The following is a 143,504-nucleotide window of genomic DNA, read 5'->3' as shown; positions in this document are numbered from 1 at the left end:
TGAGACAGAAACATCAATCTGCTGCCTCCTGCATGCCCCCTACTGGGGATCCAGCCAGCAACCCAGGCATGTGCCTTGATTGGGAATTGAACTGAGACCGCTCAGTCAATGGCACGGTGCCCAGTCTACGGAGCCTCACGGGCTGGGCTCTACTTCCTTTTAAGAGAAAAATCTCAATGCCCTTCCAGCTAAGATCTGCTCTTCTCTCCCCTCTACTGCTGTTGGGCTCCCTTCCTCATTCCAGGCAGTGTGGCTAGTCACTAATAGTCCCAGTCTGGCCAAATCTGGTGACTTGCATAATCTTTGCTGTTCACTTCAGGTAACATTTGACTCTGTTGACCCTTGAAACTAATAAGGTTTCCAGGGACTTACATTCTTGCCTGGTTCCCTCCTACCTCTTTTACAAGCCCTTCTCCATACCCCACATCAGGGGCTTACCTCTCCTCTCCTCTTTTTCTTGTCTGGCAAACAGGCCTACTTTGCTGATCATTTACCCATTTTCCCTGAGGGACCAATCCACTCCATCACTGGCATCCCCTAAATTACAGCAATGCCTAAACCTCCATCTCTAGCCTAAATTTGTTCCAGAACTCCAAATTCACTACCTGTATTTCTCAAGAGTACCTAAGGCTCAAAGTAGGTCATTCATTCAATAAATATTTATTAAGTTAAGTGTAATTTAAAACAAATGTATAGCCTTGGCCGGTTTGGCTCAGCGGTTAGAGCGTGGGCCCGCGGACCAGAGAGACCCGGGTTCGGTTCCCGCTAAGGGCATGTACCTCGGTTGCATTTTGTCCCCAGCCCTGGTTGGGTCATGTGGATGGCAACCACTTGATGTGTCCCTTTCACGTCAATGTTTCTCTCTCTCTCTCTCTCCCGCTCCCACTCTATCTGAACAAAATATGGAAAAGTGTCCTCAGGTGAGGATAAAAACAACAACAACAACAAAAACAAATGTATAGCTCTGGCTGGTTTGGCTCAGCACTTAGAGTGTTGGCCTGCAAACCAAGGGGTATCGGTTTCAATTCCCAGTCAACAGCATGTACCTGGGTTGTAGGTTTGATCTCTGAACCCAGTAGGAGTTGTGCAGGAGGCAACTAATTGATATGTCTCTCTCACTTCAATGTTTCTCTCTCTCTCCCTCCCACTCTATCTGAAGATAAATGGGAAAAAAGTATCCTCGAGTGAGGATTAAAAAAAAAAGTAGCCCAGCTGGTGTCGCTCAGTGGTTGAGCATCGATCCATGCACCAAGAGGTTGCCAGTTCAATTTCCAGTCATGGTACATGCCTGGGTTGTGGGTCAAATCCCCAGTGGGGGGCATGTAGGAGGCAGCCAATCAATGCTCTCTCTCATCGATGTTTTTATCTCTCTCCCTCTCCCTTCCTTTCTCTCTAAAAATCAATGAAAAACAAAATTTTTAATTAAAAAATAAAAGGAATATATATTAAAAATATATCTTTACATATAAAAAATATATATATTTTTGATTTCTGTTTGCCAAAAGCGTGTGATTACTATGTCTCCTATAACCAGCACACAGAGAATGCTTCATTACTGTGTGCTAAGTCCATGTAGGAATGAAAGTCTGGCATAGTGTCTAGCACAGAGGAGGTGCTCAATCAATATTAGTTTCCCTACGTAGCAGAATACAAAATTAATACCCAGAAATCAATGGCATTTTTATATACAAATAAATAAACACTCAGAAAGAGAACATAAAAAATAATCCCATTTAGATTCATTCTTGAACTTCCAGTCAAGATGGCAGCATAGGTAAACGCAGTACTCGCCTCCTCCCACATCACAATTACAACTAAACTATAGAACAAACATCCTTCAGAACTGCCTGAAATCAAACTGAATGGAAGCCCTACAATGAAATTAAAGAAGCAGCCACATCGAGACTGATAGGAGGGGCGGAGGTGTGGACAGGCTGGTCCCACACCCACATGCGGCAAATAAAAATCAGGAGGATAGCTCAGCTGTGAGAGTCCTCCCCGAGGAGTGAGGGGTCCCCGTACCACACCGGGCACCCAGCTCAGGGTTCCAGTGCCAGGAAGAGAAGTCCCCATCACTTCTGGCTGTAAAAACCAGCAAGAACTGCGGCTGAGGGAGGCTGAGGCTGCAGGAGCCCTAGGCAGCTCTTTTTAAAGGGCCCTCACAAAGATTTACTCGGACCTGCTCCCTCTGAGCTCCAGCGTGGAGGAGGGAGGCAGCTTGAAAGGCACCAGAGACATATGGGGAAGAACTGAGTTGTTTGGCATTGGGGCAAGGGCTGGAGAGGCAACTTTCTCCTGAACAGACCTGCTGCTGGAGGCTGTTTTTCCTTTGGTGAGCCCTTCTCCCACAGGGAAGGCAGACAGTCGCCATATCTGGGACTCCAATAACCTGGCTCACACTGTTTGCCCCTCCCTGGTGATTCCCTGAGGCCCTGTCCCACCCAACTTTCAGGCCCACCCAAACTGTTTCCAGTGGTTTTACCATAGAATTGGCCTGCTTTGGCTCCTGCTACAGATTTTCCTAAATTCTCTCAAACAAGCAGCATCCAGCCTCAGGGAGCCCCATACCTCTTGCTAAGTGGCCCAGGCCTGGCACTAGAAGCAACCAGCCTTGGTTCACAGCTTGGCTTCGCCTGGATACCTCCAAGCCCAGCATAAGAAGCAGCCATCGGCAGATTGCTTTGTACCTTATGCCTGGTGGCTCTGGATAGAACACAGGCAGTGGCTGACCTTGCCCCAGAGCCAGCACACCCAGTGAACAGCTTCAGATCACATGGATACACCACCACCCAACGACCTTCATAAATGACACACTCAAGAAATAGACTCAGGGGGTACCAGAGCACTGCTGAAGTAAGTCTTGCTCTATGTGGTGGGCCCCTGCACAGCTGATCATCCAAAGCAGTCAGAGGTCGGTGGTTAGTTGGCACAGCCAGTCCTTGTAGCTGATCAGCCTGAGTAAATCCCTTCCATTGATGTGTCAACAGCAATCAAGACTCAATTACAACAGAAGAGTGTAAAGTCCACATGAGTGGTGCATCTTGAGGGCCCAACTAGGTGATCAGAGTGGCTGTGCCACTATACCCTACAGGACACCTACTAGAACAGGCCACCCTACAAAGCCTAGGAGACATAGCAATTCTACCTAATACATAAAAACAATCACGGGAGCAGCCAAAATGAGGAGACAAAGAAACATATCCCAAATAAAAGAACAGAACAAAATTTCAGAAAAAGAACTAAACAAAATGGAGATAAGCAATCTAAGAGATGCAGAGTTCAAAACACTGCCTATAAGGACACTCAATGAACTTAATGAGAGCCTCAAGAGCACAATAAAGGACCAGTCAGAAATGAAGGATGTACTAACTGAAATAAAAAATAACTTATAGGGAATCAATAGCAGAGTAGGTGAAGCTAAGAAGCAAACCATCAATTTGGAATATAAGGAAGAAAAAAACACCCAATCAGAACAGCAAAAAGAAAAAAGAAACCAAAAAAATGAGGATAGTATAGGAGCCTGTGGGACAACTTCGAATGTACCAACATTCACATCATGGAGTGCCAGGAGAAGAGAGAACAAGAAATTGAAAACCTATTTGAAAAAATAATAACAGAAGACTTCTCTAACTTGATGAAGGAAACAGAAGGAAACAGACATACATGTCCAGGAAGTACAGAGCGTCCCAAACAAGATTAGCCCAAAGAGGTCCACACCAAGACACATCATCATCAAAATGTCAAAGGTTGCCCTGGCCAGTTTGGCTCAGCGGTTGAGCATCGGCCTCTGGACCAGAGAGTCCTGGGTTTAGTTCCCGCTAGAGGCATGTACCACCAAAAAAAAAAAAAAAGTCAAAGGTTCAGGACAGAGAGAATCTTAAAAGCAGCAAGAGAAAAGTGGTTAGTTACCTACAGTGGAGCTCCCATAAGGCTGTCATTTGATTTCTCAAAAGAAACTTTGCAGGCCAGGAGGGAGTGGCTAGAAATATTTATTTATTTATTTATTTATTTATATATTTTTTATTTTTTATCCTCACCGGAGGACATTTTTCCATTTTTTGTTCAGATAGAGTGGGAGGGAGAGAGAGGAACAGAGAGAGAGAGAGAAACATCGATGTGAAAGGGACACATCAAGTGGTTGCCACCCGCACGACCGACCAGGGCCGGGGACAAACTGCAACCGAGGTACGCGCCCTTAGCGGGAACCGAACCCGGGTCTCTCAGGACTGCAGGTCGACGCTCTAACCGCTGAGCCAAACCTGCCAGGGCGGCTAGAAATATTTAAAGTGATGAAAAGCAGAGACCTACAATCAAAATTACTCTATCCTGCAAAGCTATCATTTAGAATCAATGGCCAGCCCAGTCAGTGTGGCTCAGCTGTTGAACATCAACCCATGCACCAAAATGTCACCAGTTCAAATCCCTGTCAGGGCACATGCCCGGGTTGTAGGCCAGATCCCCAGTGGGGGTCATGCAGCCAATCAATATTCTCCCTCATTGATGTTTCTATATCTCTCCCCCTCTCCCTTCCTCTCTCTCTAAAATCAATAAAGGGAAAAAAAAAAAGTTTAGAATCGATGGCTACATAAAGAGTTTCCCAGACAAGAAATAGCTAAAAAAGCCCTGGCCGGTTTGGCTCAGCAGTCGGAACATCAGCCTGTGGACCGGAGAGTCCCAGGTTCAGTTCCCACTAGGGACACATACCGAAAAAGAAAAAGCTAAAGAAGTTCATCACCACCAAACCAGTATTACATGAAATGTTAATGGATCTTCTTTTTTTTTTTTTTCCCCATATTTTGTTCAGATAGAGTGGGAGGGGGGGGGAGAGAGAGAGAAACATCCATATGAAAGGGACACATCGAGTGGCTGCCACCCGCACGACCCAACCAGGGCCGGGGACAAATTGCAACCAAGGTACGTGCCCTTAGCGGGAACCGAACCCGGGTCTCTCTGGACCGCAGGCCGATGCTCTAAGCGCTGAGCCAAACCGGAAGGGCTGGATCTTCTTGAAGAAGAAAAAAAAATCTGAATAATAAAATGGCAATAAATACATATCTATCAACAACTGAATCTACAAACAAAATGAGCAAGTAGAACATAAACAGACTCATAGATACAGAGAACTTTTTGTTGCTTGTCACATAACAGGGAAGTTGTGTGAAAAAGATGAAGGGATTAGGAAGTACAAATTGGTTGTTAGACTGACAAACCTCAAAGGGAAGGGGAGAGGTGGGGCAGGAAGAGAGAAACCAAAGAACTTAATTGCATATATGCATAACCAATGGACACAAACAATAGTGTGGGGAAAACAAGAGGGGGTGGGATTGGGGAGGTGGGGGTTAAGGGGAAAAAAGAGGGACATCTGTAATAATTCAACAATAAAGATAAATTTTTATAAAATTCATTCTTGAGCTGACCAGTTTGGCTCAGAGGTTAGAGCGTCAGCCTGTGTACCAGAGGGTCCCAGGTTCGGTTCCTGCTAAGGGCATGTACCTCAGTTGTAGTTTGTCCCGGCCCTGCTTGGGGTTGTGTGGGTGGCAACCACTCAGTGTGTCTCTCTCACATCGATATTTCTCTCTCTCTCTCTATCTTCCTCTCCCCTTGCTTCTCTATCTGAAGATAAATGAAAAATAAATAAATAAATAATTCATTCTTGCTTGGCCGGAGTGGCTCAATGGTTGAGCGTCAACCCATACACCAAGAGGTTGCTGGTTCAGTTCCTGGTCAGGGCACTTGCCCAGGGTGTGGGCCCAATCACCAGTGGGGGGCATGCAGGAGGCGGCCGGTCGATGTTCTCTCTCATTGACGTTTCTATCGCTCTCTTCCTCTCCCTTTCTCTTTAAAAAATCAATAAAGAAAAAAAAATTCATTTTTCCCTACTCAAGTTAAATTTTCTATTCTTCTAAAATAAAAAAGTAATCCCATTGCATTGCAACAACAAAAATTAAGATACCTAGGAATAAACTTAACCAAGGAGGTAAAATACCTATTCTCTGAAAACTACAGGACATTGAAAAAAGAAATAGAGGAAGATATAAAAATATGAAAGCATATACTAAGTTCATGGATTGGAATAATCAGAATCATTAAAATGTCCATAGTACCCAAAGCAATCTATAGATTCAATGCAATCTCTATGAAAATACCAAAGGCATATTTCACAGATCTAGATAAAATACTCTATACTCTATACTTTTATGTATTTGTTTTTGTTTTTTTTTTATCCTCACCCGAGGACAGTTTTCCATCTTTTGTTCAGATAGAGCGGGAGGGAGAGAGACAAAGAGAGAGAGAGAGAAACATCCATGTGAAGGGACACATCGAGTGGCTGCCACCCGCACAACCAACCAGGGCCGGGGACAAACTGCAACCGAGGTACGTGCCCTTAGCGGAAACCAAACCCGGGTCTCTCTGTACCACAGGCCGACGCTCCAACCGCTGAGCCAAACCGGCCAGGGCTATACTCTATACTTTTATATGGAACTAAAAAATACCCTAAATCTCCCTGCTGGCGTGGCTCACTGGTTGAGCATTGACCCATGCACCAAGAGGCCGCCAGTTCGATTCCCATTCAGGACACATGCTCAGGTTGTGGGCCCAATCCCCAGTGGGGGGCATGCAGGAGGCAGCCAATTGATGTTCTTTCTCATCAATGTTTCTATCTTTCTCCCCCTCTCCCTTCCTCTCTCTAAAGTCAATGAAGAAAAAAAATAATTCCCCAAATAGCCACAGCAATCTTGAAAAAGAAGAACAATAGGTATCACAATAATGAATATCAGATTATACTGCAAGCCATTTGTAATCAAAAGAGCCTGGTACTGGCACAAGAATAGGCATATAGATCAATGGAACAGAAGAGAGAGCCCAAAATAGACCCAATCCATTATGCTCAATTAATATTTGACAAAGGAGGCAAGAGCATAGTCTCTTCAATAAATGGTGTTGGGAAAATTGGACAGATACAGGCAAAAAAGAAAGAAAGAAATTAGATCACCAAATTATACCATACACAAGAATAAACTCAAAATAGATGAAAGGCTTAAATGTAAGTTATGAAACCATAAAAATCCTAGAATAAAACACAGGCAGCAAAATTTCAGACATATCACATATCACCGGTACATCTCCTAGGGCAAGACAAACAAAGGAAAAAATAAACACATGGGACTACATCAAACTGAAAGGCTTCTGCACAGCAAAAGAAACCAGCATCCTTCCGCAGCCGCAGCCATTGAGGAACAACAGCCATGGCTCTGCGCTACCCGATGGCCGTGGGCCTCAACAAGGGCCACAAGGTGACGAAGAACGTGAGCAAGCCAAGGCACAGCCGCCGCCGCGGGCGCCTCATGAAGCACACCAAGTTCGTGCGGGACATGATCTGAGAGGTGTGTGGCTTTGCCCCCTATGAGCGGAGTGCCATGGAGCTGCTCAAGGTCTCTAAGGACAAGCGGGCCCTGAAATTCATCAAGAAAAGGGTGGGGACACACATCCGTGCCAAGAGGAAGAGAGAGGAGCTGAGCAATGTCCTTGCAGCCATGAGGAAGGCAGCAGCCAAGAAGGACTGAACCCCATCACATGTAATAAAATCTGTTCAGAAACCTGGGGCTCCTGTGGTGGCATTGCATGTGGTCTGTTATCTGCTTGAAACCTCCTGTGATGTAAAGCATGATGGTAGGCATAGAAAGAAGCAACAGATGTGTGTTACTGAAAATGGTCTTTAATCATAATTAAATAGTTCATATGCGTCTGAAAAAAAAAAAGAAACCAGCATCAAGATGAAAAGGGAACCCACTATATGGGAGAACATATTTGCCAATGACACATCAGATAAGGGGTTAATTTTCAAAATATATAAAGAACTTATAGCCCTGGCCGGTTTGGCTCAGCGGTTAGAGCGTTGGCCTGCGGACCAGAGAATCCGGGGTTCAGTTCCCACTAAGGGCACATAACTTGGTTGCAGTTTGTCCCCAGTCCCGGTTGGGGTTGTGTGGGTGGTGACCACTTGATGTGTCGCTCTCACATCGATGTTTCCCCCCCTCTCTTTCTCCCATTCTATCTAAAGATAAATGCAAAAAATGTCCTCGGGTGAGGATAAAAAAATAAAGAACTTATATAGCTCAACAAAAGGAAGATAGACAAACCAATTAAAAAATGGGCAGAGGCCCTGGCCAGTTGCTCAGTGGTTAGAGCATTGGCCTGTGGACCAATGAGTCGGGGGTTTGATTGCAGTCAAGGACATGAACCTTGGTTGCAGTTGGTCCTGGCCCTGGTTGAGGTTGTGTGGGAGGCAGCCAGTCAATGTAACTCTCTCACGTCGATGTTTCTCTCTCTTTCTCCCCCGCTTCCTCCCACTCTATCTGAAGATAAATGAAAAAATATCCTTGGGTGAGGATAAAAAAAGAAAAAATATATTTTTAAATGGGCAGAGGATCTCAATAGACACTACTCCAAATAGGACATATAAATGGCCAAGAGATATATGAAAAAATGCTCAACATCACTAATCATCAGAGAGATGCAAATTAAAACAACTATACGGTATCATCTCACACTTGCCAGAATGGCTGCCATCAGCAAATCAGCAAACAGCAAGTACTGGTGAGGATGTGGAGAAAAGAGGACTCTGTCACATTGCTGGTGGGGATGCAGACTGGTGCAGCCACTATGGAAAACAATATGATGTTTCCTCAAAAAATTAAAAATGTAACTGCAATTTGATCCCATTGATCCCACTTCTAGCAATATACCCTAAGAAGCCTGAAACACCAATCAGAAAGAATATATGCACCCCCATGTTCATAGCAGTGCTATTTACGATAGCTAAGATCAAGAAAGAGCCCAAGTGTCCATCAGTAGATGAGTGGATAAAAAAAATGGTACATTTACATAATGGAATATTATGCAGCTGTAAAAAGAAATATCTCTTACCCTTTGAGATGGCATGGAGTGAAACTAAGCCAGTCAGAGAAAGACAATTATCACATGATCTCACTTATTTGTGGAATCTAATGAACAAAAAAAAATTGATGAACTAAATAGATCCAGAGCTGTGGAAGTAGGAAACAGACTAAGAAAACTCAGAAGGAAGGGGGGTGGGGCAGGAAGAGATAAACCAGAGAACTTATATGCATATATGCAAAACCAATGAACACAGACAATAGTATGGTGAAGGCAGGGGTGGGGTGGGAACAGGGAGGAGGGGTCAATGGGGGAAAAAAGGAGGGACGTCTATAATACTTTCAACAATAAAGATAAATTTTATTTTATCTTATTATTTTTATTGTTGAAAGTATTACAGATGTCCCCCTTGTTTCCCCTTTGACCCCCTCCTTCCCACTCCCACCCACTTCCTGCCTTCCCCAGCCTAATGTTCCAGTCGATTGGTTGTATATATATACATATAAGTTCTTTGGTTCATCTCTTCCCCCCCTCTCACCCCCTATTTCTCTGAGGTTTGTCAGTCTGTTCCCTATTTTTATGATTCTGGATCTCTTTTGGTCGACAGCTTATTTTGTTCATTATGTTCCACAAATAAGTGAGATCATGTGGTACTTATCTTTCTCTGACTGGCTAATTTCGCTTAGCGTAATACTCGCCAGGTCCCTCCATGTTATCTCAAAGGATAAGAGATCTTTCTTTCTTACAGCTGCGTAGTACTTCATTGTGTATATGTACCACAGCTTTTTTATCCACTCATCTACTGATGGACACTTGGGTTGTTGACAGATCTTAGCTATTGTAAATAGTGCTGCTATGAACATGGGGGTACATATATTCTTTCTGATTGGTGTTTCAGGCTTCTTAGGCTATATTCCTAGAAGTGGAATCACTGGCTCAAATGGAAGTTCAATTTTTAATTTTTTGAGGTAACATATTGTTTTCCATAGTGGCTGCACCAGTCTGCATTCCCACCAGCAGTGCACTAGAGTCCCCTTTTCTCCACATCCTTGCCAGCATTTGTTGTTTGAGGATTTGTTGATGCCTGCCATTCTGGCAGGTATTAAAGATAAATTTTTAAAAAATTATTTGCCTTGTCCCTCTGTCAGAATTCTCTCTATTTCAGGGATGGGAAATGTCCAATAGTGTCATTTCCAGCTCAAAAGCTGCATAAGTGAACTAAACTTAAGAGAGAGAAAGCCAAAGTGAAAGTCTTCCTCGTCCTGTCTAATATTCCACACCCAAGCAGAGTAATCTGTCAGCTCAGCAAAGGCATCGCTGCCCAGTGATGGAGGCAGGAGAGAGAACTACAAACTGCTATCCTAGGAGATATGTAGCTACTGCAGCCAGACTGGGAAATACACAAATCAGGTTTCAAATTCTGGCTGGCTGATTTTATAGTATTAGACTTTTCAGAGTCCTCATTTCCACCTGAGACTTTTCAGAGTCCTCATTTCCACCTGGCATTTGGAAATATGAATAGACTCTATCTCATAGAGATGACACAAGGATTCTCCCTAGGGTTCTTAGAGGCACTTAGAAAACATTGGTACTTGGCTGTTTGGACTGAAAGACTTGAAGGACAAACAGAACTTTTGTGATGCACTATCGCCGCTGTGTGACTACCTGGTGAATCACATAGGGGAGGCTGTGTGTTCAGCTCCTTTGAGCCTTCAAGGCCAGTGCTGGCACGTGGAGGAGAAAGTATTCCACCCCTGGGTCGAGGGTAGTTGTGCTTTCTCTGATGCCAGAACTTTTGTTTTTTGGTGGCTCTTCCGTGTAGCATTCAAAGCCCTTCAGAGCTGGTGCTCTTGACACCTGTTCTGTGCTTGGAACTAGGGTGACTTAGCTCTGGACCTACCCTGAGAGGCTCTCTTTGCTTTCTTCTCCCTTCCCAGCCCCCCTGGAGCTCCCTTTGTCTTCCCCCTGATTCAGAAGCCTGAAGCACATTTTCCCAGTAAAGTTCTTGGGACAGCAGTCATGTGAAGTTTCTGGGACAGTATTCATGTGAATAGCAACCATTTATTGAATACCTACCGCGTGCCTGGTACTGTTCTGGGCCCTTATGGGCATTTATTCTGTATACTCTTCAAAAACCCCATTGAGCAGGTTACTATGATTGCTCCCATTTTGTAGAAGAGGACACAAGCAGAGAAAGGTAACATGATCCATCCAAAGTCACACAGCCATCAAGTGACAGAGCCCTGCCAATAACTGCTAGGCCACCTAGTATGGTGGATGAGGCAGACAGACCAAAGTTCAAAATCCCATCTCTGTCACTCACTACTGACTTAACACCTCTGAACCCAAGTGTTCTGTCCTCCTCTAAAATGATATGGCAATCATGGCAGGTTTGTCTCAGTGGTTAGAGTGTCAGCCCTTGGACCAAAGGGTTTTGTGTTCGAATCCCAGTCAAAGGCATGTACCTTGGTTGCAGGTTGGTTTATTTATTTATTTATTTATTTATTTATTATTATTATTTGGCACGTTCCCCTAGAGGGAACCGAACCTGGGACTCTCTGGTCCGCAGACCAACGCTCCAACCACTGAGCCAAACTGGCCAGGGCTTGGTTGCAGGTTTGATCCCTGGCCCAGTTGGGGTTATGTGGAAGGCAATCAATTGATATGTCTCTTTACATCGATGTTTCTCTCTCTCTCCTTCCCTCCCTTCTACTCTATCTAAAAATGCAATGGAAAATTATCCTTGGGTGAGGGTTTAAAAATAAAAATGACTCGTCCAGCCGATCCAAGGTCTGCGGTTGAAACGTGGCGGCATCCTTAAAAGAAGCGGGTGTGCAGGAGCTTAGAAGTGGCCGTGCAGGAGCTGGGCTGTCCCCAGATGAAGGCCAGCGCCCTGGTGTCCTGGGGCAGCGAGGAGCTGGAGGTGCCACCTGGAGGCCACCACCCTGCCCCAAGGCCAGACAGGGGCCAGAGGCCACCAAATGTGGGGATCCCTCCGAATGGTGGAAGGAGCTCTGCCCAGCCCTGCCAGAGATGTATTGCAGGGGAGTCTGGACATCTTAACCATACCAAGGATCATTAGAAGATGCAAGTTGGAAGAGGAACATTCCAGTTTGGGTTTTGAACCTCCATGTGATGGCAGATGTAAACCTCATACGGACGGATGTGGGGCTCCCACCAGCCTCCGCGATCGAGCCAGGGGGATCCTGTCGCTTCCAGAGAGCCTGCAAATCGCTAGTACTTACTAAGCCTTCTTCCCATGTATCTTGGTTAAGAAGAGGATCAATTGTGTCATTTAAAAGTCTTGGAAAATTCAGTATCAAATTTCCTGTGAGATTTCAGAACCCTGTGGCTTATGGAGCCATATCCAGCTACAGCCTCGCTTTTATACTTTTCACTGGTTTTGTGGGTGTATCCTTAGGCATTCTTTTTCATGAAAAGACTTATTTTTATACCTAAATGCTCTGTACTCTTAAACTGAATTTTACCAAGTGCTAGTATCCAAACTGTTCTGTGTAATTCTACAACTTACGTTTACTGGGCACAGTACCCCTTTCATATTAAATGGCAATTTCTCATTTTCTCTTGGGTTTTCAGCATATTGTCTGACTATGCAGACTGGTGTCCTTCTCCGAGTCTGAAGGCTTCCCAAGATGTCCTAGTTATCTAGGACAAGGTCCTAGTAAATGCAGTGGGTTCTAGGATTGCTCTCAGGTTCTTTCCCTCCCCAAACTGGGGTGGGACAAAGCCCCTGTGCTCTGGTGATTTCACTGTCACCCACCTGGGCCCCTTCTCTGCTGGCCACCGACCCGCAGCCTTGGCGCGCTGAGGAGCCCAAGCCATAAACAGTCACTGCGTGAGCCTTGGAGGGAATTTCTTGTCGGAAAGATGGACAGAAGACAAGGAGCTGGAGGACACTAGTAAATGACTCTGTGATGTGGACTCTCTAGAACCACAGGAAAGAAAGCTGACGATCCCGCCACCAGCATCTCGGGAGGGGGCTGGACATTTAACTTGAATAAGGTCACCTCGGTGACAGACGCGGGAACACCCGTCCTCGCCAAAGGACCAAGGCTGAGAGAGAGAAAGTGTTGAGATTTGTGGCCTTGAACTACATATTCTAAAAGAGCTTTTTTTGTCTCCTCTGTTTTCAAAATGAGATACACTCTTAATTTTTACAAGAAAAATTAAGTCTTAGATTCACGACATTTTTGTGTGTGTGTGATCACGTCTCTCCCCCAGTCCTCGGGGAGAGGAGATGCTCGCGGGCTCACAGCCGCTGTGCTGGGAATGGAGGCGGCAGGCTCCCGTCGCCCGGCTCTGCGCGACTCAGCTCCTGTAGGGGATGTGCCCCTGCAGCCCCCTGCCCAGTGGAGATCGCCTGCTTTAGAGCCTCCTCTCCCCCACAACCGACGTTCAGCCATGTGACCCTGAGCATCATGAGTGTCTTTGTGCCTTATTCTCATCCGCGAAATGGGGATGGTGGCCTGCAGGACTCATGCACAGAGGGCCCTGGTGACCACTCGGTCTGCCCAGCCTCACTGCACAGCCCCTCCAGAACCATAGCGGTCTGGTCCTGCCCCTGCCAGGAAGCCCCGCCCCTGCCACCGCAGGCTGTGTGGGAGCACCATTCCACATCATCCCCTTGGCCCCGACCCTTAGCTCATGACCAGTGTTCTTGGTTTTTCTGTGTATGTTAAAGCACCTTCAGAAATTTCTGGCCCGTCAGTCACTTACACATGTGCACGTATTTGGGAGGATCTCACCGTCGGTGTCACACGCTCATTCTCATCTCTGCAGCCTGGTTAGGATACAGCTCAGATGGCCTCTGGGGAGTTGTGTGTTGGGAACAGGATTTCACTTGGGGAGGATGGAAAGTTCTGGAGACAGAGGGTGGTGATGGTTGCATAACCATGTGAACTTGCTCAATGCCACTGAAATGTACACTTAAAAATGGTTAAAATGATAAATGTTATATTGTGTCTTTTACCACAATAAAAAATCAAATAAAAAAAAATAAAATAAGATGGCAACTTCCACCAGACACAGATACTGGTTTCAAGGGGCAGGCAGTGATTGGGGACCTAACACCAGGGGATGAGAAGTGGGGAGGGTGTAAATTCGGATCCCCTCAGGGAGGTTAGAGCTCAGGCTCAGGGGTCCATGCCCCCATCATTTCTCATCTATATAACCCTTGCCTGTTCTCCCCATGCCCACCCCAGCCTCTTCAGTGCCTTTCTAATTTTGCAAGCGCATATGGGCCTTTCCAAACACATCTAATGTCCTTTGCTGTAGAAAAAATTTTTTATCTTCACCAGAGGATATTTTTTTCCATTTATCATCAGATAGAGTGGGAGGGAGGGAGGGAGGGAGGGGAGAGGAGGGAGAGAGGGGAGAGGAGGGAGAGAGAGAGAGAAACATTGATGCGAGAGAGACACATTGACTGGTTGCCTCTGGCATGACCCAGCCAGAGCTGGGGACGAACCGCAACTGAGGTATGTGCCCTAGACCAGAATCAAATCCGTAACTCATTGATCCCCCTGAGCCAAATCCGTTAGGGCTGCTGCAAAAATTTTTTTTGCTCATTTGGGACTCAACCCCTCACAAGAGCCCATGAGCCATGTGGCTCTGTTGCTGCAGCCCTGACATTTCTTTTAATCTCTCTGGTCTATGGTCTCCTCCCATCTCCTTGAAGGCATTTGAGGCCTTTGCACATGCTATTCCCACTGCCTGAAGCACTCCTCTCTTTGCCTAGTTAAGGCTGAGGTGCTGGAAGTTCTTCTCCTGGTGGGTGGGAAATTTGAGACCTGAAAGAAGAGTAAGAGTTTGGAAAACCAACAGGGAGTGGAAGAGTGTTTCAGGAAGAGAGAACAACCTATGCAAAAGGATGGGAGTCAAACTCTGTGGGGAGCGGGGGAATGTGAAGGGAAGGATTGAAATTAAAAATGAGGAGTGCCTAAGGCTAGGGTTAAATTATTATTTTTTAATCCTCACGGACATTTTTTGCATGTATCTTCAGATAGAGCAGGAGGGAGAGAGGGAGGAAGAGCGAGAGCGAGAGCGAGAGCGAGAGCGAGAGCGAGAGAGAGACATCAATGTGAGAGACACATCGGCTGGTTGTCACCTACACGACCCCAACCGGGTCCAGGAACAAACTGCAACCGAGGTACGTGACCATAGTGAGAACTGAACCTTACACTCTCCAGTCCGTGGGCTGACACTCTAACCACTGAGCCAAACTGACCAGGGCTTTTGGGGAGGTGGGTGCTAAATTCTTATGTGCTGTGTTAAGGAGTTGGACCCAATCCTGAGGGCTGTGAGAGGGCTTTAAACAGGGGTAATTAAAGTAGTTTTGCCCATCATCTATTCTGCTGGGTAGGGTGGAGAACGATTTATCAGTATCACTCTGAAAAATAGAACACCTGGAACTGAACAGTCCTCCAGGAATGACCGGATCACCACCAGCAGAGGAAGACATCGCTTCACAGTTTCTCCACCTGAAACATCTAGGTGTACAGCCCAAGGCTGAAGCGGGATGCTGCAATTCTTGTGCCTGCCAGGAGGTGGCATTATCACCCCAGTGTGTCCCCTCCACTCAGCTCCCTGTTCTGGAGCCTCTTCCCAGGGCCCAGTTATGCATAGGGAAAAGACCAGAGAGGAAAGAAGTAGGTGAAGAAAGGAGAGGAGGAGGCCAAGGTACAGGGATTGGGGTGGTTTGGATGCATGGTACAAGGATGGGGGGGTAGGGTGGTGGGGGAGTCAGGGTCAAGCAGAGCGCAACCGTCTGGCTTAAATTTTCACCATTTTTTGCCCTGCCCATCTCCATGCACCACTCCTCTGGTCCCTAAAACATTCACATGGACTCTGCCAGGTCACCCAAGTCTTGGCCCTTTTTCACCTGCAAGTTCTTGACCACCTTCCTCTCCTTCCTACCACTATTATTGGGAGCGCTGTCCCGGTTCCCAGCTCTGTCTCTAACCAGACACTGCAACAGCCCCTTGCCTGTCTCCTCACATCTGCATTAGCAGCTCCCACTCTCTGATCTCTTCACATCTCTAGGCTCACTGTGCTATTGCTTCATCCGGCAACATGGTCTCTCTTACGCTATATTGTAAGTGCACTGTCCACACAGCCAGATTGGAGTGCCTCGAATTCTTCCTGCTCCTGCCTGCCTCCAGACCTTGCAGCATCTGTTCCCTCTGCTCAAAATACGTTTTCTCCCACTCATCACAAGACCAAATCCCTCCTTCAACTCAAATATCACTTCCTCATGGAACCCTTCCCTGAGCCAGGTCGGGATCAGTCCCCAGTGTGTAGACACACAGCTGCAGCCAGTTGACCTTCAGAGCCTGTGTTTAATTCTAGTCAGCATTTCCCTAGGCATTTGTTTATTTATTATTTAAAAAAAATATTTTTTTATTAAGCCTGGCTCAGTGGTTGAGCATAAACCCATGCACCAAAAGGTCTCCAGTTAGATTCCTGGTCAGGGCACATGCCCAGGTTGTGGACTCAGTCCCCAGTAGAGGGCGTGCAGGAAGCAGCCGATTGGTGTTTCTCTCTCACATCAGTGCTTCTATCTCTCTCTGCCTTCCTTTCTCTCTAAAAAAGTCAATAAAGCCCTGGCCGGTTTGGCTCAGCGGTTGGAGTGTCGGCCTGCGGTCCTGAGAGACCCGGGTTCGGTTCCCGCTAAGGGCGCGTACCTCAGTTGCAGTTTGTCCCCGGCCCTGGTTGGTTGTGCAGGTGGCAGCCACTCGATGTGTCCCTTTCACATCAATGTTTCTCTCTCTCTCTCTCTCTCCCTCTCTCTCCCTCCCACTCTACCTGAACAAAAAATGGAAAAATGTCCTCAGGTGAGGATAAAAAATAAATAAAATAAAATAAAATAATGATAAATAAAATTAAAAATAAATAAATAAATAAAAAAGTCAATAAAAACACCATGGCCAGTTTGGCTCAGCGGTCGAAGCTTTGGCCTGTGGACCAGAGAGTTTCGGGTTCGGTTCCCCTCCCGCTAGGGGCATATACCCCCCCCCAAAAAAAAGTCAATAGAAACATTTTTAAATAACTTAAGTAAATAAATAAAACATGGGCTGCATTAACAATTTTAAAAATTTTATTTATTGATTTGGAAGGGAGAGAGAGAAAGAAATATCAATTTGTTGTTCCACTTATTTATGCATTTATTGGTTGATTCTTATATGTGCCCTGACTGGGTATTGAACCTGAAACCTTGGTGTACCCGTATGATGCTCTAACCAACTGAGCTACCTGACCAGGGCCCTGGACATTTGTTTACTGTCTCTCATCTCCTCTAGGCTTTAAATTCCTCAGGGCAGGGCCTGTCTTCATCACAGGGTAAATCAGTGACTAGATGGCACCTAGCGTACAATAAGTGCTCAATAAATATTTGTTGATTTACTGTTCCTTCTGGCCCCCAACACTCACACACACACAGCACAAACACCGTATTCTCTGTGATTAACTCTTTTTTAAATTTTCTTAAACAAAGTTTTTTTCTTTATTGATTTTAGAGAGAGAGGAAGGGTGAGGGAGAGAGATAGAAACATCAATGAGAGAGAACATCGGTTGGCTGTCTCCTGCATGCTCCCACTGGGGATTTGGCCCACAACCTGGGCTTGTGCTCTGACCGGGAATCGAAACAGCGACCTCTTGGTGCATAGTTTGATGCTCAGCCACTGAACCACACTGGCCGGGCTAGTTCTTTTTTTTAAAAAAAAAAAACAAACCTTTTTACTGATTTTTTAGAGAGAGAGGAAGGAAGAGAGAGATAGAAACATCAGTGTGAGAGAGAAACATCGATCAGTTGCCTCCTGCATGCCCCCTACTGGGGATCGAGCTGCAACCTGAGCATGTGCCCTGGGCTGAGAATGGAATGGGACCTCAGTCCATGGGACTACACTCAGTCCACTGAGCCACACCGGCTGGGCTCTGGTTAGCTCTTTATTCTTCCTCAACATAGGCACCCAGGTCACCTTCTCCAAGAAGCATCACTGACCCTTTCCCTGGGCTCTTGCTGCTCCTCGTTCCTGTGTTTGTTTTTATTTTTTGGTACATGCCCCTAGCAGGAACCGAAACCAGGACTCTCTGGTCTGCAGGCCAATGCTCCAACCACTGAGCCAAACAGACCAGGGACTGTGTTTGTTTTTAAATTTCCTTTGGTCCTCATTCCCAACTCTTATCATCCTGCCCCTCAGGCAGTCTTGCTGACTGTCTTGTGAACTCTGTTTTCTGTGTCAACATTTCTTTTCTTAAAATATGTTTTTATTGATTTTAGAGAGAGATAGAGATGAAGGGAGAGGGAAAGAGAGAGAGAAACATCGATGTGAGAGAGAAACATTGATTGATTGCCTCCTGCATGCCCCGTACTGGAGATTGAGCCTGCAACCTGGGACTATACCCTAACCAGGAATTGAACCTGAGACCTCTTGGTGCACAGGGAAATTCTCAACCAGCTGAGCCACACAGCCAAGGCTGTCATCATTTTTATCATGCGAATGGATTTATACTTTTTTTTTTAATTTAAGGGGTGGGGTAGGAAGCAATTTATAGGAGAGAATATGCATAGAGTTGGGAAAGTGTTTATTTATTTATTTATTTATTTATTTTAAATATGTTTTTATTGATTTTTTTTTTTTAGAGACAGAGGAAGGGAGAGAGATGGAAACATTGAGGTGAGGGAGGTACATTGATCAGCTGCCTCCTACATGCCCCCTACTGAGGATCGAGCCTGCCACTTGGGCCTGTGCACTGACAGGGAATGGAACCAGGTCTTCTCAGTCCATGGGGGTGACACTCAATCCACTGAATTGGAGATAGCTTTGTGCTTTAGAGCTCATTCCATTTCTTATGCTTTCCACCCAGCACTTGGGGTCTGAGGTCCCTCCATGTGGCTCTATGCTATTTGTCTATTTTTTTTTTTCCTTTCTTTTTATCCTCACCTGAGGATATTTTTCCATTTTTTGTACAGATAAAGTGGGAGGGAGAGAGAGGAAGGGATAGAGAGAGAGAAACATCGACGTGAAGGGACGCATCGAGTGGCTGTCACCCGCACGACCAACCAGGGCCGGGGACAAACTGCAACCGAAGTACGTGCCCTTAGCGGGAACCGAACCCGGGTCTCTTCGGACCGCAGGCCGACGCTCCAACCGCTGAGCCAAACTGGCCAGGGCGCCATTTGTCTATTGAGTCCTCCACACATGTTGTTCATCCCCTCCCAGTGGACTCCCGATTGCCTCCAACCTCTCCTCCAACTTTTCCTGCTTGGTCCTATGTGAGGATATGGGGGGTGAGTATATATTCAGGGCACATTTGCTAGATCATAGAGCATGTGTTTATTTACAGTAATTAGCTGAAAGCTCCCAGACGGCTCTGGGATGGCTGTGCCCACAGTCTAGGAAGGCCTCCCACAGCCTGTACCTCCTGGCATCTGTTCTCTAGCTTTCTAACTTTTGCCAGTCCAATAAGCGCAAAGTGAGAGCATCCTTTCTTTATTTTTGTGTTTCAGAATTTCCTCATATGCATGTTAACCTCTAGGTTTTCTTGTCAATCAATCCCTTATTATATCCTCTCTGTATTGTTTGGAGGTGTCTGTCTTTTTCTTATGGATTTGCCAGCCTTAGACATTGGCCCCTTGTGCCCCATGCTGTCCTCGACACAGTGTGGGGGAGTGCTGTTTGCAAGCAGACACCCTGAGCCTGGAGGTACATTAAGGGCAGTGACAATCCTGAGCCCTCTCTAGGTTCCAGCTCCACATCACAGCTAGGCCTCGAGTCAGAGGAGGTGAGGGGGGTGGACACCGCAGGGTTCATTAAATACACTGTAGTATGTGTAGGGGGGCACTGTTCCAGTTCCTAAAGGGTTTGGGGGAGCCTCTTTGAGATCAGCTCCCAGCCTGGGATTTGAAGTTTGAATTTGGGAAATTCATTTACCATATATTCATTCCATGAACATCTGTGGAGCACATTCAAGGTGCCACGTGGACAGGACAACCCCTTGACCTCTCAGAGCTCACCTTCTAGTGAGGTGGTAGCTGGTAGAGTGAACAAATAAGGTAATTACAGGAGAAAACAAACAAGGGGCTAAAATATGGGCTAACAGAGGGAGGACTTTAGCCGGGGTGAGCAGGAGAGGCCACTCTGAGGAGGTAACCTTTGTTCTGACAGGTTCTAGGTATTTTTGCTGTAAACATAATCTTTTTACATACATTTTTATTGTTTTATTTTTTTGTTGTTGTTAATTCCCACCCCCATTAATTTTTAGACAGAGTGGAAGGGAGGGAGGGGTAGAGAAAGAGAAAAACATCAATGTAAGAGAGACACATCAATTGGTTGTCTCCTGCAGTAATCCGATGGGGGCTGGGAATCAAACCTGCAACCCAGGTATGTGTCCTTGACTGGGAATCAAACCCTTGACCCCCCAGTTCACAGGCCGATGCTCTAATCACTGAGCCAAATTGGCCAGGGTTGCCAACGTATTTTTGCTGCACAACTAATTGGCCACAGACGATCTTGTTGTAAAAGATAAAATAACAAAATAAAAGAGAAAGAGACATTAAAAAGGACATGATGAAATATGAAAATTTCATCACAAAATTGAAAAGACTTTATGGCAAAAAATAAAAATACATTGTCTTTGAAGTCATTCATTCATAGTTTTATACTTTTTAATTTTTCTTGTTTGATTTGTCTCCTAGTTCAGGATGACACTTTTTCTTTTTCACTATAATTTCATCCTTCTTTAAGCAAGGTGTCAATTTCCAACTAAAGAATCGATAATTAGCACTCTCTGAAGACTGTTGTGAATTAGTAACCTCCTTTTACATTTGCCAGAGCTGGGATGAGTGTTTAGGGTGGGAGGGATTGACTGTGCTTACCTAAGGATTTGCAAACTGATATGTTATCATTTTCTAGTAGACTATTTACTCTGGCTTGACAAGGAATTTTGCAATCTGGTTTTATTCTTAGTCCTTATCATTCACTATTTGAAGACCACCAGGTCTACTCAATGCTATGTAGACCATTATGAGGGCTAAGATTTAATAATATAAAAATGAAAGTGATGGCACTTTCATCCATGGAGAATGAAACCAAACTGGAAACTAGCTTGAATACATAGACTGCCAAATGTAAACCAAACTGTCAACCAGTTGTTAAGGCCAGTTAGTTGTGGGACTAAAATGCTTGTGGTGAAAATGCTTGTGGCAAAGATGTTCACAGCAAACATGCTTACAGCAAAAATCCTGGACACAGCTCTGACACCCAACCAGGAGAACCAGGGGACTAGCATTCCCAGCACATAGGGACCTGCAAGTGCTAAGGCCCTGAGGTTTGCCTGAGCTCAGGGTGGTGGAAAACCAGGAAGGTCACTGGGGCTGGAGACTAGATGGGGGAGGGGTGTGCAAGGAGTTCTGGGAGTGAGCAGGGTCAGCTCAGGCTTAGCCAGTGGGTCTGGGTTCCCGTTTGGGTTGGTGTGTGAAGCGGGTAGGAGGACAGTATGGCTGTGCAGAGGGTGCTTGCTTCAGAGGCTCCAAAGCTGGCTCTGGGGCAGCCTGAGTTTTGAGGGCCAGGACGCTTTGGAAGCTGGTGTGTATTCTCAGATGGAATACTTTTATTCTCTGGTATTTTCCCCAGAAAACTATGTTCAATTTTTGTAAATAAGTAATGCATGTGTACCAGGTTCAAAATCAAAAGAAACAAAGTTCCCCTCCATCTCTGACCTTACCGCTACCCCAGAAGCAACCACTGTGCCCACCTGCCCAAGTGATTGCATCCCTACATCTGTGAGCACAAATTTGACACGGGTGAGAATGTACTATGCACACTGCTTGTGCCTTGAATTTACCCCTCAGTGGTTTGGGTCAGAGAGAATTTCCCGCCAGTGTGCTCAGAGCAGACCCCTTGTGAAGGTTCTAGAGTGGTTCTGTCACTACACAGCTCTTTAAATTAATATTTAAATTAATTACAATAATCGATTCCTCAGTTGCATGAGCCACATTTCAAGTGCTCTATAGCCACACATGGCTAGAGATTACTGTCTGGGACAACACAGATTTAGGACATTTTCATCATCAGAGAAAGTTCTATTGGATGGTGCTGCTCTAGAAAATTCCAGGCCAAAAAAAGAGAATTCCAGGCCATTCATCATTTAGGTGTTCAGGGGCTGCTTGGAAGGGGACAGGAGCTGTGTTGGTAAAGCATTCAGCACATGCAGTGGGTCCCCCAGTGATCATTATAATCTCTGTCCCCACTCCCAGGATCTGAGAGCTACCCCTCTTTGAAGGTTCTAGGGTTGTGCTATCCAATATGAGTCTTGTTTTAGCCCTGCCAGCTAACTCCCTGCTTCTGGAGCCTGGTTTCCTAGGGGCCTCAGCTGTGAAAGGAAAGGGACCCTCATCATCTTCCTTACCAGGTCATTCAGTCATTTGACAAGCCTTAGTGTGGCCCTCTCTGCACTGACTAGGTCTACATTCTTAGAGATGGAGCCCAAGAGGCCTCTGCCCTCGGTGGGACAGAGAGATAAAAATGGGTCTTTCCAGTCATGCATGGAGGTGGAATGTCTATGCTGTGTCTTGAGGTCAGACTGGCCTTCCTGGAGGGGGCAATACGTGAGCTGAGACCTGAAAGGTACAGGTGTGGCCTGGAGAGCTGTAAGGAGCCCACAGTCTTATCGTAAGGGTCAGCTGGTGACATCAGTAGGGCCAGGTCAGGCTGGGCCCAAAGTACAGCACCGGACCTTGCACCTGGCACTGGGGGGCCTGACAGGGCTGGTACTATGGAATGTGAGCAACCACTGGATTGGAGGGGGGATGGTGGTGAAGGCTGGGTGAATTCAGCTGTTGGTGATTTCATGCCTCCTCCTCAGTCACTTCTTGGGGACAGGGGGGTCCAGGTGCCAAGAAAGGTCAGATTTCGACAGCAAAAGAATAAAAAGAGATTTCCTCTAGAGGGGAGTCCTCTCCCCCAGAGAGAGCTGCAGCTGCCTCCCTCTGGGATTAAGCTAAATCCTACAGCAGGCGGAGGGGTGGGAGGGATTTCCCGTCCCAATTTGAGTCTGGAGTGTGGGAAGGGCAGGCAGTATGGCTCAGTGCGCATACCTGAGTGTGTTTGTACCTGGGAATGGGTCTCTTTCGTTCTTTCATGCAACACTTTACTGCCCCTCAGTTCTGCCAGGAGTGTCCTTGGGTGGGGCTTTGGGGGACAAGGATAGTAACCACTGAATTGGATCAAGAGCTATAAAGCCAGGGGAAGGGGAGCATGCAGGAAGGCTCAGAAAATGGGAGCAGTTTCCCTTGGGAAGCTGAGAGACTAAGTGCTGGGAGGTTGCTCTTCTTTGAAAACTTTTTAGGCCATTGGAGTTTTAGTTGAGTTGTTTCAACCTCGAACATGTAACACCTCTGTAAAAATCCTGGTCCTAAAGGGTGGCCCCTGACCAGCAGTCACACTCCCTGAGTATGTTAGAAATGAAGGTTTCCAGGCTCCACCTCAGACCTACCCAATGCGAGATTCTAAGGTGAGACCCAGCAGCCCAGGACCTCCAGGTGATTTAGAAATATGCTAAGGTTTCAGGACTAATTAAAAATCCATCCAGCCCTGGCCGGTTTGGCTCAGCGGTTAGAACATCGGCCTGCGGTCCAGAGAGACCCGGGTTTGGTTCTCGCTAAGGGCACGTACCTTGGTAGCAGTTTGTCCCCGGTTGGGTCGTGCGGGAGGCGGCCACTCGATGTGTCCCTTTCACGTCGATGTTTCTCTCTCTCTCTCTCTCTCTTCCTCTCTCTCCCTCCCACTCTATCTGAAAAAAAAATGGAAAAATGTCCTCGGGTGAGGATAAAAAAAAAATCCATCCAAACAGTGCTCCTTTCTGGTGCTCTCTTTGCAAGAAGGAGACTGTGAGAGCATCCCCTTCCACTATGCTGGGTGCCTCTGAATAAGGGTCTCAGCCTAAAGGGGGGCCCAACCTGGGAGGGATCTGGGAGAGGCCACCCTGAGAAACGTGGTTTGAGTGACATGTAAAAAGTGAGGAGAGCTTGGCCAGGTGAGGGGAAAGGAATGTTCCCCAGGAAGGAATATCCTCTGTGAGGGCCCTGAGGTGGCAGGGACCAAAGGCCATAGGCTGGAGCCCAAAATGCTGGGCCCAACACGTCTGTGCTTGGATGCTCCATTAATAGATGTCCCTGCTTCCTCAAACCTAGAGCCTCTCCTGGTCCTTGGAAAGATTGGGCTCCTGGGACTGTGAAATGGGCTCTGCAGTAGGACAGGGCACCTGGTCCCAGGCACTGACTCTTTCACTAACTCCTGTGTGACCTCAGCCAGGTCAATTCCTTCTCCTGAGCTTTAGTTGTCCTTATCTGGGCAACAGGACAAGAATGCCTTTCTGCCTTGAGGAGGGAGTAAGATCCTGGCAGCCTGAGGCTGGGCCGGCCATTCCTTCCTAATCCCAATTGTTGACAGAGCACTTAAAACCACTCTCCAGGCGTGGCAGCATTCCTGTGTTTCAGGCTCAGAGGGTAACTTCGGTCATAGCAGCCCCCCTCCCAAGCTGCGGACCACCTGACCCTCCCTCCCAGCAGCCTCCTTTCTCTGGACTCTGGATCTCAGAACCCAGTGGCTGTCTATCTGTCACTCACCAGAGCCCTGACTGCATTCAGCCAGCAAGTGGCAGAGTCTGGAAATGACCAGTGCTTCTTCTACAGGCTCCTGAGGCTGGTGTCACTGCTCAGGCCACTCAGAACCCGCACTGACCAGGGGGCCCAGGCTCCAGCTGCTGCTGTGCTGCCCAGAGCAGGCTTGGGGGAGGGTAGGTGGGGCAGCCGAGTTTGCACGGGAATTAGCAGCATCTGTCTCACTCTTACATGCTACATCAGGAATGTGGAAGGGCCCCAGCAAGTGTGTGCCTGCCAGGGAGGTGGGCAGGGTGGGGGTACAGGGGGCAGCTGAGCCTCTCCTGGCCCCTGGGACCTACCAGGCAGCATCTGCCCCTGTCACTCTGAGTGACCTGGTTCAGGTCTCCCATGTGCTCCTTCTTTGGAGCATCATCCTTGTGACCCTGGGCTGTGACATCCCTCAGTTTCTCTACCATTAAATGGAAAAAATAATCTTTATCTGGTTCAGCTGTGGTGAGAGACAGTGGTGGGTAGACGAACTTGACAGGGCAGTGGGTTCACCGTGGGGAAATGGAAAATGGAGACTCTCATCCCTCACCTCCTTATCTCTACACACCAACTAACCCTTCCTGGGGGGCTCTGAGGGACCTGCCTCTCTTGTGATTGGCTGGGTTGATGAAAGACATAGTCACTGACCAGTAACAGCCAGGGGGAGTTTGAAGGTGGGGTTCAGTCAGACAGTTTAGGGGCTCCAAGGAGCCAATCTGGGTTCTGAGTGCAGGAGGTACATAAACCAAGAGTTGCTTTAGGAAGCCGCCACTGGAGCTACCTGCAGGGGAATGCGAGTGGAGAGGACCTTGGGCTGCAAGGGGACCTCAGCCTGCTGCAAAGCCCAAGCACTAGTTCTCAGTGAAACACTCAGTATAACTCATGTGAATTCTGCATGGTGCCCTCCCCCAAGCATGTGCTCAAACAAACCTCTTTCATCTTTTTAAATTTTTATTTATTTATTTATTTATCCTCACCCCAGGACATTTTTCCACTTGTTGTTCAGATAGAGTGGGAAAGAGAGGAAGAGAGAGAGAGAAACATTGACGTGAAAGAGACACATAGAGTGGCTGCCACCCGCACGACCAACCAGGGCCGAGGACAAACTGCAACCGAGGTACATGCCCTTAGCGGGAACCGAACCCGGGTCTCTCTGGACGACAGGCCAATGCTCTAACTGCTGAGCCAAACCGACCAGGGCAAGCCTCTTTCATCTTAAGCCTAAGCCCAGAGATGCACGCAAGGCAGGAGCACCCCACTCATACTGATGAAGGAAGTGACCATCAGAGAAGTGACAGCACAGGCCTCGGGACACTGGAAGTGTCAGGCAGGCTTTGGACCTCCTGACTACAAGTCCACTATTTTTCTATTTCCTGAGGGAATGGGGTTCCTGAGGGAAAGGAGGTGGTTGAGGATGACTCTTTGGTTTCTAGCCTGTGCCTTTTCTGAGATGGGGGGCCCTGGAGGAGATGTAGTTTTGGGGGGAGATGAGTAGCTCAATTTGGGACATGGTGAGTCAAAGAGGCATGGTTGGGGCATGAGGAGATCCAGAGTAGAAAAGAAGTATGGCCATGAGGTGCTGCTCAGTCTTCCAGACCCAAATTCTTTTTTAAAAATGCTTTTATTGATTTTAGAAAGAGAGAGAGAGAAACATGGATGAGAGAGAAACATCTATTGGCTACCTTCTGCACACCCCCTGCTGGGGATCGGCTCCACAACCTGGGCATGTGCCCTGACCGGGAATGGAACCAGTGACCTCTTGGTTCATGGGCTGATGCTCAACCACTGAGCCACACGACCAGGAAGCCCCAAATTCTTATATCCAGTCCCTCTGACCTTTATGTATTTTTAGCCATCACCCCATGAGAGGCCATGGGGGCCAATCCATACAGTCTCCACAAAGGGTCTGTCATGGTTGGACAGTCCTATGCCAGGACAGGGCAGGAAATATAGCCAGGCACTGGGTCAGGCACCCCCATTTCATGGTTCAGGGGTTGGAGAGCAGCAGTAACCCCTGGAATGGAGTTGAGGAAGGTTCCAGGCCCAGAGCCTTGGGAAGCTGATCCTTTCTACCCCCACAGAGGGCATCTGAGAACAGAGCCATGAGGAGTCCCTAGGGGAGGGCCAGGCAGGCGGGAACAGCTGCAGCCCAGCCAGGAGGACAGCAACCAGCTGCTGCTGGGGAGACTGGCCAGGGCAGGTGGGGTGGGCATGTGAGTGGCAGAGCGTGGGAGCAGGCGGCAGCCTCGAAGCTGGGTTTCAGGCTTTCACACCAGTTAACTGTCAGCTTGGTCAATGCGAGCAGATGGGGGAGGGGCACTGCCAGCTCCCTTAGCAACAGCCCAGGTTATGAGTCCTGCCTGTGGATGGTGCTGTGTGGACTCCTCTGCCCAGAGTGCTCGTTCACATCATCACATACACAAGATGGTGCCAGTAAGAGACAGACCAAGACAGAAGTTCACTCTGAGGCAGCTGGAGGTGGATGTGAATCCCAGGCCTGGCACAGAGCCCTTAGTTTGTCACCTAGGCAGACCTCCCAGCTTGACGCTCCCTCCACCCTGTTAGCCCTTCATCCAATGCAAGGAAGACATCAGGCACAATGAGGTTTATTTTAAAAAAATAATTTATAAAAGACCACTTGCTTCTGTGTTTTAGGCAGGCTTCCAGCCTCAGCTTAGGAGCACGGGGGCCAATGCTCCTTCCACCAAGGAGCTGGGACAAGCAGCAAAGGGGACGTGGGGGAGGCCTAAGAAAGAGGTTCAGGGGCCCAAGATCTCTCTTGGTGTAGGGAAGCGGGGAGGATTCCAGCCAAACCCCTGAAATCAGGACCAAGTGCCAAGGCCCAGGAAGCCGACCACAGTTCTACATTCAGGCTATTAGAATGCTGGCCATGACTCCCAGGGCAAGCAAGAGCTGGGCCTTGAACTCTGGATTGGGAACCCAAGGACAGACCTGGAAGCTTCAACTAGGGACCACAGGACCAAGGACAGACCTCCCCAAAGCACAATGAGAGATCTGGGACAACCCTGAAGTTGGACTGGGGCTGCAAAGGTAAGGACCACCAGGCAGCAACAGAAATAGAAGGGCCCCAGGCTGCTGGCTGTCCTGCCTACAACTTGTGCCCCTGCTCAAGTCTGCACACCAGGACAGGGGAAGGAATTAGGCCCCAGTGGCAGGGGGTCGTGGCTGAAGACAGAGTCACTGGAGGAGCAGGTGCTGCTGGCATCCCCACCAGTGTGGGAGTAGGGTCCAAAGGTCAGGCGGAGGTCCAGGTACTGTGGGGAGCAGTGTTGGTCAGCCCTGATAGTCAGCTCAGGTGAAGCCCAAAGGGGAGTGGGCAGAGGGACAGGAGAGGAGCAGTACCTCCTCAGAGATGGCCAGCAGCACCTTGTCCAGTGCTTCCACCAATTGCTTGAAAGTGGGCCTCTGAGAGGGCACCGCATGCCAGCACTCCCGCATCAGCCCATACCTGGGAGGGGTGGGCAGTCAGAAGGACCCACGAGCCTGAGTGAAGGGAGGACCTCATGGCCCTGGGTGGGTGTGGGGGATGGGGTGGGTGTGCTGAAGGGGAGGGGTCTAATGAGGGATGGGTGGGGTCATTCAGTGAAAGGGCACAGAAGCCGGCCAGGACCTCCCCACAGGGCCTGGGTCAAGGAGGTGGCAGTCACAATGAGTTGGCGCTGACCACTCCCCAAGGCCAGACCCTGAGGCCAAGTCAGAGCAGAGGATGAGGACTGGGAAGTGGGCGAGAGTAGTGCATGGCCTCACAGCTCTGGAGGGCAGTTCGGGGGCCGGTCCATCCGATGCCCCTCCCGCAGCAATGAGAACAGTTCCTCCACAGGGATGCCGGGGTATGGGGAGCCCCCGAAGGTGAAGATCTCCCATAGCAGAATCCCAAATGACCACCTGGAGGCAGGACCAGGACTCAGCAGGGCACAGCTTTGCTCCCACTTCTGGGGCTGGCATGGGGCACCCCGTGGGCATGATCCACCAAGGGGTGGGTGTGGGAATAGGGGCTTTTTTTAGAGTTTGGTCCTACTCAGGTCCCAGGGCTCTGTGACCTTGGGCGAGTGTTTTGCCTTTTCTGTGGGGAAGTACAATGATCCTGGCAAACACTTCAGACCCCCACCTCCCAGGACTCACACATCACTCTGGTGTGTGTAGACTCGGTCAAACAAGGCTTCGGGTGCCATCCACTTGACAGGCAGGCGGCCCTGGGAGAGGAGAGGGCATTGGTGTCTTTCCCACAAGTCCTGCCCTTTCCTCCCCCAGCTCTTCCCTGCCTCCCTCACGTTGCTGGTTTTCTTGTAGTAGTCAATGTGGTGGACGCCACGGGCCAGTCCAAAGTCAGCAATCTTCATCACATTGTCCTCTGTCACCAGCACGTTGCGGGCAGCCAGGTCACGGTGGATGCACTAGGGACAGGGACGGGGACTTGGGCTTACTAGGACACGCATCTCACAGTAACTGGTGGGCAGGGATTATCACCCATTTTACAGATGAGAAAGTCAGGATTCAGAGAGGGGAGGCTTGAGCAGTCCACCTTCAGGGCCCTCATGTTCAGGACCCTCAAGTGCTCTCATGTGGCCTTTTCCCCTGCTCTGCCTACGGGTTAGGGAGTATGTGAGGACCGAATGGGACATGCATTGTCAGCTATGTACAGAAGTGGGGGAGGGGTACAGGATTTAGGGTAATGAAAAAGGAGAGAGAGGGAGAATTTGGAGACACTGAATGCCAGGGGCATAAAGATATGGAGGCGGAGCAGTTGGAAGTGGCCCAGGGTGTTGCCTACTGCCCGCACCTTCCTAGACTCCAGGTACTGCATTCCTCGGGCCACCTGGTAGGCGCAGGAGACCAGGGCGGGGAAGGATAGTGGCCCCTCACTGCTCCGAGGCCCATCAGGGCTGAGGTCGGGGCCTGGGGGGCGTCGGGCCCGCAGGAACTCTCGCAGGTTTCCCTTGGCAGCATACTCCACGATCACGTACAGGGGGCCTGCAAGGGTGAGGGAGACGGGAGAGCTGACGAGGCTGTGCTCCGTGCTCCATCCGCCCCCACCCTGGGCCCACCTCACCCCACCTTCTTGGGTGCAGACACCCAGCAGGTTAATAATATTTTTGTGTTGACCGATCAGCTTCATCACCTCCATTTCAGAGACTAGGTCTGCCAAGTCCTTGTCAGAGGCGTTGTCTGCAAGGGCAAGATGCAGGGTGACTACACAAGGCAGGCTGTGGAGTGGGGGACAGGACTTGAAGTGTTGGACCAGGAGTCAGGAAGATCTGGGCCTGAGTCCTCACTACGCTGTGTAGCCTTGAAAAAGCCACCTAACCTCTCTGAACAAGTCCCTTAACCTCTCTGAACTTTTGGATCCTCTTGTATGAAATGGGACAATAGATCATGCCCTACCTCTCACTGCAGTTTCAAGGATGCAACAAGATCAAAGATGTAAAAGAAGTAGGCCTGCCAAAGAGGAGACCAGGAAACAGGAGAGGGGGAAGTGCTCTGAACAGGAAGGAAGCTTGTCTGCAGGACTTGGCATTAGTCCCTGAATGGGGTGAGACCTCCTGGGGGCGGAAAGCAGGCTGGTGCCCTGAGGTCTGTCTGACCAGGGCCTGGCGTCCATCTGGCCTGAGAATTCAGGGAGCTGCCAGTGGGGCACAGCTAGGGGAGGCCTGGAAGAAGGCTGTGAAGCAGGGCCTGGGCCCTCAGGGCTGACCTGTGGTCCTGGGCCAATGACATACCCTCCCTACCAGATTTTACAATGCACATTTCTCAATCTCTGCCTCTGGGAAAGTGCCAGGTGGCCCCAGCTGTGCAGAGAGGAGGGGGTGGGGGTCAGGGGAACAGAACAGTATTTTGGGCCACTCTTTAGAGAGACCTGGGAGACAGCAGCAAGAGGCCCCATAGTAGATTCCAGGTGTCCTGAGCCCCTTAGGGCTCCTGCTTAGAAGCCGGGACTTCATTTAAGCAGACTGTTCTAGAGTGGTAGAAACAGCAGGACAGAGGTGGGAAGGGCCCTGGGGAAGGCTGAGGGTGTGATTTGGGGGAAATGAGGTGGAAGTCCACACGACTAACAAGGTTACTTGAAGCCAAAGCTTACACAGGGCCAGGGCAGACAGGGGGTATCAAATTCCAGTCACCCCCACTCCTTGTAGTCACCATCATCCCAATGGATAAGATTTTATGCAGCAGGCACTTTTCATGAGCCAGGGCTCAGAGGTAGGTCCATATGAGGAAAGTGAGGCTCAAAAGTGACTTGCCAGGGTCAGTAGCAGAGTTGTGCCCTAGGCCCAAGGGTGGGAGCCCACAGCCTCTTGTGGCCCCCAGTGCTCACCTGATAGCACCGTGAGCTCCTACTTTTAGTCCCAAGGCCACAGTACCTCCCCCAGGCAGCTAACTCACCCTTGAGCATCTTGACGGCCACGGTGCTGGCTTGGTCAGGCTGGGCTGGGTCCATGCCTAAGGCCTCTGCACGCACCACCTGCCCGAAGCAGCCCTCGCCCAGGGGCTTCCCGAGCACCAGCCTAGAAATCAAGGAAGCTGAAGCCTCAACCATCTGGGCATCCTTCCTGCCTAGAACCTGCATCCACCCTCTCACTGTGGCATACCTGTCCCGGGGGAACTCCCACAGCGGGTCCAGAGGGAGGTCTAGACTCACGAGGCCAGAGAGCAAGGGGGGGCTGCTGGAGAAGAGACGGACACCCCGCACCAGGGATGAGCTTGACTTGGCTGAGGAGCCTGACTCCAGGGAGAACTGCAAAGTGAGAGACTTGGTTGGCCTGCTGGCACTGAACTGTGGTGAGATGGCAGGCTGACAGCCTCACTATGGGACACTGGGGTGGGAATGGCATGGTACCTGTCGGGCCAGAGGGAAGCGGGACAACTTCTGCACTGTGGTGAGCTGCTGGGGGTGCCGGCCATGGAGCACCTGCCCGCGATACAGGCAGGCCAGCAGCAGGAGTACTACTAAAGCCAGAGAGCCCGACACGTACAGGATGATGTCTGTGTATCTGGTATCAGGAGCTGTTGCTGTCCATGCAAGGTCCTCCTCTGTCCGCAGACAGACACATAACTGACCAGTCAGTGGTCAAATGACTGGACCCACACCCTCTAACTCAGGCCCTCACAGCTCTCAACACAAACAGGGTGCACACATCAAGAAAACTATAATTATACCCAGTCCCACATAGCCCTGGGTCACACTGACAGTCACATGTTGACATGCAGAGGAGCTGCTACATGCAGAATCCAACACACAAAACCACATGCCATGACCCGAGCTTAGATCCCACAGGCCAAGGAATAATATCCACCCAACAGGTCACAGCCCACTGCTGGATCAGAGTGGGATCCTGCAGCTTCTCCTGGCCTCCTCAGGTGCTCACCTGGCAGCACAGTGAGCCAGGCCGACTGGTAGGAGAGGCCGATGGAGTTGCCTGCCAGACAGGTGTACTCGCCTGCGTCCTCGACCGACACATTACGAAGGTATAGGACCTCCACCTCTGAGCTATTGATGTCTGTTGTCTGGGGATGGGAGACACATTCAGGGGTCACAGCAGGGTCTGGGGCCACACTGTGGCCAGGAAGGGAGCTGGCGCTTGCCCTCGCCCCCATGGGAAAAGGGTAGGGAGGGCTCAGGCACCGCAGGGGCTGGACCTTCAAGACTTGCACATAGGGGAAGCCGTCGGCACCGAAGCTGCTGCCGTTGATGACAATGTGCTTCAGCCACTGGATGTGAGGCTGGGCGTCACTGTACACCTTGCATAGCAGCTCCACGTCACTGCCCACTACAGCTGTGGTGTTGGCCGGGAGCCCTGCCTGCAGGATGGGCCGGTGCGGGGACCGCTCTGGGGGCCGGGCCAGGCCGTCAACCCTGACCAGCGGCACCCACAGAAGTACCCTGCTCACCTGCCTCCAACTTCCCCCCAGCTCAAGGGAGGGACCTTCCTGATTCACAGCTCAGACCTTGTCTGTATCCTGCTTACCCTGCTTAAAACTTCCATGGCTTCCCATTGCATTTGGGGTCAAGGACTTCTCAGCCTAGCATTCCAAAACCCTTCATGGCCTGGCTCCCCACTTAAACACCTCACCTCAGGCATATACCTCCCCACAAATGCATTATAGTCTTTACACCTAACTTTACTCAGCCTATGCCATCTGCCTCATCTCTCCCACCTTTCTTCTTGGCTCCCACCTGCTCTTCCAGACCCACGTTACCCCTGTGCTTCCCTCAGACCCACCAGGACAGTCTGAACAGCTTGAGCGAGTCATCTGAGACCGAGTCCATGTTGCCTGCCAGACTGGGCCCTACCTGAAGGCCAGTTCTGGGCTTTCACCTCCCGCACTGCCTCACTTGCTCTTCCGCTCACCCAGCACGTCCAGCAGATAGCTGTATCGGATGCTGCCCACCGAATTCTCCACAAGGCAGGTGTACGTGCCACGATCTGAGGGCACCACGCTTTCCATCACCAGGCTCCAGTGCTGATGGCGCAGCTGGGGGCAGGGGAAGTGTCCACGAGGAGCCACCGACCCATGCCCATGAGAGGAGTAGGGTGGGAGAGGGAAAGGGCAGGCCAAGGCTAGGGACTTAGGGACAATGGAGAAGCCTCCAAGAAATGTCTGAGCCCTGAGTTTTAACTTGGCTTCTTCCTAGCTGTGCCACCTTGAGCCAGTCTGTGTCCTTTGAGTCTCAGCTTCCTTATTACAGCCTGGAGCTAACCCTGCAGGGTCTCACCATGAGACTAAGCTGCCCAAACTTACTGATGCCAGTCAGTGATGCTTCCTCCTTTACCAATGAAGTCACTTAGGCTGAGAGGCTAAGTCACTTGCTAGAGTGGCAGAGTGGGAACTTGAACCAGAGCTGTCCAAGTCCACAGTCTAGTGCTCCTTCTGGGGCCACACACTGGCTTTCTTCATTAGAGAAGGAATTGGGGGGTTGATTTATAGGTGTAAGGGGGATACTGGGGGAGTGAAAGTGGAGGAGCAGATGGACTTGGGACCCGGAGACTCACCCGAACACCTCCAATGCGATGCTCCCCATGAAAGTCCTGTCCATCTTTGAGCCAGCGGATGGTGGGCAAGGGGTTTCCTGCGGCTGGACAGCGGAACTTGACGGTGTTCCCAGCAGGCACTGCATGCAGTTTCTTCTCCATGCGCTGGGGGTGTGTCCAGTAGGGTGCTGGAGGGGAAGGGAGGACTTAGTGCCCCCAGGATGACTATCTGCTTCCACACAGGTCTCTTCTCAGGGACCAGCTGGGAGGTAGGGAAAATGAGTCCTTGAGGACTTATACTGACCATGCTGTGGGTAAACATGCCTATTTGAAGGGCCACTGTGGGCTTTGGGGTCCTCATCACCATTGCTGGAGGTCAAGGAGTCTATGTTAGGGACAGAGGGAGATATCTGAGGTCCAGGAGAGGGAACGTCTCTCCCTAGGCTCCCCTTAGCCCCTGCCAGACCCCTTACCATCCACAACCAAGGTGACATTGTGCAGGACAAGCATGGAGCCTCGTGCTAGGCAGAGGTAGAGGCCAGCATCCTCCGATAGGAAGCTGGCGATCTCCAAGCGGCCCCTCCAGCCTCGTACCCGGCCGGCAGGTGCCAGGCGAATGCCCTCCTTGTACCAGTGACCACCACGCTCAGCCCGCCCACAGCATAACTGCACAGGCTGCCCAAGGGCCACGGTCAGCTCCTGTTCTTGCTGCTCTGGGCTGGGGGTTAGGCAGGGCTCTGTGGGCCAAGGGCAGAGGTCAGTGAGCCCTGCATCTCCAGCCGAGGCAGCCCCACATATGAAGAACATGCTGTGTGTGCAGGGCACAAGCACCTCAGACACATGCTGGATACCTACTGCCCCTCAACATACACACAACTACATGCTATAGATGTTACACTCAGGACAAAGGCCATGCCTCTGATGCACATCACAAACACGGTGTGTAGCGCACCTGCTGGGCTGGACATGACACTGTCCAAGAAACACACACACACACACACACAAGGCACATGCTATAGGGCCCACACCACACAATACCCTCACAGTGCATACATCACACATGTTGCCTGGGCCTTCCAAACCACACACACAGTGCACAGAACATATACACACTCGCACACACACATCCAATGGGCTCACCACCAGTTCTGCAGCCCAGCTCAGGGCCCTGTGCCCTGTAAGGCCAGTCCTCTTTTGTGGACACAGGGATAGATGGATGTTTTCTGGGAGCCAGACACTGAGTCTCAATGGTTGGGCCATGTCCTGCTGCCACCTCCCCAGGGCCTGGGCCAGGATCCTCTCCAGCTTTGCTCAGTCCCCTCTTGGTGCCCCCTCTTTCTATCCCTGCCACCCTTTCCCACCTTAAAGGTCATACCCAGCTCCATGTCCTCAGAGGCCTCAAAGGACAAAGCTGGAGCCCAGGGCACCCTCAGGAGGACCCCCAACAGGGCCAGCAGCAACTGCATCTTCTTCCTGTTGCTCATGGGGCCCAGGCTGGGCTTCCCACCAGTGGCCTTCCTGAAACAGGGAGGGAGAAGAGCTCCTGCTTCACAGTGCACCTTGGCTGGCACTATTCCCCTATCTTGCAGATGAGGAAACAGGAAATGGCTGGCCACTTGTCCAAGCCGCCCCACCAGGCAGACTGGAAGCAGGTTTGCTGTTGCAGAGCCCAAGGCTGTCCCATAGTAGTTTGTGCAGGGGGTGGGGCAGGGCTTCCTGCTCTCCCCTGGCCCTGCTGAGACCTTGGCACAAGTTCACAAAAAGGGTAGTTTTGGGATTCTTTCCTTGGAGGCAAGCAGAAAATGGAGACATAGCTTCTGTTCATTCTCAGCACACATAATTTATTTTTTGCTGAATAAATGAGTTTATTTTTGAAGAGCAAAAAAAAAAAAAAAAAAAATCTGAAATATAGCACAAGGCCAAACTTCAGCATCTGGATGTTATCCGATCTGATACCCACTCCTTATTAGCATTGCTGACATTTTGACTGGATATCTCCCAGTGACAGGGCGCTTACTACTAACAAGACAGCACACTCCATGGCCAGTTCTTTCTCATTCTGAACCAGAACTGCTTCCTGGGAATACCTCTTCTTTTTTGTGCCCCCACAATTTCATCTTAGGCAATGCAGGCTCTTGTAAAGAATGTAGACTCTTGGTCCTGGCCGGTTTGGCTCAGCGTTTGGAGCATTGGCCTGCAGACCAGAGTCCTGGGTTCGGTTCCCATTAGAGGCAAGTACCAAAAAAAAAAAAAAGAATCTGCACTCTGGTGTCTGAAAGTATCAAGTTAAAATCCTGGCTCTGTAGATAGAACGTTGGAATGGTCTCCTCCCCCATACCCTCCCTGTAACTTTCATCCTGGGTCTGCCCTCAGCCAGTCATCTCCAGTTTCTGTCAGGTGTGATATACACACCCACCCCATCTGATTATCCTTCTCTAAATGCCACCAAGGATGTCTCCTTACCCTCAAAGGAACCCTCAAACCTGAGCATCAGCTAGGTCAGGGGAAGAGAGTGACCAGTGTAGTTCTGGAGACCTATTGGCTATTACCTGGGGCTGAGTAACAGTCAGGTGGCACTGGTGTCTCTGGATCTACCTTGCCCAGGAAGCCCACTGCACCCTCTCTCCTCAGCCACAGCCCATGTCCAGCTCTGGCTCTGAGGCAGGGGGACGCTTAGCTTGATCTGGGCAAAGCCATCATCTCCCTCTTCCCTGGGTTGCCCCTGCAGCTGGAGCATCATCTCTGCTCATCCCCTCTCCTTACCCCAGCCCCACTTTCAGTCCATCCCACCTCCCCTGCCTGGTCCCAGGGCAGGCATAGTCAGCTCTAGCCTGGGTCTTTGCAAACATCTCTCTGGGTTCTTCAGCCTCCACTCTCCAGCAGGGCTTTAAAAATTACAAGTCTGGCCCAGTTGGTGTGGCTCAGTGGTTGAGCATTGACCTGTGCACCAAGAGGCTGCTGGTTTGATTCCTGGTCAGGGCACATGCCCGGGTTGTGGGCCAAATCCCCAGTGAGGGACATGCAAGAGGCAGCCAATCGATATTCTCTCTCATCACTGTTTCTATCTCTCTCTCCCTCTCCCTTCTTCTCTCTCTAAAATAAATAAAGAAAAATAATTTTAAAAAATAAAGAAAGAAAAAGAATTAAAAAAAAATAAAGAAAAAGAATTTTAAAAAATAAATAAAAATTACAAGTCTGGCCCAGCCAGTGTGGCTCAGTGGATTAAGCATTGTCCCATGGACTGAGAAGTCTCAGTTTGATTCCGGGTCAGGGCACATGCTCAGGTTGTGGGCTTGGTCCCTAGTGCGGGGGTGTGCAGGAGGCAGCGATCAATGTTTCTTTTTTTTTTTTTTTTCCTTTATTTATTTTTAAAGAGAGAGGGAGAGGGAGAGAGAGAGAGATAGAAACATCGATGAGCCCTGGCCAGCTTGGCTCAGCGGTTAGAGCATCGGCCTGTGGTCCAGAGAGACCTGGGTTCAGTTCCTGCTAGGGACACGTACCTTGGTTGCAGTTTGTCTCAGGCCCTGGTTGGTCGCGCAGGTGGCAACCATTTGATGTGTCCCTTTCACGTCGATGTTTCTCTCTCTCTCTCCCCCTCCCACTCTATCTGAACAAAAAATGGAAAAATGTTGTCTAGTGAGGATAAAAAAAGAAAACATCGATGAGAGAGAACATTGATTGGCTGTCTCCTGCATGCCCCCCAATGGGGATTGGGCCCACAACCTGGGCATATGTCCTGACCAGGAATTGAACCGGCGACCTCTTGGTACATGGGTCGACACTCAACCACTGAGCCACACTTGCCGAACTCACATCAATATTTCTCTCTCTCTCTCTCTTCCTCTCTAAAACATCAATAAAAACATATTTTTTAAAATTACAAGTCTGCCATGTCACCCCCTCCCCACCAGCTTACAAGTCTTTAATAGATATCTATGTCCTGGGCCTCCCTCCCTGCCTAGGCAAATCTTTGGTCTCAAAGTCTGCCCCTTCAGTACCTTCAGCACTGAAGCCACTGGCTTTCAAAACTGGGCACCTCTTCTCTCTTGACCATACCTTTGTGCCCCCATTTCTCTTCTTGGCTCAGATGCCACTCTCTGAGCCCACCCCCAGTTTCCGTGGCTCCTCTTCTGTAAAATACCCCCACCCTCCCTTCTGTACGGAGCTTAGCTCTCTGGGTCCACAGCTCCGGTTGGGAATGGGGTGGGAAGACCCATGGATGTTATTTCCATCTCCAAGCTACCTTGACCTCAGAGTCCTTAGTAGGGTCACACGCAGACAGGGAGCCGAAGTGCCTGACTCTGGCACTAGGCAGTCTTGAGTTTGCTTCCAACACCCGAACTCAAACGCTGGGGAACCGCGGGCACATGACTGCACCTCTTGGAACCTCAGTTTTCTCATCTCCACTCGGGGCGCGCAGACGCTCCAGCAGCTGAGGGACAGGCTCACTCTTCCTCCTCCACCCCTACTCCGCCACCCTGGGGGGAGGTGCGAGTCGGCGGGTCCCCAGGGAGGGCTGCAGAGACTGACTGCCCGCCCCCGCCTGGGTGGGCAATGAGTAACCAGCTCCTCGGCCAGGGGTGCTCTTTGGACGGAGCCGGACAAAAGGCCCTGTGTGCACTACGGGTTACTGATTTACCGTCCCCTCCACCCACTCTGCCGAGCGCACGCCCGGGTCCCCAGTGCTGTGAAGGGGTAGCTCCCGGAGCCCCACCGCCGCTCGCCCCCTGGCGGCTGGGTGCGCAGCCTGGTTTCGCACCGGGTCCCGGCTCACCTGGAGCCTCCGCGGGCCAGCTCACAGCACAGGATTTCGGCTCACCTGGGTCCTCCGTGGCCTCGTTCTAGCTCCTGCCAGGCCAGACCCCCAAGCCCAGAGGGGACCGAGGACTCAGTCGGGACACTCCTACGCCTGGGGCTGCAGAGCTGGGAATGCGCCCGCGAAAGCCGCGTGGCGGCAGGCAGCCCAGCGCCCCGCCCACCCAGGGCCCCGCCCCTCCTGGACCAGCTCTATCCTGACAGCGGCGTGGCGGCGGGTGGCACAGAACCCCACCCACCAGGAGACCAGTCCCTGAACCAGATAGCGCGGAGTCACCGACTGGATCAGCCCAATCCCAGAGTCCCGCCCCAGTGTCAGTACACCCCCACAGACCCCGCCTTTTTTACCCCCGCCCAGGACAGGCTTTGAAGTTCTAGTCCATGCTCTCCACCTCCAGCCGACATCACTTGGGAGAACAAGACCCTGTCCTGCCCAGCGGTGTGGCTTGGTGGACTGAGCGTCCTCTCATGGACTGAGAGGTCCCAGTTGGATTCCTGGTCAGGGTAGATGCCCGGTTGGGGCTCCATCCCCAGTAGATGATGTGCAGGAGGCAGCCAATCGATGTTTCTCTATCTCTAAGAAATAAAAAATAACATTAATAACAACAACAACAAACACCCTGCAGTCCTGACCCACTCGCCTCTGCAGACCCTAGTCCAGCCTGGCTCCTCCCTCTTCTGTGCAATTGCTAGCACACCACCTCTGCCCCTATCCCCATCTAATCTCTTCACAACCTTCGGAGTGATATTAAAATACACTCTGACTCAGTATGTATTTTGTGGTTGAATGTACCAACCACATCCACCCCTTTCAAACTTTCCAATAGCTTCCTTTAAAGATGCTAGACATGATCTGCCCCCTGCCAGAGTTTCCACTTCTTCCTTGCTCCCACCCTACTTCTGGGTCTTTGCACTTGTGGTTCCCACTTCCAGGAAAGATCTTTTCCCTCTACGTCTGGTTAGTTCCATCTCATTCTTAGGTTTCAGCTCATTTCCTCAGACAAGCTCTTTGGACTTACCAGGTTCCTCTTCAGGTCTTCTCTCCTGTGAGCATGGCAAAAGAAACCTAGTGTGCGTGTGGGGTGGTGATGGGGTGGGGGCGGAGAGGTGGTCGTAGTGATAAAGTGATTCAGAGCACAGATTGCAGGACTCAAATCTCAGCACCATCACACATAGCTTTGGCAAGTTACTCCATCTGTATCTTCATTTCCTCCTCAGTAAAACAGTTATAATGACAGTGTATCATCCTCAAGAAGTGGATGCAAAAAGTACATGTTAGTATGTGTAAGCCTTTAGAACACTGCTTGACATAGAGCACTTGCTTGGTAATGCTAGTTATGATTATTAAGGACCTGCTATTTATTTTTCCTTAAGAACTTAAAAAAAATTGATTTGAGAGACACATTGATTTGTTGTTCTACTTATTTATGCATTCATTGGTTGATGCTCTTAAATGTGCTTTTTCTTTTTTTCATATTGATTTTAAAGAGACAGGAAGGGAGAGGGAGAGAGACAGAAACATTGATTAGAGAGAACATCAATTGGCCGCCTCCTGCATGCCCCCCACTGGTGATTTGGCCCACAACCTGGGCATGTGTCTCTACCGGGAATCGAACCAGCGACCTCTTGGTGCATGGGACAACACTCAACTGATCTACCTGGCCAAGACAAAATTTTTCAATCTTTTAATTACTATTAGCATACACTATTATATACAAATTATAGTTTCAGGTGTATCAATTAGACATTTGTATAACTTATAAAGTGATCACCCTGGCCCTGGCCGGTTTGGCTCAGTGGTTGGAGCGTCAGCCTGCGGACCAGAGAGTCCCGGGTTTGGTTCTCGCTAAGGGCGCGTACCAAAAAACAAAACAAATAAAGTGATCACCCTGATAAGTCTAGTACCCATCTGACACCATACAGTTATTACAATATTACTGACTATGCTCCCTATGCTGTACCTACATCCCCATGACTATTTTGTAACTGGCAATTTATAGGTCTTAAATTTCTTCACTTTTTTTACCCATTTCCCCAACCCTCCTCCCATCTGGCAGTCATCAAACTGTTCTCTGTATCTATGAGTTTCTGTTTTGTGTATTTATTTTTTAGATTCCTATAAGTGAAATAATGTGGTATTTGTCTTTCTCAATATGACTTATTTCACTTAGCATAATGCCCTCTAGATCCATCCATGTTGTCACAAATGGCAAGATTTTACTTTAATTAATTAATTAATTTTAATCCTCACCTGAGAACTTTTTTGCATTTATCTTCAGATAGAGTGGGAGGAAGAGAGAGAGAAACATCGATGTGAGAGAGACACATGGAGAGGCTGCCACCCACAGGACCCTAGCTGGGACCAGAGACATACTACAGCCGAGTTGTGTGCCCTTAGCAGGAACCGAACCCAGGCCTCTCTGGTCCGCAGGCTGACGCTCTAACTGCTGAGCCAAACCGGCCAGGGCAATGTACCACATATTCTTTTTTTTTGGGGGGGGGGTACAGTGAACTTTATTGACGGTACGTGACAAAGTAGGGCTCCCTAAGCCCCTCCCCTTCTTCAGGGGGTCTGGGATGGAAACTAGAGGTCAGAAGATCTCAGTGTGTTGGGGGATCAGTTTGGGACAAGGACTCCCCAGCAATTGAGGGCCTCTCTTCTTCTCGCTGGGGTTGGTGGTCCAAGGGGCTCTTACTCGTTAGAGGCCATGTGGACCATGAGGTCCACCACCCAGTTGCTATAAGCCGAATTCATTGTCATACCAGGAAACAAGCTTGACAAAGTGATCATTGAGGGCAATGCCAGCCCCAGCATCAAAGGTGGAGGAGTGGGTGTGTTACTGTTAAAGTTGCAGGAGGCAGCCTGGTCCTCAGTATAGCCCAGGATGCCCTTGAGGGGGCCCTCTGATGCCTGCTTCACTACCTTCTTGATATCATCATATTTGGCAGCTTTCTCCAGGTGGCAGGTCAGATCCACAACAGACACATTAGGGATGGGGACATGGAAGGCCATGCCAGTTAGCTTCCCGTTCAGCTCAGGGATGACCTTGCCCACAGCCTTGGCAGTGCCCGTAGAAGCAGGGATGATGTTCTGGCAGCCTCTTGACCATCACGCCACAGCTTCCCAGAGGGGCCATCCACAGTCTTCTGGGTGGCAGTGATGGCATGGACTGTGGTCATGAGTCCTTCCTTGATGCCAAAATTGTCATGGATGACCTTGGCCGGGGTGCCAAGCAGTTGGTGGTGCAGGAGGCATTGCTGACAATCTTGAGGGAGTTGTCATACTTGTCATGGTTCACGCCCATCACAAACATGGAGGTATCCGCAGAAGGGGCAGAGATGATGACCCTCTTGGCTCCACCCTTCAAGTGAGCCCCAGACTTCTCCATGGTAGTGAAGACACCAGTGGACTCCACAACATACTCAGCACCAGCATCACCCCATTTGATGTTGGTGGGATCTCGCTCCTGAAAGATGGCAATGGACTTTCCACTGATGACAAGCTTCCCGTTCTCAGCCTTGACTGTGCCTTTGAACTTGCCATGAGTAGAATCATACTGGAACATGTAGACCATGTAGCTGAGGTCAATAAAGGGGTCGTCGATGGTGACAATATCTACTTTGCCAGAGTTAAAAGCAGCCCTGGTGACCAGGTGCCCAATACGACCAAATCCATTCACTCCGACCTTCACCATCGTGTCTCAGGGTTGAGGGTGGCACTGCGCAGGAAGACGCGGCTGTCTGACGAGTTTTAGGAGCAGAGAGCCAATGTACCACATATTCTTTATTCATTCATTTATTGATGGACGCTTAGGCTGCTTCTATATCTTGAATATTGTAAATAAAGCTGCAATAAACATAGGGCTGCATATATATGTAGGACCTGTTATTTCTTCATCGCATGTTCCAGAATTGTAACTAAACAGATAATTGTGGAAGGCAGGAACTGTCTGCAGACTTCACAGCTGTATCTCAAGAGTCTGGCACACTGTAGGTACCCCACAAATAGCTCCACCCCACCTGGCTAGGGTCTGTCTTACCAGCAAGCACTTCTCTCCTGAACATCTTGACAGTGGCCAAATAGGAGGTCAGCTGACTTTTGACCTCTGCCCAACCATCACCTGAGGTCCAAGCCCTTCACTCCTTTGAAGGCTCCTGGAGGAGAAAGGGAACCTCTCAGCTAGGGTCTTAGCTCACCTCCCAGTTAGTCCTGGGCTGGTGGAGACCTTGGCTTTGGGGAAACAGTTTCCTTTTTCATTGTTATCCCCAGGAACCTAGTCTTTCACCCATACTCTCAAGGGGATATAGGCTTCCTTTGCATATCTATAAGGCCCATTAAAATGATTTGTTTCTTTTATATTTCTTTTCCTTTTCAAACAAAAGAATGGTCTCCTCCCAAAGATAAATCAGAAAAGAATAGGCTCTCTTTTAAAACAGCTTGTGCCCAGCCTATGAGGCTCGCTCAGTGGTTGAGTGTCCACCCATGCACCAAGAGGTCACTGGTTGGATTCCGGTCAGGGCACATGCCCGGGTTGTGAGCCTGGTCCCCAGTGGGAGGCATGCAGGAGGCGACCAATGGGATGTTCTCTCTCATAGATGTTTCTATCTCTCTCTCCCTCTCCCTTCCTCTCTCTCTCTAATAACAATAAAGAAAAAAAAATTTTTTTTAAATAATTAAAAATAAAAACAGCTGGCAAGTTTGGCTCAGCGGGTTTGATTCTGGTCAAGGGCATGTACCTCGTTGCAGTTGGGTCCCTGGCCGTGGTCAGTGTGTGTCTCTCACATGGATGCCCCCCCACTCCGAAAACAAGAAAACAAATGAAAAAATATCAGGTGAAGATTTTAAAAAATAAATTTAAAAAATAAAAACAGCTTGTCCTGATTCCCCTTCTCCAGGTTTCCTCGTTGCTGGTGCACCCAGGAAGGTTGAGGCTTCTAGCACTGGGGGTGCCCAGCAAATGGGAGCCTCCTGTGCAGACCCACTACACACACCTGGAGAAGCTCCCTTAGTAAATGTGCATGTTGGGGGCAGGGTGAGCTGCCAGCAGGAGCCGAAACCCACACAGCTTTCATTCAACTTCCAGGCACTTCCCAATATACCTGAGCCAAAGGCAAAGGCAAAGACTGCCTCCTGAGATGCCCAATTCCCTTAGACTGGCAACCTTTCCACACCCTCTGCCCAGCCCTTGTCCAGCTTCTCTTCCACACTCACAACCTGTCACATTGACCCTCTCACCATTCATTCATTCACTCATTATTTCATGTGCTAAGTGTTTATGATGTGATGTGCACTGTTTTTATTTATTTATTTATTTTTTATTTCCTCACCTGAGGACATTTTTGCATTTATCTTCAGGTAGAGCGAGAGGGAGAGAGAGAGAGAAATACATTGAGTGGTTGCCACCCACACAACCCTAATCGGGGCCAGGGACAAACTGCAACCGAGGGCACAGGTATGTAATGTGCCTTTAGCGGGAACCAAACCCAGGACGCTCTGGTCTGTGGGCTAATGCTCTAACCACTTAGCAACCTGCCAGGGCTGCAGTTTCTTTTATGAATTTGATTTAAGGAGGGAAGTAAGGAAGGATCTATGAGGGTAGGAGAAAGCAAGGTGAGGACTGGATTACAAGATCATCTGCTCTCTTTTTTTTTTATCCTCACCCAAAGACATTTTTCCATTTTTTGTTCAGATAGAGTGGGAGGGAGAGAGAGGAAGAGAGAGAAAGAAACATTGACGTGAAAGGGACACATCAAGTCCCTGCCTCCTGCATGGCCCAACCAGGACCAGGGACAAACCACAGCAGAGGCATGTGCCCTTAGCGGGAACCGAACCCAAGTCTCTTTGGACTGCAGGCCGACATTCTAACCGCTGAGCCAAACCGGCCAGGGCATCATGTGCTCTGTTAAGGCTGGTATGCCTTCTAGGGGTATTACTTCTGGCATTTCAGAAGTGTGTTCATCTAGATGCACAAGGACAATAGACAAAGTTGGCTTTAAAACCTTTTACTAAAAAAGTTATAAGCCTGGGGTGTGACTACCTACCATGACCTGCCCAGTCAGGAATATATGATGTATTGCAGCACCCCTTTCTTGTCCACAGGGGTTTGGGTGAAAACAACACTTCTCCCTTGCTCTGATGGTGGGTATGTCCCCCTGAACCTGGCTAATGTGAATATTTCACTCCCCAGGCTATTGTAATTGGGTCAAGGATGAGCATGTGACCCAAGCAGGGTCAATGAGAGTCAGTCTGAGCTGTTCATTGGAACTAATGGGAAATTAACACTCTCAGAGGTGGCTGAGATATGAAGATGGAAGCCTGGAGCTGCTTGAGAGAGCTTGCCTGTGAATGAAGCCATCACAGGAAATAAGTGGGCCAAGAGATGGAGCTTGTCTAGATCCAGCCATGCCTGAAGCCAAAATGACCTCTTTGAACATTTCATTTATGTGAGCCAAATAATTTTTTCTTAAGCTAATTTGACTTCTTTTTTTGCTCTTTATATATAAATACTCCTAATACATGACCTCTCAGTAGAAATTACTCCTCCCTCTTGTGTCTCCACTATCCTCTGTTGGCTCCTAGGTCATAGTACTCATTTGTTTACAAGTCAGCAAATTTATTATGTCATCGCTCCTATTTGTTTAAACTTTTCATAGCTTCCCATTGCTTTTACGATAAAGACCTGTATTAGATATCTATTACTGCATAAACTTACCCCCAAACTTTAAACATTTGGCTAGCTGCTGGCAGAGGACCTCATTTCTTTGCATGTGAACCTCTCCAGGGGGCTGCTTGCATGTCCTCATGCCCTGTCAGCTGATTTCCCTCTGAGCCGGTGATTCAAGAAAGACTGACACTGTCCTGTCTTTTTTTTTTTTTTTTTTATCCTCACCCGAGGACATTTTCCCATTTTTTTGTTCAGGTAGAGTGGGAGGGAGAGAGAGGAACAGAGAGAGAGAGAGAAACATCGATGTGAAAGGAACACATCGAGTGGCTGTCACCCACACGACCGACCAGGGCCGGGGACAAACTGCAACCGAGGTACGCGCCCTTAGCGGGAACCGAACCCGGGTCTCTCAGGACCGCAGGTCGACGCTCTAACCGCTGAGCCAAACTGGCCAGGGCAAGAAAGACTGACACTGTCCTGTCTTTTATAATTTACTCTCAAAAATCACAATTCAACACTTCTACCTTATTCTAATTGTCAGAGTGAGTCACTAATGTTGAAGTAAGAATATCCAAACCTGTAGAAAATTTTTACAAAATTTTATTTAAGTCAAATAGAAGATATGCCTGGAAGCAAGATCTCAACAGACTGAGATTAATGTTTGAAGAATAACAGTTTGTAGTGTCTTTTATGCATTTAAGGCGAAGGAGGGAATTTTTTTTTTTTTTTTTTTTATTTATTTATTTATTTATTTTTTTTTATCCTCACCTGAGGACATTTTTCCATTTTTTGTACAGACAGAGTGGGAGGGAGAGAGGAAGAGAGAGAGAGGGAAACATCGATGTGAAAGGGACACATCGTGTGGTTGCCACCCGCACGACCAACCAGGGCCGGGGACAAACTGCAACCGAGGTACATGCCCTTAGCGGGAACCGAACCCGGGTCTCTCCGGACCGCAGGTGGACGCTCTAACCGCTGAGCCAAACCGGCCAGGGCCGAAGGAGGGAATTTAAGGAAGATTACAGGGAGGTTGGAAAAAGCAAGGTGGGGACCTGATTACAGGGTAGTTAAGAAAGAAAAATAAAGGAGACTACATGGTCTTGGCCCTGGTCCATGTGGTTCAGTTGGTTGAGCGTTATCCTGTGCACTGAAAGGTTGCTGGTTTAGGCCGGTGTGGCTCATTGGTTAAGCGTAGACCCATGCACCAAGAGGCTGCCGGTTCGATTCCCGGTCGGGGCACATACCCAGGTTGTGGGCCAAATCCCCAATGTGGGGCATGCAGAAGGCAGCCAATGGATGTTCTCTCTCATTGATGCTTCTGTCTCTCTCTCACCCTCCCTTCCTCTCTCTGTAAAATCAATAAAATTAAAAAAAATTTCTTTAAAAGATTGCCAGTTTGAATCCCAGTCAGTGTGCATATGAGGTTATGGGTTCGATGATCCCTGGTTGGGGTGTGTATGGGAAGCAACTGATTAATGGTTCACTGATCAATGTTTCTCTCTCTTTTCCTCTCTCTCCCTTCCTCTCTCTCTAAAATCAATATAGCCTGTTTGGCTCAGCAGTTAGAGCGTTGGCCTGCAGTCCCGAGAGACCTGGGTTCGGTTCCTGCTAAGGGCATGTACCTTGGTTGCAGTTTGTCCCCGGCCCTGGTTGGGTTGCACGGGTGGCAGCCACTCGATGTGTCCCTTTCACATTGATGTTTCTCTCTCTCTTCCTCGCTTTCCCTCCCACTCTATCTGAACAAAAAAAATGGAAAAATATCCTCGGGTGAGGATGAAAAAAATAAATAAAATAAAATCAATACAAATATATTAAGTTTTTTTTCTTTATTGATTTTAGAGAGAGAGGGACAGGGGGAGAGATGGAAACATCTACAAGAGAGAACATTAATTGGCCGCTTCCCACATGCCCCCCACTGGGGATTTGGCCCACAACCTGAGCATGTGCCCTGACTGGGAATCGAACCCATGACCTCTTGGTGCATGGGTCGATGCTCAACCAGTGAGCCACACCGGGAGGGCTCAATACAAATATATTTTTAGAAAAAAGCTCTGGCTGTTGTGGCTCAGTTGGTTGGGCGTTGTCCCATGAACCAAGAGGTTGCTGGTTTGATTCCCCATCAGGGCACATGCCTGGGCTGCAGGCTAAATTCCCGGTGTCCAGGGGTGGGGTGAGGGGCATGCAGGAAACCAGTAATTCTCCATCCCCTAGAAGAAGGAACTTGTCCTATCCTTGAACCCGAGTTGTTTTTGCAAGAATATTCTTGAAGAGAAAGGTATACATCAGCCATGACCACAGGGGTATTGACTATGAGCTTAATTAATCAGGAGATGCCAGACGGGGCAATGAGACATTCAAGGCTGAGGTCTAGTAAATGTTAAGAAATATAAAATAAACAACTTGTGCAGCTGCTAACTGCTGATATCCGCTTCTGTACACGTAGCTTGCTTGCTCTGCTAAACTCTTGAGTTACCCCTGTCCTATAAGCAACCCTCCCCCTGAGCTCGGGGCTGCAGTTCTCCTCTGCGTAGGTTGGCTGCAGTCCCTACACAGGTAATAAAGCTCCTAATATTCAAAATTACTTTGTGTCCGAGTGAGGTTGACTCTCCTGGGTTATAACAGCAGGAAGCAGCTGATTGATGTTTCTACCTCTTTCACCTTTTCTCTCTCTCTAGAAAATCAATTAAAAAATATAAAAAGCGCCCGGCTGGTGTGGCTCAGTGGTTTAGCGTCAACCCATGCACCAGAAGGTTGTTGGTTCGGTTCCCGGTCAGGGCACATGCCCAGGTTGTGGGCCAAATCCCCAGTAGGGGGCATGCAGGGGCAGCCAGTTGATGTTCTCTCTCATCGATGTTTCTATCTCTCCCTCTCCCTGTCTCTCTCTCTAAAGGCAATAAAAATAATAAAATTATTATATATATGTGTGTGTGTGTGTGTGTGTGTGTAGCATAGTCTTTATAGTAAAGAAAAAAAGACGACGTGTTCTCTTGAGGGTGATCACCATTCAGCAAGAGAGGTCTGAAAGGGAGCATTTCAAAGGTGTTAACCTAGATGCACAGGGCTGGTTTAAGACAAAGGTAAACATTTTACCTAATAAATTATATACCTGGGGTGGGCGTGACTACCCACTATGACCTGCCCAGTTAGGAACTTATGATCAGATCACCCTGTGAGGTTACTTTCTGTAGAACTCTGTTTTTTGTATCCTCACCGGAGGACATTTTTACATTTTATCTTCAGATAGAGCAGGAGGGAGAGAGGAAGGATGAGAGAGAGAGAAACATTGATTTGAGAGAGACACATCAAGTGGTTGCCACCCACATGACCCCAACCGGGGCGGGGACAAACTGCAACCGAGGTACGTGCCCTTAGTGGGAACCGAACCCAGGACTCTCTGGTCCACGGGCCGATGCTCTAACCACTGAGCAAAACCAGCCAGGGCTAGATACCCCCCACCCCTTTGTTTTTAATCCTCACCTGAGGACATTTTTGAATTTATCTCCAGATAGAGTGGGAGGGAGAGAGGGAGGAAGAGAGAGAGAGAAACATCGACATGAGAGACACACATTGAGTGGTTGCCACTCACACAACCCCAACTAGGGCCGGGGACAAACTGCAACTGAGGTACGTGCCCTTAGAGGGAACCAAACCCGGGACTGTCTGGACCATGGGCCGACACTCTAACTGCTAAGCCAAACTGGCCAGGGCTAGAACCCCTTTTTTATCCATACTAATTGGAGCCCACATTGGGACAGAGAGTGGGGTAGAGAGAGGAGATTAAACTTGACCTCTTGAAGAGAACAATATAAAGAAATCTGTGGCCCTGTCAGTGTGGCTCAGTGGATTGAGATTCGTCCCAAGGACTGAGAGGTCTCAGTTCAATTTCTTTCTTTCTTTTTCTATTTTTGTTATGTGCCCCTAGCAGGAACCAAATCCAGGGCTCTCTGGTCCGTAGGCCAATGCTCCAACCACTAAGCCAAACCAGCCAGGGCTCCAGCTTGATTTCTGATCAGGGCACATGTTTGGGTTTTGGACTCCATCCCCAGTAGAGGGTGTGCAGGAGGCAGCTGATTGATGTATCTCTTTCACATAGATATCTCTCTCTCTCTCTCCCTTCCTCTCTCTTTAAAAGTCAATAAAAACACCAGACCGCTGTGGCTCAGTGGTTGAGCCTCGACTCATGTACCAGGAGGTTACCGGTTCGGTTCCAGGTCACATGCCCAGGTTGTGGGCCAAATCCCGGGGGGGCCGGGGAGCATGTAGGGGGCGGCCGATAGATGTACTCTCTCATGGATGTTTCTGTCTCTCTCTCCCTCTCCCTTCCTGTTTCTCTAAAGTCAATAAAGAAAAAAAAGTCCATAAAAACATTAGAAAAAAGGAAAAAAGAAAAGAATTTGTGGCCCTTTCCAGTTTGGTTCAGTGGTTAGAGTGTTGGCCCATGGACCAGTGAGTCTCAGGTTCGATTCTGGCCAAGGGCATGTACCTTGGTTGCGGTTTGTTGCGGGCCCTGGTTGGGGTCATGCGGAAGGCAACCAGTTGATGTGTCTCTCTCACATCGATGTTTCTCTCTCCCTTTCTCCCCCTCTCTCTCCCTCCCACTTATCTGAAGATAAACAGAAAAATATCCTCGGGAGAGGATTAAAAAAAAAAGAAAAGAAATTTGTCGACATCTTTTAGAACCACCACGAGATCTGATCTTACCCTGGTGTTTGTCATGTGAACCCTTTGCTAGGTTTGAGAAATACCCCCACTTCATGTGGCAGAGCTCACCTATCAGGATAGAAACTTAAAATGCTAGCTACTCCCACAGTTTCTCTTCTAGCTGAGCCTTAGTTTCTGCCGATTCATGGCATCCACTTCAGAAGACCAGTGATACCAGGAGTGGGGCTTGGGAGGCCCAGGAGGAATGTTCCCTGGTGGGGGCCATGGTAACAAGATGAACCTCCTGGGCACGGGGCAGTGAGAACTTGTCCAGTGCCCATGCCGGCTGGGCTAGTGGCACAAACAGCAGTGTTCAGTACTGATGGAGGCAATGGTGTCCTTTGTGTACCTATTCTGTGATGCTGGTTATGTGACCCAAGCCCAGTTCTTTAGTGCTCTTGGTAGTTTTGTGGACTTCACCTAGGCAGAGATTGTTTTTGTTGTTTTCTGTTGAAAATCTTGATATGTCCTTTGAAGGACCTGGCTTCTGCCAGTCCCTCTCTTTACCTAGTGACCATCTCCCTCCTTCAAGGTGAGGAGCATCTTCTTGCCTCAAGGCCCTGGCACATGGTGTTCTCTGCATGGAACCCCCCCTCCCGCCCTGCCCCTGCCCCTGCCCCACTAATTCCTATTCAGTCTACAAGTCTCAATTTGAATGTGGCTTCTTCTTCTTTTTTAAAAATTTTATTTATTTATTTATTTATTTATTTATTTATTTATTTATTTATTTATTTATTGTGGTACGTGCCCCTAGTGGGAACCAAACCCAGGACTCTCTGGTCTGCAGGCTGACACTCAACTGCTGAGCCAAACTGGCCAGGGATTCTTTCTTTTTTATTCTCACCCAAGGACTTTTTCCCATTTTTGTTCAGTTAGAGTGAGAGCGAGAGAGCAAGAGAAACATCGACGTGAAAGGGATACATCTAGTGGCTGTCTTCCGCACCACCCCAACCAGGGCCGAGGACAAACTGCAACCAAATTACATGCCCTTAGCGGGAACCAAACCCGGGTCTCTCTGAACAGTGGGCTGATGCTCTCACTGCTGAGCCAAACTGGCCAGGGTTGCATGTGGCTTCTTCTGAGAGACCCTCCTTGCCCCACCCCAGCCTAGCTCATTCCTTCTATTATATGCTCTGGCTGCAGTGGCATTTTCCTTTGCAGTACTTGTTGTCACAATTGCAATGAATCATTTGTACCCATGAGGTCCTCTAGGACAGAGATTTTGTCTCATTCTGCATAGAGTAGGAGCTGAGGAAATTCCTTTTTCCACACTCTTTAGAGACCTCTGTGTTACTGTAATAACCCTCTGCTGGGAACTTGCTCAGACCCTGTCAAACTTCCTGATCTTCAAGGAGCATTTTCATTCAGTTGCATGTAACAGATATTCCAGCTCAAATAGGTGTAAGCACAATAGTGAATTTATTAGCTTCTGCAATTTTAAAGTCCAGGGATGGGTTCGGCTTCAGGAACAGCTGGATCACGACTCGGTCTCTCGCTCCTGAAATTAGCGCCATCTTCTTTAGAAACTTCCATGCCGTGAGAGCCAAGGGGAAGATGAATCAAATGTGTAGGCTGAAGTGCAAAAGAAGAAAGATGAGGCAGATGTCCAAGTAAATTGCTAGCTTGTGCACCCATGGAAGACACAGGAGCAGAAATAAGGAAAGCCAGAGGAATACTGGTATAAATGGTTGGATTGCATGCCTGTCTAGAATGTCTTCTTTTTTTTGTTTGTTAATCCTCTCCTGAGGATATTTTTTCCATTAATTTTTAGAGACAGTGGAAGGGAAGGAGGGAGAGAGAGAGCTAGGAACATTGATGTGAGAAAGACATATCAATAAGTTGCTTCCTGTACACACCCAGACAGATCGAACCTGCAACACAGGCACATGCCCTTGATGAGGAATTGAACCCACGACTCTTCAGTGTGTGGACCCCTGCTCTAACCACTGAGAAACACTGGACAGAGCTGGAACTTCTTTAAATTTTTTTAAAAATGTGTTTTATTGATTTTTTAGAGAGAGAGGAAGGGAGAGAGAGAGATAGAAACATCTATGAGAGAGATACACCAATCGGCTGCCTCCCAAATGATCCCCTATTGGTGATCGAGCCTGCAACCCTGGAATGTGCCCTGACCGGGAATTGAATTGGTGACCTCTTGGTCCATTGGTCACTGCTCAACCACTGAGCCACAGCAGCTGGGCTGGAACTTTTTTAATATATTTTTTTAATCCTCACCCGAGGATATTTTTCCAGTGCTTTCTCGATAGAGTGGAGGGGAGAGAGGGAGAGAGGGAGAGAAAGAGAGAGAGAGAAAAACATTGATGTGAGACACATTGATTGGTTGCCTCCTGAACAACCCCCACAGGGGCTGGGGACCAAACCTGCAACCCAGGTATGTGTCCTTGACTGGGAATCAAACCCCAGACCCTTCAGTCTGCAGGCCAACACTTTAACTACTGAGCAAAACTGGCCAGGGCTGGGCTGGAACTTCTTAATGGGATGGGACTCAGAAGATCCATCCCCCAAACCCCATTTATTTATTTCTTTTTTTATCCTCACCCAAGGATATTTTTCCATTGATTTTTTTTTTTTTTTAGATAGAATAGGAGGGAAGAAGGGTTAGAGAGAGAAACATTGGTCAGTTGCCTCCCACACAACCCCGACTGGGGCTTGGGATCAAACTTGAAGCTGGGGTATATATCCTTGACCGGGAATTGAATCCATGACTCTTTGGTTGGAGGTTGGATGCTCTAATAGTTGAGCCAAACCAGCCAGGGCCGAAACCTCCTTTTGAGAGACCCACCATGCTCATATGAAAACAATCCCTTTTGGTCTTTTGCCCTGGACCTGTGACAGTCTGGACTAGCTCTGTTCTCAGTTGTGGTTGAATGTAATATGTACAGTAAATCATCTCTTCTGCTGTCTTAGCTGAAGAAAAAAAAAAAAAGACATTCTTTTTTCTGCTTTCTTCCCTCTGACTCCATTCTCTGGTAGATGTTCCTCAAGAGGTGACAAAGAAGTCTACCCAACAGCTCTGGTTCAAGACCTCCCCATTTAACAATTCCTTCCCAATCATTCTAGAACAAGCCAGGAAGGTGGAGGTCATTCACACCCAGATCCCAGGAGCTAAGTGGGGGGGGGGGGGCTCCTCAAGGAAAACCCTATTATAGGAAGAAAGGTATATTATTATACTCGGTTATTCTGGGAGCCTTTATTGCATAATAAATCACCCTCAAATTTATTTATTTAAAACATATTTTAAAAAGTGCTATAATAAATCATAAATTCTTAACTGGACAGATCATGGTGGGTAGTCTTGCCCTAGGCCTGTGATTTCTTTAGTGAAGGGTTAAGCAAGCCCTGTCCATTGTTCTTTTTTAAAAAAATTTTATATATTTATTTATTATTATTTTTTAATCTTTATTGTTGAATGTATTACAGATGTTCCTCAATTTTCCCCCATTCACCCCCCTCCTCGTCACTCCCACCGCCCTCCCGCCTTTTCCCACACTATTGTCTGTGTCCATTGGTTATGCATATGAGTTCTTTGGTTTATTTCTTCCCATTCCCCAACCCCCTTCTCTTTGAGGTTTGTCAGTCTAGCAACCAATTTGTACTTCTTAATCCCTTCACCTTTTTCACCCATTCCCCAATCCCCCTCCCATTTGGCAACCAACAAAATGTTCTCTGTATCTACGAGAATGTTTCTGTTCTGCCTGTTCATTTTGTTTGTAGATTCCATTGTTGATAGATATGTATTCATTGCCATTTTGTTTGTTCATATATTTTATCTTTCTCTTCAAAAAGACCCTTCATCATTTCATAGAATAATGGTTAGGTGATGATGAACTCCTTTAACTTTTTCTTGTCTGGGAAACTCTTTATATGGCCATCAATTCTAAATGACAGCTTTGCAGGATAGAGTAATCTTGGTTGTAGGTTCTTGCTTTTCATCACTCTAAATATTTCTTACCACTCCCTTCTGGCCTGCAAAGTTTCTTTTGAGAAATCAGCTGACAGTCTAATTGGGAACTCCCTTGTGGGTAACTAACTGCTTTTCTCTTGCTGCTTTTAAGATTCTCTCTTTGTCTTGAACCTTTTGCATTTTGATGATGATGTGTCTTGGTGTGGGCCTCTTGGGGTTCATCTTGTTTGGGACTCTTTGTGCTTCCTGGACTTGTATGTCTGTTTCCTTCACCAAGTTAGGGAAGTTTTCTGCCATTACTGTTTCAAATAGGTTTTTGATTTGTTGTGCTCTCTCTTCTCCTTCTGGCACCCCAAAGATGAGAATGTTGGCACACTTGAAGTTGTCCCACAGGCTCCTTACACTATCCTCATTTTTTTGGATTCTTTTTTCTTTTTGCTGTTCTGATTGGGTGGTTTTTGCTTCCTTATATTCCAAATCGATGGTTTGCATCTTGGCTTTACCTATTCTGCTATTGAATCTGTGTAAATTATTCTTTATTTCAGTTAGTGCCTCCTTCATTTCTGACTGGTCCTTGTTTATGTTCTTGAGGCCCTCACTAAGTTTGCTGAGGTTCTCACTAAGCTCATTGAGCATCCTTTATAAGCAGTATTTTGAACTCAGCATCTGTTAGGTTGCTTATCTCCATTTCGCTTAGTTCTTTTCCTGGAGAATTTTTCTGTTCTTTCATTTGGGACCTGTTTCTTTGTCTCTTCATTTTGGCTGCTTCCCTTTGTTTGTTTCTATGTATTACTTAACGAGAGGTATGGGGCTCACTGAGACCAGATGCTGCTTGTTTGAAAGAATTTAGGAAAACCTGAAGCAGGATCCAAGCCAGGCCAATTCTATGGTTAAGCGACTGGCAACAGCTTGGGTGGGCCTGAAAGTTGGGTGGGGCGGGGCCTCAGGGAATCACCAGGGCGGGGTGCTGTATGAACCAGTTGCTGGAGTCCCAGATATGGAGGCTGTCTGCCACCCCAGGAAGGGCTCACCAAAGGAACAAAGGTCTCTGACAGCACATTTGTCCCCGAGGAAGCCCCCTCTCCAGCCCTCGCTCCAGTGTCAAACAGCTCAGTTCTTCCCTGTATGTCTCTGGTGCCCCTCGAGCTGCCTCTCCAAGCCTAGAGGGAGAGAGTCTGAGTAAGTCCGTGCGCGGGCCCTTTAGGGAGCTGCCTGGGGCTCCAGCTGCCTCAGCCTCCCTGAGCCTCCGTTCCCGCTGGTTTTTCCAGCCAGAAGTTATGGGGACTTCTCTTCCTGGCACTGAAACCCTGAGCAGGGCGCCTGGTGTGGGACGAGGACCCCTCAGTTTTTAGTGAGGACCTTCCCAGCCGAAGTGTTCTCCTGATTTTTATCCACCATACATGGGTGTGGGACCAGCCTGTCCGCCTCTGCCCCTCCTACCAGTCTGGATGTGGCTGCTGCTTTAATTCCGTAGTTGTAAGACTTCCATTCAGCTCAATTTCAGGCGATTTGGAATGATGATTGTTCTGTTGTTTAGTTGTAACTTTGATGTGGTTGTGGGAGGAAGCAATACTGAGTTTACCTACGCTGCCATCTTTTTTTTTTTTAATATTTTTTATCCTCACCCGAGGACATTTTTCCATTTTTTATTCAGGTAGAGTGGGAGGGAAAGATAGGAACAGAGAGAGAGAGAAACATCGACGTGAAAGGGACACATCGAGTGGCTGCCACCTGCATGACCAACTAGGGCCGGGGACAAACTGCAACCGAGGTACGCGCTCTTAGCGGGAACCGAACCCAGGTCTCAGGGACAGCAGGCCAATGCTCTAATCGCAGAGCCAAACCAGCCAGGGTCCTACGCCACCATCTTGACCAGAAGTCCTGTCCATTGCTCTTGTGTGTCTAGGTTAAGTTACCTTTGAAATGCCAGAACTAATACCCCTCAGAGGTGTAAACACCTTATAAACACTTTTAAAGAGCACATAATCTTTTTCCCCCTTTATTGATTTTGGAGAGAGAGGAAGGGAGGGGGAAAGACAGAAACATTCATGAGAGAGAACACTGATTGGCTGCCTCCTGCATGCCCCCTACTGGGGATTTGGCCCACAACCTGGGTATATGCCCTGACTGGGAATCAAACCAGCCACCTCTTGGTGCAATGGGTCGATGCTCAACCACTGTGCCACAATAGCCGGGCTGTATTCCCCATCTTGATGACTGGAGTGACAGTCACTTTGCAAATGGGCACAGACAGGGAAGCAAAGATTCATGAGAGGCCATTTAAAAAAATGTTGTTATTGATTTCAGAGAAAGGAAGGGAGATGGAGAGGGAGACAAAAACATCGATGAGGGAGAAACAATGATCGGCTGCCTCCTGTATACCTCCCAGTGGGATTGAGTCTGCCACCCAGGCATGTGCCCCAACCGGGAATCAAACCAGCGACCTCCTGGTGCATAGGACAATGCTCAACCAACTGAGCCCAGGCATGAGAGGACATTTTTGATACAATCAGCTACATGTTACAGCCCATCTCTTCTAGGTCCTGTCCCTAACTCTTCCCACCTCAGCAACATGGGTCCTTTGACCTTGATAACCACTAGAGGTTCAGCTCCTTCAAGAATTCTTTCTGTGCCCTGGCTGGTGTTGTTCAGTGGTTAGAATGTCATCCCCAAAACCGAAGTATCTCAGGTTTAATTCCCAGTCAAGGACAAGTGCCTGAGTTGCAGGTTTGATCCCCAGCCCTGGTCAGGGTGTGTGCAGGAGGCAACCAATCAATATCTTTCTCTCACATTGATGTTTTTCTCTTTCTTTCTCTTCCTTCCACCCTTTCCCTGTCCCTCCTTTCCACACTCTCTTGAAAAGAAATTTTATTTATTTTTTTGTGGTACATACCCCTAGCAGGAACCGAACCTGGGACTCTCTGGTCTGCAGACTGATGCTCAACTGCGGAGCCAAACAGGCCAGAGCTGAAAAAAATTTTAATGGAAAAATATCCTCCGGTGAGGATTAACCAAAAAAACAAAAAGTTTTTCAGCCCTGGCAGGTTTGGCTCAGCTGTTAAGAGTGTCGGCCTGCTGACCAATGAGTCTTGGGGTCAATTCTGGTCAAGGGCATGTACTTCGGTTGTGGTTTGTCCCTGGCCCTGATAGGGGTCATGTGGGAGGCATCCAGCTGATGTTCTCTCTCACATCAATGTTTCTCTCTCTCTGTCTCCCTCCTTCCCATCCTATCTGAAATTAAATAGAAAAATATCCATGGATGAAGGCTTAAAAAAAAAAGTCTTTCAGTGGCCCTGGCCCATGTGGCACAGTTGGTTGGGCACGGTCCAGCACACCTAAGGTTACCAGTTGATTCCCAGTCAGGGTACAATGCCCTTGTAGGGGGTATGCAGGAGGCAGCCGATTAATGTTTCTCTCTCTTCCCCCACTCCTAAAAATCAATAAAAATAAAAATAAAAATTCTAGCCCTGGCCGATTTGGCTCAGTGGTTAGAGTGCTGGCCCATAGACCCAAGTGAGTCTTGGGTTCGATTCCAGTCAAGGGGATGTACCTTGGTTGCGGTTTGTCCCTGGCCCTGATTGGGGTTGTGCGGGAGGCAACCAGTCAATGTGTCTCTCCCACATTGATGTTTCCCTCTCTCTCTTCCTTGCTCTCCCTCCCACTCTAAACAAAAGTAGGAAAATATCCTCGGGTGAGGATTAAATAATAATAAATAAATAAATAAATAAATAAATAAATAAATAAATAAATAAAATAAAAAAATTTAAAAAGTCTTTCTGTGAAATCTCAGCAGTGGTCCCTCCCAGCCCATACCCACTTTTATTCATTTATCCATTAATCTACTCAACCACCATTCAGTCATTAAAACAACCACAGTCCTATACTGGGTACTGGGGACCCAATATGATGAATAAGACCCAGTTCCTGCACTCAAAGTTTAGTCTAAAAGAGAAGACAGGGAATGAAACAGATAATAATACAGTATGTGAAGAGCAATGCTAGAGTGGGTACACAGCATCAGGGAGCATGGAAGGGCAGCCAACTCAGTCTTGGGGTCAGTGATCTCAGGATGAATTGATGTCTCCAGGTTGATAAGGGGAGCGCAAGTATTAAGCAGAAGTATTGGTTGTAAGTGATAGAAACCCAAGTTAAACTGACTTAAAGAAAAAGGGAATTTATTGACTCATAACTAAAAAGTCCTGAGCATTACCTTCAGGCATGGTTGGATCCAGGTATTCATCAGAAATCAGTCTCATCTCTCAGCTGTTTTCCTCTGTGTTTGCTTAATTCTCAGATTGTCCTTACGTGTTGGCAAAGATAGCTACTACAGCTCCAGACTTATGATTGCCTAGTCCTGGGTCACAGGTTCCCTTGGAACCAGGGAGCAGGATCAGTCTCTCAAAACCACAGGGTCTAAGAATGGAGCAGAGATGTTACCCAAAGGAAGAGTTAAATAAAGGCTGATGAGCAGATCAGATACAGTATCAGCTGTGCTCCTAGACAGGTGACTAAATTAAAGCTCTCAAATAGAGGTGTCCTCTGGAGGGAAATGTTTTGAGGGAAGGGCCAGGTGGCCTTTGGGGCTCAGGAAAAGTCATCCTAGTCTTTTCTGCATTAACCAAACAGTGAGGTCCTGTGGCTGGTCTACTTTGCCCAGCAAAAAAGGAGCATTTTCCACCTAGTGGCCATTGGGGTCATTGCATTGTGGCTCAGACCCATTTACAGTATTGGAAGTTGGTTTGGTATTGTGAAGTTCCTGGACAGGTGAAGCAGCATTTGTTGTCGGGGAACCTGGGAGTGCCAGAATAGAGACATGTTGCCCTCTATATAATGTGGACTTGGCACAGGGTAGAATAAGTGAGGTCATTAGGTGGACAGATGGTCAGAGGGAACAGCTGTATTTGACGCTAGTGACTGCCCAGCGGAAGGTCTGGTTAGGAGTGAGAGCAGCTCACCTGGCAAGCCCTGCTGTGAAAGAAAGGCTTAATTCTATACCTGCCCATCATCACTACCTCTTGACTCCAACTTCTACTTCACAGCAAATATCAAGGCCTCAGATCACATGAAGCTGGTGGCAGGGCTCAGACCAATGCCCTGGGACCCCAAATCCCAGACCAGTGTCCCATACATACTCCATGGCTGCTCTATGAATACATGCACAGCTCTGTATCTGCTCTGAGGGGATATTACATCCCAACACTTGCTTTGCATCCAGCTCTGGACTCAGAGCTGTACACATGTATGGTTTCAATGTCTTCTCCCCAGGTGTCATTGGCTGCAGAGCCTGGGGAATCTGAAATAAGCTCAGGTGCCCTAGCAGTTGAAGGTATTTTTTTTTTTTTTTTACAAGCAAACGTTTATTTAAAAAGTCACAGAGGGCCCTGGCCGGTTTGGAGCATTGGCCTGCAGACCAGAGAGTCCTGGGTTCAGTTCTCGCTAGGGGCACGTACCAAAAAAAAAGTCACAGAGGTAGAATAAGTGAGCCATGGAAAAAGTGAGTCAGCTGGGCTGCGTGGACTCAGGAAACAAGTTACAGAGGTAACAGAAGGGCCCTTGGAGCTTAGGAAAAAGAAAGCAAAGGTACATGCTTTGAAGGAAGAAAGGGAGAGGAAAGGTACAGGCATGAGAGAGAGAGAGAGACCGGAAGGTGGCTTTAAAAAAAAAATTTTTTTTAATCTGCACCCAAGGATGTTTTTATTGATTTTTAGAGAGAGAGAAACATCGAATGATTGCCTCCCTACGAGCCCCAACTGGGGATCAAACCTGCAACTTAGGTATGTGCCCTGACTGGGAGTTGAACCTGCAACCTTTTGGTGTACGGGATGATGCTCCAACCAAATGAGCCATCCAGCCAGGGTCAGAAGGTGGCTTCTTGCTGGAGGCTAGGGAAGAGCCACCTCTGGCCAACATGTTGCCTGCCCTGCATCTTCTGTCCCTTCAGACTGAATTAAGTTTCCAGCATTTCATAAATTATTGAGTCTTTAAAAATTTTTTTTGTATTTATTGTGGTGGCAGTGGTTAATAAAATGATATAGGTTTCAGGGGTACAGTTCTATAATACATCATCTGTATACTGTATGGTGTTCACCATCCCAAGTCGTCATCTTACATCACCACTGGTCTCCCCTTATCCTCTCCCCCCACCCCCCTTTCCCTCTGGTAATCACCATACTGTTCTCTGCTTCCCCCCACCCCTTGATCTCTTTACAATCATTCAATCATTAAGTCTTTTTTTTTTTTGGTACATGCCCCTAGCGGGAACCGAACCCAGGACTCTCTGGTCCGCAGGCTGATGCTCCAACTGCTGAGCCAAACCAGCCAGGGCCAATCATTAAGTGTTAATATAGGGGGCTGTGCCAAATGCCATCTACTTGTGGACTCACCTTCCTTCCCAGGGAGAACCAGAGCTTACTTCAGGCCAAAAATAGAAACAGCAGCAGTCACAGCTTAGATAGGATCTATCATGTGCCAAGTACTATAATTGTTTCATATGTAGCTATTCTTTTTATTCCTACAATAACCTACAAGGTAGGTACTGTTTCACACTGAGGTACATGTAAACTAACCAATTCATATAGACTCATAGTGGCAGAATTGGGATCTGAACCCTGGCTGCCTGACTGCAGAGCCTGAGTTCTTTGCTACTACACTAGACTGCTTCTCCATGGCTGATGGCACTCCCTCTGTGAGACCTTTCTTGGCACCAGAGCCATGGACAAGAGCTCTCTCTGATGTATTGTGAGTCCTGGGTACTGACCTCAGAGACCATTCTTGGCTAAAGAAATTTGAACCTGATCTTGGGGGTGAACAGAGTAAGAGGGGCCCTGATATGATGTCAGGACCCTTGGGTTCAAATTCCTAGGTGTCACCAGATTGGCCAAAATGAGAAAGACTGACACGAGCAAGTGCTGACAAGGATATAGTGCAAATGGAACTCTCCCACATCGTAGGTAGCTATGTAGGTTGTAGAACCACTCTGGAAAACCATTTGGCAGAACCTAGATAGGCTAAAAGTACATACCGTTATGATGCAGCAGCACACCAAACAACACAGACGGTATTGTTCACAACAGCTTTATTTATGCTAGTTCAAAACTAGGAGCAACCCAATTGTCCATCAACAGCAGAATAGCTCAATTGTCGTATTTTCATATAACGGGTTACTATATAGCATGAAAAAAATGAACTTCCGATATACATAATAACATGGATGAACTCGTAGACATAACATTGAGCAAAAAAGGATGTATGATTCCATTTTTATAAATTTCAAGAGCAAGCAAAACTAAGTTATAGTGATAGAAGTCAAAATAGTGTTTACTTCAGGAGGATACTGACCAGAAAGGGAAACAAGGGAATCTTTTGGGGAGCTGGCAATGTTCTGTATCTTGCTGGAGGGTGACTGCCCAGATGAATACACATGTGAGGATGACTCATCAATTGTACTCTAAAAATTGGCACACATTCTAAATGTATCCTGTATCTCAAAAAGTCAGGGAAAGAAGAAATGGTTAAATAAAGACACTTTGTGGGTATGGCTGACAAATTATTTTTGCCCACCCACACCCAATCTTTTCCTTCGTCTGAAGGAAGCCCCACACTTTTTTCTCTTAGGGACACATCTCTCTCTTTTAGTCAACCTGTTTTAGGTGGAACTCACTCCTTTGCAGGCCCTAAATCAAAGCACCATTTCCACTACCTGCAGTGAATGGTTTAGGGATGGGAACAGGACCAAGTTGGCTAATGAATCAGTCCCAGAATTTTTTGTTGGAACTAGTATAAAAGGATGTTCTTTCCACTGCAGTTGCCAGTCTATCGGGATATAAGCTTGGAGCTGCCAGTGGCCATCTTGCCACCTTCTCTAGAGTCTGCCCAAGAGGCCACACAGAAAAGCATGGTGAGATTAAATTCTTACTGATGACACTTTTGGAACCTGGATCTAGCCATCCCTGCACCAAGTATTTTCATTAGGTGAATCAGTAAGTTTCCTTTATAGCTAAACATTTGAAGTTTCTTAGAGTTATAATTAGAGTATAATACACTGAGAAACGTGGGTAAAATAATGAGAGGTCTGAAGGGACTTGGAATATAAAATAACCAATGAACTTTGTGTAACCACTTTTGTGGGTACTGCTGCTACCTCTGCCTGAGTGCCTGCTCATTCTGAGACCATGGTCTGGCCAGACGAGTGAAGCAGGCTAAGGGATCATGTGGGAAGGAGTCTGGTCCTTGTTTGAAAAGGGTTCTGGAATAGGAATCTAGACAACTGGATTCCACTCCCCATTTTGTCACCTTCTTAGTGGCAAGACCTTGGGCAAATCAAATCCCCACACCTCTTTGAGCCTTGTTCTTTTTCTTGGCTTTCTTTTTCCAATTTTTTTTTTAAATTCTCACCCGAAGACATTTTTCCATTTTTTCTTCAGGTAGAGTGGGAGGGAGAGAGAGGAAGAGAAAGAGAGAAAAACATTGATGTGAAAGGGACACATCGAGTGGCTGCCACCCACACGACCAACCAGGGCCAGGGACAAACTGCAACCGAGGTACGCGCCCTCAACGGGAATCGAACCCGGGTCTCTCTGGACCCCAGGCCGACGCTCTAACCGCTGAGCCAAATCGGCCAGAGTGTCTTTTTAAAATATTTTTAATTCTCCCCCAGGATGCTTTTTTTGATTTTTACAGAGAGTGGAAGGGAGGGAAGAAGAGAGAGAAACAATGATATGAAAAAGACACATCGATTGGTTGCCTCCAGCATGTGCCTCCAACTGGGGCTGGGGATCGAACTTGTAACCCAGGTATATACCCTTGACCAGGAATCAAACCCACAACCCTTTGGTGCATGGGTTGACGCTGTAACCACTGAGCCACACCAACCAGGGCAAGCCTTGTTCCTTTTCTATAAGATGGAATAGCATCAACTAGTTCAAAAGGTTGTTATGCTGATTAAATGCTAGTTTCCCAACTTCTCCAGCTTTTAATACCCTTTGCTGAGTTAGTGCCTGCAACCTGGGCATTCCCACAGCACCCTGCATGACCCTCTGACCACTGCCATAATGGTCTTTAAGAGTGGGTGGCTCCCAATGGACATAAACAACAATGCTGGGGATGGGGCGGAGGGTGAAGTGGGGACGGTTGGGAGACGGGTGTCAATGGGGGATAAAGGAGAAACATCTGTAACAAAAATAAATAAACTATATCTGAAAAAAAAAAAAAGAGTGGGTGGCTCCCCAAGGAAAAAAGTATTCATTCTTGTGTCCTCATGCCAATAAGGCTGGGCACACAGATGGCAGGAACTCCTGAATTCAGACAAAGCAGTTCTGCAGGCTAAGAATATGGCATGACATGGCAGCCCACCCATCCCTCTGTCCTTCACTTCCTTGCCTGGTAGATGGGCCCAATTCTGACATCCTGGGTGGAATAGAATGACTCTAGGGAAACTCTGAGGCAGTCTGGGCTTTGGACGCTGGACAAAGGACTCCTGAAACCATCATACGCCTTTCTCAGTTCATTTCTGGGTCATGGAAAAGGTTCTTCCAAGAATTACCTATGATAAGTCCCATGGAACAAACCTATTGCTGTTTAAGAGCTGAGAGGGACAAGGCCATCTCCTTATGCATCCTCCTTCATTCATTCAACATTCATGACATGCCACTCTTACATTAGGGAAGTGGAGATGAAGAAGGCTAGGTCTCTGCTCTGAAAGGGTTAGCCTGGAAAGAGCCATGTTGGACACAGTCTCCATTTTAATTTCCTTGTCTGTGTCCTTTCCTGTTCCCTTGCATTCCTTCTGTAGGTAGCAGCCAAAATAATCCTCTCAAGCAAAGCAGGTTACTAGTTTAAACCTTCTAAAGACCTCCAACAGGCCTGCCATCCCAGGGGAAGGTAGATGAGTGGATGAGGTTTCACTGAGTTTAGGGCACCTGGGAAGACTTCCATAGGGTTGCCAAACAATTTGGATGCCTCTCTGTCCCAACTCCTAAGATCAGTATTTAGGGCCCTAGGAGTCCGAGTGGGATGAGGGAGAGGGATCAAGATAGACATATCAGATCCAATGGCAATATGGCCCCAAATCCTAGATCTGTTAAGTTGCAGTCTGGCTCATGAGAGAAATTATTTAGATGCTTCAGTGACCAAGAGACAGAGCATAGCACATACACCCACACACCCACAAATGATACTAAAAGCATTTCGCAGACAGAGGATAGGGAGTGTGAGGAGGAGGTGATGACAGTAGAATAGGGGCTTCTTTGACACAATGAAGTGGGGAAGGGCTCTGATGGTGTCACTCCCTAGAATCCCTGCTTGAAAGATACAAGAAAAAATATACTCCTGGTTAAGTCCCAGGCCATAAAACATGGCAGAGTTGGAGAAATCTAGGTTTGGGGCCTGAAGAACATGTAATTCCTCACTGTGGAAATTTGCAGTAACTCTCCTTTCTGCACCTGGGCACCCCATCCCATTCCCTGGTACCTTGGAATTTCCTGGTGGGTGATGGGGGAGGGCTAGCACCACAGCAACCTGAGCAGGTAGTCTGCTGCACGTGGGGAAGGAGAAGGCTAGTAGGGGCCGAAAGGCAGCAATGAATCTCTGAGCTGGCTGGCACAAGGCAGTTTGCCTTTAAGGGCACAGAACCATCAAGAAAACTTGCATGTGGGCACTTTGCCATATGATCCTGGGTCAGAGGACCTCTGACAGAGGAAGGGAAAGGCCCCAACTGGAGCTTTCCATGATCCCATTGGGTACTGAGGCCTTTTCCAGCTCTAGCTTGTTCCCAGCTGCTGCAGGTCCTTAGCACCATTCAGGAACTGTGGAGAAGGGGCAGGAGGGACAGCAAAACTCTGCTAGGATTGTGATATTACTCCAGGAGGAGACTTCACAGTGGGTGGCTGGTTCCAGGCTTGGGAAAGCCTGCACTTTTTTGGGGTAGGGGAAGTGTTACATTAGCTCTAAGCTTCCATGTGGCAACTACTTCCTTAAAAAAAATTTTTTTTTAATCCACACCCAAGGATATTTTTCCATTGATTTTTAGACGGTGTAGAAGGGAGGGAAGGGAAAAGATGGAAAGGGAGAGGAGGGAGGGGGGAAGAGGGAAAGAGAGAGAGAGAGAGAGAGAGAGAGAGAGAGAGAGAGAGAAACATCAATGTGAGAGAGACACATTGACTGGTTGCCTCCCACAGGACCCCGACTGGGGCCAGGGATCAAACCTGCAACCCAGGTACATGCCCTTAACTGGGAATCGAACCTGAGACCCTTCAGTCTGAGGGCCAACGCTCTAACCACTGAGCCAGACTGGTCGGGGCGTAGCAGCTACTTTCATCTGCCCTTTCCTGCCTAGGCCAAAGTCTGGTGTGAAAGTGCCAGGTTTATTGGAGATGCCTAGAGCTCAGGGAGAGCTCAGTTGTTTAGCTGCAAAAACTGGTCCAAACTGACCTGCAGAGGAAATACTGGGCTGGAGCCTCATGACATATGGCCCAGAAGGGCTAGGGAAGGGGAAAGGCCATCTTCTATACTACCACCCTGTGAGAACCTAAGTCCTCCAAAAATCCCTGCTTCCGTTGTCCTGTCTTACAGGGCCCACTCCAAAGGGGAGAAGCAGGGGTAGATTTGCCTGGACCAACCAGAGGCTGTATGTGGCTCTCTCCTGCCTCAGGCCTATGTAAGAAAGGAGGAAGAGGGAGCCAAGGACTGACCATGGTCATGGTCATGGGGAGGCTGGCCCATGGCTGGTTCAACCTGGGGTACTGGACAGAAACATCTCTAATCTTCCAAGGTAGTTGAGTCTTTCTGAATGGGTTGTCTTTGCATTGGAATCTGGCCCAGGGGTGATGCCAATGTTTTTGGTGACCTGTAATTTGAGAAGGAACAAAGGCACAGGGTCAGTTTGTGGTGGTTGTAATGGTGTTCCAGGTAGCTTACTCTAATGGTAGAAAGCTCTTCCAGAGTCTTGGAGTGGCAAGGAGAGCTTTTACTGAGGGCCACTACATGCTAGGCACGATGCTGGGTCCTCTGCTTCCAGCATACTATTTCCTCCTCATGGCCTTTCTACAAGAAGGGTGGGGAATAGTACCCCCATTTTACATATGAGGAAACTAAAGTTCAGAAAGTAGAATTGACCCGCCCACAGTAAGTGACAGAGCAAAATGAATAGACTTTGGCGTCAAAGAGGTTTGAAACCTGGGTTCAACTCCAAGATGTAATCCTAGGCAAGTCACCTAACCTACCTGACATTAGGTTTCCTTGGGTTGTAAAAGGGGGGAGGGGTCCTAATTCAGAGCCGCTGTTGTAAATTAGATGAGATTTAAGTAGGTGTTCAACAAATTGTAGTTATGGTCTTATAGAAGAGGAACTGGAGGCTCAGAGCAGTTTATTGACCTGCCCAAGGTGACACAGCTGGAAAGTATAGGACTAAAATAGTAAACAACATTAGCATTTTCAAGCATGGGTTGTTCCAGGACAGGGTTGTGGCTGGCTTCAGATTGTCTGTGAAACTGTCACCAGTCAAGGTGTCACAAGTTGCAGGTATGCTGAAAAAGGAGTAAGCCCTAAGCTGGTTGGAGCTTGTTTCAAGTCCATATCTAAGAGAAATCTCAAGAGTCCTCCCAGTTAAAGACATTTCTACAAATAAAGAGAAAGACCTGCAGTGTGGGAGAGGAGACTTCAGGCAGGGTAGAGAGGACCAAGGACATTTTTTACTCCAGCACTCTGTTTCTACCACCTTTAATTCATTTGGCTCTGTGAGTAATGCAAAACCAAATATCAAAGTCAAAGCTATTTCAGCAGACTTGCCTGCCTGAAACTCAGTTTCCTCATCTGTAAAATGGGAACAATTACTACCTCAGAAGGTTATGTTGTGGTATACTGTCCACGCTACACAGTTCCTTTCTGAGATGAAGGGATATAACCCTCCCCAGCTGAGCCCTAGCTTCTTCATCTCACCGGTGCTACAATCTCCCTGTCAGCATGATGCCCTAGAGGAGCATGCTGTGAGCCAGATAAGCCTCAGTTTGAATTATAGGGTGGGGTGAGGTTGGGTGGATGGCCTTGATGAGAATCCCAAAGGCCTCGGGTTCACCTTTAATGGTGGTTGCCTTTATCTGCACAATGAAAATAATGATCCCTTCTTCCCAGGGATGCTTGAGAATTACCTGAGAGAGAATTTGCTTGGCATATGGCCTGCAACAGAATAGGTACTCAAAGAATGCTAGTTATTTTCAAGATTATCATGGAGAACTCTGTTCAACTCTTCCCTTCAAAGAACTTATTGCAATTTGTAATTATTGATTATTTACTTGTTTTGTCTCCTCCTATCAGAATGTAAGGTCTTTTTTTTTTTTTCGTACGTGCCCCTAGCGGGAACCTAACCCAGGACTCTCTGGTCCACAGGCTGATGCTCCAACCGCTGAGCCAAACTGGCCAGAGCAGAATATAAGGTCTTGAGAGCAAGGACTCAGAAGGTGCTCAATAAATATTTGATTAATGAATGAAAGAACCTGGTCATATTTTATAATGACCTGTAGAGGAAGTTCTTGCAACGTAATTGATGGTAGAGAACAGGGTCTTCAGGTCAGTGAAAAAAGGCTTCCCTGGTTAGATTGTTACAGACCAGGAAATCCAAGTAATCTTAAGAGACCACCAAGGAAATTGTCTATGCTTCTCTACCAAAACTTTCAGCCCAGGAGGTCCAAAGGCTGGGGAGAAGCTGATGGGAGAAAAACTTACAGAGGAGACACTTCTTTCTGTTAACTGATTGATCTTCTGTTGACTGAGAAAAAGCTGCCAGGATTCCCTTTTAGCCAAGGAGTATCTGGATTTGTTCTGTTTCAGAAGCCCAGAGCTCCTGCTACAGACCCTTGAACTTCAAAGAATAATTACTCACTGGTTCTTGTGTTTGAAGCCGCTGACATGAGCTTGGTACTGTTCTATGGAGTTCAGCACTATCTTACATGTCTTGCATGGGTAGCCCTTCCCGGCTGAAACACACATAAAAGCCAAGATGCTTAGTTATCCAAAAGAAGAGACCTGGGGATTGCTGCTTTTGACAGTGCATGCAAAGGTACTTCTGAGGACAGAGGGGGTAGTGTGAGTTTGGGTGGTTGGCCTTGATGAGAATCCCAAAGGCCTCATTGCTCAGGGGACACATGCTATGTGACTATGTGCACCTTGAAGATGGGAACATCTTTCCCCTCTATGTCCCCAGTCCCAGTGTCAAACCAGGTCCAGAGTAGGTATCTATTGAGTAAATATGACTGATTGCTTGGCCAGTGTGGCTCAGTGGATTGAGTGTCATCCCATGGACTGAGAGGTCTCGGTTCGATTCCTGGTCAGAGCACATGCCTGGGTTGCGGGCTTGATCCCCAGTGGAGACGCGCAGGAGGCAGCTCACTGATGTTTCTATCTCTCTCTCTCTTCCTCTCTAAAAAAAAGAAAATGGCCCTGGCCGGTTTGGCTCAGCGGTTAGAGCGTCGACCTGTGGTCCTGAGAGACCCGGGTTCGGTTCCCGCTAAGGGCGTGTACCTCGGTTGCAGTTTGTCCCCGGCCCTGGTCGGTCGTGCGAGTGGCAGCCACTCGATGTGTTCCTTTCACATCGATGTTTCTCTCTCTCTCTCTCTGTTCCTTTCTCTCCCTCCCACTCTACCTGAACAAAAAAATAGGAAAATGTCCTCAGGTGAGGATAAAAAAATATATATATAAAAAAAGAAAATGCGTTTTGAAAATCAATTTGTTTTTCTACCTTCGGGCTCTCATACATCTTGTCTACTACCAGGCCACTCAAATGACAAAGGGGCATTTCTCCATATGATCTAGGAAAGACATATAGTCCAGAGCCAAGATATGAGAACATGGGGCTGGGACTCCCTTCCTCTTTCTGATCCTCAGCTTTTCTCAACTATAAAAAAATTATATTACAACTCATAACTATAATACTTATAATAAAATGTAGCTATTATTTACTAAGTGCCTGATATAGGCCATGTACTTCAACATGACTTCAAGAGCTCTTCTAGCTCTGATACTTTTTGAATCATCTGCCACTCTAATGTCTCACAGCTCTGCAGTCAGATCACCTAGGCTCAAATCCCAGCTCTATTATTATTATTATTATTTTTTTTTTTTTTATCCTCACCTGAGGATATTTTTCCATTTTTTGTACAGATAGAGTGGGAGGGAGAGAGAGGAAGGGAGAGAGAGAGAGAAACATCGATGTGAAGGGACACATCGAGTGGCTGCCACCCGCACGACCAACCAGGGCCGGGGACAAACTGCAACCGAAGTACGTGCCCTTAGCGGGAACCGAACCCGGGTCTCTCCGGACCGCAGGTCGACGCTCTAACCGCTGAGCCAAACTGGCCAGGGCATTATTATTATTTTTTATTAGAAAAAATTTTTTCTGTATTGATTTGAGAGGGAGAGGGAGAGGGAAAGGAAGAGGGAGGGGGGGGGAGAGAGAGAGAGAGAGTGCACATTGATTGGCTGCCTCCTGCATGCCCCCCACTGGGGATCAGGCCTATAACCCAGGCAAGTATCCTGACCGGGAATCGAACCGGCGACCTCTTGGTGCATGGGTTGATGCTCAACCACTGAGCCACACCAGCCAGGCTCAACTCTATTATTTCTTACCTGTAGGACCATAGGCCAGTTACTTAACCTCTCTGAGATTTGGTTTTCTCATTTGTAAGAGTGGGGCTTCTCTGAAACTCAGGTTCCTTATCTATAAAATGAGGTTAATATTGGGATCAATCTCAAAAGGTTATTGTAATGATTCAAATGAAAGCATTTGGCACACAGTAAGTGTTCAACAAATTAAGTATTTTTTGTTTGATTGTTTGTTTTTTATCCTCACCCGAGGACATTTTTTGATATTTTGTTCAGATAGTGTGGGAGGGAGAGAGAGAGAGAGAGAAAGAGAAACATCGACATGAAAAAGACACATCAAGTGGTTGCCACCCACATGACCCAACCAGGGCCGGGGACAAACTGCAACCGAGATATGCGCCCTTAGTGGGAACCGAACCCAGGTCTCTCCAGACCACAGGCCGTCGCTCTAACCGCTGAGCCAAACCGGCCAGAGCAATGTAAGTATTTTTTATCACTATTATTATTTCACTCTTATGGGTTCCAAAAGGTAGAGAGTATCTTTTAACCAGCCTTTTGTGGCAGCTTGCAGCTTCTGAGGACACCAACAATCTCCTCTACTCCAATAAGCTAGCCGATGTTCCCGGCTCTGTTATCCTTGCATCTTCACTTAATGGGAAACTTCCTGCAATCAAAATTCAGGCCCTTTTTAGACAATTAAGGCCAGAATTCATGGTTCAACAGTAACATGGAAAAGATGCATAATGGACTAGTAGAACCACTCTGCCCTCAAGGCTAAGACTGGGACCTGGGACTGGTATGGGGTGATAACCACCAATGGTTAAGAGTCACTGACACCCATACTACAATAGCCCACTCTTATCTGTGAAGCACTAGGCACCATGCCAGAATTTTGGGTATTTATGTCCTTGGATTCTGTTTTTGTAAATCCTCACCCGAGGATATTTTTCCATTTATTTTCAGACAGAGTGGGAGGGTGAGGGAGAGAAACACTGATATGAGAGAGACACATCAATTGGTTGCCTCCCACACAACCCTGACCAGGGCCGGGGACCGAACTGCAACCAAGGTACATGCCCTTGACTGGAATCGAACCCAATGACTTATTGGTCCCCAGGCTGATGCCCTAACAGCTGAACCAAACCGGCCAGGGTTGTCCTTGGATTCCTACAACAACTCTGCACGATAGGTGGTTATCTCAATTTTTCGGAGCAGGAAACAGACCCAGAAAGGTTAAGTGGTTGACCTGGGTCAGAGCTGGGATATGTCCTCTGGTTGTGAAGCCCCAATTCTTCACACCTCTAAACTCTTCTATGCCCTTATGAGGTACAAGATCTCAACACACGATCTACTAATCTGTAAACTAGAGTCAAAATTGTCATTTGGGCCCTGGCCAGGTGACTCAGTTGGTTGGAGCGTCATCCTGTACACTGAAAGGTTGCAGATTTGATTCCTGGTCAGGGTACACAGGTAGACTGCGGGTTTGGTCCCCAGTCGGGGAGCAAATGTCAGGCAACTGATTGATGTGTCTCTATTACACTGATATTTCTTCCCCCCTCCCCCCATTTCCTCTCTCCAAAAAGAAAAAAAACAATAAGCATGTCCTTGGGTAAGGATTAAAACAATAAATAAATACGGTTTGGCTCAGCGGTTAGAGCGTCGGCCTGCGGTCTGGAGAGACCCGGGTTCGGTTCCCGCTAAGGGCACGTACCTCGGTTGCAGTTTGTCCCCGGCCCTGGTTGGTCGTGCGGGTGGCAGCCACTCGATGTGTTCCTTTCACGACAATGTTTCTCTCTCTCTCTGTTCCTCTCTCTCCCTCCCACTCTACCTGAACAAAAAATGGAAAAATGTCCTCGGGTGAGGATAAAAAAAAAAAGGTAAAACAATAAATAAATAAATACATGAGTTAATATTGTCATTTGGGGAATTGCAAATTCATTGATGCTCTAAAAACATAAGATTTGTTCTGGCTGGGTAGTTCAGTTGGTTAGAGCATTGTCCTGATACGCCAAGATTGTGGGTTCAATCCCTGGCCAGGACAAATAAAAGAATCAACCAATGAATGAATAAATAAGTAGAACAACGGATCCATGTTTTTCTCTCTCCTCTCTCTCAAATCAATAAAATTTAAACAAAAAAGATGAAGTTTGTCTAGTACCCACACTCATCAACATTTTTTTTTTAAATCCTCACCTGAGAATATTTTTCCATTATTCTTCAGATAGAGTGGGAGGGAAGGAGAGAGAGGGAAAGAGTGGAGGAAGAGAGAGAGAGAAACATCAACTGGTTGCCTCCCGCACCACCCTGACCAGGGCTGGGGACGAATTGCAACTGAGGTTTGTGCCCTTGATCAGAATCAAACCCGCTACTCATTGGTCCTCAGGCCAATGCTCTAACCGCTGAGCCAAACTGGCCAGGACCATCCAAACCATTTTAAGTGTATAATTCAATAATGTCAAAAATAGGACTGGTTAGAGAAATTTGTGTTTTCATGTTTAAGTATATTCACATTGTTGTGCAACCAATCTCCAGAATTTTTTCATCTTGCAAAACTGAAGTCATACTCATTAAACAATTCCCTATCCCCTTAACTCTGGCAACCAACCACCATTCCACTTCCTATTTTTTGTTTGTTTGTTTTTAATCCTCACCCGAGGACATTTTTCCATTTTTTGTTCAGATAGAGCGGGAGGGAGAGAGAGGAAGTGAGAGAGGGAGAAACATCGATGTGAAAGGGACACATCGAGTGCCTGCCCACCGGCACTACCCAACCAGGACCAGGGACAAACTGCAATGGAAGTGCATGCCCTTAGCAGGAACTGAACCCGGGTCTCTCTGGACCGCAGGCCGACGCTCTAACTGCTGAGCCAAACTGGGCGGGGCCTACTTCCTGTTTTGATGAGTTTGCTTACTCTGGATATCTTACACAAGTGAAATCATACAAGATTTGTTGTTTGTAATTATTTCACTTAGCATAATGTCCTTAAGGCTCATCCATATTGTAGCATGTGACAGAATGTCCAGAGAGCTCAATCGGATCCTCAGCTTTTCTCTCTCTAAACGCTTTAAGGAATCATATTCATTTCCCTGACTGTAATAATTACTTATTAGGTTAAACTTATGGATATACCAAAATTTAAGTTTCTGACCTACCAAAAGGGCAGTATCTATAACTCAGACCTCTTGTGTGAGGTCTCGACCTATATATCCAACTGCCTCTTCAACATCTACTTCTTTTTTTTTTTTATCCTCATCTGAGGACATTTTCCCATTTTTATTCAGATAGAGTGGGAAGGAGAGAGACATCGATGTGAAAGGAACACATCGAGTGGCTGCCACCCACATGACCCAGCCAGGGCCGGAGACAAACTGCAACCGAGGTACGTGCCCTTAGTGGGAACCGAACCCGGGTCTCTCTGGACCGCAGGCCGACGCTCTAACCGCTGAGCCAAACCGGCCAGGGCAACATCTACTTCTTATGGGCATCTTTGTTTGTTTGTTTTTAAGTAAAAGGAAAGTTTATTTGAAAATAGACTCCCTGAAGCAGGGAGGGGACCCAAGTGGGTTGCCCCCTGCCTTTTTAAAAATACATTTTTATTGATGTTATTTTTTTTAAGAGGAAGGAAGAGAGAAACATCGATGTGAAAGAGAAACATCGATTGGCTGCCTCCTGTATTCATTCTACAGGATTGAGCCCGCAATCCAGGCATGTGCCCTGACTGGGAATCAAACTGGGCCTCAGTCTGTGGGACGACATTTAATCCACTGAGCCACACTGGCCAGGCTCTCATGGGCATCTTAAACTCAAACCAACAAAACCTGGTTATCTACCAGTTGCTTAAGACTAAATCAAGGGCCTAGCCAGTGTAGCTCAGTGGTTGAGCATCGACCTATGTACCAAGAGGTCACTGGTTCGATTTCCAGTCAGGGCACATGCCCAGGTTGTGGGCCAAATCCTAAGTCGGGGCATGCAGGAGGTGACCAATCGATGTTCTCTCTCATCGATGTTTCTATTTCGCTTTCCTTCTCCCTTCCTTTCTCTCTCAAATCAATAAAGAAAGAAAATTAAAAAAAAAAAAGACTCAATCTAGGTACCATTCTTGACTATTCCCTATCTTTCATCTCTCATATTTGATGGCCAAGTCCTGACAATTCTACTTCCTAAATACATCTTGAATCCATCTACTTCTACCTCCCCCACTGCTACCTTAGTCCAAATTCCTGTCTTCTGCAATATGAATTACTACAATAGCATCACTGCTGTTCTTTCCCCACTACCCTTCCTCCCTATTCCAAACCATTCTTCACTTTGTAACAGAATGATCGAATAATGCTTAAACTGTCAATGACTTCCCAGTGCTCTTAGGATAAAAGTCCAAATCCTTAATATGACCCACAATGTCATGAATGGACACTTGCTCATCTCTTCAGCATCATTTTGCTCCACATATCCCCCCTGCCCTCTGGGAAGCCTTCCTTGATCCCTGCTATTAGGTTATCTCCAAAGTATCCATTTATTTCTTGTTCTAAAGCTTATCGCACTTGTTATTTGCTCAATGCCTATCTTCTCTGTAGACTCTTAAGTTCCATGAGCACTTGGACAATACTCTTGTTTGCCACCATATACGCAATGCCTGGCACATATTAGGAAAGTGATAACAAGTATTTATTGACTATATAATGAGTTTTATAAGACCTGAAAACCGTCCTGCCCAGTTTGGCTCAGCGATTAGAGCATCAGCCTGTGGACCAAAGAGTCCTATGTTCGATTCTGGCCAAGGGCACATACTTCAGTTGCAGTTCGACCCCAGCCCCAGCTGGCAGCTAATCGATGTGTCTCTCTCACATCTATGTTTCTCTCTCTTTCCTTCCCACTCTATCTGAAGATAAACAGAAAAATATCTTTGGGTGAGGATTAAAAAGAAAAAAGTAAAAAAACAACAACAAAAAACCCCCCTGGAAATCTGTCCTATGCATAGGGGTTGAAGAAACTGAGGGATCAGCATGGGGCAGAGAAAGTAGACCTATTCTGTGTAGGAGGCAAGGCCAGAAGTAGGGAGAGAATGTGATGGGGTGAAGCAGAGGATTGCAGTAATCTAGAGGGGATACTGAGTGCTCTGGAGGTTGGAAGGATTTGGCTGCCTGAATAATATGCAGGTTTTAGTTTTAGTTCTTGGGTAAATGAAAGAAATGTGAGCCTGGAGGTATCAAGCAAACTCCAAATCTTGTTTGATCTGCTTGGAAGATGGCGCATCTATCCCTGGTGGGAGACACCCAGATACTCTGGGTCATCTAACATTTGACCCAAAATGTCACGAGATACTTGCCAGGAGCCCCATGGGAACTAGTCTCTGGACCCAACACAGAACTTGACCTGTTTCAGTGCTCACTTTGCTGCTGCCTAGTATAGGGGCCCAGGACAAATTACTTCATCTTTCTGACCCTAATGTCTTCATTCATAAAATGAGGATAATAAAACTTGCACAACATAGTTGTGAGAATTAAATCAGGTAATTACATGGGACAGCATCTAGTCTAAGGCCTGGACAACAACAGCCATCAGTAAATGCAGGATGACTGACTGAACGAATGAACGAACAAAGGAATAAACAAAGAGGCTTCCACTGAATTGAAGCCAGCAGAGAAGTCAAGCTGCTAACAAACCTAATCCTTTGCTAAGGCAGAACCTGACAGTTGAAGTCACTGCCTGCATATCTTAGGCCAACATCCCATCTCCATGAGTAAGAGGTCAGGGTGGGCTCAGTACCTCTGCTGGCCTGTACTCAAAAAGCCTGCTAACTACGCTCAGAGCTGGAGGCAGAAGGAAGGTTTTGAGCCAGAGCTATACTGATCTTGCCACTGATTAACATCAGGTCATATCAGCTGTATGTCCTTGAGTAAGTCACTTTAAGTCTCATCTATTTTATTTGTGAAATGGGAAAACCATGCCTATTTATAGGAATCCTGTGGAGATTAAGTTATAATGTATATATTAATATAAAGGGGCATGTGATGCCCCTACTCCTTTGCCCAGGTTCTCATGAAAGATTTTAGCTGACCTTTAAAACAGATGCCTTAAGCAAGAAAAAAAAGATCAGGACTACAGTTCTAGGATTACATATATAATTTAGACAAATGGAGGAGTGTGGATACAGAAAGAAGGCTTTGGCTTGAGATAAAAGAACAGAATGAATACAAGGTAAGATAAGCAGCCCAAAATATTGCAATGCCTGAGTTCTGTCAGTTGACAAGAGATAATGAGGAATAACCAGGGGAGGGCCCCAGGAGGACCAGGAGCTAGAACAAAGCTGCAAGAGACCCTGGCGTTATATCAGCTGGGTGTTATGTTGTTCCTATCAGTCACAGGCCAAAATAGGAGGATGTTGTGAAGCAGGGTTCTAATAAATTTGGTTCTGAGGTTTCCAGAGTCTCAGTAGGTAAAACTGATCCTATTAAAAGGGAAGGCACTGCCTGTATGTGGGAATGGTAAGTGAATATCAGCGACCCCTTTCCAAATTTGTCTTACTTTATTTTATTTTTATTTTTACTTATTTTTAGTGAGAGAGGATGGGGGAAGGAGAAAGAAAAAGAAATATCAATGTGAGAGCAGAACATTAATTGGCTGCCTCCTACACACCCCCTACTGGGGATTGAGCCCGCAACCTGGGCATGTACCCTGATGGGGAATCAAACCTTTTGGTGCATGGGACTATGATCAACCAACTGAGCCACATGGGTCAGGCCTCCAATTTTGAAGAAGTTTGTAAAGTGGGGTTCTTCAATGGCTTTAGAGGAACAATCCTTGGCACCCTGCTCAAGAGTTGCCCACCTTGCTTTATAGCCACTGCTTCACATCCTTTTCATTTGTGTCAGTATTGCCCAAGAACAACCTGTGCTGTACAGCTGCCTTGGGGTTGGGAGGGTTGTTAGAGAGCCATGATCCCTCCCCTTGCCCATATGTGCTCTGGAACATCTAAGACATCTGTGTGTTCACCTCTCCAGCACTATGGGAAGAGCACAGATGACACTGAGGAGCAGTTTCCCTGAGGCCAAGTTGTTGGTACCTGGATGCCATGAAGGCCTCAGTGTTGACTACCTGGTGCTAGATCTACATGGCCTGGGGAGGAAACCCTGAGGATCAACACCAATGTTCACATAGGCTACATGAGATAGGAATTGTGTCAGTTTTGGTCACTACTGTACCTCAGTGAAGAAACACAGTAGGTGCTCAATAAATAATGACTGGCTGAATGCAAAAATAATCTCTCTTCTCTTCCCCTCCCTTACTATAGGCAGTGAGTAGTTACTGTGATGAAAAGGGCTCCTAACTTTTTGTGAATGTTCACTTCTGTGATGCTGATGAGCAGGCATCCTGAAGTCTGGGGAGTAGTTAATATTCTTTTTTTATTAAAAAAAATTTTTCCCCTTTTTTAAATTGATTTTTAGAGAGAGAGGAAGGGAGAGGGAGATAGAAACATCGATGAGGGAGAACAAAAATCTGCCACCTCCTGCATGCCCTCCACTGGTGATTTGGCCCACAACCGGGGCACGTGTCCTGAACCAGCAGGCCTCCTGGTGCATGGTTCGATGCTCAACCACTGAGCCACACTGGCAGGGCAAGGGAGTAGCTAATATTCTGAGTCAGAATGATCTTTACCATGTTATCCCAGGAATATAGGTAGGCCTCAGCTGCTGGAAAAAGGAGAGGCCCTAGGGACACTCTAAAATCTGGCAGTTGCTGAGACCTTCACACAAGGAATGTGGACGACAGGGAGTTTAAATCAGAGGCTGCAAAGTAGTGGCCCTTGGCTCAAATCTCACAGGGTTTAACATTTTATTTATTTATTCTTTTTATTTTTAACTTTTTAAAAAAAATTTATTTTTGTTACAGATGTTTCTTCATTTCCCCCCACTGATACCCCTACCTGTCCCCAGCTTTGTTGTCCATGTCCATTGTTCATGCATACATGTATATAAGTTCTGTGGTTTATCTCTCCCTACCACCCCCTCTTATGGGGATTGTCAGTCTGTAACAGGGTTTAACGTTTTAAACTTTTAGTTGCACATTTAAAAATAAGGAGAATTCTTTTTTTTTTAAATCCTCACCAGAAGACATTTTTGCGTTTATCTTCAGATAGAGTGGGAGGGAGTAAGAGAGAGAGAAAAAAACATCGACACCAGAGAGACCCATCAACTGGTTACCACCCAAACGACCTCAACCAGGGCTGGGGACAAACTGCAACCGAGGTACATGCTCTTAGTGGGAACTGAACCCAGGTCTCTCTGGTCCGCCGGCTGATGCTCTATCCTCTGAGCCAAACCGGCCAGGGCACTAAGGAGAATTCTTATTCAAATCTGGCTTCTAGATTCTTTTGAAAAACTGATACGGTAATAATTGGCTAGAGCTGGCTAGGAGAAGCCACTCTTCAGTGGACCATATCCCCTCCTGGCTCTTTTCCTTACTTAAATTTCCTATCTGGCTTCTGTAGGCATTTGAGTTTGCCATGTCTGCCCTGAGAGATCTAAGGAGGAAAAGCATAGCCTTGGTGGTCCAATCCTGATCCAGCTATGGGTGTGAGCTGGGGCCCCTCAGAATTCCTTACCTGATGAGTCGGTGATAGCAGGGTCTGCCAGTCGCCCATAATGTGCCATGAGTTTGAGTTTGGTCTCCTGTTTCCTGTGTTTCTTGCCCACGTAATGTTGTTGAGCCATGACAGGATCGTTGAAAGTCGCGTGGCAGAGGCTGCAGAACTTGTCTGGGTCTATCATCTCTCTATTCTGGTGCAAGGCTAAGGTGGAGGCCACAAGGAAAGGGTTTGTAAGGCGTTTCGACAGAGCTGCGGTGAGAGAGTTCAAACAGAGACAATGAAAAAACCCAGAAGGTGCCAGGGCTTCTGAGTATGCTGACTGCAAATGAAGGCTGGTCACTAGTTAATCACACTTGCACATGTGGCCCTGCTGGTGTGAATCACACAGTGAAAGCCTTCTCTGATGAAGAAAGCTGCAAAGATTTGGGGCAGCTACTCTGTTCAACAGCTTTAACTACTTTAGGCACATGAATCCTGATTTTCTCATTCTGAGGAGGTTCTGCACTTCTGTTATCAAGTTGTCAAATGACAACAGACTAGAGATGCTTACAGACATGCTTGCAGTTTTTTTATCCTTCAGAATTCCCCAGCACTTCACAGTAAGTGGATAAAAAGTTTGGGTGTTTTATTCCCATCCTCACAGTACCCATAGCATACTGGAATCTGGGAGGCAATGTGCAGATGTAGAAGCTGAAGCTCTGAGGGCCTACAGGGTCATTTAGAAAAGGCAACTATACTGGGAAGCCTTTTGGGCAACACTGCCTTCTGGGCTGAGGTGGGGAGAAGAGGATGACACTGACATTTAGTTATGTGTTTTGTACATATATTTTCTCCTTTGGTCCTCAGAACTGCTCCATGAGTTAGGTATCATTTTGCTACGTTAACAGAAAAACCAAGGCTCACAGGTGAAATGACTTGCCCGAGACCACCCAGCTAAAGTGGAACCCAGGTCTGTGTGATCCTAAAGACCATGCCTTCTTTGCTCTGCCAGGCTGCTGATGTGGAAAGGAGACTTAAGACTACAGTTCATGCTTTCACCTTCAGAAAAATCCCTGGCTTTGGTCAGTAAATTCCGTTAATCGAAGGCTAGTATGAACACATTGATATAAAGTGGATGCAGTGACTCACTAATGAGGCCACATGGCTGGAATGGTGTGGATCTAGCAAGCACTGCTTTAAAAATACGGCCTAGAACCCCCACCAAGGGTTGAGGAGATTGGGGCTCAGCAGCACTCACAGGTGGCCGAGGTGCTCTTTCATTCTGGTACCACTTCAGTGAGGGAGGTTTTGAGAATATTTAGCAAGCCAGAAGAAACTTGCTGGCTTTTCCCAGTGATTTTCCAGTATAGGGAATCTCAATTTCTCTGGTTATTGATTTTCTCTCGCCACTGTTTCAACAAGTCACTTGAAAAGTAATATACATGTTGCAGAATATTTAATAATAAGAGAAAATATTCGGCATGTGGTGTTGAGTTAAAAAGAAAAGGTTATACATAAATCTGTTTTTTATGTCCTCAGTTCTGTAAAACAACAACAAAAACATACCGGTGATGTATAGATAAAAGACCAAAAGCATAGATAAAGTAAAAGGGTGCTTTTAATTATTTTCTACCTTTTCTACAATGAATGTATATTTTTGACATCAGAAAAGAGATAATGCTTGACAGAAAGGTCATACTTTAAAATATACTGGAGAGAAGCATCAGAGGCAAATGGTTAAGTAAAGTTAAAGAAACTTTTAATGGACATACAATAAAAATGAGAACTATGGGAGTCTTCTCTCAGGAAATAGCTTGAAATATGGAAAGAGTATTCTATATGAATGTTTGTTATAGAGTTATTTATGGATACCAAAAAGGGAAGAGGGGAAAACATTAGAGGAATGGGTAAATGTGGTATGATAAGATATTTTATAGTCATTAAAATGTTTATGAAAAAGTTTTTTTTTATTTACTTATTTTTAAATTGATTTGAGAGAGAGAGAAAGGGAGAAGGAAAAAGAAACATCGATGACAGAGAAATATCAACATGGATCAGCTGCCTCCTGCATGGCCCCCACTGGGCAAGTGCCCTGACAGGGAATCAAACTGGTGACCTCTTGGTGCATGGGTCGATGCTCAACCACTGAGCCACACTGGCAGGGCAAAAAAGTTTTTAATAATATGAGGAAATATAAATGTTATATTAAAATGAAAAGAGTATAAAAGAAAACTGCACACACAATATAATAAAAGATACATACACACTTTATATGTGTGTACTGGTATTTTGACTTGTCACCAACATATTAAGTGTTTTTCTCTTGGTGGCAGAATTTGGGTGAAATTTTACTTTCCTCTTTGTACCTTTTGCATTGTTGGAACTAGAATTATTCATGAATATGCATTGTTTTTATAAAAATAAGATTATTTAAAGTATTCTATGTTTATATTACATATACATAGATTCGACCTAGATAAACATAAAACAGATATACACATAGATATACATACATACAAATAGCAAAAGATTATGCGAGAAACTATACTACAAAATGTTAACAATGGTTATCTCTGAATGTTAAAATTATGGGTACTTTTTCTTTCCACTTATCTATATTTTCCATATTTTCTACAACATGTACTACTTTTACATTAAAAATGTTTAATTTCAGAAATATAGTTATAAACTCATGTAATAACAGGAAAATGTGCCTAAACTACAATATTAAAAATAGAAGCAGGATATATGCATGATGATTACAACTATATAAAAACATATATGCATGTGGCAAAGGCCATAACTGGATATGGAAAATAACTTCTTGAATATGGAATTTTGGGGACCAGGCATATTCCAGGGAATATTCCCATTTATGGAGAGATAAATCCACATAAATATAAGTGAGTGACCTTATCAAGTTCTGTTCTTAAGCTGGTTTCTCTTGGCCTAATGTTTAATCTTTTTGGTACCATGAATTGTACCAACACTGACTTTAACAAAAGTAATTAGTAGTAGTACTAGGCTCCAGGTGGTGGATGTCTGCCCAGCCTACTGCATTTGATGGGCAACTACTGAATTGCACTCACTGGCCATCTTAATGATGGTGATAATACTAACAATAGCAGCTGTCATTTACTGGGCATCTGTCATGTCCCAGGTTCCTTATATATATATTATTTCATCCTCATAACCTATGATGTAGAAGGCATTATCTACATTTTATAGGAGAGGAAACTCAGGCATGAAAAAGTCAAGTCATATAGATGGTAAATAGCAGCACTAAGATTTAAACCTGAGTGTCTGTGAGTTCAAAGGCCATATTCTATTGTTTCGCAGCATGAATAACTAGATTTGGATGTGATAAGAGGGTAAATTATAAGTAATTTTTTTACTCTATCCTCAAAGTCTTCTAAAATATTGTTGTCTTGTTTTGATAATACAATAATATAAAAAAGGACAGTAAGTAGTATAGATAGTATAATCTACTTCTTGGTCCAAAATGAGGAGAGAAGCAAAAAATTACCAAGAAAAATAAAAAAGATCAAAGAACTTTCACTCTTGACTAACTTCAGTTAGCAGAGGTTAAACAATCCCAGAAAGTCAGGAGTTAATGAGATGAAATCAAGGGTCCCAGTGGTGACAAGATAAAGGGGGCTACTTTAGAAGTCACTATACTGGGAATGAATTCATAGCAGTTGCAAACACAGCTTGCTGGGCAACAGTGGCAGCACTGAAGTATTCAGCTTTGAAAGGCAAGTCCCTGTTTTGAGAAAAGGCAAGTTTGAGGATAAAAGTGAGCAGGGCATAACCTGAGCACACAAAAAAGACAAGGTTTTAGCTTTCCACTTGGAACACATGATAATAAGGGCAGGTGGATGCTGGGAGGGAAAAATTTAAATGGGAGAGGTAGGAAGTAGAATGCTCTCACCGTGTGCATGGCCTGGAGGACTTTAGCACTCCTGAGTTACATTATTAGTCAGAACAAAAGCTCTGGGCTAAGAAGCTTCTACAGAGAAAAACTGATGTAACCAAAGGGAGGTTAGGTGAGCACAACTCTGAGGCTGCATTTCAGTGAAGCTGGTTCTACTTTAATATTTTTAAGAGCTCCCCAAAGCAGTTCAACCTCTTCAAGTCTGTAGCCCCAGTGAACATTTCTGGGAACACCTGACATTGGATGGGGTGGGGGGGTCCCGATATAGCACTACTCAGGAAAACCAGTACCTTCCACCTTAGTGGATTGCTGCTTCAGCTTTAAGTTCTTTGCGTGGGTCTTCCCCAGGTAGTGCGACTGGGCCACAACAGGGGAGGAAAAGGTCATGTTACAGATGGGGCAGCACTGGTTCTTGTCTTTGCTTCTGCTGCTCTTCTGGTTGGGAGAAAGAACACAGGTCTGATCACGTCAATGCCCAGCCAGAAAATCTTAAATGGTTCCCCACTGCCCACAGGAGAATGGGCATTCAAGGCCCCCTTTGCACACTACCCCAACCTACCTTTCTGGATTCTTCTCCAGCTAGCTCATCCCAGGCTCTACTCACCATTCCCCACTTTATGCTCTGTTGCTTTCTTGCTTTTTGCTTGGTCCATTCTTGCTACCTAGAATGATCTTCCCTTCTTTCCTGCCTAGCATGTCTGCTTAGCTTTTTAAGGCCCAGATTAAATATCACCTCTTCTGGGAGACTTTTACTCAAGAAAATAATTCAATAAATAATTATTAAGCCACTTTGTGTGAGTATTCCAGGAAGAATTAATTTTGTTCCTCCTCCCTACTCCCAGACTGCATGAAATAGCAAATCGCTTGTAACCCTAAACTGAGAGCGTAACAGCTTGAGAGATTTTTCTGTGAATGTTTGGTCATGGACTGTTTGGCTCATTTTTGTTTCCTATCCTTAGCACCCTGCTGGAGTCTGGCACACAGCAGAGGCTCAGGGTTTGTTGAACAAATAGATCGTTGTGTTTTATTTTTTTATTTTTAGTTACTGATTTTAGAGAGAGGAAGGGGGAGGGGAGGGGAGGGGGGAGAGAGAGAGAGAGAGATATTGATTTACTGTTCCACCTATTTATGCATTCACAATAGTCGATTCTTGAATGTACCCTGACTGGGGATCAAATCCACAACCTTGGTGTATCAAGAGGATGCTCTAACCAACTACCTGGCCAGGGCAAGACAGCATTTTAAACCCTGGCACTATCAACATTTTGGGTTGGATAATTCTTTATTGGGGGGTGGGGAGAAGCCTGTGATCTTTTTTTTTTTTTTCATTCCTCACCTGAGGATACTTTTTCCATTTATCACCAGATAGAGTGGGAGGGAGGGAGAAGGAGAGAGACAAAGAGAAACATCAATGTGATAGAGCCACATCAACTGGTTGCCTCCCGCATGACCTGATCAGGGCTGAGGATGAACCACAACCGAGGTAAGTGCCCTTGGCCGGAATCGAACCCGTGACTCACTGGTCCACGGGCCAACGCTCTAACCGCTGAGAAAAACTGGCCAGGGCAAGCCTGTGATCTTATTTGAACTACTGGGTGACCCTGAATTGAAGAAACCGAAATAGGAAGAGGTGAAGTGACTTGCTCAAAGTCACAGAGTTGATCCTTTCTTTTATTTCTTCTTTAAAAAAAAAAATATATATATATATATATATTTTTTTAATTGATTTTTAGAGAGAGAGGAAGAGAGAGGGAAAGAAACATCATGTGAGAGGGAACACTGATTGGCTGCCTCCTGCACTATCTTTACTACCATCAAGCCCGCAACCCAGGTATGTGCTCTGACCGGGAATTGAACCAGAAACAGTTCAGTGCATGGGATGACACCCAAACAACTGAGCCACACCAACAAGGGCTTTTTATTTTTAACTAAATTTACTGGGGTGACATTGGTTATATCCTGATTTTCTGCATTCTAAATCATAAGAAGGGTAAATAGGGGATCAGCCTAGTGAATTGGAGAAGGAATGAGCATGGCCCTTCCAAACCCGTGGTCACTATAATAGGAGGCACAATTTGTATACTCATTGAGTATCCACTAGGAATTGAAATTTTACCTCAAGATACCCTTAAGAGGTAGAAATTACTCTCTCTATTTTATGGGTGCAGTATACAGAGGTTAAGTGATTTACCCAAAGCATCCAACCAGTAAGCTGCAGAACTAATACTGGGCCCTAGTCTACTGACTTCTTATCCCATGATGCTTGCACAGCCTCCTATGGAACAAACGTTATGGTACCCCTGAGGGACTGAGGTTGTTTCAGTATAATTCCCACAGTATTTGTAAGCCAAAAAACAAATGTGTTTATATCTCTGTCAGAGCAGGCATCTGGAAAAGTGTTCCTACCACTTATTTATTCAAAACATTCAAGTGCTGAACTCAGCTCTTTACCCTGATCTTAAGAAAGCAAGCAGCCTGGCTTCCTTCTATTTTGTTTACTTGAGTAGTGAATTTAGCAGCTTCTTATTCTATTCCATCAAACCACTGGGTGGTTAATGCATAGCAATGGCTCAATTTACTGGGCTCCTACTCTGTGCCAGGCTCTGTGTTGGGTGCTTTTTCCTTCCCTCATTTTAGATTGGAAAATCCTAAAATGTAGTTGATATTAGCATCCTCATTTTTATAGAGGAAGAAATCAAGGCTCAGGGAAGTAATAAGACTTGCCCAAGTCACAAGACAGAGCTGGAATTTGAAGCCAAGTCAGTCTAACTCAAAGCTCTTTTTACCAAACCAACCTGCCTGCTGGCTTAATCAGGAAGCAAGCAGTATCAACATGACAGCTGGATTACCTGATCTGAATCTAGCTTCTTCGTTTCCCCCTTTAATGTCTCCATTCCATGGATTGCTAGGTATCTCTTCACTTTGTTGGCATGTTTTTTGCTCTGCAAGAACCCATGAAAAAGATGAAAGATAGTGAAATGCCATTTTATATCTAAGGAACTCAAAAACACTTACTAGATTTTCACTTGATTCATTCTCACAAAACTTTTGAGCAGGAGAGGGTGTGGGAAGAAACCTAGTTTATTGAGTTCCTACTCTGTTAAAGAAAGGCACTTTACATGCTGTCAAATCTAATCTTCACAACAAGCTATGAGAAAATTATCACCATCTCTATCTTACAGATGAGGAACTAGAGGCTGAAGATGGTGAGGATTCTTGCCCAAGAGGAGCAGCAGAGTTGTGAGTCAAACTCTGGTCCATTTAAAGCCAAAATGCATATTTTCTACTATATAAGCTATAAGATTTAGATGGGAGAAGTGGGACTCGGAAAAATTAAGTCAGTCTTCAAGTTACAGTCAACATGGAGGCAACGTCTAGGTGGCTAAAAAGGAATTACACTTCACTGTGCAAGCCAGAGAGCAGTGGGGGCTTGGATATGGGTCTGGAAAGTAAAGCAATTCTATAGGTACTATGGCATACCTGGTAGTGTGCCAGCTTCTGAGATTCTGAAATGAGCAAGGCGCAGCAAACCTTACACTGGGTGTTGGTGAAGAGACATTGGTTCTTCTGGATCATGTGCTCCACTAGAGAGGAAAATAAAAAATCTCTAAGTTAAAAATCTGCTTCAATAGCACTGTCTTTGACCCCTACCTCAAATGCAGGCTCTGAGTAATGGAATGCCATACTGTTATCTTAGCAAACCTCAGTCACTCTTCCCTACTGCTTTCATGACTCATGTTATATTATTACGCCATCTAGAGTATTATTTACTTTATAATTTAAAGTTTTTTAAAAAATGTCTTTACCGATTTCAGAGAGAGGAAGGGTGAGGAAAAGAGATAGAAACATCAATGAGAGAGAAACATTGATCGGCTGCCTCCTGCACACCCCCTATTGGCGGTCAAGCTGGCAACCCGGGCATGTGCCCTGATGGGGAATCAAACCAGTGAACTACTGGTATATAGGATGATGCTCAACAAACTGAGCCATACCAGCTGGGTCTTGCTTTATAATTTTATGTAAGTCAACTTTATTTACTAAATAAATTGCTAAAAAAATTTTTTAACTGAGCCCTGGCCAGTTCTGAGTGTTGGCCCATGGACCAGAGTTGTGGGTTTGATTCCAGTCAAAGGTATGTACCTTGATTGCGGTTCAACCCCAGCCCCGGCCGGAGTTGTGTGGGAGGCAACCAATCGATGTGTCTCTCTCACATTGGTGTTTCTTTCTCTCTACCCCTCCCTCTCATTCTTTCTGAAAATAAATGGAAAAATATCCTTGAGTGAGGCTTAAAAAAAAATTTTTTTTTTTTAAACTGAGGTATTATTGACATATAACATTATATTAATTTCAGGTGTACAATGACCCAATATTTGTATATATTGCAAAATGATCACAATAAGTCTAGTTAACATCCGTCACCACAGTTACATTTTTTCTTGTTATGAAAACTTTTCAATCTATTCTCTTAGCAACTTTCAAATAGATAATACAGAGTTGTTAACTACAGTTACTATGCTGTACAGTAAATTTTTTAAAACTCCTCACCTGAGGATATTTTTCCATTGATTTTTATATAGAGTGGGAGGGAAGAAGGGAGAGAAAGAGAGAGAGAGAGAGAGAAACATCGATGTGAGAGAGACACATTGATTGGTTGCCTCCTGCACGATCATGACAAGGGCAAGGGATCTGACCTGTAACCGAGATACGTGCCCTTTACCAGGAATCAAACCCGAGATTCTTCGGTCTGTAGTCTGACGCACTAACCACTGACCAAAACTGGCCAGGACCAAGCAAATTTTTTTTTTTTTTTAAATCCTTACCCGAGGACATTTTTTCATTTTTTGTTCAGATAGAGTGGGAGGGAGAAAGAGAGAAACTTCGATGTGAAAGGGACACATCGAGTGGTTGCCACCCGCACAACCCAACCAGGGCCGGGGACAAACTGCAACTGAGGTACATGCCCTTAGCGGGAATCAAACCCGGGTCTCTCTGGACCACAGGCTGAAGCTCTAACCGCTGAGCTAAACCGGCCAGGGCCCAAGCAAATTCTTTTAATTTAATCTTTATTGATTTTGAGAGAGAGAGGAATGAAGGAGAGAAAGATGGAAACATCAATGAGAGAGAACATTGATTGGCCACCTCCTGCATGCACCCCGACTGGGGATTTAGCCCCCAACCTGGGTATGTGCCCTGACCCAGAATCAAACCGGCAACCTCTTGGTGCATGGGTCAATGCTCAACCACTGAGCAACCCTGGCCAGGCCCAAATAAATTCTTTTAAAAGGAAATCTTTAGATCACAAACTTAAATAGATAGCAATAAAAATGAAAGAATTCTAGCCAGATACTGGCACCAATGGCTTGGAGCTCTTCCTAAAAAGAGTAAGAGAGCAGCAACTGGGAAGAGAGGTGTTAAGACAGGGTACCACCCAACTGAGACTTCTTCCCTGGCAGAACTGAAAGGATTGAAAGATTTGAAAAGGGAATCATTTTCTCACTGTTCTTTTAAAAAAATTATTATAATAATACATTCTGTATCTTATTATTTGTGGAACATTTTCTGTGGAATTAAAAATTAAGCAAACTTGCCCGGCTAGTGTGGCTCAGTGGTTGAGCATAGACTCGTGCACCAAGAAGTCGCTGCCGGTTCAATTCCTGGTCAGGGCACGTGCCCAGATTATGGGCCAAATCGCCAGTGGGGGACATGCAGGAGGTGGCCAATCAATGTTCTTTCATCGATGTTTCTATTTCTCTTTCCTTCCCCCTCCCTCTCTAAAATCAATAAAAAAAATGTTTTTTTTTAATAAAAAAATAAGAATAAAGCAACTACACAACCAATGGACATTAGACTGGGGAAAGAAAGAGGAGGGTGAGACCGGGGAGGAAGGTGTCAATGGGGGGACATCTGTAATACTTTCAACAATAAAAATAAAAAATAAAGTAGCCCAGCCAGTGTGGCTCAGTGGTTGAAAGTCGACCCATGCACCAAGAGGTCGCTGGTTCGATTCCTAGTCAGGGCACATGCCCAGGTTGTGGACTGGGTCCACCTGGGGCATGCAGGAGGCAGACAATCAATGTTCTCTCTCATCGATGTTTCTATCTCTCTCTCCCTTTTCCTTCCTCTCTCTCTAAAACCAATAAAGAAAACAAATTTTTTTAATACAAATAAAAAATAAAGCAACATTCACCCTGGCTGGTTTGGCTCAGCGGTAAGAGCGTCGGCCCGAGGATCAGAGAATCCCAGGTTCGGTTCCTGCTAAGGGCACGTACCTTGGTTGCAGTTTGTCCCCAGCCCCAGCTGGGGTCGTGTGGGTGGCAACTACTCAATGTGTCTCTCTCATGTCGATGTTTCTCTCTCTCTCTTCCTCCCTCTCTCCCTCCCGCTCTGTCTGAAGATAAATGCAAAAATGTCCTTGGGTGAAGATAAAAATAAAAAAATAAAAACCTGACGATGAGCCCTGGCTGGTTTGGCTCAGCAGTAAGAGTGTCGGCCTATGGTCCAGAGAGACCCGGGTTTGGTTCCTGCTAAGGGCATGTACCTCGGCTGCAGTTTGTCCCCGGCTTTGGTTGGGTCGTGTGGGTGGTGACCACTCAATGTGTCCCTTTTATGTTGATGTTTCTCTCTCTCTCCTCCTCTCTCTCCCTCCCGCTATATCTGAACAAAGAATGGGAAAATGTCCTCCGGTGAGGATAAAAAAAAAACAAAAAAACACAGCCCTGGCCGGTTTGGCTCAGCGGTTAGAGTGTCGGCCTGCGGTCCCGAGAGATCCGGATTCAGTTCCCGCTAAGGGCACGTACCTCAGTTGCAGTTTGTCCCCGGCCCTGGTTGGGCTGTGCAGGTGGCAACTACTCAATGTGTCCCTTTCACATCGATGTTTCTCTCTCTCTCTCTCTCTCTCTCCCCCTTCCACTCTATCTGAACAAAATATCCAAAACTGTCCTCGGGTGAGGATAAAAAAAAAACAAACAAACCTGATGATGAAGAGTACAGAAAATCATTAAAAAAATAAATAAATAAAATAAAGCAACCTTCAAATTTGTTCCACTAGAAGATCAATAGCATTCTAATGATTTAAATTTACATTGGTATAATGGTACACACAGAATTGGGTAGAAAATTATATATATATTTTTAAAATATTTTTTTCTTTATTGATTTTAGAGGAGAGGGAGAGACAGAATCATCAATAAAAAAGAACATCAATTGGCTGCTTCCTGCAAGCCCCCCAGTGGGTATTTGGCCCACAACCTGGGGCATGTACCCTGACCAGGAATTGAACCAGCGACCTCTTGGTGCATGGGTTGACTCTCAACCAGTGAGCCACACCAGCAGGGCGGGGTTTATTTATTAAAAGACTAGAATATTTACTGGCCAATGTGGCTCAGTGGCTTGAGCATTATCCCATGGACTGAGAGGTCCCGGTTAGATCCCCGGTAAGGGTACATGCCTGGGTTACAGGCTCAATCTCCAGTGGGGGGTGTGCAGGAGGCAAGTGATCAATGTTTCTCTCTCACATTGCTGTTTCTATCTCTCTCTCTCAAAATATCAATAAAAGCATATTTAAGCGCAGCTGGTGTGGCTCAGTGGTTGAGCATCGACCCATGCACCAAGAGGTCACCGGTTCGATTCCTGGTCAGGGCACATGCCCAGGTTGTGGGCCCAATCCCTGGTGGAGGGCATGCAGAAGGTGGCCAATCGATGTTCTATCTCATTGGTGTTTCTATCTCTCTCTCCTTCTCCCTTCATCTCTCTCTAAAAACTAGTAAAGAAAATATATTAAAAAAAAAAAGTTGTCCAGGAGTCAGAGTTCAGCCATCCCTTTCATGCCTGGAGATGCTGGATTTTGTTTTGTTAAAGGAGATAGGGTTCCTTTTCAAGGATGTTCAGAATCAGACTCCCAAAGACTAAACAGGGAAGGGTCCATGTCATTTATGACTTTGTATCCCTAGGATCTAGTATAATACCTGACCTAAAGTAGGGGCTTGGTGAATCCCTGCCGAATGACTGTAATGCACCTCTCTGGCTTCAGAGAATACACTCACACAGTGCATAAACATATATTCAGAATGCCTTCTATGTGCCAGGACTGGATTTCACACTGGGGCCATATCAACAACTAAGAAAAATAAAGTAAATAAAAAAGCAAGATAGTGACAGAGTGAGAAATGCTACGAAAACAAACAGTATGTTAGTAAAAACCATTCTAGGAAGCATCAGCCTCTAGACAAGAAGGTCTGGAGGAAAGTGTTCTAGCCTGAGACAGTGCCAAGTCAGTGAGGCAGAAATGAATTTACCATGTTCAAGGAATGGAGAGAAGGACAGGGTGGCTACGATATGGCAAAGAGAGCAAAGTAGTAGGAAATACAGTTGCAGAGACAGTGTGAAAACTACCAGATCATGAATAAATATAAGGCCTCATAAGTCATGATATAAACTATGGACTTTATTCTTCATGCAATGAAAAGCAACAAGATCTGGCTAATGTTTCTTTTGTTGTTGCTGTTATTAATCTTCACCCGAGGATATTTTTTCCACTGATTTTTAGAGAGTGGTAGAAAAGGAAGGATGGGGAGCAAGAGGGAAGGGGAGAGAGAAACATCAATATGAAAGAGACAAAAGATGTATGGGGCAGAGGATAAGAGATCCAGAGTATGAAGTTCAGGGTGAATTTTCACAGGGTCAGTGAAGTAGGGGCAGAAAGATATGGTGTGGGAAAGCAAGATAACTCATAAAGTTAAGAAATTTAGGGGAAGTAGTGTCTGAGAAACAAAACGATGATACTTCAATCAGAGCTACAACTAACTATCTTTGGGTGACTTAAGGTGCCTTAGGTTGACCTAGGATGACTTAGGGCTAGGATGGCTGGTTATTCTGTGACTAAACTCCTATATTCCAACTGATAGGTGAACATTGTTAATTTATACTGACTTGCTATTCCTGGGCCTAGATATGGCCTTAGAATTTTCATTTCAGCTCTACAGAAATTAATCAATTGACTGGAGTTGGTCCTTATAGAGAGATCAAACCTATTTACTACCCTGCTTATTATGGTTAGTAGAGGTAGTGGGTTTCTAGGTACAGCTATAGTTAGAAAGCAACAGACAACAAAAGGTCCTAAGAAAAGGAGGCTGGATCTAACTGAACTGTGGGTTAGACTGGTTATGCAGTATACTCTAACAGGCAGGGTGGTCTATAAGAATGAAGTGAACAGTTAGCCTCATTAAAGTCTCTTAGCCTTACTACTTCTGCTTTGTGAATCCATATTGCTGATGGTCTTGAAAAGCTCAAATTTTCATTATATGAAAAAGGCACAAAGAAAGCAAATGTAAGGACACTGATGATGTGTTGCTAAAAAGTTTCCTATTTATAATTGCATAAAAACAGAGTTGAGCTAAAATGAAATAATGAATGCAATAAAAACATGAAAATAGCCCTGGCCAGTTTGGCTCAGTGGTTAGAGCGTCGGCCTGCAGTTCAGAGAGACCCGGGTTTGGTTTCCGCTAAGGGCGTGTACCTCAGTTGCAGATTGTCCCTGGCCCTGGTTGGGTTGTGCGGGTGGCAGCCACTCGATGTGTCCCTTTCACGTTGATGTTTCTCTCTCTCTTTCTCTTCCTCTCTCTCCCTCCCACTCTATCTGAACACAAAATGGAAAAATGTCCTCAGGTGAGGATAAAAAAAATAAATAAATAAACCATGAAAATAGCCCTGGCTGGTTTGGCTCAGCAGTTAAGAGTGTCAGCCTGCGGACCAAAGGTTCACTAGTTCAATTCCTAGTCAAGGGCATGTACCTAGGTTGCAGATTCAATCGCTGGCCCCAGTTGTGTGGGAGAAAACTAACCGATGTGTCTCACATCAATGTTTCTCTCTTTCTCTCTCTCTCTCTCTCTCCCCCTCCCTCCCTCCCTTCCACTCTATCTAAAAAAACATCAATGGAAAAATATCCTCGCCCTGGCCGGTTTTGCTCAGCGGTTAGAGCCTCGGCCTGCGGTACGGAGAGACCCAGGTTCGGTTCCCACTAAGGGCACATACTTCGGTTGCAGTTTGTCCCCGGCCCTGGTTGGTCGTGCGGGTGGCAGCCACTCGATGTGTCCCTTTCACGTCGATGTTTCTCTCTCTCTCTCTCCCTCCCACTCTATCTGTACAAAAAATGGAAAAAGTTCTCAGGTGAGGATAAAAAAAGAAAAAGAAAAATATCCTCAGGTAAGGATTAACAAAAAAACAAAAACAAAAAACAACAAACAAAAACAAACATGAAATAAAAAATTCAGGAGAGGAACTCAACAGCAGATTTAAAAGGCAAAGGAAAGAATCAGGAAAATGAAAACGAAGTAATAAATGACACCACAGAAATACAAGGATTATAAGGAAACATTACAAACATATATGCCAACAAATTGGACAATCTGGAAGAAATGGATAAATTCCTAGGAATATACAATCTTCCAAAACAGAATTAGGAAGAATCAGAGAATCTGAATAGACAGAATACAACTAGTGAAACTGAAGCAGTATTAAAAAAAACTCTGAACAGACAAAAGTCCTGGACTGGATGGCTTCACAGAAAAATTTTACCAAACATTCAAAGAACTAAAAGTTATCCTTCTCAAACTATTCCAAAAAAGTCAAGAGGAGGGAAGACTCCCAAACTCATTTTATGAGGCCAGCATTATTCTAATTCGAAAATTAGATAAAAACATTACAGAAGAAGAAAATTATAGGCCAATATCCCTGATGAACATAGATGCAAAAAAACCTCAACAAAATATTAGCAAACTGAATTCGGCAATACATTAAAAAGATCATGTACCATGATTAAGTGGGATTTATTCCGGGGATACCAGGTTGGTACAATATCTGCAAGCACCACATAAATATAATGCATAAAAACAAAAATACTATGAGCGTCGGCCCACAGACCAGAGAGGCCCTGTTTGTTCAGTGGTTAGAGCGTCAGCCTGTGGACTGAAGGGTCATGGTGGGTTCAATTCCCAATCAAGGGCACATACCTGGGTTGCAGGTTCAATCACTGGCCCTGGTTGGGGTCATGTGGGAGGCAACCAGGTGATATGTCTCTCTTACATCGATGTTTTTCTCTCTCTCTCCCTCCCTCCCTCCCTTCCACTCTGTCTAAAAATCAATAAACAAAATATCCTTGGGTGAGGACTGACAAAAAGAAAAATAATCATATGATCATTCAACAATAAAGATAAAAAAATCACATGATCACCAATAGATGCAAAAAAAGCATTTGAGCCTTGGTTGGTTTGGCTCAGCGGTTAGAGTATCAGCCCACAGACCAGAGGGCCCAGGTTCAGTTCCTGCTAAGCGCACATACCTCAGTTGCAGTTTGTCCCCGGCCCTGTCGTGTGGGTGGCAACCACTTGGTGTGTCTCTCTCATATTGGTATTTCTCTCTCTCTCTTTCTCCCTCTTTCCCTCTCACTCTATCTGAAGATAAATGCAAAAATGTCCTCAGGTGAAAATTAAAAAAACAACATTTGACAAAAGCTAGCATCCATTTATGATAAAAACTCTCAATAAAGTGGAAACAGAGAAAACATACCTCAACATAATGAAGGCCATATATGACAAACCCACAGCTAACATCATATTCAACAGGAAAAAACTAAAAGCATTTCCCTTAAGATCAGAAACAAGGCAAGGATGTCTGCTTCCACCACTCCTATTCAACATAGTACTTGAAGTCCCAGACACTTGAATCAGACAAAAAGAAGAAATAAAAGGCATCCACATCCCAGAGAGGAAACATTCACATGTCTTACCCTCTGTCCTAGTTCCAGAGCCTGTAAAGGTGAACCCACTGGGGCTGGCTGGGGGAGAAGAGGAAAGTTTGTTCCAGAAGTGACTGTCTGAGGGATCATTAGGGTTTCTAAACATGGGGAAGGGAAGAATAAATCCCTTTTTGAAAAATCGCATGCTCTTTTCCAGGTCTGAGGAAAGAACTAAGCATGTATAATGGAATACAACTCTGGGAAGACATAAAGAAGGAATTTTCAATCAATTTCTTGTACAATCTAATTGTTCAAATTTGCAGATAATAATTTCACTCTTCAGAAATAAACGATTGTGTATTTAAAAAAAAAAAAAAGGCATCCACAGAGAAAGGAAGAAGTAAAACTGTCATTATTTGCAGATGACATGAGAACCCTAAAGCCCAGCCAGTGTGGCTCAGTGGATTGAGTGTAGTCCCATGGACTGAGAGATCCTAGAGTTTGATTCCCAGTCAGGGCATATGCTCAGGTTTTGGGCTTGATCCCCAGTAGAGGGCAGGCTGGAGGCAACCAATTAATGTTTCTCTGTAACATGGATGTGTGTATCTCTCTCCCCCTACAAAAAAAAAAAAATCAATAAAAAGACATATTTAAAGAACCCTAAAGATTCCACCAGCCCTGGCCTGATAGCTCAATTTGTTGGTGCATCATTCCCATATGTCAAGGTTATGGGTTCAATCCCCAGCAAGGGCACATAAAAGAATCAACCAATGAATGCATTAATAATTGGAGTAACAAATCGATGTTTCTCTCCCTCTCCCTCTTCTCTAAAATCAATAAATAAAACTTTAGACACTGCTGTCCTCATCGTTGTCTGTGCAGCAGCTCCAGCTAATGCCCTGGGAGTGGGGCTTTAGGGGAAAGCACCAAAACCTCTGAGTGAAGTGAGATTTTAACTAGAAAGGAAATGTCTGCCTCTTCATTGACCTTCTTAGCTGGGGGGGTCATTAGAATTCTATCACTGGATTTGGTTTCAGTCTCAGACCTTGCCCCACCATGGAAAGTCCTTTTCACCTACCCCAAAGAGCTGGGGAGGTATTAGAAGATGACTCTGAGAGATTCCTCAGTGAATCTGTTTTCAGCTATGAGGTGTTGTCCTCACTGAAGCAAGTTGCTTGGATGGAAAAACTAGCTGGTTTGGTAGAAGAGCTGGAGGCATATGAGTAATGGTTTAAACCTACTGAGCTGCTGCTGGGGTTCACACCCTCTTCACATTGACCTTGCCTGGGTGGCCACCTCTGGTGTGCACACAAGTGTAGGGCCAGTGAGACTTTTCTTACAGCTTACATAGTCATCCAGAGATTCACAGCTCCGTTGCTAAATTGTTAATTCACATAAATATTTGGTTTCTCTGTATATATCCACAAGCAACACATATTTAAGTGTGTGATCTTGTAGGGAAAATTTTTTTTGTCTAAAAAAGCATTGAGAATTAGGTTAAGATAATCGGCATCAGAGAACCAGGAGGTTTGGGTCTAAGAGATTTATAAAACTTCACAAGCCAGCAGGTAGGTCACATGCTAGAATTGGCCAATGGAATGGCTTCTCTCCTAACATTCTCTTCTTGACTGGAATCCTCACCAGTCAAGTCTAGGTCAGGACCTGGAGTTGTCAAAATCAGTATTTTTGACCTAAAATGTTCTTTTTGCTGATGAATGTGATTTCTACTCAGTACCTAAGTGAGACATTTTTAAATGTTTAGGGTTTTTTTAGACACCTATATTCTAACTTTTCCTAACCTCTTTTAGACATGTCAAATGCTGGAAAAAGAATATTTTTTTTTGTATGAATAAAGCACTTGTAAGAATAAAGCAGTGAGCAAAATACGTTAAACACATAAATCCCGAGTTCCTCTTGTTCGTGAGCTCAAACAAAATAATTCTGTAGCAAATAACTCCTTTGAAAGAGGAAAAAAAAAATTCCACCAAAAAACTACTAGAACTGATAAATCAATTCATTAAAGTAGTAGGATACAAAAGAAATGTTCAGAAATCGATTGCATTTATATATACAAACAATGACCTATCTGAAAGGGAAACTAAGACAAAAATTCCATTTACAATTGCATCAAAAAGTAAGGGGTGCCCAGCTGGTGTGGCACAGTGGTTGAGCGTCGACCCATGCACTCAGAGGTTGCTGATTCAATTCCTGGTCGGGGCACATGCCCAGGTTGTGGGCTCGATCCCCAGTAGGGGGCGCACAGGAGGCGGCCAATCTATGTTCTTTCTCATTGATGTTTCTGTCTCTCTCTCCCTCTCCTTTCCTCTCTCTCTCTAAAAATCAATAAAGAAAAAAAAAAGTAATGGGTGCCCGGGGGCCAGTATGTGCCTAGCAGCATGGCTCAGCTGCTGTCCCTGCCATTCAACTTGCCCAAAGTGCACAAGTGGAGGCTTGGGGTATCTATCACCCGTGGGCTAGACAGATAGCCCTTCTTTTTGACAGGTGGAGAAACTAAGGCACAAACAGGTACATGTCAAAGATGCCTTATAAACCAGCAAGAGGTGACTGGTGGATGGGAGCCCAGGTCCTCTGAAAGAGGGGAAAAGTCATGTTGTTCCCAGAGCACGTGGTTTGAGGTCTTTTTTTTTTTTTTTTTTTAATATTTTTATTTATTTTTTTATTTTTTTTAATCCTCACCCGAGGACATTTTTCCATTTTTCACTCAGATAGAGCGGGAAGGAGAGAGAGGAAGAGAGAGAAACATTGATGTGAAAGGGACACATCGAGTGGCCGCCACCCACACGACCCAACCAGGGCTGGGGACAAACTGCAGCCAAGGTACATGCCCTTAGCGGGAACCGAACCCGGGTCTCTGTGGACCGCAGGCTGACGCTCTAACCGCTGAGCCAAACCGGCCAGGACTGGTTTGAGGTCTTTACAGCAGAAATAAAATGCATGTGCTGGTGGCTCGCTATTCATATGGGCATTCCTGACCCCCATAGTAGATCCACAAGACTTGGGGGGCATGTGGACTGACTCCTGAGTGCCCCCACATGGCCCAGGACTCCCTGCACCAACTCCAAGGTGACCAGAGGTTTCACTGCCCGCACAGCAGGCTGAATGATCCTAAGGCAAATACCAGACCAGTCACTCCCCTGCTTAAACCCTGCTAACTAAGAATGTCCAAAGCTTTAGAGAACTTCTATAAAAATCAATTTGAGCCAAACAGAGGATACGCCTGGAAACAGGATTTCAATAAATAGATAAATGTATTTAAGAAAATGACAAGTTTGGAGGATTCCAAAATGGCGGCACAGTGAATGGAAGCTACACTGACCGTCTCCCAGGACCAAACTGGAATTACAACTAAAATACAGACAAATCATCAGGAAAAAGCAACAGAAAAGCAGCTTGTGAGGACCATATAACCAGGGATACTGACTCGATCCTGGTAGGATTGCTGAGGTGCAAGAGGGAGGCTGGGAGCCCACGGACAGCAGTAACCTTAGCTGTGAGCAGCACCCTTGGGATTACACTCCCAAGCGGCTCCACAGTGCAGAGCCAGGACAGATGCTAAAATAACCACAGCTCCTCACCTTGAGCTGTGGCAGAGGGAGGGTGGAATGGACAGGAACTGTGTGGGGACATTCGGGATTTGGAGGGCGCTCAGAACTTTTGCTGAGTTACAGCCACAGAGAACGGTGGCCATCTTACTCCTTCCCAGGGTTCTGGGGAGAGGCGGTAGCCCCTCCCTCGGATATCCAACCCCACCCAGGTGGGCAATTGAAATGCAAATTGAGGCTCATTAAAAACCAGCATCTGCTCCACCCTCGGAAAATCCCCTTACACTGAGCACCTGAGGGAGTTTTTCATTCAACTGAGAAGCTAAGGCTCTTCAAGTAACCACTACTGATAGCCTCCAGGCAAAAAGCTGCAGTATAACTCAACCATTCCTGGGCTTGCAACTCTGCCCAGGAAAGTAAGAGTTGACAATGGTGTTTAACATGGGTCCTCCCTCACTAATCCAAACCCAGGAGAGGTAGCCACAAACAGCAGAACACCAACAACCACAGGGAAAATTTGGCAGGCTCCAAAGCTCACTGTGATAGCCAAAATGGTGAAACAAAAAAACAAATGCCAAATGAAAAAACAAGAGACCTCTACCGAAGATGAGATAAATGTGGAGCAATTAAGCAAGTTAACAGAGCTAGAATTCAGAGCCCTGATCTTGAGAAAGCTCCACACCATGAGTAAAGACATAGAACTGTTGAAAATTGACCAATTGGAAATTAAAAACCACCAAGAAGAAATCAAGAATGACATATCAGAAATAAAGAACACATTGGAAGGTCTAAACAGCAGAGTAGAGGAAGCTGAGGACCAGATCAGTGAATTAGAAGACAGGGTAGAAGAAAATCAACAAATCAGAAAACCAAAAGGAAAAAAACAATTAAAAAACAGGAAGACAGCTTAAGAAAACTGTGGGACAAATGGAAACATAATAATATTCACATCACAGAAGTCCCCGAAGAAGAAAATGAGCAAGGGTTAGAGAATATATTTGAAGAAATAGTGGCAGAAAACTTCCCTAATTTGGTGAAGGAAGAAGGCATTCAAGTTCAAGAAACACAGAGAGCCCCAAGTAAGAAAAACCCAAACAGGCCCACATCAAGACACAGAGTAATCAAAATGCCAAAAATTAAAGACAGAGAGAATCCTAAAAGTAGCAAGAGATAAGCAACAGGTTACCTATAAAGGAACCTCCATAAGGCTATCAGCTGACTTCTCAACAGAAACAATACATGCCAGAAAGGAGTGGCATGAGGTAATCAAGGTCATAAAAAACAAGAATCTGAATCCAAGACTATTCTACCCAGCAAGGCTGTCATTCAAAATAGGAGGTCAAATAAAGAGCTTCCCAGACAAAAAAAAAAGGCTGAGGGAATACATTAGCTCCAAACAAGCACTGCAAGAAATGTTGAAAGGACTGCTGTAATTAGAACAAGAAATAGGAAGAAAAATAGAACGACACTAAACAAAAATGGCAATAAATAAGTACATATTATTAATAATCTTAATTGTAAAAGGATTAAATACTCAATCAAAAGACACAGTAGCTAAATGGATAAGAAAGCATGACTCATCTATATGTTGCTTCCAAGCGACCCACCTCACAACAAAAGACTCACATAGGTTGAAAGTGAAGGGATGGAAAAAAAATCTTCCAAGCAAACAGAAAGCAAAAAAAAAGCTGGGGTAGCAATACTCATATCTGATAAAATAGATTTCAAAATAAAGGTCATAACTAGAGACAATGAAGGCCACTACATAATATAGAAAGGTTCTATCCAACAGGAAGATATAACCTTGATAAACATATATGCACCCAATATAGGAGCACCAAAATATATTAAAAATCTTCTGGAGGACTTCAAAGGAGAAATCAACAGCAATAAAATCATATCAAGGGACTTCAACACTCCGCTGACATCACTGGATAGATCCTCTAAACAAAAAATTAGCAAGGAAACAGAGACTCTAAATGAAGCACTAGACCAAATGGATTTAATAGATATCTACAAAGAATTACACCCCAAAACTATAGAATTCACATTCTTCTCAAGTGCATATGGGACATTCTTAAAGACAGAGCACATGATAGGGCACAAACTAAATCTCTACAAGTTCAAGAAGACTGAAATCATATCAAGCATCTTCTCAGATCACAATGGCATGAAATTAGAAATCAACTGCAACAAGAACATGCAAAGACATTTGAACACATGGAGGCTAAATAGCATGTTATTAAACAATGAATGGGTTACCAAGGACATCAGGGAAGAAATTAAAAACTTCCTGGAAAACAATGAAAATGAACACACAACAGCACAAAATCTATGGGATGCAGTGAAAGCAGTTCTGAGAGGGAAGTTCATAGCACTACAGGCCTACCTCAAGAAACAAGAAAAATTTCTAATAGACTATCTAATCTCACAACTTAAAGAACTAGAAAGCAAACAAAAAGAAAACCCCAGAGCCAGTAGAAGGAAGGAAATACTAAAGATCAGAGCAGAAATAAATGACATAGAGACCAAAAAGCAATTCAAAGGATCAATGAAACAAAGAGCTGGTTTTCGAAAAGATAAACAAGATTGATGGACCCTTAGCTAGACTCACCAAGAAACAGAGAGAGAACCCAAATACACAAAATCAGAAATGAAAGGGGAGAAGTAACAACTGACACCACATAAATACAAAAGATCGTTAACAGCTACTATGAACGATTAAATGGCAACATATTCGACAATCTAAGTGAAATGGACAAATTTCTAGAAACACATATCCTCCCAAAACTGGACCGGGAAGAGATAGAAAACTTGAACAGACCAATAACAACTAAGGAAATTGAAGAGGTAATCAAGACTCTCCAAGCAAACAAAAGCCCAGGCCTGGATGGCTTCATGGGGGAGTTTTACCAAACATTCAAAGAAGAACTAACACCCATTCTCCTCAAACTATTTCAAAAAATTCAACAAGGAAGACTTCCAAACTCGTTTTATGAGGCCAGCATAATTCTAATTCCAAAACCAGAATAAGACACGACAAAGAAAGAAAACTACAGGCCAATATCCCTGATGAACATAGATGCCAAAATCCTGAACAAAATACTAACAAATCAGATCCATCAAAAAATACATCAAAAAAATTATTCACCATGACCAAGTGGGATTCATCCCAGGGATGCAAGGCTGGTACAATATTCGCAAATCAATAAATGTAATACACCACATAAATAAAATGAAGAATAAAAACCACATGATCATATCAATAGATGCTGAAAAGCATTTGACAAAATACAGCATCCATTCCTAATAAAAATGTTCAGCAATGTGGGAATAGAGGGATCATATCTCGGCATTATAAAGGCCATATATGAAAGACCTACAGCCAACATCATACTTAATGGGCAGAATATAAAGGCACTTCCCTTAAGAACAGGAACAAGCCCTGGCCGGTTTGGTTCAGCGGTTAGAGCGTCGGCCTGCGGTCCCGAGAGACCCGGGTTCGGTTTCCGCTAAGGGCATGTACCTCGGCTGCAGTTTGTCCCCGGCCCTGGTCGGTTGTGCGGGTGGCAGCCACTCGATGTGTTCCTTTCACATCGATGTTTCTCTCTCTCTCTGTTCCTCTCTCTCCCTCCCACTCTACCTGAACAAAAAATGGAAAAATGTCCTCGGGTGAGTAAAAAAAAAAAAAAAAAAAAGAGCAAGAAAAAAAAAAAAAAGGAACAGGAACAAGACAGGGATGCCCACTTTCATCACTCTTTTTTAACATAGTACTGGAAGTCTTAGCCACAGCAATCAGAAAGGAAGAAAAAATAAAAGGGATCCAAATTGGAAAGGAGGAAGTGCAACTGTCATTATTTGCATATGACTTGATATTATACAGAGAAAACCCTAAAGACTCCATCAAAAATCTACTAGACTTAATAAATGAATTGGCAAAGTAGCAGGATACAAAATTCATGTCAAGAAATCGATGGCATTCTTATACACCAACTCACAGAAACAGATACTGAAAAAAAAATCCCATTTACCATCACGGCAAAAAAATTAAAGATACCTAGGAATAAACTTAACCAAAGAAGTAAAGGACCTATTTGCAGAAAACTACAGAACAATGAAAAAAGAAACAGAGGGACAATTAAAAAGATGGCGGCATATTTAAATACGGTACAGCATCCTCCCACAACCACATCAAAGTTACAACTAAACTACAAAACAACCATCATTCAAAACTGCCTGATATCAAGCTGACTGAAAGTCCTACAACTACAAAATTAAAGCAGCAGTCACATCCAGACTGGTAGGAGGGGCGGAGGTGGACAGGCTGGTCCCACACCCACGTGTGTCGGATAAAAATCAGGAGGATACCTCGGCTGGGAAGGTCCTTCCTGAGGACTAAGGGGTCCCTGTCCCACACCAGGTGCCCGGCTCAGGGTTCCAGTACCAGGAAGAGAAGTCCCCATAACTTCTGGCTGGAAAAACCAGCAGGAACTGAGGCTCAGGGAAGCTGACGTGGACAGAGCCCCAGGCAGCTCCTTAAAGGGCCCGCGCACCGACATATCGGACTCACTCCCTCTAAGTTTGAAGGGGAGGCAGCTTGAGGGGCATAAGAGACATACAGGGAAGAACTGAGCTGTTTGGCACTGGAGCGAGGGCTGGAGAGGGGCTTTCTTCGGGACAAACATGCTGTCAGTGGCCTTTGTTCCCTTGGTAAGCCCTTCCATGGGGTGGCAGACAGCCACCAAATCTGGGACTCCAGCAACCTGGCTCACACTGGTAGCCCCACCCTAGTGATTCCCTGGGGCCCCGCCGCACCCAACTTTCAGGCCCACCCAAGCTGTTGCCAGTTGTTTAACCATAGGATTGGCCTGCTTCAGGTTTTTCCTAAATTTTTTCAAACAAGCAGCATCTGGTCTCAGCTAGCCCCATACTAGTCGTTAAGTAATACACAGAAACAAACACAGGGAGTCAGCCAAAATGAGGAGACAAAGAAACAGGTCCCAAATGAAAGAAAAGAACAAAAAAGAACTAAGAAAAGAACTAAGCGAAACGGAGATAAGCAACCTAACAGATGCTGAGTTCAAAACACTGCTTAAAAGGATGCTCAATGAACTCAGTGAGGGCCTCAAGAGCATCAAAAAGGACCAGTCAGAAATGATGGATGCACAGTTAGAAACGAAGGAGGCTTTAACTGAAATAAAGAATAATTTAAACAGATTCAATAGTAGAGTACGTAAATCCAAGAAGCAAACCATTGATTTGGAATATAAGGAAGCAAAAACCGCCCAATCAGAACAGCAAAAAGAAAAAGGAATCCAAAAAAATGAGGACAGTGTAAGGAGCCTCTGGGACAACTTCAAGCGTGCCAACATTCGCATCTAGGGGGTGCCAGAAGGAGGAGAGAGAGAACAAGAAATCGAAAACCTGTTTGAAACAACAATGGCAGAAAACTTTCCTAACTTGGTGAAGGAAACAGACATACAAGTCCAGGAAGCACAGAGAGTCCCAAACAAGATGAACCCCAAGAGGCCCACACCAAGACACATCATCAAAATGCAAAAGGTTCAAGGCAAAGGGAGAATCTTAAAAGCAGCAAGAGAAAAGCAGTTAGTTACCTACAAGGGAGTTCCCATAAGGCTGTCAGCTGATTTCTCAAAAGAAACTTTGCAGGCCAGAAGGGAGTGGCAAGAAATATTCAGAGTGATGAAAAGCAAGAACCTACAACCAAGATGCCCTGGCTGGTTTGGCTCAGCGGTTAGAGCGTCGGCCTGCAGTCCAGAGAGACCCGGGTTCGGTTCCCGCTAAGGGCATGTACCTCGGTTGCAGTTTGTTCCCGGCCCTGGTTGGGTTGTGAGGGTGGCAACCACTTGATGTGTCCTTTTCACATCGATGTTTCTGTTTCTCTCTCTCTCTCTCTCTCCAACTCTATCTGAACAAAATATAAAAAGAAAAAAAAAAAAAACAACCAAGATTACCCTATCCTGCAAAGCTGTCATTTAGAATAGATGGCCATATAAAGACTTTCCCAGACGAGAAAAAATTAAAGGAGTTCATCTCCACCAAACCGTTATTCTATGAAATGATAAAGGGTCTTTTTGAAGAAAAAGATAAAATATATGAACAAACAAAATGGCAATGAATACATATCTATCGACAAAGGAATCTACAAACAAAATGAACAGGCAGAACAGAAACATTCTCGTAGATACAGAGAACATTTTGTTGGTTGCCAGATGGGAGGGGGGTTGGGGGAATGGGTGAATAAGGTGAAGGGATTAAGAAGGACAAATTCATTGCTAGACTGACAAACCTCAAAGAGAAGGGGGTTGGGGGATGGGAAGAAATAAACCAAAGAACTCATATGCATAACCAATGGACATAGACAACAGTGTGGAAAAGGCAGGAGGGCGGTGGGAGTGGCGAGGAGGGGGTGAATGGGAGAAAAATGAGGAACATCTGCAATACATTCAACAATAAAGATTCAAAATAAATAAATAAAAGAAACAGAGGAAGATATAAAAAAGTGGAAGCACATACCTTGTTCATGGATTGGAAGAATCAACGTAATTAAAATGTCCATATTACCCAAAGCAATCTATAGATTCAATGCAATCTCCATCAAAATACCAACGTCATATTTCACAGATCTAGAACAAATACTTCAAAAGTTCATATGGAACAAAAAAAGACCCCAAATAGCCACAGCAATCTTGAAAAAGAAGGACAAAGTAAGTGGGATCACAATACCGGATAACAGGTTATACTACAAAGCTACTGTAATCAAAACAGCCTGGTACTGGCACAAGAACAGGCACATAGACCAGTGGAACAGAACAGAGAACCCAGAAATAGACCCAAGACATTATGCTCAATTAATATTTGACAAAGGAGGCAAGAGCATACAATAAAGTAAAGATAGTCTCTTTAATAAATGGTGTTGGAAAATTGGACAGCTACATGCAAAGAAATGAAATTAGACCATCAACTACATCATACACAAAAATAAACTCAAAATCAATAAAAGACTTAAATGTGACCTGTGAATCCATAAAAATTCTGGAAGAAAATGTAGGCAACAAAATTTCGGACATCATACGCAGCAGAATTTTCACTGATACATCACCTAAGGCAACAGAATCAAAGGAGAAAATGAACACATGGGACTACATCAAACTAAAAAGCTTCTGTACAGCAAAAGAAACAACCATCAAAATAGAAAGTCAACCCACCATATGGGAGAGCATCACTGCCAATGATACATTAGATAAGGGGTTAATTTCCAAAATATATAGATTGCTCATACAACTCAACAAAAGGAAGACAAAGAACCCAATTAAAAAATGGGCAGAGGAGCTGAATGGACACCTCTCCAAACAGGACAAATGGCCAAGGGACATATGAAGAAATGCTCAATATCACTATAATCATCAGAGAGATGCAAATTAAAACAGCAATGAGGTATCACCTCACACCTGTCAGAATGGCCACCATCAACAAATCATTAAGCAAGTGTTGGCGAGGGTGTGGAGAAAAGGGGACTCTAGTACACTGCTGGTGGGAATGCAGACTGGTGCAGCCACTATGGAAAACAATATGGTGTTACCTCAAAAAATTAAAAATTGCACTGCAATTTGACCCATTGATCCCACTTCTAGCAATATACCCTAAGAAGCCTGAAACACCAGTCAGGAAGACTATATGTACCCCCATGTTCATAGCAGCACTATTTCCAATAGCTAAGTTCTGGAAACAATCCAAGTGTCCATCAGCAGACAAATGGATAAAAATGTTGTGGTACATATACACAATGGAGTACTATGCAGCTGCGAGAAGGAAAGATCTCTTATCCTTTGAGACAACATGGAGGGACCTGGACAGTATTATTCCAAACCAAACAAGCCAAGTAGAAAAAGACAAAATACCACATGATCTCACTAATTTGTGGAATATAATGATCATAATAGTCTGAGGAATAGGGTAGACCCAGAGACGTGGAAGTAGGGTACAGACTGACAACCCTCAGAAGAGGGGGTGGTGGTGGGAGGGAAGAGGTAAACCACAGAACTTATATGCATGTATGCATAACCAATGGACATGGACAAGAAAGCCGGGAACAGGGTGGGGGGATTGGGAGGTGGGAGTCAATGGGGAAAAAAAGGAGAAATATCTATAACAAAAATAAAATAAAAAATAAATATTAAAAAAAAAAAAAAAGAAAAAGAAAAAGAAAATGAGAAGTTTGGCTCGGCTGGTGTGGCTCAGTGGATTGAGCATCATCCCATGGACTGAGAGGTCCCAGTTCGATTCCTGGTCAGGGCACATGCTCCGGTTGTGGGCTCCATCCCCAGTGTGCCATATGTGCAGGAGGCAGCCGATTGATGTTTCTCTTTCACATCGATGTTTCTATCTTTCTTCCTCTCTCTCTAAAAAATCAGTAAAAACATATTTTTAAAAGAAAATAAGTTTGCAGCTTTTTTTATGCATTTGGAATTAAGGAGGGAACCTAAGGAAGGTTACATGAAAGTGGGAAGAAGCAAGGCGGAGATCAGATTACAGGATAGGTATGTGTCTCTTCAGGGTGATTTTGCTTTAGAAGGAGGGGGTCTGGTCTGAACAAGGTGGTCGTGGTCACATATTAGAAGAAGGAGTCTGAAAAGAGGCATTTCAAAGATGTGTTATCACCCTTTGAAGTTATTTACCAGAGAACCATACCGTCTATGTTGACCCTGGACTTTGATTGAAATTGGCCCCCTACCACGGTCCTCCTGCACTGACTGGCTCCCTGGAACTGATCTGGGAGCCTTTCCACCCTGTGCTCTAGCTGCAGGAGCTTCCTGATGTGTGCCAAGAGTCTGACCTTGAATTCCCCAGTGCTTTATCTTTCCCATCTCTTCTGAAATCACCTCCTGCTAGAGGCTGAGTGGTTTATTTGCACAATAAAGTTTGAGAAGCATTGCTGTAAAAAATAAATAAAATACCGAGTAATAAATTTAACCAAGGAGAAAAAAATCATGTACTCAAAAAACTATAAGACAGTGAAGAAAGAAACAGAAGAACACACAAATAGGAGCACTTACCATGCTCATGGATGGGAAGATTTAGCAGCAATAAAATGTCCATACTACCCAACGCGACCTAATGATTCAACCCAATTCCTACAAAAATACCAATGGTGTGTTTCAGAACTGGAATAAATAATCCAAACATTTATATGGAATCACATCTTGAGAAAGAAGAACAAGGTTGGAGGTATCATGCTACCTGATACCAAACTATTCTACAAGGTTATAGTAATTAAAACAACATGGTACTGGCATAAAAACGAACATAGATCAATGGAACAGAATAAAGAGTTCAGAAATCGCCCTGGCCAGTTTGGCTCAGCGGTTGAGCGTCGGCCTGAGGACAAGAGTCCCAGGTTGGGTTCCCGCTAGGGGCACATACCACACACACACAAAAAAAGTTCAGAAATAAACCTGCTCCTATGTGGTCAATTAACATTTGACAAAGGAGGCAAGAAAATACAATGGGATAAAGACAATCTATTCAATAAATGGTGTTGGGAAAATTGGACAGGTAGATGCAAAAAAAATGAAACTAGCTCTGGCTGCTTTGGCTCAGTGGTTAGAGCGTGGGCCCCCAGACCAAAGAGTCACAGGTTCAATTCCAGTCAAGGGCACATAGCTTGGTTGTGGTTTGTCCTGAGCCCTGGTTGGGGTTGTGTGGGAGGCAACCAATCTATGTGTCTCTTTTACATCGATGTTTCTCTCTCTCTCTCTTCCTCCCACTCTATCTGGAAATAAATAGAAAAATATCCTCGAGTGAGGATTAAAAAAAAAAAAGAAACTAGACTACCTATTTATACCGTATACAAGAATAAACTCAAAAGGGATTAAAGACTTAAATGTTAGCCCTGGCCAGTTTGGCTCAGCGGTTGAAGTGTCGGCCTGCAGTCCAGAGAGACCCGGGTTCGGTTCCCACTAAAGTGCACATGCCTCGGTTGCGATTTGTCCCTGGCCCTGGTTGGGTCGTGCGGGTGGCAACCACTCGATGTGTCCCTTTCACATAGATGTTTCTCTCTCTCTCTTCCTCTCTCTCCCTCCCACTGTATCTGAACAAAAAATGAAAAAATGCCCTCGAGTGAGGATAAAAAAAAGACTTAAATGTTAGACTTGAAACCATAAAACTCCTAAAAGGAGGAAATAAAACATAGACAGTAAAATCACTGACATTTCTTTTAGCAATATTTTTTCTTGCTATATCTCCTTGGGCAAGGGAAACAAAAGAAAAAAAAAACAAATGGGACTATATCAAACTAAAAAGTTTTTGCACAGTAAAGAAAACCATCAACAAAATGAAAACACAATCTACTGAATGAGAGAAGATATTCACCAATGATATACTTGATAAGGGTTAATATGCAAAATTTATAAAGAACTCATACAGGACTTCCAGTCAAGGTGGTGGTGTACTTGCCTCCTCCCACAACCACATCAAAATTGCAACTACACTACAAAACAACCATATTCAGAACCACCTGAAGTAGAGCTGAATGGAAGTTCTACTACTGTGAAATTAAAGAAGCCACATCAAGACTGGTAGGAGGGGCGGAGGTGTAGACAGGCTGGTCCCACGCCGACATGTGGCAGATAAAAATCAGGAGGATAGCTCAGCTGTGAAGGTCCTCCCTTAGGAGTGAGAGGTCCCCATCCCACACCAGGCCACCAACTCAGGGTTCCAGTGCCAGGAAGAGAAGTCCCCATAACTTCTGGCTATAAAAACCTGCTGGAACTGAGGCTGAGGGAGGCTGAAGCTACTGGAGCCCCAGGCCATTCTTCTTAAAAGGGCCCTCACTCTGACTTAGTCAGACTCACTCCTTCTGGGCTCCAGCTTTGGGGAGGCAGCTTAAAAGGCACCAGAGACATATGGGGAAGAACTGAATTGTTCAGCATTGGGGTGACAGCTGGAGGAGCAGCTTTCTCCTGGACAGACTTGCTGTGGGAGGCCTTTCTTCCTTTGGCGAGCCCTACCCCCATGGGTTGGCAGACACGGCCATATATGGGACTCCAGCAACCTGGCTCACCTGTATGCCACCTCCTATTCTCCTCTCACCCCCTTGCCCCCTGCAATTCCCTGAGGCCCTGCCCCACCCAACCTTCGGGCCCATCCAAACTATTTTCAGTGGCTTTACCATAGGATTGGCCTGTCTTGGATCCTGCTTCAGATTGTCCTAAATTTTCTCAAACAAGCAGCATCTGGTCTCAGTGAGCCCCACACTTCTCATTAAGTGGCCCCAGGCCTGGCACTAGAAGCAGCCAGTGTTGGTTCACAACTTGACTTTTCCTGGGCACCTCCAAGACCAACACAAGAAGCAGCCATCTGCAGATCACTTTGTAGCTTATGCCTGGTGGCCCCGGGTAGAACACACGCAGAGGCCAACCTTGCCCCAGAGCCAGCACACCCAGTAGACAAGCTTCAGACCAAATTGAAGCACTACTACCCAACCATTTCCACAAATGACACATTCAATGAGTGGACTCAGTGGGTACCAGAGCTCTGCTGAAGTAAGTCTTGCTCTGTATTTTGATCCTACACCGCTGATCCATCAAGTTTGTCAGAGGTCAGTGGGCACAGCCAGTCCTTGCAGGTGATCAGCCAGAGTAAATCTCTCCCACTGATGTGCCAACAGCAATCAAGACTCAATTACAACAGAAGGGTGTGTAGTCCACATGAGGGGTGCACCTCAAAGGTCCAGCTGGGGGATCAGTGAGGCTGTGCCACTGGACCCTACAGGACACCTATTAACAATAGGCCACCATACAAAGCCTAGGAGACATAGCAACTGTACCTAATACAGTCGTTCCTTGCCACTTCGCAATACCATTTCCACGGCTTCACTCTATCTCGGTTTTTTCAAATAAAACCTTCGAAGCATGAAGTGGCGAGGGACGACTGTATAGTAAATAAAGAATCCTACTTCACTGAAATTCATTTATCGCGGTCGAGTCTGGAACTGATTAACCGCAATAAACGAGGGCCGACTGTACATAGAAACAAACACAGGGAAATGGAGATAAGCAATAAATCAGATGCAGAGTTCAAAACACTGGTTATAAGAATGCTCAAGGAACTTAGTGAGACTTTCAAGGAACTTAAGGAGAGCTCCAAGAAACTTAGTAAGAACATCAACAATATAAAAAAGGACCAGGCAGAAATGAAGGATGCACTAACTGAAATAAAGAATAGTTTACAGGGAATCAATAGTAGAGTGGGTGAAGCCAAGAAGCAAACCATCGAATTGGAATATGAGGAAGCAAAAAACACCTAATCAGAACAGCAAAAAGAAAAAAAATTTCCAAAAAAATGAGGATAGTGTAAGGAGCCTCTGGGACAACTTCAAGTGTACCAACATTTGCACTATGAGGATTCCAGAAAAAGAGAGAGGGCAAGAAATTAAAAACCTATTTGAAAAACATGACAGCCCTAGCCAGTTTGGTCCAGCAGTTAGAGCGTTGGTCCGTGATCCAGAGAGACCTGGGTTCGGTTCCCGCTAAGGGTACGTACCTTGGTTGCAGTTTGTCCCCGGCCCAGTTGGGGTCATGCAGGAGGCAGCCACTCAATGTGTCCCTTTCACGTTGATGTTTCTCTCTCTCTCTCTTTCTCCCTCTCTATCTGAACAAAAATGGAAAAGTGTCCTTGGGTGGGGATTAAAAAAATAATAGTAATAATAATGACAGGAAACTTCCCTAACTTGGTGAAGGAAACACACATACAAGTCCAGGAAGCAGAGAATCTCAAACAAGATGAACCTAAAGAGGTCCACACCAAAACACATCAACATCAAAATGCCAAAGGTTAAACAAAAAGAGAAAATCTTAAAAGCAGCAAGAGAAAAGCAGTTACTTACCTATGGAAGAGCTCCCATAAGACTGTCAGCTGATTTCTCTAAAGAAACTTTGCAGGCAAGAAAGGAGTGGCAAGAGATATTCAAAGTGATGAGAAGCAACACCTACAATCAAGATTACCCTATCCTGCAAAGCTATCATTTAGAATCAATGGACATATAGAGTTTCCCAGAAAAGAAAAAGTAAAGGATTTTATCACCACCAAATCAGTATTATATGAAATGTTGACAGATCTTCTTGAAGAAGATAAAAAAATATGAACAATAAAATGGCAATAAATACATATCTATCAACAATTGAATCTACAAACTAAATGAGCAAGCAGAACAGAAACAGAGTCATAGAGACAGAGACCTTTTTGTTGCTTGCCAAATAGGAGGGGCCTGAGGGGATGGGTGAAGAAGATGAAGGAATTAAGAAGTACAAATTAGCCCTGGCCGGTTTGACTCAGTGGTTGGAGCATCGGCCTGCGGACCAGAGAGTCCCAGGTTGGTTCCTGCTAGGGGCACGTACCCCCACCCCTCCAAAAAAAAGTACAAATTGGTTGTTAGACTGATGAACCTCAAAGGGGAAGGGGGGCAGGAACAGATAAACCAAAGAACTTCAGTGCCTATATGCAGAACCAATGGACACAAACAACAGTGTGGGGAAGGCAAGAAGGGGGTAGGATTGGGGAGGAAAAGTTCAATGGGGGGAAAAAAGTGGGGACATCTGTAATACATTCAATAATAAAGACAAGTTAAAAAAAAAAAAAAAGAACTCATATAATTTAACAGCAACACACCCCCAATCAATTAACAAATGGGCAGAGGACCGGAATAGGACATATGAAAAAATGCTCAAGGCCCAGATGGGGTGGCTCAGTGGTTGAGCATCGACCCATGCACCAAGAGGTCTCCGGTTTAATTCCTGGTCAGGGCACAGGTTGTGGGCCAAATCCCCAGTGAGGGGCATGCAGGAGGTGGCCAATCGATGTTCTTTCTCATCGATGTCTCTCTCTCTCTCTCTCTCTCTCTCTCTCTCCCCCCCTTTCTCTTCCTCTCTCTCTAAAATCAATAAAGGAGACCACATCAAAGTTACAACTAAACTACAGAACAACCATCATTCACAACCACCTGAAATGGAGCTGAATGGAAGTCCTACAACTACAAAATTAAAGCAGCAGCCACATCCAGACCGGTAGGAGGGGCAGAGGCGGACAGGCTGGTCCCACATCCATGTGTGGTGGATAAAAATCAGGAGGACACCTTGGCTAGGAAGGTCCTCACTGAGGACTGAAGGGTCCCTGTCCCACACCAGACGCCCCGCTCAGGGTTCCAGTACCAGGAAGAGAAGTCCCCATAACTTCTGGCTGGAAAAACCAGCAGGAACTGAGGCTCAGGGAAGCTGACGTGGACAGAGCCCCAGGCAGCTCCTTAAAGGGCCCGCGCACCGACTTATCGGACTCACTCCCTCTAAGTTTGAAGGGGAGGCAGCTTGAGGGGCATAAGAGACATACAGGGAAGAGTTGAGCTGTTTGGCATTGGAGCGAGGGCTGGAGAGGGGGCTTTCTCTGGGACAAACATGCTGTCAGAGGCCTTTGTTCCTTTGCTGAGCCCTACCCTAGGGTGGCAGACAGCCGCCATATCTGGGACTCCAACAACCTGGCTCACACTGGTAGCCCCGCCCTGGTGATTCCCTGGGGCCCCGCCCCACCCAACTTTCAGGCCCACCCAAGCTGTTGCCACCTATCAAATGCTGAGTTCAAAATACTGCTTATAAGGATGCTCAGTGAACTTAGTGAGGGCCTCAAGAGCATAAAAAAGGACCAGTCAGAAATGAAGGAGGCATTAACTGAAATAAAGAATAATTTAAACAGATTCAATAGTAGAGTATGTAAATCCAAGAAGCAAACCATTGATTTGGAATATAAGGAAGCAAAAACCGCCCAATCAGAACAGCAAAAAGAAAAAAGAATCCAAAAAAATGAGGATAGTGTTAAGGAGCCTCTGGGACAACTTCAAGCGTGCCAACATTCGCATCTTGGGGGTGCCAGAAGGAGGAGAGAGAGAACAAGAAATCGAAAACCTGTTTGAAACAACAATGGCAGAAAACTTTCCTAACTTGGTGAAGGAAACAGACATACAAGTCCAGGAAGCACAGAGAGTCCCAAACAAGATGAACCCCAAGAGGCCCACACCAAGACACATCATCATCAAAATGCAAAAGGTTCAAGACAAAGAGAGAATCTTAAAAGCAGCAAGAGAAAGGCAGCTAGTTACCTACAAGGGAGTTCCCATAAGGCTGTCAGCTGATTTCTCAAAAGAAACTTTGCAGGCCAGAAGGGAGTGACAAGAAATATTCAGAATGATGAAAAGCAAGAACCTACAACCAAAATTACTCTATCCTGCAAAGCTGTCACTTAGAATTGATGGCCAAAAAGTTTCCCAGACAAGAAAAAGTTAAAGGAGTTCATCACCACCAAACCGTTATTCTATGAAATGATGAAGGGTCTTTTTGGAAAAAAAGATAAAATATATGAACAAACAAAATGGCAATGAATACATATCTATCAACAATGGAATCTACGTAGATACAGAGAACATTTTGTTGGTTGCCAGATGGGAGGGAGGTTGGGGAAATGGGTGAAAAAGGTGAAAGAATTAAGAAGTACAAATTCGCCCTGGCCGATTTGGTTCAGAGGTTGGAGCGTCGGCCTGCAGACCAGAGAGTCCTGGGTTCGGTTCCCGCTAGGGGCAATACCAAATAATAATAATGATGATAATAATAATAAATAAAATAAATAAAAATTGAGTTTTTTTTAAAAAAGTACAAATTCATTGCTAGACTGACAAACCTCAAAGGGAAAGGGGTTGGGGGTGGGAAGAAATAAACCAAAGAACTTATATGCATAACCAATGGACACAGACAATAGTGTGGGAAAAGGCAGGAGCAGGGCGGGAGTGGCGAGGAGGGGGGTCAATGGGGGAAAAATGAGGAACATCTGTAATACATTCAACAATAAAGATTAAAAATAATAATAAAAAAATAAAATCAATAAAGGAAAAAAAAAAAAAGAGGCTCAAGGTCACTAATCATCAGAGAAATGTAAATTAAAACCACAATGAGATATCACCTCACACTTGTCAGAATGGCTATCATGAATAAATCAAGAAACAAGTGTTGGCAAGGATGTGGAGAAAAGGGAACCCTCATGTACTGTTGGTGGGGATGCAGACTGGTGTAGCCACCATAGAAAACAGTATGGAGAGTCCTCAAAAATTAAAAATGAAGCCCTTGCCGGTTTGGCTCAGCAGCTAGAGCGTCAGCCCGTGGACTAGAAGGGCCCGGGTTCGGTTCCCGCTAAGGGCACCTACCTCAGTTGCAGTTTGTCCCCAGTCCTGGTTGGGGTTGTGTGGGCGGCAGCCACTTGATGTCTCTCTCTCAGATCGATGTTTCTCTCTCTCTTCCTCCCTCTCTCCCTCCCGCTCTATCTGAGGGATAAACGCAAAAATGTCCTCAGGGGAGGATAAAAAAACAAAACAGTGATTCAACCTCTGGGTATATACCCAAAGAAACACAAATTACTAAGTCAAAAGAATATATGCACTCCTATGTTCATTGCAGCATTATTTACTATAGCCAAGCTATGGAAGCAACCCAAGTGCCCATCAATAGACAAATGGATAAAAAAAAGTAGTGATACAGCCCGGGCCAGTTTGGCTCAGTGGGTAGTGTTGGCCCATGACCAATGAGTCTCGGGTTTGATTCTGGTCAAATGCACATACCTCGGTTGTGGTTTGTCCCCAGCCCTGGTTGGGTTGTGTGGGAGGCAACCAGTCGTTATGTCTCTCTCACATAGATTTTTCTCTCTGTCTCTCTCTTTCTTTCCCTCCCTCCCACTATATCTGATGATAATTAGAAAAATATCCTTGGGTTAGGATTAAGGGACAAAAAAAACAAACAAAAAAACAAATAGTGATACATATATACAATGGAATATTTAATTGGCCAAAAAAAGAATGAAATCTTAACCTTTGCAACAGCATGGATTGACCTAGAGGGTATTATGCTAAGTGAAATAAGTGAGCCAGAGAAAAGACAAATACCATACGATTTCACTTATATGTGGACTCGAAAGAACAAAACAAACAAAACTGAAATAGACTCAGAGAGACAGTGAACAGACTGACGGTTGCCAGAGGGGAAGGGGACTGGGTGAAAAAGGTGAAGGGATTAAGAAGTACAGATTGGTAGGTACAGAATAGTCATGGAGATGTAAAGTACAGTATAGGGAATATAGTTAATAATATCATAATAACTATGTCTGGTGTCAGGTGGGTACTGGAAATATCAGGGGGAATAACTTTGGTGATTATCTAACCACTATGCAATACACCTGAAACTAATACAAAATAATACTGAATGTAAACTGTAATTTGGATACTAAAATTAAAAAATAAAGGAACACAATGGTATTAATTGGAGTGATGGATAAATAAATTGTACAGTTACAATGGATAAATTTTATGGTATGTAAATTATAACTCAATGAAAGTACAAAGAGAAATAAAAACCAATGTAAGTAGAACTTGGTGTTACAGGTATCTACCTAGATCTCATGTAAATATTGTAAAAGTGAGGAGAGTAGGGAAATAAACTGAGCTGTGATACTGCACATCCATGCACATACAGACAGTTCATTTTTCAGCACACAGTTGCTGGGTTCTATGTCCTCTGAGGACAAAAGTCACTTCCTCTTTTTGTGCACTCCCAACTCTTAGGCCTGCCTATTCACTGTACACATTACATTATAATGAAACTGCTTTGGTGTCTGCTTCCTGAACCAGACTACAGTCCTCTTCAGGGCAAGAACAGTCTTTTCCTCATCTCTGATACCCAACCAGTCTTGGGAATAGATCAGGCATAGGTGAATATTTGTCAAATGAATGAAAGGAAAATTGCGGGGGGCTGGGGCAGCAGACTTTGTACCAAACAAGTATGAAAGTATGGGGGGAGGTGTTCACCACAATAATTTAGGAATCAGGCTAGACTACCGTTTTGTTGTTGTTAATCCTCACTGGAGGATATTTTTCCCACTGATTTTTTAGAGAGAGAGGAAGGGGGAGAGAGAGGTTGAGAGAGAAACATCAATGTGTCCTCACATGGACTGGTTGACTCCCAAATGTGCCCTTACCCAGAAGGGCCAGGGATGGAAGTGCAACCCAGGTCCGGCCCTTTACTGGGACTCAAACAGTCCACCCTTTGGTCTGCAGGTGGGTGCTCTAACCACTGGGCAACCGGTCAGGGTTAGAATAGTTTTTAAACTGGAAAAGTATATACACACACACAAGGATATAGAACTGTGTACCACTGAAACATATAGTCTTTGGAAGTAGTGAAAATTTTCATTTTATCCCAAATGAAACATTAAATTTTCCAAGATTAGTCTGCTCAACAAGCAAACAAACCATTAGAGAAATCGGAATGCCCTGAAGGTTACCTGACAGGATTACCTCAAAAACCCAGCTAGCTGGTGGACTTTTGGGTAGAGTTAAGCAGCTAGCTCTGCTAAGGACTGTGAAGAGGGTCACACAACCATGTCAGGCTAGCTCTTTCCATCTCCTCTATTTCCATGTTACCCACTGCCGGGTAACATGCAGAGGAAGGTGGGAAGCTTGCTTCTCAGGCTCCTGGCCCCCAACTCAGAAAAAGGTAGAGACCAGACAACTACAAATAGGGGTAAGCCAGAGCTCTTTTACCAAAGTCAGGAGGAACATGGGGGTATAAAGAAGACCTTCTAGAGTCCTTGGAACTATGGGGCATGAGAGAAAGGAGGCTAGAGTCACTGGGGGTGGGGGAGACTGGGACGATAGGGAGTCAAGGAGAAATGGTGAGGGAGCTACATGTCTGGCGGGGAAGGTTCTGTGGGTCTCCCAGAAAGCGTGGACAGAGATTACAGGCCACAAGCCTGGTAGGAGCTGCGCTCTGGTGGGTGAGGAAGGAGCAGAAACACCCGTGGCCTAAGCGTGGGACGGCCCTTGACCATTTGGATGCGGGGACCTGATTCCTGGCGTGCCGCGGTCTCGATTTTTAGGAGCTGGCCCACGGCGCGCGGGCCCGATGGGGTGCAAGAACGTGGAAGTCCCCGAGGTGCGTCACGCAAGGGGGCGGGCCAGAAGCCAGGGGGTGTGACCGTACAGCCAGGGCTGGCCCGCGTTCTCGCCCGGCGCTCCAGCCACTCCCCTCGAAAAAGCAGGCGGGCAAGGGGCTTCATTCCCCTGAGACCCCCACCCCCCCACCCCCACTCACCTTCCTCCCTCCCCACTGGTTGAGCCCCGGACACTGCTTCCCACAGGCGGCACGCCCTTTCGCGGTCGAAGCGCAGCCCGTCCGGTTCCCGGCCCTCCCGCTCCTCCGAGCTGTTGTATGGCCGGGCCCCTCTGCTGTCCATGGCCTCCACCATGACCAACGCAGGATACTCCATCTTCTCCGCAAGCCCAAACTCGCTGATAGCCGCTCAAGAACCTTGGTCTCGCGAGATGTGGCTGGGAGGGTGACATGCCCGGCCAATAAATCTCGCGAGGTTACGAGCGCAGACCGTGTTGTTGTCCCCGCCCCGGCGGTTATTTTTCAGGGTAACAGTTGAGAGCTCTCGGGTGGTCACCTGCTATAGATTCTAGAAGCTAGTTGACAGTTCCACAGCAGCTCCCTCCCTTCTGGACGGGCTTATGCAGTCCTTGGCTGGGGGTGAGGGAGAGGGAGCGTCTCACTTTGCACACGATCAGCCTTTGACATTTCTCATTTCGTTCTCCTGAAGGCATTGTAATGTGGGAATATTTTCCCTATTTCGCTGGTAGGGAAACTGAAGCCCAGAACCTAGAAGTGGTTTACTCAAGAGTTCACTGCTAGTAAGTTAGTGATAGAGTGGAACTACATTCCATGATTAAATAGATACCATTTGGGTTCCAACTGCTAACCAGCCCAGACCTCTCCTTAAACTCCTTTCCTACTTAACTGTCAAACCCATAATTCTATCGGAGCTACCATCTCTTGCCAAAGTTATTGCTGTAGAGTCCTCTGGTTCCTTCCTTTGCCCTTCAGGTGTTGCCAGCACAGCAGCCCCAGTTACTCTCTTGAAACAAGCCATATCATTGACACCCAAGTGCTCAAATTCTCCAACAACTGTCTCACTTTTAAGAAAGCCAAAGCCCTGGATGTGAGGGCGATCTGACTGCGACATCTATCACCCCACTGGTCGCCAGGGTTGATTCGGCTGATCTGGCTGGCTAGGCGGGTGTCTTCAACCTCCCTTACAGATCCATATGTGTCCCTCCGAAGCTGCGCGCTTGGTGGAAGAGGACGACTTTCCCCCCATTGGAGAGGACCAGTGGGTCTTCCGGTCAGGTCCTCCCTTGAGTGTATAGGAGTAGCTGCGCTCCCCTGCTAGAACTTCCAAACAAGCCCTCAAAAAGCCAAGGCCCTTAGTTTAGCTAACAGGACCCTACACAATATGACCTCCCTTAACCTCTCTAGCTTTATCTCCCATTGTGTTTGTTGGCCTCCATCCCCTTCATGCCTATCTCAGTTACCCTGGCCTCCTGAAATGTATTTCCCCATATGTCCTTGCGCTCAGCCTCTTCTTTCCTTCTTTGCCTATTGTAACTAAAATTTTACCCCTCCACACACACTTCATATCCTTTCCTGCTTTATTTTTTCCCTCCTTTACACTTACCATTATCTGACAAAGTTTACCTTGTTATTGTTGTTAATCCTCACCCGAGGGTATTTCTATACTGATTTTGTAGGTAGAGTGGAAGGGAGGGAGGGAGGGAAGGAGATAGAGAGAGAAACATCAATGTGAGAGGGATGGAACCTGCAACCCAGGTATGTGCCCTTGACTGGGAATCAAACCGGCAACCCTTTGGTCAGTGGGCTGACACTCTAACCATTGAGCCAAACTAGTCAGAGTGATAGTTTACTTTTTATCTTGTTTATTGTTTGTTTCCTCAATAAAAGGCAAGACCCAGGAAAGCAGGGATTCTTGTCTATGTTGTTCTTAGCTGAATCCCCAGCACTTTGAAATAGGGCCTGGATCCTCATAGGTACATACAAAATATTAGTTGGCTGAATGAAACTTTTGATATAATTATATTATTTCAACCTTTTTTTTAATCCTCACTCGAGGACACTTTTTGCATTTATCCTCAGATAGAGCAGGAGGGAGAGAGGGAGGAAGAGAGAAACATCAATGTGAACCACTTCGACTGGTTGCCACCCGCCCAACCCCTACTGGGGCAGGAATGAACCACAACCAAGGTAAGTGCCCTTAGCAGGAACCGAACCTGGGACTATCTGGTCCACGGGCCGACGCTCTAACCACTGAGCCAAACCATCCAGGGCTCAATATTATTTATTCAAATATTTATTTAGGGTTTTGGCCATTGGAATATGGTGGTGAACTAGAGAGACAGGGAAGCTCTAGTAGAGTATTTTTTATTCTAGTGGAGGAGAGTATAATAAACAAGTCAACAGATAGTAATAAATACTAAGGAGAAAATAAAACAAGAATATATCTTGGGTAAATAGTATGGAAGGAACATTAGGGTAGTCAGAGAAAGGCTCTGAAGAAATGACATTTGACCTAAGACCTCATTGACAAGAAGGGGATGACCAAAAGCTGGGGAAGAGTGGTACAGGCAGAGGAAACAGCAGGTACAAAGGCTCTGAGGCAGGAATGAACTTATTGTGTTGGAGGAACAGGAAAAAGAGCAGTATGGCTAGAGCCCAGTGAACAAAGGCGGCCAAAGAAAGATAGAGATTTTTCTTGTCTGAGATCACACAGCTCATCAGTGAGATTTACTCATTTATACTACAAATATTCAGCACAAGCTCTGTGTCAAGTGTCAGGCCGAGCTCTGGAACTTCCAGTGCAAATAGATAACTAATGTTTGTGTAGTGCTTTACAGGTTATGAAGCACTTTTGACATTCATTACAACATTTAATCCTCAAGGTGGTTCTCCAGTGATGGATTCCTACATATTTAACAACAAAGGAAACGCGTGGGAGATGTGAAGGTTTTATCAGGGTCACATAGCTAGTTAATGACGGAACCCATGCTTGAACACTGGTCCTCAGACTGCAAATCCATGTCCTTTTGCTAAATCAGGTGACCAGCCTAAAAGCCAATGATTAAATGTTATTTATTCATCTTTTTTTTTAATCCTCACCTGAGAATATATTGATTTTCAGATAGAGTGGGAGGGAGGGGGAAGAGAGAGGGAGAAACATTCATGTGAGAGAGAAACGTTGATCGGTTACCTCCAGTATTGCCCTGCCCAGGGATCAAACTCAAAACTTAGGTACATTCCCTGACTGAGAATCAAACCCACAACCTTTTTGGTGTATGGGATAATGGTCCAACCACTGAGCAACCCAGCCAGGGTCGTTACTTATTTATCTTAAAGAAGATTTCTAGTTACCTATATTTACATAGCACAAGTTATTCATCTAGAAATAATAAACAATACAGGGCTTTTTTTTTTATCCTCGCCCAAGGACATTTTTGCATTTATCTTCAGATAGAGCGGGAAGGAGAGAGGGAGAAAGAGAGAAACATGGATGTGAGAGAGACACATCGACTGGTTGCTATCCACACAACCCCAACCAGGGCCAGGACAAACTGTATCCGAGGTACATGCCCTTAGCAGGAACTGAACCTGGGACTCTCTGGTCCACGGGCCAACTCTCTAACTGCTGAGCCAAACCGGCCAGGGCTACAGGGCATTTTTGTTAAAGTTCCAGAACTGACAAGGATACTAAAAAAATGTTTTTGATTTATTGATTTATTTGAGAGAAACATCAATTTGTCGTTCCACTTATTTACACATTCACTGATTGATTATTATTTTTTCTTTATTGATTTTATAGAGAGAGAAAGGGAGAGGGAGAGATAGATAGATAGATAGATAGATAGATAGATGATAGATAGATAGATAGATAGATAGATAGATAGATAGATAGATAGATAGATAGAAACATCGATGAGAGAGAACATCAATTGGCTACCTCCTGCATGCCCCCCACTGGGGATTGGGCCCACAACCTGGGCATGTGCCCTGACCAGGAATCGAACCAGCAACCTCTTGGTGCATGGGTCAATGCTCAACCACTGAGCCACACCAGCCGGGCATTCTTCTTGTATGTGCCCTGATGAAGGATTGAACCTGAAACCCTGGTGTATCAGGACGATGCTCTAACCAACTGAGCCACCCAACCTGGGCAAGAGAGGCATTTCTATGGCTGTTAATAAGCTAAGCAATTTCTGTAGATACAGATAAGCTAACAGAGTGATTCTTTTGTTTTTTGTTTTTAATTTGTTATTTATTAATTTTAAAGAGAGAGGAAGGGAGAGAGAGAGAGAGATTAATTAGTTGTTCCACCTATTTATGCATTCATTGGTTGATTCTTGTATGTGCTCTGACTGGGGATTGAACCTACAACTTTGGCCTATTTGTGTTACTGGAAAGGGAAACTGGCCCTGCCTGAGTGAGTCTGCCTAGGTCCAGCAGGTAGTGTGTGCATTCTTGACTTTGTGTAGGAAATATTTCACAACACAATTCCAGGTGAATTTTAGAGGATGTTTATTAAAGCTGGGACAGTGAAACAAGGAAGAGCTGGGGAAATGAGCTTAGTAAGCTTTGGCTTACTAAGAAGTTAGAAAAAAGGGGACCTTGAGGACAGGTTCAGAAGGTTTGCCTGGGATGAACTGCCACTGCCCATTGCTGCTGTGGTTGCAAGTCTCCTATGTTCTCTCCTATGTTCCCAACCTGGACATGTGTCCCGACTGGGAATGGAACCAGCAGCCTCTTGGTGCATGGGTCAATGCTCAACCACTGAACCTATCTGCCAGGCAGTTTTGAGGGGTTTTAAAGGCTGGGCGTTTAGGGGAGGTCTTAGGGGGAGGCTTTCCATAGAATATTCATCAGCTTTATTCTGATGAACCAAAATGAGTTTTTTTTGTTTTTGTTTTTATCCTCACCCTAGGACATTTTTGCATTATCTTCAGATAGAGTGGGAAGGAGAGAGAGAAACGTCAATGTGAGAGAGACATATCAACTGGCTGCCACCCACATGACACCAATCGGGGCTGGGGACAAACTGCAACCAAGGTATGTGCCCTTTGCAGGAACCGAACTTAGGACTCTCTGGTCCACAGGCCGATGCTTTAACTGCTGAGCCAAACTGGCCAGGGCCAAAATGAGGTTTATTCTCTTAACTTCATCTGTTCTTGGGTGTGGTTGGCAAATGGCACTAATTGGATTCCTGCTATGTGTCTCCCTGAGTAGGGTGATTTAAGCTATTTACCCTCTGGTTGGGGAGGAGAAGTGCAAACCATTTACTCTTAAGTGTCCTTGGTTCAGGGAAGATAGGATTTTCTAGGTGGCTGCAAACTGCTGTTTAACTCTCTGTCTCAGTTTCCCTATTCCACTTGTTTTGGCTTACTAGCCTGTCTCATTGGAATGATGCTCTAACATATATATATATATATATACTGTATATATATATATATAAATTTTTTTTTTTTGGTACATGCCCCTAGCAGGAACTGAACCCAGGACTCTGGTCTGCCGGCCAACGCTCCAACCGCTGAGACAAACAGGCCAGGGCGAGATTAGGATTTTAACATACAAATTTGGAGAGGTCATAAACATTCAGTCTATTGCAACCAGATACTGTAATATACCCTCTAACCTACAATACTTCAGTGGCTCCCCTTTACTTGCAGGGCAAAGTTAAAATGTCCTGCTGTAGGGTAAAAGGCCCTTTATAGTTTCTCCTCCCCTCTTCACTGTCTTCTAATACTCTCCCAAGCATCTGTGCTCCAGCCATACTAAATGGACTCCAGCACTGTGGTTTGTTCCCTAATGGGGCATCCTTTTATACCTCTTTGACTTTGCACATATGGTTCCCACTACCTTTAATGCCCTTCCTTTCATCATCTCATCTTTTCTTTTTTTTAAATATACATTTTTATTGATTTTAGAGAGAGAGGAAGGGGAAGTCAGGTGTCAGCAAAGTATAAAAGTTCCCATTGGTTTTCATCCTCTCCAGCATTTGGTACTGTCAGACTTCATTTTTTTGCCAACCTAGTGGGTGTAAATTATATTAGATGTATGTTAGAACTTTTCATTCCATCCTTTATCTTTCTCCTTTTAAAATTCATCAAACATTTATTAAGCATCTTCCATGAACTAGATATTTTGTTAGATACTAGGAAATTTAATGTCTCTTTAAAAAAAAAAAAGTTCTATTGATTTGTTAGAGAGAGAGGAAGGAAGAGGGAGAGAGATAGAAAGATAGATGTGAAAGAAACATCAATCTACTGCCTCCTGCATTCCCCCTACTGGGGGATTGAGCCCGAAACTCAGGCATGTGCCCTGACTGGGAATTGAACTGCTGACCTCTTGGTGCATGGAACGCATTCAATCCACTGAGCCACATCAGCTGGGCTGTCTCTTTCTCTCTCTTTCTTTTTTTTATTTAATTAATTTATTTTTGTTACAGATGTTCCCCCCCCCCCACTGATTCCCCCTGTCCCCTTCACAGCCCTGTCCCCAGTTTGTTGTCCATGTCCACTGTTCATGCACACATGTATATAAGTTCTGTGGTTTATCTCTCCCCCACCACCCCCTCTGCTGGGGATTGTCAGTCTGTACCCCACCTCCACGTCTCTGGGACTACCCCTTTCCTCAGACTGTTATGTTCATTATATTCCACAAATAAGTGAGATCATATAATACTTGTCTTTCTCTGTTTGGCTTGTTTCACTTAGGATGACACTTTCCAGGTCCCTCCATGTCGTCTCAAAGGATAAGAGATCTAAAAATATGGAACGCTTCACAAATTTGCATGTCATCCTTACGCAGGGGCCATGCTAATCTCTGTATCATTCCAATTTTAGTATATGTGCTGCCAAAGCGAGCACTGTCTCTCTCTTTTTCTAATTTACGTTTTTATTGAGGTATAAAGTATAGAAATGCAAATCTTGAATAAATTTTATATATAAATACACTTACATACCCACCACCAATATTAAGGTATTAGAACATTTCTGGATTCCCAGAATGTTCACTTGTGCCTCTTCTCACCCAAAACAAAAAATTATCCTGAAGTCTATCACTGTAGATTACTTTTGCCTGATCTTGAACTTTGTATGAGTGAGTTGTTTAATTTCCAAATATGCGGGGCTTTTCTAAATTTCTTATGGTTGTTAATTTATTTAATCCATTCTGATCAGAGAACATACTCTGAAGTCTTCAGTCTTTTGAAATCTTCTGAGATTTGTTTTATGGCTCAACATGTGGTCTCTTTGGTGAATGTTCCATTTGTATTTGAAAAGAATGTGTATTTTGCAATTTTGGGGCATAGTATTGTATAAATACTCAATTATGTCAATATGATTAATAGTATATTCAGATCTTTTATATTTTTGTCTAGTTCTATCAATTACTGGTGTGTGTTTGTGTGTGTGTCCAAATCTCCAATTATGATTTTGGATTTGTCTACTTTATTTGGTTCTGTTATTTTTTGCTTCATATATCTCTTTTCTAAATATAAAATAGGAAAGTCATATTGTCAGTTAGGCAGACACTTCTATTGTAAAAAATGTCCCTCCTAACTCTAGTAGTACTTATTGTAAGATCTACTTTGTCTGATATTAATTTAGCTGTGCCATCTCTCTTTTGTTCAAATTTGCATGGTATGTATTTTTCCATCCTCTTGTTTAGTGTTCTTTTTTATCTTGATAACCTTATATTTAAAGTGCATTTCTTGCCCTGGCCAGTTTGGCTCAGCGGTTAGAGTGTTGGCCCACAGTCCAGGGAGACCTGGGTTTGGTTCCCGCTAGGGGCACATACCTCTGTTGCAGTTTGTCCCTGGCACTGGTTGGGGTCGTGTGGGTGGCAGCCAGTCAATGTGTCTCTCTCACATTGATGTTTCTCTCTCTTTCTTTCTCCCTCTCGCTCTGTTTGAAGATGAATGCAAAAATGTCCTCAGGTGAAGATAAAATAAATAAATAAAGTGTGTCTCTTGTAAAAAACATATAGCAGAGTTGTATTTTTAATATCCAGCCTGATAGTCTTTTATTTAGAGTGCTTAGTCCATTTCCATTTAACTTAATTACTGATATAGTGTGTTTATTTCTACCACTCTGGTAATTTGTTTCTATCTGTTCTATCTGTTCTTTGTTTCTTAATTCTCTCACTTTTTGCCTTCTTTTGGATTGAACAATTATATTTTATTATTCCATTTTTATCCTTTGTTTTTAAGTATTATTTAATTATTTAGGTATTTGATTATCCTTTTAGTGGTTACTCTAAAGATTATAATATACATCCTTAACTCATATCACAATCTACCCTAAATTAGTATTTTTCCCATTTCCTGAACAATGCTAGAATCTTTAAAAAGTTTAATTTTAACACTCTCTGCTTTCTGTGCTATTGTTGTCACATATTTTATTTCAATATATCAGTGATTTTCAACCAAATACCAAAAAAATTATTAAAACATGCAATAACTGACAATTTAGTTAGGGGCACTGACCTTTTCCCCTTAGATTGTCAAATTAAAAAATGACAACAGCCCTGGCCGGTTTGGCTCAGCGGTTAGAGCATCACCCTGCGGTCTGGAGGGACCCGGGTTCGGTTCCCGCTAAGGGCACGTACCTCGGTTGCAGTTTGTCCCCGGCCCTGGTTGGCTGTGCAGGTGGCGACCACTCGATGTGTCCCTTTCACATCGATGTTTCTCTCTCTCTCTTCCTCTCTCTCCCTCCTGCTCTATCTGAACAAAAAATGGAAAAATGTCCTCGGGTGAGGATGATAAAAAAAAAAAATGACAACAGGCAACACAACAATAGCTGTCTGGTGTGAATGAATCAAAATTATACCTATTTTTTTGGTCAGATCAGCAAAAACTATAACATTTTTTTGACATGCTGCAAAATTCTAATATTTAATTTGTGTGCCATGAGATGAAAATGATTGAGAAAAAGGAGAAACATCTGTAACAAAAATAAATTAATAAAAATTGAAAAAAATGAAAGAAAACAATTGAAAATTGCTGCAATATATGTTTTAAATCTTACAAGGCATGATTACTATTGTTGTAAACTGTCAATATTTATTTATATTTACTCCTTTCAGGTGTTCATTTTTTGCAGGTCCATGTTACCATCTGGCTCATCTTCCTTCAGACTAAAGAATTTCATTTTGTATTTTTTGTAGTGTAGATCTGCTCATGATAAATTAGCTCAGCTTTTGATTGTTAGAAAATATCCTATCTTGCCTTCATTATTTTTGAGCTATGATATATATATCATAGAATGTATTATTTTAGCCCTGGCCGGTTTGGCTCAGCGGTTAGAGTGTTGGTCTGTGGACCAGAGAATCCCACGTTCGGTTCCCGCTAAGGGCACGTACCTTGGTTGCGGTTTGTCCCCGGCCCTGGTTGGGGTCGTGTGGGTGGCAACCACTCGATGTGTCTCTCTCATGTCGATATTTCTCTCTCTCTCTTCCTCCCTCTCGCCCTCCTGCTCTATCTGAAGATAAATGCAAAAATGTCCTCGGGTGAGGATAAAAAAAAAAAAGAATATTATTTTAACCATTTTAAGTGTACAGTTCAATGGCATTAAGTGCATTCATATTGTTGTACAACCATCACTACTATCCATCTCCAGAACTGTTTTATCATTCCATGCTAAAACTCTATACCCAATAAACACTAACTCTATATTCCCACTCCCCACAGCCCTTGGTAACCATAACTGCTATTCTACTTTCTGTCTTCATGAACTTGTCTATTCTAGGTACTTCATATAAGTAGAATCCTACAATATTTGCCCTTCTGTGTTTGGCTTACTTCATTTAACATAATATTTTCTTTCTAATTAAAAAAAAATTGATCTAAAGGGAACCCACTATATGGGAGAGCTTGATTGCCAACAATACATCAGATAAGGGGCTAATTTCCAAAATATATAGAGTACTCATACAACTCAACAAACAGAAGACAAGCCCTGGCCGGTTTGGCTCAGCAGTTGGAGCGTTGGCCTGCAGTCCAAAGAGACCCGGGTTTGGTTCCCGCTAAGAGCACATACCTCGGTTGCAGTTTGTCCCTGGCCCCGGTTGGGTAGTGCGGGTGTGGGTGGCAACTGCTCAATGTGTCCCTTTCACATGGATGTTCCCCCCCCCCTCCCTCCCACTCTATCTGAACAAAATATGGAACGATGTCCTCGGGTGAGGATCAAAAAAAAAAAAAAACAACAGAGGACAAAAAATCCAATTCTAAATTGGCAGAGGGCCTAAATAGACATCTTTCCAAACAGGACATACTAATGGCTAAGAGACATATGAAAAAGTGCTCTATGTCACTAATCATCAGAGAGATGCAAATCAAAATGACTATGAGGTATCACCTCATACCTGCCAGAATGGCCGCCATCAACAAATGATCAAACAACAAGTGTTGGCGAGGGTGTGGAGAAAAGGGGACTCTAGTACACTGCTGGTGGGAATGCAGACTGGTGCAGCCACTATGGAAAACAATATGATGTTTCCTCAAAAAATGAAAAATTGATCTGCCATTTGACCCAGTAATTCCACTTCTTGGAATATATCCTGAGAAGCCTGAAACACCAATTAAAAAGAATATATGTACCCCTATGTTCATAGCAGCACTATTTACAATTGTTGAGATCTGGAAACAGCCCAAGTGTCCATTAATAGGTAACTGGATAAAAAAGCTGTGGTACATATATACCATGGAACACTGTGCAGCTGTAAGAAAGAAAGATCTCTTATCCTTTGAGACAACATGGAGGGACCTGAAGAGTACTATGCTAAGTGAAATAAGCCAATCAGAGAAAGACAAATACCACATGATCTCACTTATTTGTGGAATATAATAAACAAAAAAAACTGATGAGTAAAATAGACCCAGAGACATAGAAAGAAGTACGGTTCAGACTGGCAAACTTCAGAGGAGGGGGTGATGGTGGTTGAGATAAACCAAACAACTTATATGCATATATGCATAACCAATGGGCATAGACAACAATGCTTGGGGAGGGGGGCAGAATAGAGAGGAGGGTGTCTGGGAGAAAAAAAGAGAAACATCTGTAACAAAAATAAATTAATTAAAAAATTGATCTTAAAGAGAGGAAGGGAGGGAGAGAGAGAAAAAGAGAAAGACATCAATGAGAGAAAGAAACATCAATCAGCCACCTCACATGTGCCCAGACCTGGGATTGAACTTGAAACCTGGGTAAGTTTGGTGTATGGGATGACACTCTAGCCAACTGAGCCACACTGGCCAGGGAAACACAATGTTTTCAAGTTTCAGCCATGTTGTATCATGTATCAGAATTTCCTTCCTTCCTTCTTTTGAAAAAATTTTTTACTTATTGAATTTGAGAGAGAGAGAGAGAGAGAAACATCAATTTGTTGTTCTAACCATTTGTGCATTTATTGGTTGACTCTTGTATGTGTCCTGGTTGGGGATCAAACCCACAACCCTGGCGTGTGAGGATGATGCTGCAACCAACTGAGCCACCTGGCCAGAGCTAGAATTTCCTTCCTTCTTAAGGCTGAATAGACTTCTGGTCAAGAGGGCAGCGTAGGTAAATGCAGTATCGCGTCCTCCCACAACCACATCCAACTTATAACTAAACTAAAGAACAACCATCATTCAAAACCGCCTGAAATCAAGCTGAATGGAAGTCCTACAATTACAGAATCAAAGAAGCTGCATCGAGACTGGTAGGAGGGGCAGAGGGGCGGTGGCGCCAGGGGCGGCGTGTGGCAGATAAAAATCAGGAGGCTCCCTCAGCTGGGAAGGTCCTTCCTGAGGACTAAGGGGTCCCCATCCCACACCAGGTGCCCCACTCAGGGTTCCAGTACCAGGAAGAGAAGTCCCCATAACTTCTGGCTGGAAAAACCAGCAGGAACTGAAGCTCAGAAAAGCTGAAGCGGCTGGAGCCCCAGGCAGCTCCTTAAAGGGCCCGCGCACGAACTTATCGGACTCTCTCCCTCTAAGCTTGGAGGGGAGGCAGCTCAAGGGGCACCAGAGACATACAGGGAAGAACTGAGCTGTTTGGCACTGGAGCGAAGGCTAGAGAGGGGGCTTTCTCCGGGACAAACGTGCTGTCAGAGGCCTTTGTTCCTTTGGTGAGCCCTTCCCTGGGGTGGCAGACAGCCGCCACATCTGGGACTCCTGCAACCTGGCTCACACTGGTAGCCCCGCCCTGCTGACTCCCTGAGGTCCCGCCGCCCCATCCCACCCAACTTTCAGGCCCACCCAAGCTGTTGGCACTTGCTTAACCATCGGATTGGCCTGTCTTGGATCCTGCTTCAGGTTTTTCCTAAATTTTTTCAAACAAGCAGCATCTGGTCTCAGCTAGCCCCATACCGCTCGTTAAGTAATACACAGAAACAAACACAGGGAGTCAGCCAAAATGAGGAGACAAAGAAACAGGTCCCAAATGAAAAAACAGAACAAAACCCCAAGAAAAGAACTAAGCGAAACGGAGATAAGCAACCGATCAGATGCTGAGTTCAAAATACTGCTTATAAGGATGCTCAATGAACTCAGTGAGGGCCTCAAGAGCATCAAAAAGGACCAGTCAGAAACGATCGATGCACAGTTAGAAACGAAGGAGGCTTTAACTGAAATAAAGAATAATTTACACAGATTCAATAGTAGAGTACGTAAATCTAAGAAGCAAACCATTGACTTGGAATATAAGGAAGCAAAAAACGCCCAATCAGAACAGCAAAAGAAAAAGGAATCCAAAAAAATGAGGATAGTGTTAAGGAGCCTCTGGGACAACTTTAAGCGTGCCAACATTCGCATCTTGGGGGTGCCAGAAGGAGAAGAGAGAGAACAAGAAATTGAAAACCTGTTTGAAACAATAATGGCAGAAAACTTCCCTAACTTGGCGAAGGAAAAAGACATACAAGTCCAGGAAGCACAGAGAGTCCCAAACAAGATGAACCCCAAGAGGCCCACACCAAGACACATCATCATCAAAATGCAAAAGGTTCAAGACAAAGAGAGAATCTTAAAAGCAGCAAGAGAAAGGCAGCTAGTTACCTACAAGGGAGTCCCCATAAGGCTGTCAGCTGATTTCTGAAAAGAAACTTTGCAGGCCAGAAGGGAGTGGCAAGAAATATTCAGAATGATGAAAAGCAAGAACCTACAACCAAGATGACTCTATCCTGCAAACCTGTCATTTAGAATCGATGGCCATATAAAGACTTTTCCAGAAGAGAAAAAGTTAAAGGAGTTCATCACCACCAAACCGTTATTCTATGAAATGATGAAGGGTCTTTTTGAAGAAAAAGATAAAATATATGAATAAACAAAATGGCAATGAATACTTATCTATCGACAATGGAATCTACAAACAAAATGAACAGGTAGAACAGAAACATTCTCTTTTATCCTCACCCGAGGACATTTTTTTTTTTTCATTTTTTGTTCAGATAGAGCGGGAGGGAGAGAGAGTAAGAGAGAGAGAGAGAGAGAAGCATCGATGTGAAGGGACACATCGAGTGGCTGCCACCCACACGACCAACCAGGGCCGGGGACAAACTGCAACCGAGGTACGTGCCCTTAGCGGGAACCGAACCCGTGTCTCTCTGTACCGCAGGTCGACACTCCAACCGCTGAGCCAAACCAGCCAGGGCGAACAGAAACATTCTCATAGATACAGAGAACATTTTGTTGGTTGCCAGATGGGAGGGGGGTTGGGGGAATGGGTGAAAAAGTGAAGGGATTAAGAAGTACAAATTCATTGCTAGACTGACAAACCTCAAAGGGAAAGGGGTTGGGGGTGGGAAGAAATAAACCAAAGAACTTATATGCATAACCAATGGACACAGACAATAGTGTGGGAAAAGGCGGGAGGGGGGGCGGGAGGGTGGAGGAGGGTGTCAATGAGGGGAAAATGTGGAACATCTGTAATACATTCTACATTCAACAATAAAAATTTTAAAAAAAGAAAAAAAAAGGCTGAATAATACTTCATTGTATGTATATACCACATTTGGTTTATCCATCCATTCATCCGTCAATGGACACTCAGGCTGCTTCCACCTTTTGGCCATTGAGAATAATGCTATTATGAACATTGGTGTTCATATATCTGTTTGAATTCCCGTTTTCTTTCTTTCTTTCTTTCTTTCTTTCTTTCTTTCTTTCTTTCTTTCTTTCTTTCTTTTTTTTATCCTCACCCGAGGACATTTTTCCATTTTTTGTTTAGGTAGATTGGGAGGGGGAGAGAGAGAGAGAAAGAGAGAGAGAGAGAGAGAGAGAGAAAAACATCGATGTGAAAGGGACACATCGAGTGGCTGCCACCCGCATGACCGACCAGGGCCGGGGACAAACTGCAACCGACGTACGTGTCCTTAGCGGGAACCGAACCCAGGTCTCTCCGGGCCACAGGCCGATGCTCTAACCGCTGAGCCAAACCGGCCAGGGCTGAATTCCTGTTTTCAATTCTTTTGGGTATATAGCTAGAAATGGAATTGCTGCATCATATGTGAAATTTTAAAATATGTTTTTATTGATTTTTAGAGAGAAGAAGGGAGAGGGAGAGAGAGGTAGAAACATTGATGTGAAAGAGAAAAACTGATTGGCACCTCCTACTGGGGATCTAGCCCAGGCATATGCCCTGACTTGGAATTGAACCAGTAACCTCTTGGTGCATAGGATCATGGTCAGCCAACTGAGCCACACTGGCTGGGCCATATGTAAATGTTATGTTTAACTTTTTGAGGAGCTGCTATACTGTTTTTCACACTGGCTAACCACTTTACATTCCCACCAACAATGCATGAGGGTTTCAACTTCTCCACATCTTTGCCAACATTTGTTATTTTCCACTTCATTTTTGAAAGACATTTTTTGCTGAATATAGAGCCCTAAGTTGATAGATGCATTTTTTTCATCAATTTAAAGTGCTGTGTTTTCATTCTGTTTCATTCCATGTCTGCTTTTCACTGTTTTGTTGAAATGTTAGTCACTAGCCCAGCTGGTGTGGCTCAGTGGTTGAGCGTCAACCTATGCACAAAGAGGTTGCTGGTTCAATTTCCCAGTCAGGGCACATGTCCGGGTTTTGAGTTTGATCCCTGATAGGGGGCATGCAGGAGGGAGCTGATGATGATGCTTCTCTCTCTCTTAGATGTTTCTTTTCTTTTTTTAAATTAATTTATTTTTGTTATAGATGTTTCTCTTTTTCCCCCCATTGACACCCTCCTCCTGTTCCTGCTCCCCTCTCCACCCCACAGCATTGTTGTCTATGTCCATTGGTTATGCTTATATGCATAAGTTCTTTGGCCTATCTCTTTCCTCCCTCCTGCCCCCCTCCTCTGAGGTTTGTCAGTCTGAACCCTACTTCTATATCTCTGGGTCTATTTTGTTCATCACCTTATTTTTGTTCATTATATTCCATAATAATGTGAGATGATATAATACTTGTCTTTCTCTGACTCATCAATGTTTCTATCTCTCTCCCTCTCCCTTCCTCTCTTTCTACACAAGTCAATAAAAAAAATTTTTTAAAAAGAAAGAAATGTTAGTCACTAATCTTGTTCTTGCTCTTTTGATCATATCTTTTTTATGTGACTTTTTTTTTAAATCCTCACCTGAGAATATTTTTCCATTTATCTTCAGATAGAGTTGGGCGGGGCAGGGAGACACATCGACTAGTTGCCTCCTACAGGACCCTGACCAGGGCTAGGGACTGAACTTCAACCAAGGTAAGTGCCCTTGACCGGAGTCAAACCCATGACTCTTTGGTCTGTGACCCAGTGCTCTAACCACTGCTCAGTGGCACATTGTTCACTTTTACACCACTCTCCATTTCCATTCCCAGCTCTAGGCAACCACTAATCAGTGTCTTTATAGATTTGTGTTTAGTCTTTTTTTTTACTTAGCAGTGTATCCTGGGAAACCTTTATACATATCTATAAATATCTTTTTTATTTTTATACTCACCTGAGGACATTTTTCCATTTTTGTTCAGATAGAGTGGGAAGGAGAGAGAGGAAGAGAGAGAGAGAAACATCGATGTGAGAGAGACACATTGAGTGTCTGCCTCCCGCACAACCCCAATTGGGGCTGGGGACAAACCGCAACCTAGATACGTGCCCTTAGTGGGAACCGAACCTGGGTCTCTCTGGACCACAGGCCGACGCTCTAACCGCTGAGCCAAACTGGCCAGGGCTATAAATATCTTCTTAAGTTTAAAAAAATATAAACCTGTTATATTTAAGTAAATTTTTATGGAATTATGACATACAAAAATACACAAATTAAACATGTTTGGCTTGATTAATTTTCAGAGGGTGAACAAGGATCCAGATCAAGAAACAAAACATTGCCAGCACAAAAGTAACCCTTCTTATGTCACCTTCCCATCACTATCCCCATGACCCAAGGGTAAAGGACTATCCTGATTTCTAACATCATAGATTAATTTTTTTCTGGTTTTGAACTTTATACAAATGAGATTATACTGTGTATGCATCTGCTTTCATCCTCTCAATATTGTATTTGTGAGAATAATCAATATTGCCCTGGCTGGTTTGACTTAGCAGTAGAGTATCGGCCCGGGGACCAAAGAGTCGTGGGTTCTATTCTGGTCAAGGGCACGTACCTTCATTGCAGTTTGTCCCTGGTCCTGCTCGGGGTTGTGCTGGAAGCAGCTAGTCGATGTGTCTCTCACATCGATGTTTCTCTCTCTCTCCCGTTCTCTTCCTGTTTCCCTCTCAGTCTATCTGAAGATAAATAGAAAAATGTCCTCAGGTGAGGATTAAAAAAAAACAAAAAAAGCTGGCCAAGAATAATCAATATTATTGCATATAATATATAACAGTTTGTTCATTCTCATTACTATATAGTATTCTATAAATAAGTTAACTATTGTATCATAGATGGATATTTGATCTATTTCCAGCTTTTGGCTATTATGTGTAGTGCTGCTATGAATATTCTTGTATGTGTCTTTTGATGAACTTTAGTACTCATTTTAGATGCATATTCACCTAGGAGTGGAAATCACTGAGTCATATAGTATGCATATGTTCAACTTCAAAAGAAACTGCCGCCCTGGCCAGTTTGGCTCAGCGGTTAGAGCGTTGGCCTGCGGTCCTGAGAGACCCGGGTTTGGTTCCTGCTAAGGGCATGTACCTCAGTTGCAGTTTGTCCCCGGCCCTGGTTGGGTTGTACAGGTGGCAGCCACTCGATGTGTCCCTTTCACATTGATGTTTCTCTCTCTCTCTCTCTCTCCCTTCCACTCTATCTGAACAACAAAATGGAAAAATGTCCTCAGGTGAGGATTAAAAAATACTAATAAACTGCCAAACAATTTTCTGAAGTAGTTTTATCAATTTGCACTCCTATCAGCAGTTATTCTACATCCTCATGAAAACTTGATATTGCCTGTCTTCTCAATTTAGCCACAATAGTGGATATGTAATGAAGTTAACTGTGGTTTAAACTTGTATTTTCCTAGTAACTAATGTATCCAACTACCTTTTCATAGTTTTTTTGCTGTTTGGTATCCTTTTTTGTGCAACTTATTTTTGTCCATTATTTATTTATTTATGTTTCAAAATATATTTTTTATTGACTTTTTTTTATATCCTCACCCAAGGACATTTTTGCATTCATCTTCAGATAGAGCAGGAGGGACAGAGGAAGGAAGAGAGAGAGAGAAGCATCGATATGAGAGAGACATATCAACTGGCTGTCATCCACACGACTCGGGGACAAATTGCAACCGAGGTATATGCCCTTAGCAGGAATCAAACCCAGGTCTCTCTTGACCACGGGCCGATGCTCTAACTGCTGAGCCAAACTGGCCAGGGCTTATTGACTTTTTTTTGAGAGAGAGAGAAAGAAACATTGATTAGTTGCCTCCTGCCAAACCCTCAGCCTGGGTATGTGCCTTGACCTGGAATCGAACCTGCCACCTTTTGGTGTACGGAATCATTGCTCCAACCAACTTAGCCATACCGGCCATGCCTGTGTCTACTTTTTACCACTGTATGTATCATACTTTCCTGTTTCTTTGCATGACATAATTTTTTGTTGGAAACTGGCTATTTTAGATCATTTCTAATAGCAACTGTTATGGTTAATTTTATGTGCCAACTTGACTGGGCCATTGAATATCTAGATATTTGGTGAATAATTATTATGGGTATTTCTGGGGTACTGTTTTGATTTGAGATTAACATTTATATTGGTAGATTAAGTCACCCTGGTATGCTTCAACCTCATCTAATAAATTGAAAGCCTGAGTAGGCCAAAAAGCCTAGCCCTCCCTGAAGTAAGAGATTTCTTCCTACCTGATTACCTTTAAATTGGGATGTTGGCTTTTTCTCTGCCTTCATACTCAAACCAAAAAACATTGACTCTTCCTGGGTCTCAAACCTACCAGCCTTTGGATGAGACCTCTCCTGGGTCTCCCTCTTGTTGACTCACACTTCAGATGTTGAAACTTATGCACCTTTGTAATTGTGTGAGCCAATTCCTTATCTCTCTCTCTCTCTCTCTCTCTCCTCCTCCTCCCTCTTATCTATCTATCTATCTATCTATCTATCTATCTATCTATCTACCATCTATATCATCTATCTTCCTAGGAGTTGTCCATCTTTATAATTGTATGAGCCAATTTCATATAACAAATCTGCCTATGTATCTAAACTTATCTATCAATCTATTTATCTACACACCTACCTATATCTTATTTGTTCAGTGTCTCTGGAGAACTCTAGTATAGCAACTCTGAGTACTTGTTTATTTGTTTAGTGATTGGCTGAATTATTTTAATGACGTTTACTTTATTTTTAAATATGTTTTTTCATTTGTAACAAAAATAATTAATAAAAAAATTTAAAAAACAAACAAAAAGCATGCCTTTTTAATTGATATTTTAGAGAGAGAGAGATAGAACATCGATGTGAGGTCAGCTGCCTCATACATGCCCCCTACTGAGCCCCCAACCCAGGTATGTGCCCTGACTGGGAATCAAACCCGGATCTCTCAGTCCATGGGATGATGCTCTATCCACTGAGCCACATAGGCCAGGCAGTAAAGTTTACTTTCTACTTCCCTCCCATCAGTGTTAAGCCTCTGATGTTGTTCCTCAAGAAAGTGCAGCTTTTGATATGTCCTCAGTCAGCCTGGGATGACAGTAACTTTGGCAGGATTCTCTTCCTCTCTTTTCCTTATGGTGCCCAGTTAAATTCCTCTAATTGCCAGCTGATTGCTCAATTATTTTCAACAGTGCCTTGGGGCATAAATTGCTCTACAAAATAAGTCAATGAAATTCTGCCTCCTTTGAAAGAATAGTTTCTGAGGTCAATGTTTGATATTTGTTCTGACTCCGGAAATTCTCAACTCCTCCCAGCTGTCTTATTCCTTGGCCTTTCCTGCATGCTAGCTGGCTTACAATTTATTCTGTATCTAGATTCTTCTCACCACAATCACTGTGGTTCTTGTGAGCAGAGTTTGAACTTCTCCAAACTTTGTTGCAAATGAAGTCAGTTACTTTGGGAAGAGATCAGGAGCTACCTTTCTCCCACCTTTCCCCCAACCCTGTCTGCTTTCCCCACCATGCAAAATCTCTAAGCCAGACTCTGGACCTGTGAAAGATTGGAACAATAGCAGGATTTTCTCTGAGTGACATTCCCTCTCTAGTGCATAAGGTCTTGGTGTTGGGGAAGAATGGCAGCCTGAGGGCCTCTTGATTTATTTATCATGATGTGGAATTATTGCCTCTCTCAAGCTGGGGCAAAGATGATAAGGGCCATACTATTCTTAGTGTGCTACATCCAAGTTGGAGCCTCCACTCCATGAGCCCCAACAACTTAACTGTGTTTGCCTGGGACTTAGCCTCAGCAACAGGTAGCTGGGGGCAGAAGGAGAAATGCTGCTGTCCTGCTCCTTTTCTCTTTCTTTTTTTTTTTTAACCTCACCCGAGGACACTTTTCGATATTCTGTTCAGATAGACTGGGAGTGGGGGAGAGAGAGAGAGAGAGAAACATCTCTGTGAAAGGGACACATCAAGTGGCTGCCACCCACACGACCCAACCAGGACCGGGGACAAACTGCAACTGAGGTATGTGCCCTTAGCCGGAACCGACCCGGGTCTCTCCGGACCGCAGGCCAACACTCTTAACTGCTGAGCCAAACTGGTCAGGGCCTCTTTTTTTTTTCTTTCGTCCTTCTGGAAAGAAAAGCCTTTCTACTGGAAACTGAGGGGAAGGGAACCCTGTGTTCTTGGCTGTAGCAGTTTGGAGAGAAATCTATCTCTACCTCACTGAACTGGGGGGTGGGAGGGGCAAGGAAAGGAATGTTCTTGGTTCAAATGCCACAGATATTCACTTTTCTCACTGAACTTTTGTAGATTTTTTTAGGAGGTATTTTTTCATTTGCTCTTTGCTTTAAGAACTATTTCCAGAGATTTGAAATGGCTGTTTAAAAATAATTTTCACAGGCCTGGCCAGTGTGGCTCAATGGATTGAGCATGGTCCCATGGACTGAGAGGTCTCAGTTTGATTCCCAGTCAGGGCACATGCTGGGGCTGCAGGCTCAATCCCCAGCAGGGGGCATGTGGAAGGCAGCTGATGGATGTTCTCTCTCATTGGTGTTCCTATCACTTTCTCCTTTCCTCTCTCTCTAAAAAAATAAATAAAAAAACATTTAAAAAAATAATAATTTTCGCAGTTTTCATTGGAGGTGCGGGTCAGTGTAACTCTTCATTCTGTCATACCCTACGTTGATCCTCTAAATAGATGAATTTTATGATATGATAATTACATTCCAATGAAATTGTTTTTAAAAATCAAGAGAAACTGGCCCTGGCCAGGTGGCTCAGTTGATTAAAGCATTGTCCCGTACACCAAAAGATTGTGGGGTTTGATTCCCAGTCAGGGTGTTACTGGAAAGGGGAACTGGCCTAGAGTGGGTCTGCCTAGGGCTAGCAGGTAGTGTGTGGGTTCTTGACTTCATGCAGGAAGAGTTTCACAACACAAGTCCAGGTGAATTTTATAGGATGTTTATTAAAGCTCAGGACAGTGAAACAAGGAAGGGCTGCGGAAATGAGCCTAGTGGTCTGCCTTGGCTCACAAAGAAGTCAGAGAAAAGGAGGCCTTGGGGATAAGTTCAGGGGGCTTTCCTGGGATGAACCGCCACTGCCCATTGCTGCCCTGGTTGCAAGTCTCATGGGGTCCCTTAGAGTCTAGGTCTTAGACTCTAGGAGATGCATGCCTGTGGGGAAAGGAGGGGAAGTGGTGGATGTGCTCCTGGGAAGGAGAGCACACTGAGGACCTTCATTTCAGGGATTTTATTTATTTATTTATTTATTTATTTATTTATTTATTTATTTTCCTCACCCGAGGACATTCTTGCATTTATCTTCAGATAGAGCAGGAGGGAAAGAGGGAGGAAGAGAGAGAGAGAAACATTGATGTGAAAGAGACACATCGACTGGTCGCCACCCACAAAACCCCAACTGGGGCCAGGGACAAACTGCAACTGAGGCATCTAGTGGAAACCGAACCTGGGACTCTCTGGTCCACAGGCCAATGCTTTAACTGCTGAGCCAAACTGGCCATTTCAGGGATTTTAAAGGCTAGGCGTTTAGGGGTGGTGTTAGGGGAGGATCAATAGAATATTCATTAGCTTTATGTTGATGTACCAAAATTACATTTATTCTCTTAATTTGTCTGTTTTTTTTTTTTTATCCTTACTCGAAAACATCTTTTTTTGATATTTTGTTCAGATAGAGCGGGAGGGAAAGAAGGAGGAAGAGAGAGAAACATCAACATGAAAGGGACACATCAAGTGGTCGCCACCCACACAACATAACCAGGGCTGGGGACAAACTGCAACAGGTACATGCCCTTAGTGGGAACTGAACCTGGGACTCTCCAGACCAAAGGCCGATGCTCTAACCGCAGAGCCAAACCGGCCAGGGCAATTTGTCTGTTCTTGAGTATGATTGGAAAGTGGCAGTAATTGGATTTCTGTTATCTGTCTCCTTCAGTAGGATGATTTAAGCTGTTAACCCTCTGACTGGGGAGAAGTCAAACCATTTACACTTTTATTTATTTTTTATTTATTTTTTATCCTCATCTGAGGACATTTTTCCATTTTTTGTTCAGATTGAGTGGGAGGGAGAGAGAGAGAGAGAGAAACATCGATGTGAAAGGGACACATCGAGTGGTTGCCACCCACACAACCCAACCAGGGCTGGGGACAAACTGCAACCGAGGTATGTGCCCTTAGCGGGAACCGAACCCGGGTCTCTCTGGACCGCAGGCCCACACTCTAACCACTGAGCCAAACTGGCCAGGGCACTCTTTTATTTATTTTTTAATCTTCACCCAAGAATATTTTTCCATTTATCTTCAGATAAAATGGGAGGGAGGAACAGAGAGAGAGACAGACAGAGAGAGACAGAGAGAAACATCGATGTGGAGGAGACACATGGACTGGTTGCTTCCCGTGCAACCCCGACTGGCGCTGGGGACAGAACTGCAACTGACATACATCCCCTGACTGGAATCAAACCTGCAACTCTTTGGTCCTTGGTCTGACACTAAAAGTGCTAATTTAAATGGCCAGGGCTAAAACATTTACTCTTAAGTGTCCTTGTTTTAGAGAAGATAGGATTTACTAGGTGGCTACAAACTGCTGTTCAACTGTCTGTCTCAGTTTCCCTATTCCACTTGTTCTGGGATATTCTTACTATCTTATAACAAGGGCACATACTTCAGTTATGGGTTCAGTCCCTGGTTGGGGTGCCTATGGAAGACAACCAATAGATGTTTCTCTCTTTCTTTTTCTCTCTCCCTTCTTCTCTCTCTAAATCAATAAAAAACAAACTGTTAGGCCAGAGAACGCGCTGCCATAGGAGTGCCTCTGTAGATATGGCCTGTCATCGTTCACCGCCCATCCCTCCTAGTACAGGAACCTGACCCTTGGCAGTTTCGGTCAAGCAATGGCCATCCTGTTTACCTGGTCTTTGTTCCAATACATAACCCAAAGCACCCACCAAAAAATAGCCTGCCCAAAGCTCTATATAAGCATCAAGTCCCTGCCAGTTCAGGGCTGATGCCATTTTGGACTCAGCCGTGTGTCCGGAATGAAATTCTGTTCCTGCATCACTTTGGCCTTGTGTGTTTCTCCCTCGGCGATCTAACATTTGGTGCCCAAACCTAGGAGGGTTCAGTGGGTGGGGAGTGGGCCACCGCCTGGCCATGGACACCTCAGCTCAGGTGTGCTACTCAGAGAGCAGTAGGCAGTGGAAGCTCGTCCTGGGCTAATGTCTGAATCCCACTCAGGTGTTCTGGTGGCAGGCCAGCCGTGCCTCTCCCTGGCCCTGTGGGCCCTCCCAAGCCAGCCAGGGATGACATTGGACCAGGAGTCTCTCTCTTCTTTTGCTGAAGATTGGCCAGTTCTCTGGGGTAAGTGACCAGCCACTCACTCTTGGGTCTTCTGTCTCTCACTCTCTCTCTAGGGGTTAGTGACCAAATTCTTGCTCTTATGTGGCTTGTCACTTGCCTCTCATGTCTCACGTCTCAAAAGACCTTATGCAAGGCCAGGAGATCCTGTAGCCTTTTGGCCTTGGACTCCTCTAACTGGGGACACCTGGCTTAGAAGACTCCCACTCACTCTCATCGTATGCACACACCTGGCAGGGACGCTTGACCAGAGCGGCAGCTGCCGTTACTCTTAGTGGCTTGTCACTTGCTTGCCCCTCTCAGAAATTCACCATGGGCAACACCCAGTCTGCCCAACTGAAAACCACCCCTTTGGGTTGTCTCCTTAAGGCCCTTGACCAGTTCTGACTCCCAGGAGACATTAAACCTAGCCATCTCATTTTCTTTTTTCTTTTTTTCATTTATCTTCAGATAGAGCGGGAGAGAGAGAGAAACATCAATGTGAGCGAGACACATCGAGTGGCTGCCACCCACATGACCCCAACCGGGGCCGGGGACAAACCACAACAGAGCTACGTGCCCTTAGTGGGAATTGAACCCGGGACTTTCTGGTCCACGGGCTGACTCTCTAACTGCTGAGCCAAACTGGCCAGGGCTAGGCGTCTCATTTTCTATTGTAATGCCACCTGGCCACAGTACAAATTGGATAATGACTCCCACTGGACTGAAAATGGCACTTTTTAAAATTTTTTAAAATCCTCATCCAAGGACATTTTTCCATTTTTTGTTCAGATAGAGTGGGGGAGAGAGAGAGAGAGAGAGAGAGAGAGAGAGAGAGAGAGAGAGAAACATCAATGTGAAAGGGACACATTAAGTGGCTGCCACCCGCACGACCCATCCAGGGCCGGGGACAAACTGCAACCGAGGTACGTGCCCTTAGCAGGAACCGAACCCTGGTCCCTCTGGACCACAGGCTGACGCTCTAACCGCTGAGCAAAACCGGCCAGGGCTAGTCACTCATTTTTAATTCTCCCAAAATGTCCAACTCCAATCCTAGGCCAGGATATTCTATCAAAATTCCAAGCTTCTGTCCTGGCCAGTGAAGGAAACAGACATACAAGTCCAGGAAGCACAGACAGTCCCAAACAAGATGAACCTAAAGGCCCACACTAAGACACATCATCATCAAAATGCAAAACATTAGCCCTGGACGGTTTGGCTCAGCGGTTAGAGCGTCGGCCTGCGGTCTGGAGGGACCCGGGTTCAGTTCCCACTAAGGGCGTGTACCTAGGTTGCAGTTTGTCCCCGGCCCAGGTTGGTCGTGCGGGTAGCAGCCACTCAATGTGTCCCTTTCACGTCGATGTTTCTCTCTCTCTCTCTCTCTCTCTCTTCCTCCCACTCTACCTGAACAAAAGGTGGAAAAATGTCCTCGGGTGAGAATAAAAAAATTCCAAGCTTCTCTGACATTAAAGCCCCTATACATACCTCTCCCGACCCCTCCCTTCTCCTCCTCCTATCCTGAACAGATACAGATGAACTGCCTCTCCCTGCAACTTTAGTAACCCAAAAGTATGGGATACGTGCACCCCTTCAGTTGCTAAACACCATCACCCTGTTCACATGAAGCCTGCCAACCACGTACCCCCTATTCTTAGAGAGCAGAAGGGTCTCCAGCCCATTATTAACCATCTCCTCTCCCCAAATCTCAATACCCACTTATTCCCCCTACAAAGCACCTATCTTACCAATAAAAAAGACAGACGGTTCTTATCATCTGGTCTAGGATCTCCAAATCATTAACTAGGCTGTTCTCCCCATACATCTAGTAGTTCCAAACCCCCAACACCCTCCTCTCACAAATCCCACCTAATACCTCACACTTCACAGTCCTGGATATAAAAGATGCCTTTTTTTCCCCCTATCCCCTTACACCCAGATTCCCCAAACCTCTTTGCCTTCACATAGTCAGACAATTGTTGAGGGAACATGCAGACAACACTCTCCTTTGGCCACTAGAGGGAAAAATACCCCAAGAACCGGGCAACTGGGTCTTACTTAGTAAAGGAATTACATTATATGCCTCATTTCAAGCCCCAGTGGCAGGGCCCCTACCAACTATGCCTAACTACACTCACAGCAGCCAAACTTCTGGGACATCCCACCTGGTATCACCTCTCCAGGCTAAAACAAGTCCCTGATAACTCCGTGCCCTATGATTTACAAGAACAACAATCCCAAAATACAATAGCCAGGAAATCAGACCTACCACACTCTGCCTGACCCAGATCCCAGAGAGGAGAGCGAATGAGCAGACTCCCTTGTTCCTATCCTCTTTGTGAAAGGATAAGTACCCCACTTTTATTAATATGCCCCTCCTCACTGCTCTGGGTATAACAGCAGGCTTGGAAACAGAAATTGGGGGGTTAGCTACTTCCCTCAGCTATTATCAAAGCTTCTTTATTTTTATTATTATTATTTTAATCCTCACCCAAGGACACTTTTTGATATTTTTGTTCAGATAGAGTGGGGGGGGGGGGGAGAGAAACATCGACGTGAAAGGGACACATTGAGTGGTTGCCACCCACACAACCCAACCAGGGCCGGGGACAAACTGTAACCGAGGTATGTGCCCTTAGCGGGAACCGAACCCAGGTCTCTCCAGGCCACAGGCCAATGCTCTAACCACTGACACAAACCAGCCAGGGCTCAAAGCCTCTTTAAAGAGCTCTCTGACAGCCTAGAAGATATTGCAGACTTCCGGTCAAGATGGTGGCGTAGGTAAATACAGTACGTACCTCCTCCCACAACCACATCCAAATTACAACAAAACTATTGAATAAACATCCTTCACACCCACTTGAACTCAAGCTGAATGGAAGTCCTACAACTCCGAAATTTAAAAAGCCACATGGAGAGTGGTAGGAGGGGCAGAGGCGTGGATGGGCTGGCCCCACACCCACGTGTGGCAGATAAAAATCAGGAGGGATAGCTCGGCTGTGAGGATCCTCCGTGAGGGGTGAGGGGTCCCTGTCCCACACCAGTCTCCCAGCTCAAGTTTCCAGTGCCAGGAAGAGAAGTCCCCATGACTTCTAGCTGTAAAACCAAGTGGGAACTGAGGTTGAGGGAGGCTGAGGCTTCTGGAACCCCAGGCAGTTCCTCTAAAAGTGTTCATGCACAGGCTTACTCTAACTTGCTCCCTCTGAATTCCAGCACAGAAGGGAGGCAGCTTGAAAGGCACCAGAGACATATGGGGAAGAACTGAGTAGTTTGGCATTGGAGTGAGAGCTGGAGAGGCAGCTTTTCCCCAGACACGCTGGTGAAGACCTTTGTTCCTTTGATGAACCCTTCCCAGAGGAGGCCAGCAGAGGGGCCCAATAGCTGGGAATCCAGTAACCTAGCTGACACTGTTTGCCTCACCCTGGTGATTCCCTGAGGCCCTACCCCACCCAAATTTCAGGCCCACCCAAGCTGTTTCCAAAGGCTTTACCATAGGATTGGCCTGCCTTGGATCCAGCTTCAGATTTCCCTAAATTCTCTCAAACAAGCAGCATCTGGCCACAGCCAGGCCCATACCTCTCGCTAAGTGGCCCCAGGCCTGGGACTAGAAGCAGCCAGCCTTAGTTCACAACTTGGCTTTTCTTGGGGACCTCCAAACCCAGCACAAGAAGCAACCATCTGCAGATCATTTTGTAGCTTATGTTGGGTGGCCCCGGGTAGTACACAAGCAGTGGCTGACCTTGCTCCAGAGCCAGCACACCCAGTGGACAGCTTCAGACCACATCAAACCACCACCACCCAACCACCTCCACAAGTGACATACTCAAGGAATGAACTCAGTGGGTACCAGAGCCCTGCTGAAGTAAGTCTTACTCTGTGTGATGGGCCCTGCACAGGTGATCATCCAAGGTAGTCAGAGGTCAGTAGTTAGTGGGCACAGCCAGTCCTTGCAGCTGATCAGCCTCCCATTGATGTGCCAACAGCAATCAAGACTCAATTACAACAAAAGGGTGTAAAGTCCACATGAGGGGTGCACCTTGAGAGCCCAGCTGGGTGACG

The 143,504-nt window shown here is 45.4% G+C and overlaps 3 protein-coding genes, 2 non-coding genes and 3 pseudogenes across 21 annotated transcripts; 4 read left to right on the top strand and 4 right to left on the bottom strand.

Moving 5' to 3' along the window:
- Positions 1-7,218: 7,218 nt before the first annotated feature.
- Positions 7,219-7,588, top strand: LOC118615953 (annotated as a pseudogene).
- Positions 7,589-7,665: 77 nt separating this feature from the next.
- Positions 7,666-11,980, top strand: LOC118643759 (uncharacterized protein C10orf143-like). The gene is made up of 2 exons (XM_036282155.1): positions 7,666-7,671; positions 11,723-11,980. Exons 1-2 carry the CDS (start codon positions 7,666-7,668, stop codon positions 11,978-11,980), a joined length of 264 nt encoding a protein of 87 aa, XP_036138048.1.
- Positions 11,981-27,550: 15,570 nt separating this feature from the next.
- On the bottom strand, positions 27,551-38,450 carry FGFR4 (fibroblast growth factor receptor 4). The gene is made up of 18 exons (XM_036282014.1): positions 38,327-38,450; positions 34,928-35,070; positions 34,026-34,289; positions 33,857-33,937; positions 33,574-33,740; positions 32,932-33,055; positions 32,219-32,409; positions 31,948-32,086; positions 31,419-31,612; positions 31,171-31,316; positions 30,965-31,086; positions 29,642-29,752; positions 29,367-29,557; positions 28,858-28,980; positions 28,709-28,779; positions 28,334-28,471; positions 27,929-28,034; positions 27,551-27,840 (listed from the first exon to the last, which is right to left on the bottom strand). Exons 2-18 carry the CDS (start codon positions 35,034-35,036, stop codon positions 27,694-27,696), a joined length of 2,424 nt encoding a protein of 807 aa, XP_036137907.1. The 5' UTR covers positions 35,037-35,070; positions 38,327-38,450; the 3' UTR covers positions 27,551-27,693.
- Positions 38,451-41,059: 2,609 nt separating this feature from the next.
- On the bottom strand, positions 41,060-42,062 carry LOC118615212 (annotated as a pseudogene).
- Positions 42,063-51,214: 9,152 nt separating this feature from the next.
- On the bottom strand, positions 51,215-116,438 carry ZNF346 (zinc finger protein 346). Of its 17 annotated transcripts, XM_036282320.1 has the most exons (8): positions 116,241-116,438; positions 85,231-85,334; positions 84,600-84,692; positions 82,041-82,185; positions 77,853-78,086; positions 67,532-67,625; positions 60,997-61,141; positions 58,042-58,071 (listed from the first exon to the last, which is right to left on the bottom strand). In XM_036282320.1, exons 1-8 carry the CDS (start codon positions 116,413-116,415, stop codon positions 58,057-58,059), a joined length of 1,005 nt encoding a protein of 334 aa, XP_036138213.1. In that variant the 5' UTR covers positions 116,416-116,438; the 3' UTR covers positions 58,042-58,056. The 17 variants fall into 17 exon arrangements, with proteins under 17 accessions (XP_036138224.1, XP_036138220.1, XP_036095474.1 ...); XM_036282327.1 differs by lacking the exons at positions 58,042-58,071; positions 60,997-61,141 and adding an exon at positions 51,278-51,305; XM_036282318.1 differs by lacking the exon at positions 58,042-58,071 and having other exon boundaries at positions 60,961-61,141.
- Positions 93,503-93,628, top strand: LOC118616657. The gene has a single exon (XR_004956642.1). It is a non-coding gene; the product is annotated as a small nucleolar RNA SNORD22 (small nucleolar RNA).
- Positions 94,449-94,759, top strand: LOC118616389 (annotated as a pseudogene).
- Positions 116,439-122,813: 6,375 nt separating the features above from the next.
- On the bottom strand, positions 122,814-122,917 carry LOC118616582. Its single transcript, XR_004956579.1, has one exon. It is a non-coding gene; the product is annotated as a U6 spliceosomal RNA (small nuclear RNA).
- Between the last annotated feature and the right edge of the window lie 20,587 nt (positions 122,918-143,504).

This window comes from Molossus molossus, unplaced genomic scaffold (assembly GCF_014108415.1).
Source record: "Molossus molossus isolate mMolMol1 unplaced genomic scaffold, mMolMol1.p scaffold_m16_p_4, whole genome shotgun sequence".
NCBI lineage: Eukaryota > Metazoa > Chordata > Mammalia > Chiroptera > Molossidae > Molossus > Molossus molossus.
The sequence above is the reverse complement of the archived record's forward strand: the minus strand, read 5'-3'. Positions and strand labels throughout refer to the sequence as shown.

Bases quoted from the DNA above. Each gene is read 5' to 3' on its own strand.
- FGFR4 (XM_036282014.1), bottom strand. From the start codon at position 35,036: ATGAGCAACAGGAAGAAGATGCAGTTGCTGCTGGCCCTGTTGGGGGTC. The intron at 33,938-34,025 runs GTAAGGGGTCTG...TCCCTAACATAG, and splicing joins TGTCACCTTGGTTGTGGATG to ACTCCTTGACCTCCAGCAAT. The intron at 31,317-31,418 runs GTACCATGCCAT...CTCACTTTGCAG, and splicing joins GCTTCCCTCTGGCCCGACAG to TTCTCCCTGGAGTCAGGCTC.
- ZNF346 (XM_036282318.1), bottom strand. From the start codon at position 116,415: ATGGAGTATCCTGCGTTGGTCATGGTGGAGGCCATGGACAGCAGAGGG. The intron at 85,335-116,240 runs GTGAGTGGGGGT...TTTCCTCTCTAG, and splicing joins ACCAGTGGGGAGGGAGGAAG to TGGAGCACATGATCCAGAAG. The intron at 84,693-85,230 runs GTATGCCATAGT...GGGTTCTTGCAG, and splicing joins AGAAGCTGGCACACTACCAG to AGCAAAAAACATGCCAACAA.